General features: G+C 44.4%; 1 protein-coding gene across 1 annotated transcript; it reads left to right on the top strand.

The window, feature by feature from the left end:
* Nucleotides 1-10,940: 10,940 nt before the first annotated feature.
* LOC116974426 (protocadherin Fat 4-like) lies at nucleotides 10,941-89,048 on the top strand. Its single transcript, XM_033022850.1, has 15 exons — nucleotides 10,941-11,326; nucleotides 18,504-18,720; nucleotides 19,959-20,306; nucleotides 26,811-27,721; nucleotides 29,431-29,605; nucleotides 30,475-30,655; nucleotides 33,514-33,764; nucleotides 36,434-40,771; nucleotides 43,079-43,386; nucleotides 58,129-58,214; nucleotides 58,333-58,512; nucleotides 66,750-66,874; nucleotides 70,761-70,981; nucleotides 71,877-72,123; nucleotides 87,219-89,048. The coding sequence occupies exons 1-14, from the start codon at nucleotides 11,267-11,269 to the stop codon at nucleotides 72,117-72,119; spliced, it is 7,644 nt and encodes a 2,547-aa protein (XP_032878741.1). The 5' UTR covers nucleotides 10,941-11,266; the 3' UTR covers nucleotides 72,120-72,123; nucleotides 87,219-89,048.
* Nucleotides 89,049-113,921: the final 24,873 nt, after the last annotated feature.

The following is a 113,921-nucleotide window of genomic DNA, read 5'->3' as shown; positions in this document are numbered from 1 at the left end:
CATGTTGTGTCTATCTTTGGTATAAACCAGTATCTGCAGTTCTTTGTTTCTACAATCTGTACTGTGCTATATTCTGTAGACACAAAATGTTGGAGTAACTCAGTGGATCAGGCAGCATCTCTGGAGACAAGGAATGGGTGATGTTTCGGGTCGCGGCCCTTCTTCAGGCTATGTTCTGTTGAGTTGATGTTCTTTTGAACTTGCAAAGTTTTCAACGGGCAGTTTAATGATAGTGGAATGGCATGACAGAAACCAATGTATTATGTAAAATTAAGTGGTTCCAAAATGCGCTTGCCTCCTTTTTGCAAGGCAATATTTATGAAGAGAATTCCACGTAAAGTCAAATCATTAGCTAGACTCCATGACAACAATTTGGAACAAAAACATCGCAAATGTTCATCCTTGTGGTATATCCATATTGTAAGAGACTGACTGGAGTGCCCTGAAGACTGACATTGTCTGAGCACATGATTGGTACACTGCCCGGAACTTTGTCAAAGACCTCCAGCGGAAAAAAACTGTTTGATTCCCAAACGTAGCAGCAGAATGAATGATCATCCCTTGTCCCCTCATGATTCCATCACCTGCCAGGAAATGTCATGAAGAATGGGGTCCATTTTTATTGCTGTTTTGCAGCATAACGCCAGCTTTATTAGAGTCAGGGTTCAAATGGGCAGTTAAAGCTTTCAAGAGTCAAGAGTGTTTCATTGTCATATGTACTGTAGATCAGTGCATGCTCCTTTAACATAGTGACCTCACCACTACTAACCACTCCCCATTGTCTCTTGTATAATTGTAGCTTCCCCACCTCCAGCTCGCTCTCTATCTCCAGTGATGACCACGGACAGCTAGTGCATAGTGTGTGTAGTGCTTATAATAAAGTTATCTAGTAAAAGACTTTGTGTGACAAACAAATAATAAAAATAAAGCCGATGAACAGGAGACGCGAGTCTACCGCTGTGACACCATGTAACACATCAGAATATGTAATCATAGTACTCTGTAAACAATACAATAAACAAAAAAAAGTTCAGTATGTATTCATACATACAATGCCCTCCATAATGTTTGGGACAAAGACCCATCATTTATTTATTTGCCTCTGTACTACACAATTTGAGATTTGTAATAGAAAAAATCACATGTGGTTAAAGTGCACATTGTCAGATTTTATTAAAGGCTATTTTTATACATTTTGGTTTCATTATGTAGAAATTACAACTGTGTTAATACATAGTCCCCCCCATTTCAGGGCACCATAATGTTTGGGACACATTGCTTCACAGGCGTTTGTAATTGCTCAGGTGTGTTTAATTGCCTCCTTAATGCAGGTATAAGAGAGCTCTCAGCACCTAGTCTTTCCTCCAGTCTTTCCGTCGCCATTGGAAACTTTTATTACTGTTTATCAACATGAGGACCAAAGTTGTGCCAATGAAAGTCAAAGAAGCCATTATGAGACTGAGAAAGAAGAATAAAACTGCTAGAGACATCAGCCAAACCTTCGGCTTACCAACATCAACTGTTTGGAACATAATTAAGAAGAAAGAGAGCACTGATGAGCTTACTAATCGGAAAGGGACTGACAGGCCAAGGAAGACCTCCACAGCTGATGAAATATCCTCTAACACCTGTCCGACAGATCAGAAACACTCTTCAGGAGTCGGGTGTGGATTTGTCAATGACCACTGTCCGCAGAAGACTTAATGAACAGCAATACAGAGGCTACACTGCAAGATGCAAACCACTGATTAGCCACAAAAATAGGATGGCCAGATTACAGTTTGCCAAGAAGTACTTAAAAGAACAACCACAATTTTGCAAAACAGTCTTGTGGACAGATGAGACGAAGATTAGCTTATATCAGAGTGATGGCAAGAGCAAAGATGGAGGAGAGAAGGAACTGCCCACGATACAAAGCATACCACCTCATCTGTGAAACACAGTGGTGGGGGTGTTGTGGCCTGGGCATGTATGGCTGCTGAAGCTTCTGGCTCGCTTATCTTAATTGATGATACAACTGCTGATGGTAGTAGCATAATGAATTCTGAAGTGTATAGACACATCCTATCTGCTCAAGTTCAAACAAATGCCTCAAAATTCATTGGCCGGCGATTCATTCCACAGCAAGACAATGATCCTAAACATACTGCTGAAGCAACAAAAATGTTTTTCAAAGCTAAAAAATGGTCAATTCTTGAGTGGCCAAGTGAATCACCTGGTCTGAACCCAATTGAGCATGCCATTCATATGCTGAAGAGAAAACTGAAGGGGACTAGCCCCCAAAACAAGCATAAGCTAAAGATAGCTGCAATACAGACCTGGCAGAGCAATGTCGGTGTGGGCAAGTTGGGCCGAAGGGCCTGTTTCCTTGCTGGATGACTCTCTGACTCTATGTGTCAAACATGGGCAGGTGTGGCTAGTGTAAATGGGGCATCTTGGTTGGCATGGGTAAGTTGTGCCGAAGGGCGTTTCCATGTTGTATGACTCTATGACTATCCTAACTACCTGCAACGCCACTTACAGGGAACTATGTACTTGTACTACACATGCATATCAACTCTATCCTGATTTCCATACCACCCCACCATCCAATAAACATACCCACTAGCAGGTTCTTTGGGAGTGTGGGTTGGAAAAAGGGAGCACCCAGGGGAAACCCATGTGGTCACAGGGAGGGTGTGCGAACCACAATCTGACTGCACCAGACATTAGCAATGTAAGTGTCCAAGTCCCTGGAACTGTCAGATAGTAGCACTACCCACCTGGTAGTCCAGTAGTCTAAAGATCATCAGAAAGTGCTGGAGTAACTGAGCGGGTCAGGCAGCATCTCTGGAGAAAAGCGTCAGAATGTTTTGGGTTGGAACCCTTCTCCAGACTGGCTGATGGAGGGTTCCTCGGTATAAACCAACATCTGCAGTTCCTTCCTTCACAGTCTAGTAGTCTATGTATGACTAAGATGCCCACCTCAGCTTGTCCCATTTGCCCGCTTAAATCATGTCAGTTTTGCTCCCTGTTCCTTTTTAATTTATGGTCATCTATTATCTTCATGCTTCCATAAGCCTGCCTTGATATAGCAGGCATGTGGAGACATGGAGGTAATTACTTTGTCTCTCACACTCCCGGTTTTGTGTCAAGAATATTAAATGTAAAAATATATCCCATAGGAACAAGAGCAAATCATCTGATGTATAAAACCTTCCTCACTTTATTAGTTTCAACTCTTGCTTTTAATCCTGATTTACTGCTGGCTGTTTGGCTGCTTCGGTTTGCTGTTGTGGACCACACAGGAATGTTCCCACCCAGTCCACATGTTTCGATGCATTCCTGGTTCAGTTTGTTTGCTGCTGTGAAGCTCACAGAATCATGCAGCATGGACACAGGCCCTTTGGCCCAACTCGTCCATGCTGACCAATGCCCCATCTAAGTTGTTTCACGTGAAAAGCTAGTCCCATTTGCCTGCATTTGGCACATATCACTCTAACCCTTTCCTATCATAGATGCATTCAGCATGGAAGCAGGTTCTTCAGCCCAATCCGTCCATGCCAACCAAGATGCTCCATCTAAGCTAGTCCCACCTGCCTGCGTTTGGCTCATATACCTCTAAACATTTCCTATCCATCTACCTGTCTTTTAAATGCCATTATAGTACCTGCCTCAACTATCACCTCAACTATCTCCTCTGACAGCTCATTCCATATACCCACCATCCTTTGTGTGGAAAAAGTTGCCCCTCGGGTTCCTGTTAAATCTTTCCTCTCTCACCTTAAACCTATATCCTCTGGATTTTTACCTTGTCGTGATGGAGAAGCTTGTGTGGTCCTGAGATCCTGAGAGCGATTCTGTCTGGAGCTATGCTCCTGGTAGGGCCACCCATGGCGGTAAGGTCGAGGGGGAGGTTCCTGACAAAGAGCAATCCAACCAAGACCTCAACTGTGGAACAGGCGGAGGATGATGGCTGATGTTAGTGGAGCGTCACAACGGCTGGGAAGGCGGATGAAGGCTGCAGCAGAAAAGGGTCCCTGATCGTCTTGGACTCCATGCCACTGGATCCTGACCCAGATTTGTCAAGAATCGTGTGGTGGCTGTCTATGCACCAGTCTCTCCACGTTAAACAAAGTCACGCACAGGCGTCCTCCCAAATGAGGACAGTCATACTCGTTTCGAGTGATCGCCGATGATGATGATGATGACATACAAGGACATAAAAGGTTGGAGTAACTTAGTGGGTCAGGCAGCGTCTCTGGAGAGAATGTTTGTGGTCGAGATCCTTCTTCTGACTTATTACAGGAGGTGAATAGAAAGCTGGGTGAGGGATTTTGAAGGCTTATCTGGTTCTTGATTCCACCACACAGGGTAAAAGACTGTGCATTCACTGTTAGTTGCAATAGGCTTTTGTTTCATCTGCATTTTAATTGCCAGTCTCCTCTTCTATAATAAACGTGAGTTCCTTCAAGACTGTTCTCTGGTCCCTGTGCTTACTGATGGCAGTGTAGGTTCGTTTAGTTCAGTTTAGAGATACAATGCCCTTCAGCACACCGAGTACACGCTAACCAGCAATCCCCCCATAATAGCACTATCCTACACACACTAGGGACATTTCACAATTTTACCAAGCCAATTAACCTACACACCTGTATGTGTGGAGTGTAGGAGGAAACCGGAGCACCCAGAGAAAACCCTCGCAGGTCACAGGGAGAATGTACAAACTCTGTACAGACAGCACCCGTAGTCAGGATCGAACCCGGGTCTCTGGCGCTGTAAGGCAGCAACTGTACCGCTGAGAAACCATGCCGTCCACAGTACTAACTAAACCCTGCTTGAACCTCAGTGCTTTTACCTGTTATCTCTGTTGTCCAGTTCCATTATTTATTGGGTAATCTGCGCTAACAATTCTGGCCTCTTGATTATCTTTAAATGTAATTGTTCCTCGTCTGGGAATCATTGTCTCAGCTGTCTAAGGCTCTTGTATTCTAGAGACCTTGTGGCTTCTCCAGTTTTAAATCTACCCCCTTAATCAACCTTTGGGTAAACTGCCTTCATGTCACTCCACATATATGTTGCCATCAATTCTTGTGCTACATAAGGGTGGCACAGTGAAGCAGCAGTAGAGGTGCTGCCATACAGCACCGGAGATCAGGTTCGATCCTGACTACGGGTGCTGTCTGTTTGAAGTATGTACGTTCTCCCTGTGGCCACCTGGGTTTCTTCTGGGTGCTCCGTTATCCTCCCCCATCCCAAATACAGGCAGGTTTGTAGATTAAATGACTTATTTCTGTAGATTGTCCCTGGTGTGTAGGATAGAACTAGTATGTACGGGTGGTACACAAAATTGCTGGAGGAACTCAGCGGGTGCAGCAGCATCTATGGAGCGAAGGAAATAGGCGACGTTTCTGGCCGAAACCCTTCTTCAGACTGATGGGGGGTGGGGAAAGAAAGGAGGAGAAAGGGAGGAGGAGGAGCCCGAGGGCGGGCGGATGGGAGGGTGGGAGGAGACAGCTAGAGGGTGAAGGAAGGGGAGGGGACAGCACAGGCTAGCCAAATTGAGGGAATTCAATGTTGATGCCATAAGGGCGCAAGGACCCCAGACGGAATATGAGGTGCTGTTCCTCCAATTTCCGCTGTTGCTCACTCTGGCAATGGAGGAGACCCAGGACACAGTGAGGTCATGACCGGGAGGTCATGTAGGTTAACCTACATGACCTCCCGGTGGCTCAGCACTTCAACTCCCCCTCCCATTCCCAATCCGACCTCTCTGTCCTGGGTCTCCTCCATTGCCAGAGTGAGCAACAGCGGAAATTGGAGGAACAGCACCTCATATTCCGTCTGGGGTCCTTGCGCCCTTATGGCATCAACATTGAATTCCCCCAATTTGGCTAGCCTGTGCTGTCCCCTCCCCTTCCTTCACCCTCTAGCTGTCTCCTCCCACCCTCCCATCCGCCCGCCCTCGGGCTCCTCCTCCTCCCTTTCTCCTCCTTTCTTTCCCCACCCCCCATCAGTCTGAAGAAGGGTTTCGGCCCGAAACGTCGCCTATTTCCTTCGCTCCATAGATGCTGCTGCACCCGCTGAGTTCCTCCAGCAATTTTGTGTACCTTTGATATTCCAGCATCTGCAGTTCCCTTTTGAACACTAGTATGTACGGGTGGTTGGTGTGGACCTGGTGGGCCAAAGGGCCTGTTTCCACGCTGCATCTCTAAAACTGAAACTAAAGTGTAAGTGGTTTTACAAGCATGGATCGGGAAGCAGAGCAATTTAAATCTGCATCAGGCAACATCTTTGGAAACAAAAAGCATGGGTGTCATTTCGGGTCGGGACCCTTGTTCAGACTTGAGAAGTTCCCGACCCAAAACGTCACCGATCTGTCTTCACCAGAGATGCTGCGTTACCTGCTGAGTTACTTCAGCACGTTGTGTCTGTCATTGGTATAAACCACCATCTGCAGTTCTTTGTATCTCTATGTTCAACATTGATCTTCTGATATCAGCTTTAATGTTCTTAGAATCCTTCTCGTTATTTAAAGCAATTTAACATACATTCAATTATAATTTAATGAAAAAGAAGACACAAAGAGCTGGAGTAACTCAATGGTTCAGGCAGCATCTCTGGAGAACATGGATGTGACGTTTCTGGTCGGGACCCTTCTTCAGACTGTGGTGGGGCAGGACAGGACAAAGCCTGGCACGTGGATACGGGTACAGATGTTTTGATAGGCAGATGGTTGGAAAAAAGGCTTGAGATGAAAAGACCTGTTTGTAGGTTATTTATCTAAAATTGTAGAAATCAATGTTCATGCCATTAGGTTGTAAGCCATCCCAGTGGAATATAATTTCATGATGCTGACACTTGAAGCATAAGGGCATGAGCATCAGGAATGTACGTTTCTCGTTCAGTTCCTAAGCAACCCAATAAGACTACTCTGTACTTGCACATCAAATAGTCTCCCTGGAGAGCATCAAAAACAGCAGAGAGAAGACACAAGAGCAACAGGTCATATGCCATGGAACACAAAGGTATAATAAATGTCTCTTCCCACTTATGTTGACTGAACTGTGCAATGCATTTGACTAATGAGTCAGCGGTAATTGTACATTCATTCAGAATGGGAACCTCTTTAGCTTTACTCTGTGCAGAGTGTTGCAGCCCCTTCAAATACTCTCATGTTATTGGCTGTTTGTATACCGTACACCAGCAAAATATGTTTGTGTAGTTTTGTAATGTTTAAAGATTAAAAAGTCTGAAGAAGGGTTTCGGCCCGAAACGTTGCCTATCTCCTTCGCTCTATAGATGCTGCTGCACCCGCTGAGTTTCTCCAGCATTTTTGTGTACCTTTAAAAATTGATTCATTGGATAGATTAGGTTTATATTATTATTCTCACTGAGGTACAGTGAAAAGCTTTGTTTTGCATGCTATCCAATCAGATCAGATAATACTGTATATAAATACAATCAAGCCAAATTAAAGTACTATAGGTAGAACAAAGGGGAAGATACAGAGTGCAGAGTATAGTTCTCAGCATTGTAGTGCACCAGTTTCAGAGACAAAGTCCAATGTCCACAATGGGGTAGAGGTGAATTGGACAGTACCCTAGCTTATGGAAAGACCATTCAGAAGCCTGATAACAGAGGACAAGAAGCTGTTCCTGAGTCTGGTGGTGCGCACTTTCAAGCTTCTGTATCTTCTGCTCGAAGGGAAAGGAAAAAAGCAGCAATGACTGGGGTGAAAAAGATCTTTGTTTATGTTGGCTGCTTCCCCGAGGCAGCGTGAAGTGTAGACGGGATGGAATATAATAATAAAATGTTAGCAAGTCAAGTAACAAATGTAGAAGGAGAAATATAGTTTACATCTCAGATTAGGATTTTATTCCTTGGAGCACAGTAGTCTGCAGAGTGATCTTATAGAGGTGTATTTAACTGACACCTGAGGGACAACTTTTGCACTCAGGGGGGCTGTGGGTATATGGAATGCGCTGCCATAAGCCAATTAACCAACACACCTGCACATTTTTGGAGTGTGGGAGGAAAGCGGACCACCCGGAGAAAACCCACGCAGTCACAGGGAGAGCGCACAAACTCAGTACAGGCAGCACCCGTAGTCAGAATCGAACCCGGGTCTCTGGAGCTGTAAGGCAGAGCAGCTCTACCACTGCGCCACTGTGCCGCTCAATCAATCATGTCCACTGAGTCGTCATGAATGAGGGGCCAAAAGGCCAGTTTCCGTGCTGTGCTGTGCTGTGCTGTGCTGGAGAGTCAAAAGAGCACTCGGAACAACAACCGGCTCCTCTCCCTGCCCTGTAGAACGGAGCGGTTCAGGAGATCCTTCACCCCTGCAGCCATTAGATTTTATAATTCGGACTGCTAGGCTGTAGGGGGATGCATTTTGCTATTTTTAATTTTTAATTGTTAATTATTGGTCTTTTTAAGTATTTATTGCTCTCAGGTAGTGTCCACATTGTATTCTATGTATTTTCTGTCTGCGTTGTTTTGAATCTGTGGGTTTGTTGGTTGGGGGCTTCTGGACATCTGAATTTCCCTGAGGGGATCAATAAAGTATTTATTATTATTATTATTATTATTATTATTATTATTATTACAACTATGGCTCTAAGCCAAGAGAACGATCCACCTTGATGCGGAAGCACCTCACAAGGTTTGCATGTTATCCATCAGGCAATTGTATACAACTGACAGAAGTGAGTAGGCAAATAGGACTTCCTGTGAAGCAGGAGACCTTTGTTGACATTTCTTGGTGCCAATGTTTAGCAAAGCCATATTTGACTACTTAAATAATTTGAAAGGCGGAAAACAAAATCTGATTGCCTTTCAGTTTGCTGACAGCCACTGAATGAACAGAAGCCGTTCTGTCTTGAGCTGAAGAGACGGTGTGAAATCTGTCCCTGTTCCTCTCATTGAATAATTAGCACTTTGCCATCTTCATGAATTAAAAAAAAATCGTTTCTACTTGACTCATCAATTGACCTTACAACCCTTGCCTAAGGGATCCAAATATAAAATATAAAAACAGCGATGTAATGCTGAGGCTTTATAAGGCGCTGGTCAGATCACATTTGGAGTATTGTGAGCAGTTTTGGGCCCCATATCTGAGGATGAATGTGTTGGCATTGGAGTGGGTCCAGAGGAGAATGGGATTGAGAGGGAAAGATAAATTAACCATGATTGTATCACTGAGTAGACTCAATAGGCCGAGTTGAGCCTAATACTGCTCCTATGACTTATTAACTCATGAAAAGAAGGATCTAGGGAACAAATAAGTTATAGCTTGTTAAATATTCATTCAAACTTCTTCCTCGTGTCCGGCTATCTTCAATATCACGTCTTTCCGGTCGGTCAGTGACGGTTGATGGTCGGTGGTTGCAGAATTGGCTACTTCAGTCAGTCACTGTGGTACAGTTCCTGTCGTCAGCATTGCCCGGGATGCGCCACGTGGAGGCTTCTGCTTCATTCATTCATTCAGTATGAATCCTTTTCAAGTCCAACAAGAACTCACGAACTTTAAATACGTAACGCCCTTTTATTCCAGGACGGAAATGTCAAAGGCTGCAGGGCACAGCTTTAAGGTGAGAGGGGCAAAGTTTAAAGGAGATGTGCGGGACAGGTTTTTTACACAGAGGTGATGAGTGCCAGGCTGGGGTGGTGGAGGAGGCAGGTACGATAGTGGCGTTTAAGAGGCTTTTACATCGGCACGTGGATATGCTTTCCCGCTATGCTTCTGTGACCTGGATACCTATGGAATATATTGAAGTAGAAAAATATTGATGATCTTGTTTAATTTTGTTTAGTTTAATTTAGTTTATTGTCATGTGTACTATGATACAGACACGCTTTTTGTTATCGGCTAACCAGTCATTGAAGAGACTATACATGATGACAATCGTGCCGTCCACAGCCGCCCATCGTGATGACTAGTAAAGCAGATTTAAAGGTCCAGAGTTCCCGCTTCTCATTCCTATTTTTTTTTTTGCTAGGTGGTGTTGATAAAAACTGGAAAGTAGGGCTACATACTTGCAAGCATCCTAATGCCAAGATAAACTCACCAATAGAACATAGAATAGTACAGCACAGGATCAGACACTTCGGCTCACAATATCTGCGCTGAACATAATGCCAAGATAAGCTCACCTATAGAACATAGAACAGTATAGCACAGGAAAAGACCCTTCGGCCCACAATGTAGGTGCCAAACATGATGCCTGATAATTAACTAATTTAATCATTGAACCATACAACTTAAATGTCAAAATGCTCTTTGGGTAGAAAAACAATAACAAAATTCCTTCAACGTCAAACATTTGGTGATGTTCTCTGAAGTCTGAAAGACTGGGTATAAAGACCTTTTTAATATATTCCGTTTGCAAAGTGATGTTTAATGTCATTTAAAAAAAAAATCAACACAAAAATAGAGATTTATCCTTCAATTTAATTCACAACTCTTCTTTTGTCAAGCAAACTATCTAATTGGACATTTGTAACCCTTTACAACAATGGCTGAAGAATCAATTGACTACTTTCTCCAGTTTAGGTAAATCTACATCTACTCAGCCAAAACATGGGAGGAACACAAACTGTGCATTCCCCTGCCTGATCAGAATTTGTGATTTGTGTTAGCGAAGCTGTGCCAGAAATTTGCATCCGAATATGGACAGAACATTAATCAAAGAGAGTTCCCATGGTCCAAACTAAAATTATAAATACAGTTCAAACAAATGAATAAGAAATTGCTTCTTACTATGTTTCAAACCTGAAAACCAAAGAGTATATTTTTAATGTGGAATTACAACTCATTCAAGAGAGCTTATTTTTAAATTTTCTTTTTCAGACCCTGGAAAATTCTACGCTCCAAACATGGCATTCAAAGCTGCACAGTAATCACACGTCCACCCTGTTGTGGGCCACTCGAGTATGTAGATTGTCTGCTTGCATTCGTGGGAGGTGACCCATTCAGCAAAGGAGCAGATCTGGACCCATGGATGGGGAAACGGCAGGGCAGTTTCACAACAGCTGCCTGAGAGGGAACGGCCAGAGCAAACCGTCTTGTTTGCCTTGGATTAGCATGTGCCTTGTGCCTCGCTCGCTCAGCCTTACTTGGAATCAGACACTTTGGTGGGATCACCTCAATGTGGGGGAAATGCAGATCTCCTTATTGTTTCTGACTCATGGCAGAAATGCTAAAGGCCAGTGTAAGGCACGGCAGAGGTATGTGAGGAGCTGAAATCTTTGAACACAGTCCCATCTCCGTTCTACAGCAGAACAAATGGCTCCCTGGCAATGCTGCAACATAACTCTGCTAATTCTCTCTCTCACGCTGTATAAGGTTGGTACCTTTTCTCTTTACTTCACTGAAATGACAGATTGTTGGGAGAAAACATTGCCAGAACTAAATTCTCCCATGTCCTGCATTGTACCTTACTAACACAGCATCTTCCTTTGCATGCAAACTCTGTCAAGAGTCAAGCTCACACTTTCTTTTGTGTTTTATCTTCCCTGCTTTAAATGTTTACCTGAATGCATCAATAAGTTGTTCTTCAGACTTGCCACAGTCTACTTATGTGTGGCTCTATGAAACTAGCAAACCAGTCAAGGGTCAAGAGTGCTTTATTGTCATATGTCTCGAAACGGAACAATGAAATATTTACTTGTGGTAGCACGGCAGATATGTACACAGCACCCTGTAAAAGCCATAATAAACAACACATGTTCAGTATATATGTATAACACACACACCGCTCACACACACACACAAATACACACACACACCGCTCACACACACACACAAATACACACACACACACCGCTCACACACACACACACACAAATACACACACACACCGCTCACACACACACACACACACACACACACACACAAATACACACACACACCGCTCACACACACACACACACACACACAAATACACACACACACAAATACACACACACACCGCTCACACACACACACAAATACACACACACACCGCTCACACACACACACAAATACACACACACACCGCTCACACACACACACACACAAATACACACACACACCAAATAAATACACAATAATAATGCAAAGTCAAAAATATTATCCCCAAATCTATATAGTTCGAAGCCTATTTGGAGGTTGTAGTGTTTAATAGCTTGATGGTTGTAAGGAATAAACTGCTCCTGAACATGGATGTAACAATTTTTAGGCTACTATACCTTCTTTTTTAATTTAGTTTACTTTAGTTTATTGTCACGTGGACTGTGGTACATTGAAAAGCTTTTTTGTTGTGCACTATCCAGTCAGCAGAGAGGCTATACATGATTCCAATCAAGCCATCCACAGATACAGATACAGGATAAAGGGAATAAGGTTTAGTGCAAGATAAATTCCAGTAAAGTCTGATTAAAGATAGTCTGAGGGTCTCCAATGCGGTAGATGGTAGCTCAGGAATGCTTTCTAGTAGGTGATTAAAAGCTAAGCCTTGCTGTGACAAACTGCAGTTTTAGTGATAGTTTATCTGAGGTGTTTTGGATCGCAAATATTTTGGATATATGCATATTTTTAATATATATATATTAACTGTGAATCAAAACAATGGCAGTTTTAAGATTAAGATTAAGGTTAAGAGCATAATGAGAATATAAACAATACGTACACTGAGATAGAAGTAATTTTACTGAAGTTTTTTTATCTTGTCCTTCCTGCCTTTGGGAGAACTTTAACTTTTTGATGGCTGTCATGGATATCAAGTGGGGGAAGATTACTTGTTGGTGTGTACTGCTCCCTAATTCTGATCTCATTTAATAGTGCAGTCATTTAGTTTGGCCATAGTTCACTGTGTGTCTGGCAGGCTGACCTCCACCGTGCTGAGGCCAGGCGCCAGCTCTTGAACAGCTCCTTATACCTACTTGACCATGACCCCACTGACGAACACCAGGCCATCATCTCCCAAACTGTTTATGATCGTGTCCCTTGTGGTAACTCCCCTCCTTAGCCTCCCCTCCTTGCCTCCAACCTTATCATAGAGTCATACAACAGGCCCTTGTCGGTGGGGGTGTTGCGAGCTGGCAGCCTTGCTAGCAGCGTGTTAGTTTTTTCTACTTTTTTTGTTTTTTTAGTGTGTCTCAATGTGTGTTTTTAATGTTTCTCTGTGCGTCTTGTGTGGGGGGTGGTGTGGGGGGGTTAAGGGGGAAACCGCTTCGGTCGCCTCCTCCACGGAGAGGCGACTTTTTCCATGTCGCCTCTCTCGTGGCCTAACATCGAGGATCGGTGCGGCCTTCCCGGAGACGTGCCCGGAGCTTCAGCAGCGGGCGCAGCGAGGACTCTATCGTCGCAGAGCAGGCGAGCTCTCGCCGGGGGCCGCTCCGTTCGCTGGCCCACGGCAGCCTGAAGCCGCGGTCTGCAGAGCTCCAGCTGGCGCGTCCTCCGGAGCCTGGGATCCCTCGTTGGGGACCCTGGAAGAGAAGAGCTCCGACCGCCTGCCCACGGCCAACTTCTAACCGCGGGCGCGGAGGGGACTTACCATCCGGAGCGCGATCCCTCGCCGGGGATTACTGGAGGGGAGCTCCGACCGCCGGCCCTGCGGTCTGCGGTGCTTCTGGCTGCGGCGTGGCGGGGACTTTAGATCTTCGACCGCCGGCCTGCGGCCTACACCACTTTGAAGCCGCAGTCTCCGGTGGGAAGGCACCGATTCAGGACCTACCTGGACTTACCTTGTCTGCACATCTGGACGCCCGCAGCGGCGACTGCGATGGTTGTGGTCCCGACCACGGGGGAAAATGGAGGAGGACTGACCAAACTCTGTGCCTTCCACCACAGTGATGAATGCTGGGGTGGATGTTTGTGTTCAATTGTTATTGTGTTTTTGTGTGTTCTTTTTCATTGTACCGCTGCTGGCAAATTAATTTCACTGCACTTTATGTGCAAGTGACGAATAAAACCTGACTTGACTTTGGCTCAATTAGCCAATGCTGACCAATATGCTGCATCTCCATGTCCCACATGCCTACATTTGGCCCATATCCCTCTAAATCCATCCTATCCAAGTACATGTCCAAATACTTCTTAACGTTGCGATAGTACCTGAACTACCTCCTCCAGCAGCTCTTTCCATACACCAAACATCTATTGTGTAAAAAACATTACCCCCTCAGGTTCCTATTTAAATCTTTCCCACTCCCCTCATTTAAACCTATGTCCTCTGGTTTTCAATCCCCAGCCCCGCACTGTCTGCTTTTATCTCTTTCCTAAAGTCCGCAAATAGAACTGCCCTGGCAGACCCATTGTTAATTCATGCTCCTGCCCCACAAAGCACCATCACATACCTTAAATCCATCCTATCCCCCCCCTTGTCTTGTCCCTTCTGACAGTCTGAAGAAGGGTCCCAACTCGAAACATCACCTAGCCATGTTTTCCAGAGATGCTGCCTGACCCGTTGAGTTACTCCAGCATTTTGTGTCTCTTTGCAAACCGGCATTGCAATTCCTTATATCTCGTTCTCTGGGAGCTGTTAGTAATTTATGATCTTAGTTTAGTTTAGTTTAGTTTAGAGATACAGCGTGGAAGCAGGTCCACCGAGTCCACACCAACCAGCATTCCCCCACATTAACACTATCCTACACACAGTAAGGACAATTTTACACATACACCAAGCCAATTAACCTACATACCTGTATGTCTTTGGAGTGTGGGAGGAAACGGAAGATTTCGGAGAAAACACAGGCAGGTCACGGGGAGAATGTACAAACACCGTACAGACAGCACCCGTTGTCAGGATCGAACCCGGGTCTCTGGTGCTGTAAGGCAGCAACACTACCACTGCGCCACTGCGCCGCCCTCATCTGTACCAGAGTAATGCTGATTTAAAGTATTGGTTTAAATCATTGTATTAGTTCAATGAGAACAGAAGTTATGGACCTCTATTATCGTAATTGTACATATAATGTATGAGCAATTAAAATAAAATCTTTTATCTTATGGTGATGATGGTGAAGGAAGATATGCTAGTCGGATTTAGAAGACTTTTGAATTGGCACATGGGTATGCAGGGAATGGAAAGGTATGGATTATGTGCAGGCAGATAAAAGTTGGTCTTGGCATCATGTTCAGCACAGACATTGTGGGCCAAAGAGCCTGTTCCTGTGTTGTACTGTTCTATGTTCTAGAACATAGGGAACAATAGTTCTAAAGTTCATATGAGCAGAAGTAGGCAATTAGGCCAATCGAGTCTATACCAATGGACGATAGGTGCAGGAGTAGGCCATTCGGCCCTTCGAGTCAGCACCGCCATTCAATGTGATCATGGCTGATCATCCACAATCAGTACCCCGTTCCTGCCTTCTCCCCATATCCCCTGATTCCGCTATCTTTAAGAGCTCTATCTAACTCTCTCTTGAAAGCATCCAGAGAACCAGCCTCCACCGCCTTCTGAGGCAAAGAATTCCACAGACTCACAACTCTCTGTGTGAAAATGTTTTTCCTCATCTCCGTTCTAAATGGCTTTCCCCTTATTCTTAAACTGTGGCTCCTGGTTCTGGACTGCCACAACATCGGGAACATATTTCCTGCCTCTAGCGTGTCCAAACTCTTAATAATCTTATATGTTTCAATAAGATAGCCTCTCATCCTAAATTCCAGAGTATACAAGCCCAGCCACTCCATTCTATCAACATATGTCAGTTCCGCCATCCCAGGAATTAACCTTGTGAACCTACGCCGCACTCCCTCAATAGCAAAAATGTCCTTTCTCAAATTTGGAGACCAAAACTGCACACAATACTCCAGGTGTGGTCTAACTAGGGCCCTGTACAACTGCAGAAGGACCTCTTTGCTCCTATACTCAACTCCTCTTGTTATTCGCTTTCTTCACTGCCTGCTGTACCTGTATGCTTACTTTCAGTGACTGATGAACAAAGACCCCCAGATCCCGTTGTACTTCCCCTTTTCCCAATTTGACACAATTTAGATAATAATCTGCCTTCCTGTTTTTGCCACCAAAGTGAATAACCTCACATTTATCCACATTGAACTGCATCTGCCATGCATCTGCCCACTCACCCAACCTGTCCAAGTCACCCTGCATCCTCATAGCATCCTCTTCACAGTTCACACTGCCACCCAGCTTTGTGTCATCTGCAAATATGCTAATGTTACTTTTAATCCCTTCATCTAGATCATTAATGTATATTGTAAATAGCAGCAGTCCCAGCACCGAGCCTTGCTGTAACCCACTAGTCACTGCCTGCCATTCTGAAAGGGACCCATTAATCCCTTCTCTTTGTTTCCTGTCTGCCAACCAATTTTCTATCCATGTCAGCACTCTACCCCCAATACCATGTGCTCTAATTTTGCCCACTAATCTCCTATGTGGGACTTTATCAAATGCTTTCTGAAAGTCCAGGTACACTACATCCACTGGCTGTCCCTTATCCAATTTCCTAGTTACATCCTCAAAAAATTCCAGAAGATTAGTCAAGCATGATTTCCCTTTCGTAAATCCATGCTGACTCGGACCGATCCTGATACTGCTGTCCAAATGTGCCGCTATTTCATTTTTTATGATTGACTCCAGCTCATCTTTGCTATGTTATATTTCTTCTCTTTTATTTTTTTACTGTCCCTGACTTCCCTTGTCAGCAATGGTCGCCCCTTACTCCCCTTGGAATCTTTCTTCCTCTTTGGAATGAACTGATCCTGCACCTTCTGTATTATTCCCAGAAATACCTGCTATTGTTGCTTCACCATCATCCCTGCTAGGGTATCTTTCCAGTCAACTTTGGCCAGCTCCTCCCTCATGGCTCCATAGACCCCTTTATTCAACTGTAATACTGACACCTCCGATTTACCCTTCTCCCTCTCAAATTGGAGAATAAAACTTATCATATTATGGTCACTACCTCCTAATGGCTCCTTTACCTCGAGTTCCCTTATCAAATCCTGTTCATTACACAACACTAAATCCAGAATTGCCTTCTCCCTGGTAGGCTCCAGTACAAGCTGCTCTAAGAATCCATCACAGAGGCTCTCCACAAACTCCCTTTCTTGGGATCCAGTACCAACCTGATTTTCCCAGTCTATCTGCATGTTGAAATCTCCCATAACAACCGTAGCATTTCCTTTACTACATGCCAATTTTAACTCTTGATTCAACTTGCACCCTATATCCAGGCTACTATTTGGGGACCTGTAGATAACTCCCATTAGGGTCTTTTTACCGTTACAATTCCTCAGTTCTATCCATACTGACTCTACATCTCCTGATTCTATGTTATCCTTCACAAGGGACTGAATTTCATTTCTCACCAACTTAGCTACCCCACCCCCTCTGCCCACCTGTCTGTCTTTTCGATAGGATGTATACCCTTGAATATTCAGTTCCCAGCCCTGGCCCTCGGAGGTGTCAGTATTACAGTTGAATAAAGGGGTCTATGAAGCTATGAGGGAGGAGCTGGCCAAAGTTGACTGGAAAGATACCCTAGCAGGGATGACAGTGGAACACCAATGACAGGTATTTCTGGGAATAATACAGAAGGTGCAGGATCAGTTCATTCCAAAGAGGAAGAAAGATTCCAAGGGGAGTATGGGGCGACCGTTGCTGACAAGGGAAGTCAGGGACAGTGTAAAAATAAAAGAGAAGCCATTCAATCATAGCTTATCTATCTTTTCCTCTCAACCCCATTCTCCTGACCTCTTCCCATAACCCTTGACACCCTTACTAATCAAGAATCTGTCAATCTCCATTTTAAAAATAATGAATGCCTTGATTTCCACACTATGGCAATGAATTCACCACCATCCAACTAAAGAAATCTGACTGAGGAAGGGTCTTGACCCGATACGTCACCAGAGATGCTGCCTGTCCCACTGAGTTACTCCAGCATTTTGTGTCTATTAAAGAAATTCCTCCTCGTCTCCTTTCTAAAGGTGTGTCCTTTTAGTCTGAGGCTGTGCCCTCTGGTCTTAGTTTCCCCCACTAGTGGAAACGTCGTCTCTACGTCCATTCTATTTAGGCCTTTCATTATTTGGCAAGTTTCAATGTGGCCCCCCCTCCATCATTTTTCAGCCCTGATTGAATGGCTGAATAAAATCGATGGTTCCGAATGGCCTAATTCTGCTCCTAAAACTAATGAACATGAAAGTGTAATGCCCCTGTCCCACTTAGGAAACCTGAACGGAAACCTCTGGAGACTTTGCGCCCCACCCAAGGTTTCCGTGCGGTTCCCGGAGGTTGCAGGTGGTTGCCGGACGTTGCAGGTAGTGGAAGCAGGTAGGGAGACTGACAAAAACTTCCGGGAACCTCTGGGAACCGCACAGAAACCTTGGGTGGGGCGCAAAGTCTCCAGAGGTTTCCGTTCAGGTTTCCTAACTGGGACAGCGGCATTAGGGAATAACTGAGTAAAGTTGCTAGTTTTTGAGAATAAATGCTATAGAACAATGCCTATGATCTGGTCCTAGAGTAGGAATGACACAACTGACTGATAAACCTGTAAAATTATGTTTGTTTAATCAGTGCATGAATACAGATACAGGGGACGAGAAAGATGGTTACATCTCCATTGATTCCACTAGTAAGGAGGATTTAGGAGCTACAGAGGCTCATTCCACCAAGAGTTTCATTGAATTTTCACAGACAGCGTCAAGCGGTAACATCGGGAAAATTCGCAACAACAGGCCCGTCTTCTCAAGAAGTGTTTACAGCTTTGACATTCAGGAGGACTCAGCTCCAGGTAACGTGATTTAATTTTGATATGTTAGAAACTACCTGGGAAATGTTGTCGGGGTTTGAACAAAGAGCTTTGAACAGTGCAGCACAGGAACAGGCCCTTTGGCCCACAAAGCCTCTGCCAAACAAGATGCTAAACTAATCTCCTCCATATCCTCCATATGATCCATATCCCTCCATTCCCAGCTTATCCATGTGCCAATCTAAAAGCCACTTAAATGCCATTGTCGTATCTACCATCACCACCCGTGGCAGCACATTCCAGGAACCCACCACAGAAAACTTACCCCGTACATCTGCTTTAAACGTTGCCTCTCTAATCTTATAGTAAAATATTTCCGTGTACTGTAATTAGGGAAAAGAAATAAAACTTTCCCACAGTTTGGATTTCCTTTTGCATTAACGCTTATAATCATTACAAATGGCACAGTGACACAGTTGGTAGTGCTGCTGCCTCACAGTGCCAGAGACCAGGGTTCGATCCTGACCTCAGGTAGTGTCTGTGTGAAGTTTGCATGTTCTCCCTGAGACTGCTTGGGTTTTCTCCAGGTGCTCTGGTTTCCTCCCACATCCTAAAGATGTGCCGGTTTGTAGGTTAACTGGTCTCTGTAACTTTCTGCTAATGTGTAGGGAGTGGATAAGAAAGTAGGATAACATAGAACTAGTTCTGAATAGTCTAGTGATCGATGGTCGGCATGGACTCAGTGGGCCGAAGGGCCTGTTTCCATGCTGCATCTTTTAATCAATCAAAACATGATCAGTGGTAGAGATTAATCTTTTCCATTTAAAGTTACTGAAAATAAGGATTTGCAGCGTGAAGTAAATGTTTGGCTTTATATTGTATGAGAATGCACATGAAAAAATACACAAAGTGCTGGAGTAACTCAGCGGGTCAGGCAGTATCTCTGGAGAATATACTGTAGATACATGATGTTTTTGGTCAGGATCTTTAAAATTTGCCATTCTCACCTTATATCCCGACCCAAAATATCACCTACAAATGTTCTCCAATGCTGCTCGACCTGCTGAGTTATTCCAGCACTGTGTCCTTTTTTATGTACATCCTCATGTGACATAAGGCCAAACATCTGCTTCATGCTGCAAATTCATATTTTAAGTAATTTTAAATGGAAAAGATTCAACTCTACTATTGATCATGATTTGATTGATTAAAACTGCATCTGCAGCTCCTTGTGTGTGTCTCGTGGACATACATAATATTGCTCCCTTCTTTCATTCCAGGCACCACAGTGGGCTTCGTAACAGCCACTGATCCAAACCAAGGTGTCGGTGACAATGTGTATGCAATACACGAAGATGATGGCGATGGACTCTTTGTTATTAACCCAGCTACTGGACACATGACACTCACTCGTCCTCTGGACTTTGAGTGTGCAAAGTATTACATTCTCTCTGTGAAAGCAGCGAGCACAGAGGGACAATTCAGCGTGGTCCGGGTATACGTCAACGTGCTGGATGTCAATGACAACGCGCCATGCTTTGCTCCAGATTCCTACAATGTTACTATCATGGAAAACATCCCTATTGGCACGAGTGTTTTAACCCTGAATGTCACTGATGCTGATGAAGGTGAGACCTCAATACTTTCTAAAATACACGTGGCAAGTGTATTCCCAGCTGAGCAATAAGACAAACATCCAGCAGCAGCGATAGAGGATTAAAAAAATACAACTGATGAAATACATATATTACAAATGTACAACATGATTCAAACAACAAATTAATTCAGAAGCAAATGAACATAAAGTGCCGGAGTAACTCAGTGGGTCAGGCAGCATCTCTTGAGGACATGGATAGGTGATGTTTCGGGTCGAGGCCCTTCTTCATTGGAGAGAGGAGGAGAGGAGAGGCAGGAACAAATTAATGCAGACATTATGAATTGCAGATGCTGGTTTACAAAAAAGACACACAAAGTGCTGGATTCTCTGAGTGGGTCAAAAAGCATTTCTGGAGAACATGGATAAGAGACGTTTCAGTTTGGGCCACAAGCTGTTTGGAGTAAATCAGTGGGCCAGGCAGCAACTCAGGATGATATGGATCGGCAAGGTTTCAGGTCGGGACCCTTCATTAGACATATTTAATTAATCAGATTAATCAAATCAATCAAAAGCCTCAGTTTTGTACAAAGTAGATTCTATTTCATTCCAAAGTGATGCTCCAAGCCACAGTGCTCTGTGAACTATTGATATAATTGAAAATATTAGGCAAATTAGACAATGACAGCATTAGACCCAGGGATTTAAGAGATTCCAGAAAAAGAGCCAAAGAAACAATGTAACTTTTCTCCAACGTATCAGCAGCAAATCACATGGAGATCCAAGCATTGATAACACAAGGCTCTCTTTGACTGCTTCATCTGATGGATGCTAATCACCTTATACTTTGTGGCACATCCCTGTTTGATATTGCTGTCACATATTTAGTGAATAATCAATTAGCAATGCTGAACGCTCGCAGAGTTTAAGCTGGAAATGCTGCTGCCCTGTCAATGGCACTTTGTTTGAAGAGATGATAATGTGAAAACGCTGTTCTATTTCCCAGAAACAACAGCGCTGATTTGCTTTCAGTTTTGAGTCTGAATGCACACTTTCAGAGTCTTTTACACTGTGATGGAGTAACTCGGCGGGTCAGGCAACATCTCTGGAGAACATGAATAGGTGGCAAATAGAGCAGCACAGTGGCACAGCGGTAGAATTGCTGCCTCACAGCGCCAGAGACCCGGTTTGATCCTAACTACGGGTCTGTACGGAATTTTATGTTCTCTCTGTGGCCACGTGGGTTTTCTCCATGTGCTCCAGTTTCTTTCCACACTCTAAAGACGTTCAGGTTTGTAGGTTAATTGGCTTCTGTAAATTATCCCTTCGGTGTACCAGTGATCACTGGTCGGCTCGGATTCGGTGGGCCAAAGGCCTGCTTCCACACTGTTGCTGTAAATATAAACAAAACTAAAAGGTGGACTAGTTACGCCAGCACTTTGTGTTATTTAACAAAATGTTACCTATCCAAGTTCTCCAGAGATGCTGTCCCTGACCCTCTGAGTTACTCCACCACTTTGTGTCCATTTGCGTAAATCAGCATCTGCAGTTCCTTATTGCTACAAGTACCAGAGGATATAGGTTTAAGGTGAGAGGGGAAAGATTTAATGGGAACCTGAGGGTCAACTTTTTCACGCAGAGGGTGGTGGGTATATGGACGAGCTGCCAGAGGAGGTAGTTGAGGCAGGTACTATAATAACATTTTAAAATATATTTGGACAGGTACGTGGATAGGAAAGGTTTAGAGGGATATGAGCTAAACGGGGGCAGATGGGACTAGCATAGATGGGAAATTTTGGTTGGCGTGGGCAAGTTGGGCCGAAGGACCTGTTTCCACGCTGTATGACTCTGTGACATACATTGTGCATCTCATATTACTGGGCAGATTAGACAAAGCAACACCACTCACACATGTGTGGACAGCAAAGGTAATCAGAGCATGCTGCCAAATTTTGGCACTACATTAACCTCACATTGTGTGTTACCAATGCCTGGAAATTGTGTTGTTCAAATTAGGGGTCCACAGTGGATCATCTGGTAGAGCCACAGCATCAGAGACCCGGGTATGAACACTGACCTCGGGTGCAGTCGGTGTGTGGAGTTTGTACGTTCTCCCTGTGATCACGTGGGCTTTCTCTGTGTGCTCCGTTTTTCCTCCCACATCCCAAAGACGTGCGGGTTTGTAGGTTAATTGGCTTCTGTAAATTACCCCTAGTGTGTAGGATGGGATAGCATAGAACGAGAGTGAACATGTGATTGATGGGTGGTGTGACCCAGTGGGTCGTAGGACCTGTTTCCATGCTGTATCAATAAACTAAACTAAACTAAACTAAATTAAACTAAACTAAACTAAATTAAACTAAACTAAACTAAACTTAGACACAAAGTGCTGGAGCTACTCAGTGGGTCAGGCAGTATCTCTGGTGAACATGGATAGATTACGTTTCGGGTCGGGACCCTTCATCAAACTGATGTTAAGGGGGGAGAGGGGAGGGGGGAAAGGGGAGGAGTGGGTGAGGGGGAGGGTGAGAGGGAGGGGGAGAGGGGATGGGAGATGGGGGAGAGGGGGACGGTAGGGGGAGGGGGGAGAGGGGAGGGGGGAGAGGGGAGGAGGGAGGAGAAGAGCTGTAGGCGATAAACCACCAGGACCGATCAGGGCTGGCAATAAATGATCTCAGACAAGGTGGTGCCTGGTAAGTTTATAGTTGGCTAGGGAAGGTGTGATCTCAAGAGAAACAAAATGGATAACTGTGGAACTGGTAAAACTAGGGTGGAGGAAGAGGAAAACTAAAATATCCATGTTCTTCAGAGATGCGGCCTGATGCGCTGAATTACTCCAACATATTGTGTTTTTCCTTGGTGAACCAGCATCTGCAGTTCCTTGTTTCTAATCTTCAGAACCCTCTTCTCCACAGTGGGCAACCTCCTCAAGCCTCGAGCCAACACTCTCCCTACCTCTACTCCGGATCTCTGCAACTCATTCCTCCACTTTTTCGCTGATAAAATCAGCACCATCTATCAATCTTTATCCCCTGTACCCGACTCCCCAGCATCTACTCCACCACCTACCAAGGCCTCTCCTTTCAACATCTCCACTGACCTCCTTACCCCTCCTCCACACTGCTTCCTCTCCCAGTTTGACCTGGTCACCCCTATTGAAATCTCCAAACTCATCAGCTCTTCCAAACCCACTACCTGCTCCCTCGACCCTCTCCCCACTCCCCTGTTGAAGTCCTGCCTCCCCGTTCTCTGCCCCTACCTCACTAATCTCTTCAACTCCTCATTGTCCCAAGGAATTGTCCCCTCCGCTTTCAAAACTGCTGCCGTTACACCAATCTTAAAGAAACCTGGTCTCGATCCCTCCTCTCTCATTAACTACCGCCCAATCTCAAACCTCCCCTTTCTTTCAAATACCCTGGAGCGTATCGTTGCGTCACAACTTCATTCCCACCTCCTTGCGTATAACCTACTTGAACCCCTCCAATCTGGCTTTCGCCCCCTCCATAGCACAGAAACTGCTCTCCTCAAAGTCCTCAATGACCTCCTCACCTCTGCTGACACTGGTTCCCTCAACATCCTCATCCTCCTCGACCTGAGCGCAGCCTTCGATACAGTGAACCATAACATCCTGCTCACCAGACTCAAAGACCTCGGCATTGAAGGCTCTGCACTCAGCTGGCTCCGTTCCTACCTTTCCAACAGATCCCACTTCATCTCTCTCCACAACCACACCTCTGCTACAGCCGCAGTCACTCAAGGCGTTCCCCAAGGCTCCGTACTCGGCCCCCTCCTCTTCATCATCTACATCCTCCCCCTTGGTCAGATACTCCGCCACTTCAATCTGGACTTCCACTGTTACGCTGATAACACCCAGATTTACCTTGGCACCAAATCCCCTCACAACCCCCCCCCCCCCTCTCCCATATCAACTCCTGTTTGTCAGCTATAAAAACCTGGATGCAACATAATTTCCTCAAATTCAACAGCAATAAGACAGAATTCCTCCTCATAGGCTCCAAAGCCACACTCAGCCAAATCAATAAACCCACTCTCACCATCGACGGCACCACTGTCTCCCCATCTCCCCAGGCCCGCAACCTTGGCGTGATCTTTGATTCCACCCTCTCCCTTGAGCCTCACATCCGCCATGTCATTAAAACCTCCTTCTTTCATCTCCGCAACATCGCCAAACTCAGACCCTCTCTCACACCGCCCGCTGCTGAAAGACTCATCCATGCCTTCATCTCCTCCCGACTGGACTATTGCAACTCACTTCTCCTTGGCATCAGCTCCACCTACATCAACCGACTCCAACTGGTCCAGAACGCAGCCGCCCGACTCATCACCCATACCAAATCCTGGCATCACATCACTCCAGTCCTCAAACAACTTCACTGGCTTCCCATCTCCCACCGGATCACCTACAAAATCCTGATCCTCACCTACAAAGCCCTCCACCATCTGGCCCCCCCATATCTCATTGACCTCCTCTCCCCCTACCAACCCTCACGGTCCCTCAGATCCACATCAGCCGGTCTCCTCTCCATCCACAAGTCCAACCTCCGCAGTTTTGGGGACAGAGCCTTCTCCAGGGCAGCTCCCAGGCTCTGGAACTCCCTCCCCCAACTGATCCGCAATTCCGTGTCCCTCACCATCTTCCAGTCCCGCCTCAAGACCCATCTCTTCACCTCTGCCTATCCTTAGCCCCACGTCCCCGTCCCTTTTCATCTGTGCATTAATTGCCTCATACTGTGTTTTGTATTGAATTCTGTCTTTACTTTGTGTACTAGTCATGTCTCTACTATTTATTTCATTCCTCTTACATGTTTTTCCTCTACATGCTCAATTTTTGTAAGGTGTCCTTGAGACTCTTGAAAGGCGCCCATAAATAAAATTTATTATTATTATTATTGAGTCATTAACTGAGCTTTATTCTAGCTTGGATTTATGAAAGAGTAACTCTATTCAGAGTTAAGTGGGAATGTGCCTTGCCTGACAGCTGTTGCTATGACTCATGCTTTCTCCCTGCCCTTTTGATTGCGGTCTGACGCAGATCAGAGATTTTCATGTGACATCATTGCCTTCACCATTTGCACATGGAAGTAATTAATCCCGCCAGTGCTGACTGCTGCTACTGTGCTCCCATTGACAGGTAGAGGTCAATGCACCACGCTCCTTGAAATCACACAACACCCGGCATGCACTCTGATACATTATAAACCTTTCATGCATTTACCGAACAATTCTACCATCGACCAAAAAACTACACAGACATCTGGGAGGCACAGTGGTGCAGCGAGTAGTGCTGCTGCCTCACAGCGCCAGAGACCCGGGTTCGATCCTGACCTTGGGTGTTACCTGTGTGGAGTTTGCATGTACCTCCAGTGACCATGTGGGTTTCTTCTGGGAGTTCTGGCTTCTTCCCACATCTCAAAGACATGCGGGTTTGTAGATTAATTGGCCTCCATAAATTTCCCCATTGGTGTATAGAGGGTGGAAGCGAAAGTGGGATAGTGTAGAATTAGTTCAAATAGGTGATCGGTGGTCAGCATAGACTCAATGGGCCAAAGGGCCTGTTTCCATGCTGTATCTCAATCAAGTTAAAACAAAGCTAGTCACAGAAGAGGGGGCATATTGATGAAAAGAAACATTAAATGTGATTTAATATTGAATTAACATGTGATTAAATATTTAATTAACAAAAAGACATTTAGACATTAAGATGTCTTTTTATCTATTAAAAAAGCAGTGTGTGACTCAATCGGTCTATTATTCTTTCCAAAAGATGACTCTAACTTTCTCTGGTGTTTTTTGCATCATTGAGTTTGGGCTGATGGACTTGTAATTATCTGGCTTTCTGGGATAGGTGTCTTCCATGTTTGAAGCAAGTCTACATTATTATGAGTAGACAGACACAAAGTATTGGGGGTCAGGCAGCATCCATGGAGAAAAAATATAGGTGACCTTTCAGGTCGGGACTTTTCTTCAGACTGGAAGTAGACAGTGGGGAGTGGGGGGTGAGGGAGGGGGGGGGTGAAGAGCTGGAGGCAAGAAAAGGCCTGGACCAACAGGGATTGCCATGTTGACTGCAAGCCCCAGCCACAAATGCCCGCAGGCCCTGATTAATCTTGGTCTTTTCACGCCTCCAGTTCTCCCCCCCCCCCCCCCCCCCCTTTAGCGTGCAATCCAAACCAATCTAACAGTCATAGAGTCATGCAGCACTGAAACAGGCCCTTTGGCCCAACATCCATGTTAACCAAGATGCCCCATCTAAACTAGTCCCATTTGCCTGTGTTTGACCCATACCCCTCTAAACCCTTCCTATCCAAGTACCCTGTCCAAATGTCATTTAAATGTTGTTATAGTACCTGCCTCAACCAACTCCGCTGGCAGCTCGTTCCATTCACCCACCACCCTCTCTGTGCAAAGGTTTAAATCTTTCCCCTCAACTTAAACCTATGTCCTCTGGGATTAGATTCCATATAGTATAGTCTGTGCAAGTGTTACGTAACTAACTGAACATTTGTCTACTGTCCAGGTATGAATGCAGCTTTGACGTTGAACATAATCTCCGGGGACGCCAATGGAGATTTTACAATTGATGAAAGCGCTGTACTCCGGGTTGGACAGATGTTAGATCGAGAACGCCAGTCTACTTATAGTTTAACAGTTCAAGCTATTGACCAGGCTCCGTGTGACTCAGTGCGTTTCAGAAGTAGTGCATGGATCATGGTGGAGCTCCTTGATGTGAACGACAATGCTCCCACGTTCTTGCCTTTGAATACTGTCTACCTTCCCGAAGACGTTTCTACTGATACCGTGGTAATGACAGTGAAGGCCGTGGATGGAGACAGCGGGCTCAATGGCCACATTGAATACTCTCTCACACAATCTCCAGAGTGCAAGTTCAGCATCAACACCACAAGTGGCGAAGTGAGTGTGATTGGAGACCTTGATCGAGAATTAGTGGAACGGGTTACAATAGAAGTGACTGCATCAGATAAAGGCCAGCCACCACTCTCCTCCTCCTTATGCATTAGAGCAATTATTACTGACGTCAATGATAACAGCCCCGTCTTCAGTCAAACCACTTATACAGTCACAGAGGATGAAAACATACCTCCTGGCTCTGAATTACTGGCTGTTTCAGCTACTGACCTCGATGAAGGGAGAAATGGGCAGGTTCGATATACAACAAGCAGCAAGCACTTTGCCATTGATTCTGTTACTGGGTTAATCTCATTGTTCAGGAATCTAGATCGTGAACAAATACCGATCTATTCTTTTGTGGTTTTTGCAACGGATGATGGATCCAGTCCCAGGTCAGGAACAGCCTCCGTCAAGGTTGTTCTCAGGGATGTCAATGACTTTGTACCGATCTTCCAGCCTGCCACAATATCCCTAGATATCCTGGAGAATATAAATAAAGTTCCACAAGTCGTATATCAGGTACTTGTTTTTCTTTCAGTTGTTTTAATTCTTAACATACTCAAGCTGCATTACTGAAGAAGGGCCCCGTCCCGAAACTTCACAGATCCATGTTCTCCAGAGATGCTGCCTGACCCGCTGAGTTTCTCCATCAACTTGCATCCTTTTTTGGGGGTTTATTGTCATGTGTGCTGCAGTACAATGAAAAGCTTAGTTTTGCATGCTGTCCAATCACATCAAATCATATTATACAAAAATAGTTGTGGTTCATTTTTAACACCAAGTGTCAATATATGGGAACTCTGAAAGGCAGAACCGCAGCAGATGACAATCAATCTTGGTATCAGACAATCGTGGTATCAACCATTTTCTACGTACAATAAATCATAGCTGGAACACAACAATAGTTAAAAAAAACCTGATTAATGAAACCTGAGTCTGATAGTTAAAGAGGCTGGCAAATGAGATTGGCAAATGCAATTTTATTAGGGAACAAATAGGCTCAGAAGAGTGATATATTATGTTATCACAATTACACGATACAGCAGTGATTTTTAAACTATGATTAATTGTATGTATTTGATACTAAACTGAAAAAACTCCTGCAATTACTGTTAAAACATAGTGGGACTTTAGTAGGATTGAGCATAAAAGTCAGGAAATCATGATGCAGATTCATAGGACTCTGGTTAGGCTGCATCTGGAGTACTGCGTACAGTCCAGTCACCCCACTACAGGATAGATGTGGGGGCTTTGGGGAAGGTAGGAGAATAGGGTTGAGAAGGAAAGACAGATCAGCCACGATTGAATGGCAGAGTAAACTTGGGCTGAATGGCTTCATTCTGCTCCCATGACATGAATTTATGAACTTATCAACAAAAGAGGTTTACCAGAATGATGCATGGATTAGAGGATATCTATATTATTATAAAACACTGATCTTGGATCTTGGCTCTGCTCCTCGCGGCAAGCTGCGTAGAGTTTTCAACGCGCAGCCATTGTTTTCCACGAGCTGCGAGTTGCGTAACTCACACTCTGCTGGCCGTCCGCGGCGCCCTACCCTCCCCCCCAGGGCTCAGGATTGAAGCCGCTAAACACGCAGTAATTTGGTTGGGCTTCTGAGGTCCAGCCAGGTCCAGAGAGCTGCCCAGGCCCGCCGTCCGTTCGCAGTCGGTCCCGTCCACGCTGCCTGCTCGCCAAGTTCAAGTCCGCCCTCTCCTTCTCTCTCCCCCCCTCCCTCCCTCCTCCCTCCTCTCCCCCACTTCCCCCTCCTCTCCTCCTTCTCTCCCCTCCTCTCCCCCTCCTCTCCCCCTCCTCCCCCCTTCCCCACCCCCTCCTGGAACATGCTGCCAGGGGTGGCGGTGGAAGCAGATAGGATAGGATAGTGGCGTTTAAGAGGCTTTTGGATAGACACGTAAATATGGAGGGAATTGAGGGGTATGGATCACCGACAGGCAGAGGAGATTAGTTTAACTTGGCATCATGTTCAGCATGGCCATAGTGGGCTGAAAGGCCTGTGCTGTACTATTCAGTGTTCTACGATTGGTCATTAACCCCAAATTCAGATTAATTCATCTTAAGGTAATGTCTAAACACATGCCATTTTCATGTTGAAGACACTGCGGTTATAAGAGATGGGGTTCAGGACAGTTATGTTGACCATGTATAGAAACACTTCACACATAACCACTAAAAGCAGTTACTTAATGTGGGCTTGCTATGTTTCTCAGTTGCTCGGCCTTGACGATGACTTGGATTCCAACAGTGAGCTGACTTACAAGATATCACGAGGAAATGAAGAGGGCAAGTTTTCACTCTCAACAAACGGAGAACTCAGGCTGGTGCAGATCCTCGACAGAGAGGTTCAGGGGGAATACACGTTGCTGGTGACTGCCACAGATGCAGGTAATGCAGACTGTCATATTATTAACCGGGCTGTGGAACATAAATTGATTCAACATGAATTTGATTAGCTCCAGTGATCTAAACAGCCAAATCAGAATCCTTCGCTCCATAGATGCTGCTGCACCCGCTGAGTTTCTCCAGCTTTTTTGTGTACCTTCGATTTTCCAGCATCAGCAGTTCCTTCTTGAACAGAATAATTAATTGCCTGGTTAACTGGTAGAACTCTGAAACCCCTAATCAGAAAAAGAGTATAATCTTTACTGAGCAATTAATCAAAGAAACCAGAAAGGAGCCCACAGACCATCACTGAGAAAGTTTAATGTGTTGAAAAGCCAACTTGCTCACAGCCAAACATATTAAAATTTGCATTAATATTATAGCTTCATGGGTGTTGAAAAATTCATCCAGAAAGCAGATCTAAATATCAGGAACTTAAGTGCATTGCATTAAGGAGATGCTGCAATATGTTTTCTATCACAGTAAAATACCATGACTTAATGGTTTATTTCTGCACCTTCATCACTTCATTCTCAATCTTGGAAGCTTTTAGAAGTATATTATTATTAGCTTTTTGTTCCCTCGTTGCACAGAGTTAAAATTTGATAACCCTTGGAAAAAGGCTTGGATAGCATTCTGTATGATTAGCTCATTACCATTAACTGCTATGCACAGGTACATCACATTTAATAAAATAAACTGCAGGTTGGTTTATACCAAAGATAGACACAAAGTGCAGGAGTAACATGGCGGGTCAGGCAGCATCTCTGGAGAAAATGGATAGGTGATGTTTCAGGTCGGTACTCTTCTTCAGACTATTAAATGAACTGTTTTGTGCTGAGATAATACGTTAAGTTCCATGAATTTTGCAGGTGAGCCACCACTGACTGGGACTGGAACAATCGTAATAATAGTTAAAGACCTCAATGATAACAGTCCTCTATTTGAACAAAATCTGTACACAACCACCATCAGTGAAGCCACCTCCACTGGTACAGTGATTTTACGGGTCAAGGCTTCAGATGCAGATGCTGAAGAGAATGGGAAAATCAGGTGTGACATCTAACTTGTCTTCTTAACATTTTTCTACCCTCTCAAAGTTACTTGTTTGACTCGTTAATTTACATTATTGCACAGTTTCTGGATTCTTCCTTTACGTGCTGAGCACTATTAATGTTTGTGTGTTAGAAAAAACATTTTACCAACTACAAAAATATTGAATCATCATTTGCTTTAGACTTACACCAGGGAACATAGAACGTGGAACGGTACAGCACAGGAACAGGCCCTTCGGCCCACAACGTCTGTGCCAGACATGATGCCAAGACCATCTCTTATCTACCTGCACATAAGCCACATTCCTTCATTCCCTTCATAATTCCAAGATAAACTAATCTCTTCTGCATGCATGTAATCAATATCCCTCAATTATTGATATTCACATGCCAATCTAAAAGCCTCTTAAATGCCACTATTGTATCTGCATCCACCTCCACCCCCAGCAGTGTGTTCCAGGCACCCACCACCCTCTTACCCTGCACATCTTCTTTAAACTCTCAGAAGTTTCCTGATTGCATATATGTATTTTTCCTCAGCTATAATCTGCATTGATCTTCTATTCTATTTTTGGGCAGCATACAGTGGCACAGCTGGCAGTGCTGCTGCCTCACAGTGCAAGAGATATAGGTTTGACCCTGACCTCAGGTGCTGTCCACGTGTAGTTTGCATGTTCTCCCTGTAACTGCGTGGGTTTCCTCCGGGTGCTCCGATTTCCTCCTACATCCCAAAGACACGTCGTTTTGTGGGTTAATTAACCTCTGTAAATTGCCCCTAGTGTGTATGGAGTGGGTGGGATAGTGGGAGGAATTAGTGTGAACGGGTGATCGATGGTCGGTGTTGACTCAATGGGCCGAAGGGCCTGTTTCCATGCTCGTAAAAGTGGCAGATTGTGAATATTACCAAACCTGTAAGATTACCAAATCTTACCAAACTGAAGAGATTTCATCTCATTAGTCCTGAGCACCTCATGGGGGAAAAAAAGCCATGGGCAGGTTAAAAGAAGTGTTTGTAAATATTTCACATTTGAAAGGAATCATATCTTGTGGGCACATGAGGGAGAAAGGAATACAAGGTCACCTTGATACTGTCTGATAACGAAGGGTGGGGAGAGGTTTATGTTGAGTGTAAACACCGACAAGAACAAGCTGGTTTCTTTCTAAGTCGCACATTCCATATCATTGGGCGTTAACTATTAACCACATGCCCTGAATATGTTTCTATCCAAAGTTTTGAGATGGCCAGTTCCATGAAAACTCTGTCCCTCCTATCCAAGGGCGGCGCGTGATTAGAGTCGCTGCCTCACAGCGCTAGAGACCCGGGTTCAATTTCGACCTCGGATGCTGTCTGCATGGAGTTTGCACGTTTTCTCTGTGATCTCGTGGGTTTCCCCTGAGACGTCCCAAAAAAGTGCGGGTTTGTAGGTTCCGCTGTAAAACTTGCCCCTCGTGTGAGGGATGCGGATGAGAAAGTGGGACAACACAGGAATAGTGTGAATGGGTGATTGGTGGTTGGTGTGGACTCGGTGGGCTGAAGGGCCTGTTTATTCGGCCTGAGGTCCCTCTTGAACCTCTCCCCTCTCATCTTAAACCTATGCCCTCTAGTTTTGGAATCCTCTACCCTGAGGCAAAAAAATTAGCATGCCCCTTATAATCTTGTACACATCGATAGAAACATAGAAACATAGAAATTAGGTGCAGGAGTAAGCCATTCGGCCCTTCGAGCCTGCACCGCCATTCAATATGATCATGGCTGATCATCCAACTCAGTAAACTGTACCTACCTTCTCTCCATACCCCCTGCTTCCTTTTGCCACAAGGGCCACATCTAACTTCCTCTTAAATATAGCCAATGAACTGGCCTCAACTACCTTCTGTGGCAGAGAATTCCAGAGATTCACCACTCTCTGTGTGAAAAATGTTTTCCTCATCTCGGTCCTAAAAGATTTCCCCCTTATCCTTAAACTGTGACCCCTTGTTCTGGACTTCCCCAACATCGGGAACAATCTTCCTGCATCTAGCCTGTCCAACCCCTTAAGAATTTTGTAAGTTTCTATAAGATATCCCCTCAATCTTCTAAATTCTGGCGAGTACAAACCGAGTCTATCCAGTCTTTCTTCATATGAAAGTCCTGACATCCCAGGAATCAGTCTGGTGAACCTTCTCTGTACTCCCCTCAGCTCCGCAGAGATAAAACTGTCATGGCCTCGCCAACTTCTCCCAATAACTCAAGCCCACAATCCCAGGTAACACCCTGGTGAATCTCTTCTGCACCTTGTTCATTTCCAGATTACACACTTGCAAGAAAACTGCATCTTACTTTCTTACAAGATTTCACAGTAGTGGAGCGGTGGAGTTGCTGCCTTACAGTGCCAAATACATGGGTTTGATCCTGACTACAGGTGTTATATGTACAGAGTTTGTATGTTCTCCCTGTGACTGCATGGGTTTCCTCCGGATGCTCTGGTTTCCTCCGACATCTTAAAAACATGCAGGTTTGTGGGTTAATTGGCTTCTGTAAATTGTCCCTGGTGTGTAGGACAGAACTAGTATATGGCCAGTCTGAAGAAGGGTCTCGACCCGAAACATCACCCATTCCTTCTCTCTAGAGATGCTGCCTGTCCCACTGAGTTACTCCAGTGTCTATCTTCAATTTAAACCAGCATCTGCAGTTCTTTTCTACACTAGCTTATGGGTGACCGTTGGGTGGCGTGGACTCGGTGGGCCTGTTTCCATGCTTTATCTCAAAATTAAACTAAACTAAACTAAGCTAAATTAAACTAAACTATGATAAAACGATTGTAATTGTAAATGTTACCACTATTTCTTGTCATATTGTATTCATTTAATTTCTAGTTACTCAATGGAAGGGGAGGATTCTCCATTCTCCATTGACCCTGTCAGTGGAGAAATGATCACCATCTCCACTTTGGACAGAGAAGTTCGAGGAGATTATACGCTGCTTGTTGTAGCTCATGACCAAAGTCACACACAGCGCTCGACGAGTTCGGCATCTGTGGTGGTCATTATACAAGATGTTAACGATAACCCACCTGAATTTCTGGATGACCCATATGTTGCTAATGTCCCTGCTGTTCTAAAGAGAGGTAGGTTCCTCAATCTGTCTGCCTTGGCCTACGCAATCTCCCAATTGCCAAACATTTTAATTCCCCTACCTACCCAATCCCATACTGACCTGCCTGTCCTGGGCCACCTCCACTGACAGAGTGAGTCCACATGCAAGTTGGAGTAACAGCACCTCACATTTCACTTGGGCAGCTTACAACCTAGAGGTATGAATATTAATTTCTCTAATTTCAAGTAACCCCTGCGTTCCCTCCCGCTACAACCTCCCCCACCCTAGTTGTCCTGCTCGTTCCACTGCTTGAATCCCTGAATCCCTTTGTTATCACCTCTTCCCCAGCCAACAATGGGCCATAATGGGCTCCACCCTTCCTTGATCATCTGTGCTCACCCTGATTTGTTCTGGCCTTTTCCTTTCTCCATTCCCCCCCCACCCCCCTTCTACTTTCAGTCTGAAGAAGGGTTCCGACCCAAAACATCACCCATCCTTTTTCTCCAGAGATGCTGCCTGACCCGTTGTGGTACGCCCACACTTTGTGTCTATCTTCGGTTCCTGATTCGGTCTTTTTATTATTGCAGACGTCAGTCATTCTTCTTAAATGTGATTTTGTGATGTAATCACCTTCCTGAAAATAAAATAAAACATAAATTCCTGGTGATCAGGGACAGATTAAGATGATAAGAAGATACGGTGACACAGCTGGTAAAGCTGTTGCCTCACAGTGCCAGATATACTGGGTTTGGTCCATGACCTTGGGTGCTTTCAAGTGTCAAGAGTCAAGAGTGTTTTATTGCCGTATGTCCCAGAATGGAATAATGAAATTCTTGCAAGGAGTTCACACCTTCTCGCTGTGACTGCATGGGTTTCCTCCAGGTGCAGAGCTTCCACACCTCAAATTTTTTTTTCCTGAAATAGACTCCCAAATTTCCTGGAATTTGATGGTATTTCCTGAAATTTAAGCCTTCCCCAACTGCGCACGTGCGACTGCCGCCCCAATTGCGCACGTGCGGATGCCGGGCCCACTGGGCACGTGCAAGGAGACGGCGTCATTTTGCGTCCCTCCCGCGTCACTGGCGCCATTTTCAATTGTGCGCAGCCTCCCACAACAGCGCAGGCGCGGATGGTTGCATTTTTTTCCCCCAAAAATCCCTTCACGTCTCCCCGTGCGTGCGCAGTACGGCGGGTATCTGCGCGTGTGCAGTTGGGGCGAGGGTCACACATGCGCAGTTGGGGAAGGCTTACCGGGCTTCCCGAAATTTCCCGAAATAATTTAATTTCCCTAAAATTACCTGAAGACAACCAGAATTTCCCGAATTTCAAGTAATTTCCTTCAAAGTGTCCGGATTCCTGACACATCCCAAAGACGTGCGTGTTTGTTGGTTAATTGTCCCTCTGCAAATTGCCTCTCATGTGTAGGGACTGGGTGAGAATGTGGGATAACAATGAGCTAGTGTGAACGTGTGATTGATGGTCGGTGTGGACTCGGTGAGTCTGTTTCCATGCTGTATCTTTTAATTCAATCCATGACAAGGGAAAAGATGACAAAGTCATGGTAGACAGAAGAGAAGTTGTGATGAAACTCAGTCATGTTTGTAATGGAGTAGCTCTCTGGATCGAATCTCAGCCCATGGGTAGACAGACCAAGCATAAACAGAACTCAATTCAAGGAAAGGATAGAAAGTGCTGGAGTAACGCAGCGGGTCAGACAGCATTTCAGGTGAACATGGATTGGTGACGTTTCAGGTCGAGACCTTTCTTCAGACCCGACCTGAAACATCACCTATCCAAGTTCTCCAGCGATGCTGCCTGACCCGTTGAGTTACTCCAGCACTTTGTGTCCTTTTGTGTATTAACCAGCATCTGCAGTTCTTCATTTCTTCAATTCGTCTAGACTTGGGTTAAAGCTGAAATAAATAGTCAATTATCACTATATAAAAAGAAGTGGACTGTTATGACTTCATATAATGTTATCCAGGATGGCATGTGGTTGAGGAAGAGAAGGCATAAAAAGTGCGATCTGTGGGGAATTCTACAATTAAGAGCAGCACGGTGGCGCAGTGGTAGAGTTGCTGCCTTACAGCGCCAGAGCCCCGGGTTAGATCGTGGCTATGAGTGCTGTTTCTAAGTAGTTTGTACATTCCTGTGACCTGTGAGGTTTTCTCTGGGAGCTCCAGTTTCCTCCCACATCCCAAAGAAGTATAGGTTTGTCGGCTAATTGGCTTGGTATAAATGTAAATTGTTCCTAATGTGTGTTGGATAGGGTTAGTGTGCGGGGATTGCTGGTCAGCGCGAACCCGGTGGGCAGAAGGGCCTGTTTCCGTGCTGCATCTCTAAACTAAACTAACAAAGCTAAAAACTGTGTCTGTTTAGTCCGGGTGCACTGGTTTGCTCCCACACCAAAGACGTACAGGTTCGTAGTTTAATTGGCTTGGTAAGTTGTAAAATTGTCCCTAGTATGTAGTGTTAGTGTACGGGGTGATTGCTGGTCGGCGCAGACCTGGTGAGCCAATGAGCCTGTTTCCATCCTTTATCTCTAAAGTCTAAAGTCCAGAGATCCTGCCTGACCCACTGAGTTACTCCAGCAGTTTGTGTCTCTTTTTTGTATACCAGCATCTGCAGTTCCTTGGGTCTAAAGCAAATATTATTGTCGGAATACTTTTTCCAAAAATCATCTTTTAATTTTCCCCGCAGGGTCAACTGTTTATGCGGTAACTGCAAGAGACAGAGATGTTGGGGGAAACGCTGACCTGCGCTTTTCTTTATTTGGTCCAAATGCCAACAAGTTTGAAATTGACCCACTCCGTGGTGTGGTTTTTGCACGGCACATTTTGAAAGGTCCAATGGACATCACAGTCAACATTAACGTGTCAGATAGCAGAGAAGATCCAAAAATGGACAGTACAACCATCACAGTGAGATTTCAACGCACCACTGACTTCCCCCAAGTATCTGTGGACAAAGAAGTGCTTGTCTACCCAGAAAATCAAGCAGTGGACACAGTGATTGCTCAAGTCAGTGCCTTAAGCAAAGAGAAAGAAGCAGTTGGGTCTATTTCCTTTTATCTTGCAGTGGGCAACTTGGGAGATGTATTTCAAGTCAACCAATTAACAGGAGAAGTGATTATTAAAAGGACTCTGGATTTTGAGTTTGCAAAACAGTACCAGCTTTGGATAGAAGCCAGGGATTCAAGTTCGCCACCATTTTCATCTTATGTCAGAATAGATGTCAATGTTACAGATACAAATGACAATTTTCCTACATTCAAGCAGAACATCTACAAATGTGATGTCTATGAGAATGTGCCAGCCAGCAAAGTCTGCAATGTGTCTGCTGTTGATTCAGATTCTTCTCTGAATGGATTGTTAGAATATAGTATTTACGATGGCAATGTTAACAATGCATTTAACATCAATAGGTCCACTGGAGTCATCAGAACTGTTAGGATGTTGGATAGGGAACAGCTGGCATTATATACATTAATAGTTGAAGCAAAAGATAAAGGAGACAGCCCAAAGACTAGTACAGCAACGATCTTTATTTCCGTCCTGGACATAAATGATAACGCCCCTCGCTTTTCACAAATTTTCCTTGCACAAGTTGTTGAAAATGCTCCAGTCGGTTTTACAATTGCACGCATTAGTACCACGGATGACGATATTGGTGTGAATGCTAGAAGCACCTACAGTATCTCGGATCACACAGCGACTCTGCCCTTTGACATAGATCCATGTACCGGGGATTTAACTGTGGCAAGGGCACTGGACAGAGAGACCACAGATCAGTACGTTTTAAGAGTGCATGCCAATGATTCGTCTTGGGATGTCAACACAGACGTGACGATAGTTGTTGCTGATATAAATGACAACACACCACAATTTACCGAGGCATCCTATAGCATGACAATTCCGGAGCCTGCAGAAAAAGAAACGTTTGTTCTACAGGTATCTGCCGCTGACCCTGATCTGAATTGCAATGGAAAGATTTTCTACTTTCTTAAGCATCCAAATGAATTCTTCAGAATTAACGCAACCACTGGCAAAATCTTCACTAAGTCATTTATTCCGTTAAACAACACAGACCACAGCGGCACTTCCCAGAACAGAATTACGTTTATTGTGGTTGCCTCAGACCTTGGTGAGCTACCTTCTATCAGTGAGACTGTTGTGGACATCACAATTGTCAATCGCAATGATTATCCACCCATATTTTTACCACACAGACAGATGATTCCAGTTCCTGTGAATTTAGCTTTAGGTACCAGGGTGACCAAACTGATCATTGTTGATAAAGATTCAAATAGAGACGGGGAGTATTTTATTACCGAGAATGGTGGCTCATTCCTTTTTGGCGTTGAACAGTCCAGCGGGTGGATTTTTGTGACTAACACTCTCACTTCAAGTTTGAATAAGGTATTCACCCTAACAGTAACAGCAACTGATTATGGAATTCCACCTCTCTCCTCTAATACTACAATCAACTTCGTCATCACAGGCAAAAATATATTTACTCCACAATTTTACACTTTAGAAGTAAGTTTATACATTCCTGAAGACCAGCCCATTGGTTCTGTAATTAGTAACATTACAGCATCTGATGCTGATGAAGGGATAAATGGCCAAGTAACATACTCAATAATGGCTGGAAATGAAGGAGGGTATTTTGCCGTTGGAAACACGACAGGGCTGTTAACTTTGGTTCGAAGTTTAGATTTTGAGATGGAGTCTGTTTATCGCCTTCGGATTTACGGCCTAGATGGTGGATGGATTTCAAAGACTGGCTCTGTCGAAGTTAGTATCTTTGTTCAAGATGTCAATGACAATCCCCCAGTATTTTGTCAGAAAGCATTTTTTGCAACAATTGCAGAAAACTCCCCGTGTGGCTCCACAATCCTTAAACTAAATGCAACAGACAATGACACGGGAATTCATGCTGAGATAAGCTACGCTATTGAAGATGGCGACACAGAACTCTTTTCCATAGATCCACAAATTGGAATAATTATTGTGCAAGAAATTTTAAATTTTGAATCGGTTAAGTTCTATGAACTAGCCATCAGAGTGTTTAACAGATATGACAGGGATCAATTCAGTCTGAGTAAAGTGTACATTTATGTCACAGGACTGAATGAGTATATTCCACGCTTCAGTAAAGCACAATATAATTTTGTCATTTCAGAGAAAGCAGTTAAAGGAACTATTGTAGGCAGCGTAACAGCAACCGATCTTGATCTTGGTCTCGAAGGTGTGGTTTACTACATACTGGTAGGAGAAAGCAAGAAGAAAGGTTTTCAGATCGTTGACAACACTGGAGAGATTGTTGTGTCAGATAACACGAAACTTCTCGGTCCGAGCCACGTTCTCCTGAGAGTACTTGCTAAGAATTCTGGAAGGATACTTGGCTTTGATGTGGATGAAGCACTAATTAATGTTGCTATTCTCAGTGTAAATGACGCTCCAGTATTTCAGTCTGCTCTCTATCAAGCCCATATCAGAGAAGATGCACCAGCTGGTACATCTGTCTTTAGCCTTATGGATGATGATTCAGACATCATTGTAAAGTGGAATCAGCTTGAGTTTAAAATTGAAGACGTACACATAAATAATTTGTTTTCTATCAATTCTAACACTGGTGAAATATTTGTCGTGTCTTCCCTGGACAGGGAAACAGTGCCATCTTACAACATGACCATTATTGCAGTTGATACAAGAGGCGGCCAAACACTAGGTAGAACACAATTGGTGATTGTTGTTGTTGACGTCAATGATAACAGTCCTGTTCTTGTCAGTACAGAAGGGCATGTATTGGAGAATCAACCTATTGGCACAAAATTTGGTTCACTTAATGCCATTGATCTGGATTCACCTCCCAACCAGGGACCTTTCTACTACCAGCTAGCAGATAGCAACAGTAGCAGCTTTGTTACATTGTCTCCAGCTGGTGTGTTGTCCACCAAGATAATGTTTGACAGAGAATGTGTTAGTGATCTCTTTTTGCCCATCATTGTGCAAGATTCTGGAAACCCTTCAATGTCCTCAGTGAGTATATTTCACGTCCGAATTCTAGACCAAAATGATAATCCTCCTCAGTCTAGAAATATTCATATTCAAGTCAATTACTTTGGTGACTATTTCCCTGGTGGTTTCATAGGTAGTGTGAAGCCAGAAGATCCAGATGTGTGTGATAGATTTAACTGCCACATAGTCACCAATGCCACCATCAGCTTTGCTGTGGCAGGAGACGCCTGCAAATTGTTATCTGGGAAGCTAATCCACGAAGAGGAATTTAACCTTACAATTAAGGCCAGTGACAAAGTTCACCACAGTGTCTCCAGCAGCATTTACATAAGATACAGACATTTTAACAATGCCACAATTGATAGCAGTGTCTTCCTTCTCATCACACTCCCCATTGAAGAGTTTCTGGATAAGAAATATCTACGTTTGGTTGAGACTATTGACGAGCTCCTGAGCCAAAATAACACAAAGCTCCATGTCTTTGGGATGATGCCACTGAATAATCAAGTTCTCCTGATGGCAGCTATTAAATGCAGCAGTGGGCTGCATGTTTCCAGGAAGGCAGTGATAGACCTCTTCACCGTTCACAGAGAATGGCTCAGGACTCAGATTGGAATCCCTATTTCTGCAATAGGTTTAGACCCTTGCTTAACAACTCCATGTCGCCGAGGTGTTGCCTGCACAAAGCAGACTTCTGTCAGCATAGACACTGTTGTTCTGGAAAGTTCTTCGGTCATTTTTCAGACTCATGTTCTATTGGAACCGTTCCGGTGTCTCTGCCCAGAGGGTCAGCTGTACAGGTTGGACTTTGACGAATGCCCAACGACACCATGTGATGGCCATGGTACTGGCTTAAACTACCCAATAGGATTTTTTTGTTCCTGTTCAGAAGGCAGAGCAGGATCCAACTGTGAAAAGGACATAAATCACTGCCAACAAGACACGTGCCAGAATGGAGCTACTTGCCTGAACCCGCCAGGGGGTTTTCAATGTAAATACCCACCAAATTGCACAGGTAATAATGACAAAATATTTTTTGTGACAACCAAAGCTAACACCATTGAAAATAATCTGTACGTAATTGTACGGCATTCCCTCTCTCTCTATCCCTCCCCCACCCAAGCCGCACTAGCTTCTCATTTTCACCCTACAAACAGCTTACAACGGCCTGTTTCCTTTATCATTTACTTTTTTGCATATCTTTCATTCATTGTTCTTTATCTATCCACATCACCATCTATATCACTCGTTTCCCTTATCCATAACCAGTCTGAGGAAGGGTCTAGACCCGAAATGTCACCAATTCCTCTCCAGAGATGCTGCCTGTCCTGCTGAGTTACTGCAGCTTTTTGTGTCTATGTACGTAATTAGGATCATTTTGTTTATGGAAATAATTTTGCCTAACAGTGTGCTCCAACATAGAACAGTATAGCAAAGGAACAGGCCCTTCGGCCCACAATGTCCATGCCGAATATGATAACAGGTTAAACTAATCTCCTCTGCCTGCATGCAATACAAATCTTTCCATTCCCTGCATATCCATATTCTATCTAAAAGCCTCTTCAACACCACTATCGTTTCTATCATCATATCAACAACTAGAGAGTGGTCCTGAGCTACTATCTGCCTCATTGGAGACTCTCAGACTATCTTTAATCAGACTTTACTGGACTTCATCTTGTACTAACCGTTATTTCCTTTATCATGTATCTGTACACTGTGGAAAGCTCAATTGTAATCATCTATAGCCTTTCCTCTGAGGCAAGACTATAGATGTTTGTTACATCTAAGAAAATAATGACATTGGTAAAGAAATAATTATTGACCAATTCTGATACCTCTGAGCCAAGGAAATGTACTGAAGTTGGGTTTATTTGTAGACAAACCCAGACGGGACAGAGTTACTTGTAATTTCACAACTGAGGTCAACTTTCATGATCATTGGTGACAACCCAAAAGTAATTTGATTTAATTTTATAAACTGCTAATGAGAGCAATTTGACTTACAATGCCTGGTTTGCTAGTTCTGCTCCACATTCACAACTGTGCATGAGTCAAAGAACATAGAATAGTACACCAGACTAACATGCCCTTTGGCCCAAAATGTCCAGGCAAGCATGATACAAGACAAACCAATCTGCTCTGCCTGCACATGATCCATATCCCTCTATTCCCTGCATATCCATATCCCTCCAATTTCCTGCATATCCATATCCCTCCAATTCCTGCTTATCAATGAGCCCCTCCATTCCCTGCATATTCATGCATCCTTTCATTCCCTGCATATCCATGTATCCCTCCATTCCTTGTATATCCATGCATCCCTCCATTCCTTGTATATCCATGCTTTTATTTTATCATATATTGTTTAACATTGAATTCTCCTAATTTTGTTAGCCCTTGCTGTCTCCTCCCCTTCCTCAGCCCTCGGGCTGTCTCCTCCCATCCCTCAGCCCTCGGGCTCCTCCTCCTCCTTTCTTCTCCCCCCCCCCCCATCAGTCTGAAGAAGTGTTTCGGCCCGAAACGTTGCCTATTTCCTTCGCTCCATAGATGCTGCTGCACCCGCTGAATTTCTCCAGCATTTTTGTGTACCTTCGATTTTCCAGCATCTGCAGTTCCTTCTTAAACACTTTTCTTTTATCAGGCTGGTTGAATTTGTACTCTTGACTGTGAATAATTAGGCAATCACCTAACAACTTTAGTATCCAGCTTGGAACACAAAGTACTGAAGGATTAATGATGCTGATCAGGCAGCATCTGTGGAGGAATTGGACAGGCAACTTTTTGGATTGAGCTCAGATCGATTGGAGTTGATTAGATTTCCCCCCCAAAGTCCAATCTGAAGAAGGGTCCCGCCCTCCAACCACCATAGATGCTGTCTGACCTGCTGAGTTCCTCCAGCACTTAGTGTTTTGCTCAAGATTCCACCATGTGCAGATCCTTAGGTCTCTGGATTCAGTGCCCAATCTGTTATGTTAAAGTTTCTGTGATGTAAGATGTGTTTTGAGCATTTCATGTGATACTTGATTGATGCTTTGAGAAATACTTCAAGTGAAAGTAATTGTTAATAGAACTGCTTGACATTTGCGGACCATCCATCAAATATTCTGTGGCACACCAGGAGATCAATATATTATGTTACAGACCATTTATATTACCAGTTTCCATTTTATCGTGATTTAGATCACTGTTTGCAGTGTGATTTATTTCACAACCAATTTAATTTAAAACTAATTAATCAGTAACGTTTGTCTATTTTAACACAGCCTAAAGTTTCAGGATTAGTTTTTCCCATTATGTTATTCCATCTATTCCTTTGCAGGTACTAGTGGGAATCAATGTGACGCAAGCAGCCTTGGATTTGAAGAACTCTCTTACATGGAACTTCCTTGCCTTGATCCCCAAAACAATACAATTTATGTAGAATTTGCCACAATAAAAGAAAATGCTCTCCTCCTGTATAATTATGACAACAAAGAAGGTCCAGAGGGGGAATTTCTTGCACTGGAAATAGTGAACGGTAAAATGGAATTTGCTTACAATCTCGGAGATGGAACTGTTAGATTGCAAAGTACTCAGCAAATAGCTGACGGAAACCTCCACACTGTTCTTGCAACTAGAATAGGCAAGGTAAGACCATTCCACGCATGTTATATGTATCCACCTCCAACTTACTATTCAAAAACACTTACTTCTGTGGGTGCTTCCTATGTGAATCTGTTGCCGAGGATTTTCCTCATAATTTTAAAACACTTTCACCCCAATATTAACATTCATTTCGAGTCATACAGCATGGAAACAGGCCCTTCAGCCCAACTCGCCCACACCGACCAACATGTCCCATCTACACGTCCCATCTGCCTTCATTTGGCCCATATCCCTCTAAACCTATCCTATCCTTGTTTAAATGTTTTTAAATGCTGCGATAGTACCTGCCTCAACTATCTCCTTCGGAAGCTCATTCCATACACCCCCCACCCTTTGTGTAAAAAATGTTACCCCTTAGGTTCCTATTAAATCTTTCCCCCCTCACCTTAAACCTATATCCTATGGTTCTTGATTCCCCTAACCTTGACTAGAGACTGTGCGTTTACCTGATCAATTCCTCTCATGATATATTAAGGAATTAATTCTCAATCTTCCAATCTACCTCGTTGCAGTCCTTGCGCTTTTTTAAATTGCACTTCCTTCTGTACACTGTTTTACAATTCCTGATGAACTCATGCATGGTATGATTTGCCTAAATAGCACACAAAACAACATTTTCCACTGTAAGTCAGTACACGTGACAATAATAAATAACTCTTGGCATTTGCAGTTTCTCGCATGACATTCAGAATTGCTGCTCCATCCTATTGATCTTTCTCTCTGCCTGATCCCAGAGCGTCACATTCCCAATAACTCCAATTGCCCATAATATAATTTTCACTGCATTGACTCCTACCAGCAATTATTGCCAAACAGCATATCACCAATGGAGATAAATGGCAACACTAAGAGATTGAGTGGCAAAAAAGGCATTTGGTATGCTTGCATTCATTGGTAGGGACAATGAGTGTAAGAGTCAGGAAGTCATGATGTAGCATTATAGGACGTTCGATAGGCTGCATTTGGAGTATGCGTGCAGTTCTGACCACCCCAATACAAAAAGGACATGGAGGCTTTGAAAAAGGGTGCAGATGAGATTTACCAGAATAATGCATGAATTAGGGGGTATTAGCTACAGGGAGAAGTTGGAGAGACTTGGATTATTTTCTCTGGAACGCTGAAGGTTGAGGGAAGACATGATAAAAGTCTATACAATTATCAGGCATAGATAGGGTAGTCCATCAGAACTTTTTTTCACAAGATGGAATAGTAGAGGCTGTAGCTCTAAGGTGAGAGGGGAAAGTTTAAGGGAGATTTGGGGGTCAACTATTTCACTCACACGTGGGGTGCATATGGAACGAACTGTCAGAAGAGGTAGTTGAGGCAGGTGCAATAAATCATCAAAAAGACATTTGGACGTCCACAAATGGGAAAGGTTAAGAGGGATAAGGGCCAAATGTGGGCTGGTGGGACTAGTTTAGATGGGCCAACGTTTGATCGGCATGGACGAGTAAGGCTGAAGGGCCTGTTTCTGTGCTGTATGTGATCTATGACTAAAGGCAACCCTGAATAAAGTCATCCATTGTTCTATCATACACACAACAAAATGCATGACAATGTATGACTGCTGCCCTCTAGTGCCCACATTCCCAGCATTACGGGTCGTTCAACAAACTTGATTTTAAACCTTGTGACATTTGCCGTTTCAATTCCCTTTACATCTTCTCCTTTCATGCATGAGCTCTTACATCAACTGTTTAGTTGAGCAGATGAGTGAGGCATAAGTATTTCTAAGTACTTACATTAATCTTATTCATTTGATAAGAGATACATGAACTATAGGGAAAACAGATTCCAACTAGAAAGGACTAAAGAGATCCATGCGATCACAGGGCGAACGTGCAAACTTCACACAGACAGAGGAATCGATTAGGTAAACACCCAGAGTCCCTTACCCATAAGGGAATCGAGAACCAGAAGACATAGTTTTAAGGTGAGAGGGGAAAGATTTAATAGGAACCTGAGGGGTAACCATTTCACACAAAGGGTGGTGGGTTTATGGAACGAGCTGTCGGAGGAGGTAGATGAGGCAGGAACTATTGTAACGTTTAAGAGATATTTAGGTTCATGGATATTGTAGTTTTGGAGGGATATGTGTTAAATGCAGTTAGGTGGGACTAGTGTAGATGGAGTATGGTGGTTGGCATGGGCAAATTGGGCCAAAGGGCCTGTTCCCACGCTGTATGACTCTATAACTATAAAGGACAGAACCCAAGGTCAGGGTTGTACTGTGCTGCCCTTAAGTTAAAAAAAAATTAAGCTTGTATGTTTATTTTTGTTTCCCATTTTAATCGGCCTTATTTCATAATGTGATTTACTCAGTATAAATCACATTGATTCTCAGGTCTTGGACAAAGTCCCCATGGCATTTTTACAATGCGGGTGACATCATGTCAGTACTAAGACGTTGCAATCACTCTCTGTGAATCTCCAGAGGATCATATGCGATTTAGCTGACATAATCTCATGAGATTTGCTCTTTTGAAATGATTACAATTTATAAATAAACACTGTTTTAATTGTGTGAGGCTGATTAAATCAGCGTGAAGCTCAGATTACATTCGTACCTACTATACCGTGGGGGTTTTTCTTTTGCAGAGAAAGGGGTCATTTCTGTTTTGCATTTCTAGTTCTGAGGCTCAAAACAAATGCAAATGCATTTATAAATATCACAAAAGAGCAGAACATGCCCAGCATAAAAACAGATTGTAGGAGAGTGACAAGGATGCAGTGAATTCAAGCATCAATTTGCAAATCATACATCGCGTTGTTTTGGAAAAACAGACAATATTATCAAAGGCTAATCCCACCCCACTCTTCCCTTCTTCTCCTCGCTCCTGTCCAGCAGCAGGTATAGCTTGAAAGCTCACACCACCAGTAACAGCTTTTTCACCTCTTGTCCCCACTGTTATCAGGCTTCCGAACAGTCTTTTCATAAGATAAGGTACTGTCCGATTCACCTCTACCCCATTGAGGACATTGGATTTGGAACTGGTGCACTACAATGCTGAGAACTATATTTTACACTCAGTATCGACACCCACCACCCTATGTGTATATAAAACATCTCCGGGGCAGGGCGGGTTGGAAGCCCAAACCGCATCTTCTGAGAGGAGGAGACCCAAATCACGCTACAGAAAAACACATGGAAAAATACCCCCAGGGGTGCCCGAGAGGGGGGGGGGAGGATGAGCACCTCAATTGGACGGATCAAAGGTTAACGACTAATGGCAACGGACAACCGACTATGAGTATCAAATGCAGATGTGGTAAGGTTTGTAAGAACAGCCGAGGCCTGAAGATTCACCAGACCCGGATGAAGTGTTTGGAGGGACAGGTAGTGTCACAACGCACAAGTATTTTACCTGGTGAGACGCAGGAGGAGCCGGGCCCGGAATCACCCCATAGAGCCCGAAGCCTCCAAGTGGCACAACTAGTCCCACGGAACAGTTCTCCGGAGAAGGTTCGAGTCAAATGGCCTCAGGCCTGCAAGACGGCAGTCTGGCATCAGTTCAACGAGGACGTCGACAAGGTGCTAGAAGCAACTGCGAAGGGAGTCGTGGACTGAAGGCTGCGGACGATGACGACAATCATCATTAGCCTAGCTGTGGAAAGGTTTGGAGAAGTGGAGAAGAAGCCGGCCAGAACACCTTTCACCATGAAGCAACGAGCAACAAAGATCCACAAGATCCGGCAGGAGCTGAAGTCCCTCAAGAAGCAGTATAAAGAGGCCAGGGAAGAGCAACGTTCCCCCTTGGCTGAGCTGCGAACCATCCTGAGGAAGAAGCTGATGACCCTCCGTAGAGCTGAGTGGCACCGAAGACGCCGGAAGGAAAGAGCCAGGAAGCGAGCATCCTTCATAGCCAACCCCTTCGGCTTCACCAAACAACTACTCGGGCAGAAGCGCAGTGGGAGTTTGGCTTGCTCTAAGGAGGAGATCGACCGCACATCCAGACGACCTACAGTGACCCCGTCAGGCAGCAGGATCTGGATCCCAAAGGAGGAAGATTCCAAGACGATCGATCAGTTCAGAATCATCTCCTTGCTAAGTGTTGAAGGCAAAATTTCCTTCAGCATAGTGGCGAGGCGGCTGACCAACTTCCTCTCCAGCAATGGTTACATCGACAGCTCAGTGCAAAAGGGAGGCTTATCTGGAGTGCCGGGGTGTCTAGAACACACGGGAGTGGTGACCCAGCTCATCAGAGAAGCCAGGGAGAACAAGGGTGACCTGACAGTGCTCTGGCTTGACCTGGCCAACGCCTACGGCTCCAACCCGCACAAGCTGATCCAGACAGTCATGGCCAAGCATCATGTGCCGGGCCAAGTGACAGATCTCATCCTGGACTATTACAACCAGTTCAGCATGAGAGTCTCATCAGGGTCAGTAACATCAGAGTGGCAGAGACTGGAGGTTGGGATCATCACAGGCTGTACCATCTCTGTGATCCTTTTTGCCTTCGCGATGAACATGATTGTCAAGTCTGCTGAGCCAGAGTGCCGGGGCCCTCGGACCAAGTCAGGAATGCGCCAACCACCAATCAGAGCCTTCATGGACGACCTGACTGTCACCACTGAGTCAGTGCCAGGAAGCAGGTGGATCCTGCAGGGGTTGGAGAAACTGATTGGATGGGCAAGGATGAGGTTTAAGCCAGGAAAATCAAGGTCACTGGTGCTGAAGAAGGGCAAAGTCATGGACAGGTTCCGCTTCAGCATCGAAGGGTCACCAATCCCAACTGTCTCCGAAAAGCCAGTGAAGAGTCTTGGCAAGGTGTTTAACAGCAGCCTGAAGGATACAGCATCTGTCCAGGCAACCTGTCAGGAGCTGGAGAGCTGGTTGAGAGCAGTGGACCAGTCGGGGCTTCCCGGCAAGTTCAAGGCATGGATTTACCAGCATGGTATCCTGCCAAGGATACTCTGGCCACTGCTTGTCTACGAAGTCCCAATATCCATCGTAGAGAGATTGGAGAGGAAAGTCAGCAGCTTTCTCAGAAGGTGGCTGGAACTGCCCAGGAGCCTTAGCAGCATCGCCCTTTACGGAAATAACACCAAGCTCCAGCTGCCCCTGAAGTCCCTGGAGGAGGAGTTCAAGGTGACTCGGGCCAGAGAGGTGATGCTGTACAGGGACTCCAGCGACCCCAAGGTGGCTCAAGCAGGGGTGGAGGTGAAAACTGGGAGGAAGTGGAGAGCCGGCGAAGCCGTGCTGCAAGCAGAGTCCCGGATACGCCACAGAGTCCTGGTGGAAGCAGTGACTCGGGGTAGAGCAGGCCTGGGAATCTTCCCATCTCCCCAGTTTGACAAGGCCAAGGGGAAGGAGAGGCGCAGGCTGGTCCAGGAGGAAGTGAGGGCAGTGGTGGAGGAGGAGAGGTGTACCAGAGCAGTTGGATTGAGGCAGCAGGGAGCCTGGACAAGGTGGGAGCAGGCCATGGACCGAAAAGTCACATGGACTGAGCTCTGGCAGGCTGAACCACAGCGCATCAAGTTCCTGGTCCAGGCAGTGTATGATGTCCTGCCCAGCCCATCGAACCTCTTCATCTGGGGCAAAGCGGAATCTCCAGATTGCCCGCAATGCTCTGGCAAGGGGACTTTGAAACACATCCTGAGCTGCTGCCCAAAGGCTCTTGGGCAGGGCCGGTACACATGGCGTCACGGCCAGGTTCTCAAACCCATTGCAGAAGCCATCAGCATGGGAATCAGCAGCTGCAGACGGGAACGCCCCACCACCCAGATGATCACCTTCGTGAAGGCCGGAGTGCAGCTGCCAAGAACCACAGCAGCCAGGAATCAGTCAGGAATTCTGGCGACTGCGCAGGACTGGCAGCTTTCCGTAGACCTGGTGAAACAGCTGAAGTTCCCACAGCACATTGCCACGACCACCCTGAGGCCAGATATCCTCCTGGTCTCAGAGGCGACCAAAAACATCGTCTTGTTGGAACTGACCGTGCCGTGGGAGGACCGTCTGGAGGAGGCCCACGAGAGGAAGATGGCCAAGTATGAAGAGCTGGTCATAGACTGCCATAAGCAGGGCTGGAAGGCAAGGTGTATGCCCATCAAGATTGGCTGCAGAGGTTTTGCAGGGCAATCGCTCTACAAAGCCTTGAGTGCACTGGGCATCAACGGAGTGGCAAGGAGAAGGGCCATCAAGAACACCACAGAGGCAGCAGAGAAGGCCTTGATATGTCTCTGGATCAGGAGAGAAGGTCCATGGGGAGGAGCGAATGCCACCTGAACACAAGTCATGGTCTGATCAACCACGGCTGGGTCGCCTGGGTGAGGGTGTCTGATGTTGAAAGACCCGAAACACCCAATGACCCCAGGTTACATCACAGATGATATGTTGAGGAGCATCTATCGATGTATTTGTATCAAACCTTACCCCTCTCACTTTAAAGTATGCCCTCTAGAATTTTATTTTTCCACCCTTGAAAAAGATTCTGACCATCTACCCTATCAATGCCACTCATAATTGTATATACAATTTAATACAGAGAAATCCATACACCGAATATGATGGTGCAAATTTAATTTACACACATGACACAGATGAACACAGCCTGAAGTAGGGTCTCAACCCAAAACGTCGCCAATTCCTTCTCTCCATAGATGCTACCTCACCCGCTGAGTTACTCCAGCATTTTGTGTCTATCTTTGAATAATAATTCAGTTACATGGAGTGTGTTCTGTGCCCTTCGAACTGAGCAAGTTCATGATTAATGGAGTAAATCTTAAGAATATTGAGTGCAAAATGAAATGTGTTAACGGTATTCCTAACAACCAGATAAAAGAGCATATTGGGACAGAGCCAAATGTTAAAATGGCTGTCGTGAAACACTGACCAATTTACATTATTTTAGAACATTTGTTTTCATGCTGGGAGTATTTTGTACATTTATGATATTTATAAGTGTACTGTATTAACATCAATCTTGAGTTGCAGAACTAGGAATGGAAAACAGAAATTACTCTCTCCAATGAAAATGGTGTTTAGTTAGAGTATAGAAGTTGGGACGTTATGTTTGTAGATCAGGCCCGCCACCGATTTTCTGGGCACTGATGAACCGGCCTGCCTCCCGCCCCCTCCCCCCCCCCCCCCCTTTAATCCGGACAAAGTCTCCCCCCAGACGTTCCCCCGGAAATGTGGCACCTATGCCAAGTGAGGCAGCCGATCTCAACCTCATCGGGACTGTGGCTGGGGCTCTGGAACTCCGGCCCAGCTGGAGCCAGCAGATCCGTTTCGACAGCCGAATTCCACCTTTGACTGTGCGGGCAGTATTTTGGCCCCCCCAAGGCCATGACCTCTGTTAGTCCAGCAAAACGGATAATCCAGAAAGGCTCTGGAAGCAAGGTTGCCAGAAAATCGGTTGTGGCCCTGTATTGAGATTAGTCCTCTATAACACCAAGAGTCATGGAATTATATTGCATGGAAACAGGCCATATGGCCCAGCTAGTCCATGCCGACCAAGAAAGCCCATCTACTCTTGTCCCATTTGCCTACGTTTTGGTCCATGTTGTTGGTAAGGCCACATTTGGCATATTGTATTCAGTTTTGGTCACCCTGCCATAGGAAGGATATAATTAAGCTGGAAAGAGTATATAGTAAGATTTATGAAGATGTTGCCAGGACTCGAAGGCCTGAGCCAAAGGGAGAGGTTGTGGCAGACTAGGACTTTGGAGAGCATGAGACTGAGGGCTGATCTTACAGAGGTGTACGAAATCATGAGGGGAATAGAAAGGGTGAATGCATAGAGTGGGGAATCAAGAACCAGAGGACATAGATTTAACTTCGGAGTCACGTGAGTGACTATGTGAAGAACCCGCTCAGCACGCATGCGCGGCATTACGCCAGCAGTGCAACAGCGGCTACAGCGGGAGTCAGGCGCTCCCGCTGCAATTTAAAAGATGGACTGTCAGGTAAGTTAAACTGAGGTCGGCTTTACTTGCGAAGGAGAGCAGTCTGATTTCTCTTTCAGAATGAGTACACCCAAGACAAGGCTCTCAAAGAAATCTGTCCCCCGTTCGACTCCACCAGAGGAGCGTTCCATCAGGGGGGGGGCAGCAACAGGCGGTAGGAACGCTTACCGAGCGCTCCGCTATTCCCGACACCGTGCTGAGCCCAGCCCCGCTAGCGCCTTGAGCAGCAGGCTGGATGTAAAGCTACCAGGAAAAGCATCCGGCCGGTGGTTTCCGACACGTCGGACGGGGACGTCTCTCCACCCGGGCGGGGGAGAGACAGCCGCCTGAGCCGCGTGGAGCAGCTCCTGGAGCAGGTGCTCCAGCGAGGTGCGCCTCGTGAGGGGCGCTCTCGCAGGGGGAGGTCAGGCACTCCCTCCACAGTGCCTTGTGCACTGTCCATTGCTTCCTCCTTACCCGAGGGTAGCTTTGGTGACCAGGACTGGGCTGGTCAAGAAGAGGGGACGATGGCTGAAGATCTCGGGAGTATGCAAGGGGTGCAGGAACAAGAAGAGCTGCTTGGTGTGGTGGACCGCTACGTGGCAACCCCACGTGCAGGAAGATCGTTAGAAGCCAAACTAGCGGCCAGCATCAACCACCTCTCCAACAGGGCTCTACAGGAGCAGGTGGTCAATGATACTTTAGAAACATATACAGCTCCAGAGAACTATGAGTCCCTGAAAGTGCCAACTGTAAACAGCCAAATCTGGGGCCACGTTGGGGTAAACATCCGACACCAGGAGCTAAAACTGCAGCGGATCCTCAGGCTCCTGACGTCAGCCATCACTTCGTTTGCTCGTTCCGTGGACAACACCGAGATGACCACCACTCAACAGGATACTCTCGCGCTGTTGTGTAATACGCAATTTGAGATCAACAACCTGCGTAAAGAAATAATAAAACCTGCCATCAATCCTAAATTTGCGGGGTTGTGCAAAACTCCAGCCACTGAGCCAGACATACTGCTCTTTGGCAATGACCTCTCTAAGCGAATGAAGGATATGGAAGAGGCCTCAAAAACTTTCAGTCTCATGAAGGAAGGGCCCGGGACGAGCAAACCTAGAACACCAAGCGGCAGCACCCCGTCGCGTCCACCAGTCGACGTCCACCATATGGGACTGGTGAAAGCTCGGGGTCCGCATTCTATCACCGTAAGTCTTTTTTAGACCAGGGCCCAGAGCGGACCCCATGGAAAATGCGCCACCCCCCAACGTCAACGCCACGTCAGACAACACGCAAGCCTCGTTGGACCAGCGGGAACCAGAGGAAATACCCATTACCATGGAGGTAGGTGGGTCTGGTTCCTACCAGCATATAGAAAGAAGGGGCTTAATACTAACAGGGGGGAGATTACACCAGTTTAAAGAAGCATGGGAGTCTATCACGAGTGATCAGTATATACTCAATTGCATTAGTGGATACAAAATACAATTCATAACAGGTAAATTGCCACCAGTTCAACATTTACCCCAAAGGGTATTTTCCCTCTCAGTGAAAGAAAAACGAGAGGGACAAGTTGAACTGATGAGACTAATTACAAAGGGTATCATTGAAAAAACAAAACATGAACCCTTGGAATTTGTATCAAATATATTCACTAAAACCAAAAAAGATGGTGGATGTCGCATCATCATTGACTTAACTTCACTAAATATGTTTGTTAAGTATATACATTTCAAAATGGAAACATTTGATCTTAAAGATGCTTACTATTCAGTACCTATTCACAAGGATCATCGCAGATACCTGAAGTTTACCTGGATGGGGCAACAATGGCAGTTTAAAGCGTTACCCAATGGGTTAACATCAGCCCCAAGATTATTCACCAAGATACTAAAACCAGCCTTGGCAATATTAAGATGACAAAAACATATTGTCATGGCATATCTTGATGATATCTTAATAGTAGGCAAAACCATGGAATTGACTATGTCAGCTGTATCAGCTACCAAACAGTTGTTCGAAACCCTGGAATTTGTCTTACATCCAGATAAATCTAAGTTGAAGCCATCCACAACTATGGACTACTTGGGCTTCACAATTAATTCAGTTCACATGACTGTAACTTTGCCAAGAGACAAAACAGTTGCATTGTCACAATCATGCAACAATCTAATGGTCAACGAACGACCAACTATTCGACAAGTAGCAAGAGTAATTGGGAAAATGGTAGCAGCATTTCTGGCTACGCAATTCGGACCTTTGCACTATCAAAACTTACAAAGAGCAAAGGTACAGGCACTAAAACGACATGCAGGTCATTATGATCGTGTCATGAAGTTACCCACTGAAGCAATATCAGAACTACAGTGGTGGGCAAAAAACGTTTGGCATAGTTTCAGCCCTATTATCGTCACTAACCCTACGCTAGTTATCCAAACAGATGCCAGTGCTCAAGGCTGGGGAGCAATTAACGCCATATCCAGCACAGGTGGTAGATGGACTAACCCTGAGTCATCATTACTACTTACACTGGGCATACATTATCTAGAGATGTTGGGTGCCTTCTATGGTTTAAAAGCATATGCATCAAATATGCATCACTTGCATGTTCGGTTACAAATAGATAATACTACGGTGGTGGCCTACATTAACCATATGGGCGGCATAAAATCGTTATCATGCGACAAGTTGGTCAACACAATTTGGCAATGGTGTGTCGAAAGACATATTTGGCTATCAGCAACTTACCTACCAGGTAAGCTAAATACAGTGGCAGACACCAGGTCACGCAAATTTAATGACAACATCGAATGGATGTTAAACCCCAAAATATTTGCAAAAATTGTCAAGCAATATGGCACGCCAGATATCGATTTATTCGCATCAAGGCTAAATCACCAGGTACCTATGTATGCCGCTTGGGAACCAGACCCTGAGGCAGCAGCGGTAGATGCGTTTGCGCTGGATTGGATACATTTCTTCTTCTATGCATTTCCTCCCTTCTGCCTCATTAGTCGGGTACTAAGCAAAATACAAATGGACTCTGCTTCAGGTATTTTGATAGTACCCGACTGGCCTACGCAGCCATGGTTCCCGATACTCCATGACATGGTTGTTGGAACTCCGATGATATTTCCCAGTGACCCAGAGTTATTAAAACACCCAGTGTCAGGCATAAGCCACCCATGCCATAAAAAAATCAAACTCCTGGGTTGCAGATTCTGAACAGACCATTGCTGGGACTGGGATTATCAGAACAAACCGTCGACACCATGTCAGCATCCCTCCGAACATCCACTAAAAAACAGTACTTGACCAGTATCAAAAAATGGGGAAAGTACTGCCTGGATACAGGGACCACCTACACAACTGCATCAGTCACCAACCTTGGCCAATTCCTGGCCAAACTTCACTACGAAGAAGGACTCAGCTACAGTGCCATCAACACAGCAAGAAGTGCCCTGTCTGCCTAGTTAACACTAGCACCAGGACAACAGGCCATGAGATCTCACCCGCTGGTGGTAAAATTAATGAAAGGCATTTACAATACCAACCCCCCAAGACCAAGGTACACCCATATATGGGATGTCAGTGTGGTCCTGACTTACCTCAGGGGATGGCCATCAGCCAGATCCCTCAGCCTGGAACAATTGACGATCAAAACGCTCATGTTAATGGCACTTGTATCCGCACAGAGGGTCCAGTCTCTACATCGATTACGACTGGACAACATGATTACTGCTCCAGACCAGATCTCGTTTATGATCCAGGGACTGATCAAACAGAGCAGGCCAGGAACACCAAGTCCAGTCGTGGTATTACCCACCAGAACCACGGTTATGTGTCATGACCCACCTACTATCCTATATAGACACAACTAACAATATTCGAGGGAGTGCAAACGCCTTGTGGGTCAGTCATAAAAAACCTCATGGTCGGGTGACGAGCCAAACCATTTCGAGATGGCTCAAGCAGGTACTAAAAGCTGTCGGGATTGACACTAACTTGTATAAATCTCACTCCACCAGGGCAGCATCCACGTCAACGGCGGAAAGAATGAACGTGCCGATGGACCACATCCTGGCTACAGCAGGATGGTCGAGGGAAACCACGTTCAGGACTTTTTATCACAAGCCGTTGGCAAAACCTGTGTTATTTGCAGAAACAATTTTACAGTCTGCAAATATTTAATTTAAGCTCGGGGGAGCAATTATTTTTTGTTGTTATTGTTAATAAATACTGTTTTGTTTTTCATAAACAGATTCATTGGTTGATTACGATAACACACTTCCTCCTCAAGGACTTCGGCAGTGATGAAGTAATAACTGTTACACGGTTTGAAATCACAGAGCTTTGAAATCTTCACGTAGTCACTCACGTGACTCCGAAGTAAAATAGTAAGATTAAACGCGAACTTACCAGTTTGAAGTTTGATCTGTATTTTATGAGGAGTTACGATGAGGGATTACGTGCCCTCCGCTCCCACCCTCAATAATATGGGTCAAATTCATAAACTGATGTCTCCTTGTCTTTACTATGTTTACTTCAATAACTGTGTCTATCTGTGATTCCACACTGCTGCTTTGAAGTATGCCGCGCATGCGTGCTGAGCGGGTTCTTCACGTAATCCCTCATCGTAACTCCTCATAAAATACAGATCAAACTTCAAACTGGTAAGTTCTCGTTTAATCTTACTATTAAAGATGAGAGGGAAATTATTTACTAAGAACCTGGGGGTACCTTTTTCCATACAGAGGGTGGTGGGTCTATGGAATGAGCTGCCAGAGGAAGTAGTTGAGGCAGGTACTATAACAGCATTTAAAATAAATTTGGACAGGTACATGGATAGAAAAGGTTTAGAGGGATATGGGTCAAATGCGGACAGGTGGGACTAGTGTGGATGGGGCACCTTGGTCGAGTCTATTACTCTTGGTGTTGGAGAGGAATAATCTTGGTACTTGAATGGCCTCCTAAGATAGATTCCGTTAATAAAGTATACTGTTTAGACCAAGAGGATTGGCCAACACTATTGGACATCTACTGAATGGTTGACGCAATGGGCTTTTACTTTTGATGGCAATCCAGGACAAACCTAAAAGCATATCTTTTGTCTGAAGATCTTGTGGATTTCAGTTCTAATGGCCATGGGCACCATACAAAAATAGCAAAACGTTGCTGATCTCTCTCAGAAAGTTCAACTGTAAAAAATTAAAAGCAACAGTGTTTGTTTGATGCAATCTTTCAGTAGTTTGTTCACATTTTGCTCACATTGTGGCACAGCGGGTAGACCTGCTGCCTTACAATGCCAAAGACCCGAGTTTGATCCTGACCTCGGATTCTGTCAGTGTAGAGTTTGCACGTTCTCCCTGTGACCATGTGGGTTTTGTCCGGGTGCTATGGTTTCCTCCCACATCCCAAAGGCATGCAGGTTTGTAGGTAATTTAGCCTCTGTAAAAATTGCCCCTTGTGTGTGTAGAGAGTGAATGAGAAAGTGGGATTTAGACTAAACTTTACACTTTGGCCCAACAAGTTTGCACCAGCCAGCGATCACCCCGTACACTAAAGGGCCTGTCCTACTTGGGTGTCATTTGCGCAACAGGCCGGTAGTGACTGACACGTGCAAATCACGCAGTATCATGCGTCAGCACAGCCATCTGGTGCGCGTGACGTCATTAGAATACCCTGCTTCCCTATTCTGCATCATGACCATCATGGAAGAACTACAGATTCTATTGCTACAGCAACAACAGAGACTTCTGTTAGCAGCAGCCCTCATACTTACAGATCAGCCAGGCAGGAGTACAACAAGAAAGGCTATCAAGGAAGAGGTCTGTGCGGACAAGGTCAGAGGTTACATGACGCGTAAAAGGCGGGCCGACTGCGTACGGGCGGCTCGCGGTGTCGCACGTAACCATGTGTCACCACGCGATACAGCGTGCGACGCCAATGCATCAGCATGCGTAGCCAATGTGTCAGCGTGTGTACGCGATACGTCACGCAGGTGGTGCGCGAGAATTTCGGTACACTACGAAATCCTGGAGCACCGCACGATACCGCGCGTCACTACATGCGATTCCACGCCTCACCATGCGCTATGCGTGCGTCACCCACGCGCCCCCATGCGTCAACCAATTTTCTACATGACGCCCAAGTGGAACAGGCCCTTAACACTATCGTACACAATAGGGACAATTTACAATTTTTACCAAAGCCAATTAACCATCAAATCTTTGGAATGTGGGGGGGCAACTGGAGCACCCGGAGAAAACCCATGCGGTCACGGGGAGAACGTTCAAACTCCGTACAGATAGCACCCTTAGTCAGGATCGAACCTGGGTTTCTAGTGTTGCTCTAAGGTAGAAACTCTACTGCTACGCCACAGTGACACCTATGGACAAAGCACGAACAGGGTGATCAATGGTCAGCGTGGACTCAGTGGGCCAAAGGGCCTTTCTGCGCTGTACCTCTAAACTAAAACAAAACTAGTGTGAATAGATGATCCATGCTGTGGGATGGAAGATTGCAACCTTCACGTGGTCCGCCCTGTTTCGACTAATACAATCAACTCGACGTGCACAAACGGAAGATCAAATAGAACAAGTTGTCCAACAATTTTAGGCTGTGCACGCCACATGAAAGAAAGAAGAAGATCCATGCTGTATCTTTCAACCAATTCAATTATGGTTTCTGAAACTTGAGTTTAGAGTGTTCTATAAAAACGTGATGAGGAATTCAGTCCCCGAAGCAGCATGTCTGGGGGTTGGGATTGCAATGGGGTGCCTCTTATTGAAGTGAGCAATGACTAGCTTGTTTTATTTTTGCTGTATATTGTAGGTCGGATCGCTAACTGTGGATAATTGTACCACCAATCAGCCGGAACAGTTCTGCTTTGTAAGCAACCCAGGCACAGGCACAGAAAGGTCTCAGTAATACCCTTTTGAAATAATCTTTTTCTGACTAACCGGCCTCAGAAAATAATGCTAAGATTCATAGCTGTTTCTACAAACATAACACCCTCTTCGTTTGTCCTGCTCTTAGAACACTGGATTTGGATAACAATAACATGGTATTTGGAGGAATCAAATCAATTGACCCAATCCTCCTTCGCCCAGGTCATGTAAAAACAGATGACTTTATTGGTTGCATCAAGGAAGTTAAACTGAACAATATTCCTGTGAAAATTGCTGAGGCCCTGTCTTCAAGTAACATCCTAACCAGGTACAGTGTTTCATTAATGCTGCCGTGTCATTGTATATTAATAATATTATGAGCAAGCTCTTTACAGCATATTATTGGAGCACAGAAGGATGAATATAGAAGTTTTCTCGTTACATTATGGTTGTACAAAATGTTGGTGAAGCCGCATTTGGTGTATTGTGTACAGTTTTGGTCACCTTGTATGTATTTGGAAGTATGTCCTGAAGTTGGAAAGGGTGCGGAGAAGATTTACGAGGATGTTGCTAGAACTCGACAGCCATAGGGAGAAGTTGGACAAGTTCGGACTTTATTCTTTGGCATGCAGGATGATGAGGAGTGATCTTATAAAGGTGGATGAGATCATGAGGGCAATATAGATAGAGTGAATACACAGTCTTTTAGCCAGAATAGGAGAATCAAGAACCAGGGGACATAGCTTTATGGTGGAGGTGAAAGATTTCAAATGAACTTGAGGGGAAACTCTTTCACAGAGGGTGTTGGGTATATTGAAGGAGCTGTCAGAGGAGGTAGTTGAGGCAGGTACTATAATAACACTTAAAAGAAGGATTTTAAAAAATGCTGTAGTGCCTGTCTCAACTACCTTCCCTGACAGATAGAAAACATTACCTATCCATGTTCTTCATAGATGCTGCCTGACCCGCTGAGTTACTCCAGCGTTTTACTTCTTTTTGTAAATGAAATTCCATTGGTAAAAATACTGAAGCCTTAGAGCTGTTTTTAGTGCCTTTCTGTGAAAAGTATTATGGGCCTGTCCCACTTACGCGACTTTTTAGGCAACTACAGAAGATCGCCACGGAGATTGCCGGGGTGTCGCCTGTATGGTGGTGAGTAGTTCCCGCATTCTCGTAACTAGTCGCGGCTTCATTCCGGTCGCTGCTAATTTTTCAACATGTTGAAAGATTTGCGGAGACCAGAATTTTGGCGCCATGGAGAGTAGCGAGAGTTCTCGTGACGTAGGTGCAGCGCTAGTTGGTCGCCAGGAGGTCGTAGGTGGTCGCTGGTGCTGACTGTTGAATTTATACACACACACTGTAAATATATATATATATATATATATATATAAATATATATATATATATATATATATATTACAGACAAATAAACAAACAGTAAATGTGCCAAGTCGAGATTGATGCCCCCAAGGCTATGTAAGTCAGAGCCTATTTGGAGGTTGTAGTGTTTAATACCCTGATGGTTGTAGGCAAGAAGCTGCTCCTGAACCAGGCTCCTATACCTTCTTCCCGATGACAGGAGTGAAATGGGTGCATGGCCAGCGTGGTGTGGGTGTCTGACATGAACGTTGAGAGAATGGAAACATTTCATGTTTGCAAGAGGATCTGGGTTATAAGAAGAGCCCTCATGTGTACAGGACGGAGGTCATTGATTGCGCTTGAGGGAAGCCATAATGCTGGCTGCCTCTCCTCTGAAATTAAAGCGATTGAAGACAGTTTTCCTTGAGCAGAGTGCCTGGCTGACCTCTGTGATGCAGCAATGCAGGAGACATGGCAACAAGACTGCTGCAGGCACTTGGAACGATGCTGATGTGAAAAAACGTAGTCAATGTGACCTTATCCCTCTCCGCAGAGAGTACGACCGATCCACAGAATGTTTAGTTCACAGCATGGAAACAGGCCCTTCAGCCCATTGAGTCCATGCTGACCATCAATCACCTGTTCACACCAGTACCATGTTATCCCACTTTCTCATCCTCTTCCTACATACTAGGGGCAATTTACCGAGGACCCATTAACATAGAAACATAGAAAATAGGTGCAGGAGCAGGCCATTTGGCCCTTCGAGCCAGCAACACCATTCATTATGATCAATTCAATTAACCTACAAACCTGCACGCCTTTGGGATGTGGAAGGAAACCAGAGCACCCGGAGGAAACCCACACGGTCACAGGGAGGACGTGCAAACTCCACACAGATAGCACCCGAGGTCATGATTGAACCCGAGTCTCTGGCTCTACCAGCTGCGTCACTGTGCCACCCAATGTTATTTGTAACAGTGGTGATTATGGGGGCTGACCAAAATATTATCAGCTGCAGGTGGGATCAAATGTATCTGCAGTCATAATCAAGTTAGAAATGTCCAGTGGACTATTATGGTTTGGTTACCTAGTATTCCAGTTTATTAATTTATTGCATTATTGATTATTATATATATATTTGTGTGTTATTACATGAGTGGACTTGTAAACCTGCAGCAAGTAAGAATTTCCTTATTCTGTTCACTGTACATATAACAGGGACAGCACAGTGGCACCGCTGGTAGAACCACTGCCCCACAGTGCCAGAGAACCAGGTTCGATCCAGACTTTGTGTGCTGTCCGTGTGGAGTTTGTACGTTCTCCCCGTGACCGTGTAGGTTTCCTCCGATGCTCCAGGGTCCTCCCACATCCTAAAGATGTGCGGGTTTGTAGGCTGAGTCTGAAAAAGGGACCCGACCTGCAACATCACCTCCCCAAGTTCTCCAAAGATGCTGCCTGACTTGCTGAGTTGCTCCTGCATTTAGAGTCATACAGTCCCACGTGCCTGAATTTGGTCCATATCCCCCTAAACTCTAGAGTCCTTTTGTGTCCTTTGTGTAAACCCACATCTGCAGTTCCTTGTTTCTACAGGTTTGTAGGTTAATTGGCCTCTGTAAATTGCCCCTAGAGTGTAGGGAGTAGATGGGACAGTGGGATAACGTAGAACTAGTGTGAAACGGTGATGGAAGGTCGGTCGGTCGGTCGGTGTGGTCTCAGTGGGCTAAAGGGCCATGCTGCCTCATTCAATCAATCTATCAATTAGAGACACTTGACCTCTTATCTGCCTCCTGTCCAGATATTCCTATCATGGCTTTGTAATTACACTGCACTGAAAGAAACTCATCTTTGCAATCCATATTCCAGGCCATTCCTTTAAATTGAATTGCGCACCCACCCTTCTTATCAGTATGTTTCTCTCACTCGCTCCTGGACCTTTGAACATTAACGATGAGTCAACCCAAAAATGTGAACATTTTTATGTTCGGGTGGGATTGCAACAGCCTTTAATGGTTTATACATAATTTACAACAGTTGGAAGATTGGTCCCAAAGTGTATTGAAGTATTGCGTTGTAAGCATGTACGTCACATCAGCAGTAGTAGTGCAGATAAAATGTTTTAAACCCTAGTCCCCAGCAGACAGTTCTTCCACACAACTTCTCAACTCTCCTTGCTTTAGATTTCTGTTGAGAGATGTTCACAGACGTTCTCTCATATGAGACTCTTTCATTTGCTTTTTGATCTGTTTCTATCTACAGTGGCACTGTCTTTTTCAGGCTTTCAATCTCTTCCCAATCTGAGCATCATGCAATTCATACAATCTTGTCCTTGTCTGCTTTTTCCTCAGCCATAAATTACCAGTGCTATCTGTTTGATCCACCCTCAGACTGCCTGTGGACAAAATTCCTTTACTTTTTATAATATCTCACTGCAAACCTAGAATCATGTCCAGAGGGTAGTCCAAGTCTGTGTGTGGCATGGAAGCGCATTTCTTGACAATTCTGACCATTACAGGAAGGATGTGGTGTCTTTGGACAAGGTGCAAAATAGGTTTACTAGAATTATGCCTAGATTGGAGGGTATTAGATGTAAGGTGAGGTTGGACAGACTTGGATTGTTTTCTCAGGAGTATCAGAGGTTGAGGGGGGACCTGATAGAAGCATATAAAATGATGTGAGGGACAGATAGGGTAGGCAGTCAGAACCATTTTCCCAGGGTGAAAATGTCAAAGACTAGAGGGCGTAGTTTTATGCTGAAAGGGACAAAGTTTAAAGGAGATTAGCTGGGTAAGTTGGTTTACACAGAGTGGTGAGTGCCTGGAACGCACTGCCAGGGGAGGCAGATACAATAGTGGTGTTTAAGAAGCTTTTAGAAAGGCATATGGATATGCATGGAATAGAGGGATATGGATCATGTGTAGGCAGAGGAGATTAGTTTAACATTGCATCATGTTCAGCACAGACATTGTATACCAAAGGGCCGCTTCCTGTGCTGTGTTATTTATTAGTGTGTAGGGCCTGTTTGGTTCTGGTTAACTGGAAATGTCAAAGACTAGAGATCATAGGTTTAAGGTGAGAGTGGCAACATGTAAAGGAGATGTACGGGGCAGGTTCTTTACACAACGAGTGGTGGGTGCTTGAATATGCTGCCAGGGGTGGTGGTGAAGGCAGATGTGATAGTGGCATTTAAGCAGCTTTTAGAGGGGCATATGGATATGCAAGAAATGGAGGGATATAGATAGTGTGGAGAAAGAGATTAGTTTAACTTGGCACAATTTTTGGCATGGACATTGTGGGCCAGAGGGTTTGTTCCTGAGTCGCACTGTTTTATTAGTGTGTAAGGCCTATTTAGCCTAGAATGTCACCCATTTGTCCTTTGAAGAGTCACAGTCAGTCATACAATGTGGAAAGAGGGCCCTTTGATCCAACTTGACCATGTCGACCAACATGCCCCATCTACACTAGTCCCAAATGGTTACATTTGGCCTATATCCCTCTAAACCCATCCTATCCATATACCTGTCTAAATGTTTCTTAAACTTTGTGATAGTCCCTGCCTCAACTACCTCCTCCAGCAGCTCGCTCCATATACCCACCATCCGTTGTGTAAAAATGTTACCCTTCATGTTCCTAGTAAATCTTTCCCTTCCTCACCTTAAACCCATGTCCCCCGGTTCTCACTTCACCAAATCTGGGAAAAGACTGTGCATTTACCTATCTATTCCTCTCATGATTTTATACACCTCTATAAGATCACCCCTCATCCTCCTGCGCTCCAAGGAACAAAGTCCTAGCCTGCTCAGACTCTCCCTACAGCTCAGGTCCTCGAGTCCTGGCAACATGCTTATAAAACATTCTTCTTGGAAACACCTTGGGGAATGTTTCCATGACATCCTTGTATAATAAAATTATATACAGCCCAGATAAGACCAAAGAAAGAGATACCACGGTTTAATTACAATTATTGGGGCCTTTGGTATTCCAGCTTTCCAAAGAGGTGTGTAATCAGTAGCAAAACCTGACATTGGAGGTCAAGCTCTTCTCCTTGAATGCCGATAATGTAAATATTATTCAGAAAATCTCAAAACCAAACAAAAACTAAATCAACATAATTTTTTTTTAAATTCTCCAATTTGTTATTATTTAATAACAAAACATGAGAGAGAGAACATTTTTGTTGATTTGGTGATTTCTTGATAATTAGATAAATATTAATTGTTCAGTAATAGCAAATTAATTCTAGACAGGTGAAGGGCTGTGCATTTCTATTTCACTTATTTTAGCTATGAATATTAACTGTGAAATCCTGCATTGTTACAAAGAAACTGATTCAGCCAAACTGCTTTTATTACTGGAGGCACAAGGTACTGCAGATGCTGGTTAACAAAAAAATGTGCAGTTATAGAGGCTGAGAATAATTAGATTACAAAAGGACACAGAGAACATGGATAGGCGATATTTCAAGTTGCGACCCTTTTTCAGAAGGAATCTGACCTGAAACGTCACCTATCCATGTTCTCCAGAGATGCTACCTGACTCGCTATTTCAGCATGTTGTGTCTTATTTTTTGCTTTTCTTACATTGATGTGCCTGAACTAATGTAAAGGATGTGATTTTCATTTACATAGTAATTGTAATTGCTTTTGGTATTTATAATATTTTTGTTCGCTTTGTGATACATGTTGTTCTATACACTCGATTTTTGCAATCCAGCGTAATAAATAAATTGGTAGTGCCACTAATGAACCCGGTTAGTTAATAGAAATTATAAGAACCATTATCTCTGAAATACATTTCTCAGAGGAATGTGGGAGAAATTGGTGAGAACTGGGATGAGGGGAAGCATAGGAAAGTAAGAGGGTGAGTAGGTGTTACCTAAAATTGGAGAATTCAAGTTGGATTGTTAGCTACCCAAGAAGACTTTGAAGTGCTGTTCCTCCAGTTTGCATGTGGCCTCACTCTGACAATGGAGGAGGCCCAGGACAGAAAGGTTGGTACAGTAAAGCCTTGTTTTAACGGATTCCGTTATAACAGATTTCAGTTCTGGATTTTATAGAGGTGTATAAAATCATGAGAGGACGCACAGAGACGCTTGCCTAGAGTGGGGGGATTAGGGCATAGGTTTAAGGTGAAAGGGGAATGCTTTCATAGGAATCTGAGGGGTAGAGTGAAACGCTTTTTTGTTGCATGCTATCCAGTCAGCGGAAAGTCTACGCATGATTACAATCAAGTGTTCAATTCTACTTGCAATAGAATGCTGAACGTTGTTGCGAAGATAGATGGGATTGTTTTATTACTTATTTCCAGTCCTCTCCCTGCCAGCCTCTATGTTGTTCTTGGCAGCATGCCCTGGCACTTGTTTCCATTCCTGCCTTTTCATGTCTGTGCTGACTATAGGATAGCTGACAAAATAAACCCGTCTCCAACAACGTCAAAAGAAAAGGAAAACTAAAGAACTCCCACTCTTCCAGACATTTGCCGATGATTGATGTGTTTTGTTCTCCTGGATGGGTGTTGCCTATTGGAATGCATTTCCAGTGGTGAGCATTCAATGCCAGAGGTTAAGGGGAGACCTGATAGAAACGTATAAAATTATGAGGAGCACAGATAGGGTAGACAGCCGATACTCTGTTGCCTGTGAGACAGAGATAGCAAAAGGCATAGAGAGATGTCAGAGATAGCCTTCGAGAATTTGAGGGCAGGGTGGAAGTTAGTTGTAAGGTGATGAAATCAACAAGTTCAGCACAGTGGCACAGCAGTAGAGTTGCTGCCTCACAGCACCAGAGACCCTGGTTTGATCCTGACTACAGGTTCTGTCTGTACAGAGTTTGTACATTCTCCCTGTAACCATGTGGGTTTCCTCCAGGTGCTCTGGTTTTCTCCCACATTCCAAAGATGTGCATGGTTGTAGATAAATTGGCTTCTGTAAATTGTCCCTAGTGTGTAGGATTGAACATAGGGAGAACATGGAGAAAGTAAAACTCCATACATACAGCACCCGTAGTCAAGATCGACACCGGGTTTCTGGCGCTGTAAAGCAGAAACTCTACCGCTGTGCCACTGTTCCATCTTAAATAACAATATTTACATCACATGGGTATTTATACCAAATAAACGTGTGGATTTCCTCCGGGTGCTCTGGTTTCCTCCCACATCCCAAAGACGTGCGGGTTTGTGAGTTAATTGCCTTTTGTAAATTGTCTTTGGTGTATAGGATAAAGAACTGGTGTAAGGGTGATCACTGGTCAGTGTGGACTTGGTGGGCATAAAGGGCATCTCTAAACTAAACTAAAAAGACATATGGGTAGGAAAGGTTTCAAGGGATGGGGGCCAAACTTGGGCAAATAAGACCAGCTTAGATGGAGCATCTTGGTCAACACGGATGAGGGGCTGAAGAGCCTGTTTCTGCACTGTAAGACTCTATAACTAGATACAAGTCTAGAGTCAACAGTGTTTTACTGTCATATATACCAACAATGGACCAATGACATTCTTACTTACAGCATCTTAACATGCCTGTAACTCAATACACACAGACTCTGTGTGTCTGACAAACCGTATGAGGGGGAGAGGCAGTTGGGTCGAGGATATGCCAGTGGGGGGGAAGGGGTGGGTGGGCCGCGGGGGGGGACGGGGGGACGGGGACAGAGAGCAAAGAGGGACCCAGTGAGGGGGAGCCACCAAGAACAAAGAGGGACCATCGTGATTCTAATGAGTATTTTTGTAACTTTGTCGGCACCAGATACGTGGTGACTCTCTGCCTACTTTGTGTATTGTATGCAATAACAAAGAATGTCACTGTACATAGGTACATGTGATCATGAAGTATCATTGAATCATTGAATGATCTATGATCTGCAGATCATTCCAAGACTGAGTGTTGTAAACATAGAAACATAGAAAATAGGTGCAGGAGTAGGCCATTCGGCCCTTCGAGCCTGCACCGCCATTCAATATGATCATGGCTGATCATCCAACTCAGTATCCTGTACCTGCCTTCTCTCCATACCCCCTGATCCCTTTAGCCACAAGGGCCACATCTAACTCCCTCTTAAATATAGCCAATGAACTGGCCTCAACTACCTTCTGTGGCAGAGAATTCCAGAGATTCACCACTCTCTGTGTGAAAAATGTTTTCCTCATCTCAGTACTATAAGATTTCCCCCTTATCCTTAAACTGTGACCCCTTTATACATGTACCTACAGTTGCCCTCGTCTAGATGGAGCTTGTCAAGATAAAGCATGCCTCAGCGATGGAGTCTGCCTTGGCTCTTGGTCTTACTACTTGTGTCAATCTCCCGAAGGCTTTACTGGAGCAAATTGTGGAAAAGGTATGTGACTTTCCCAACCATTCCAGGATCAATATTAAAACCAGCACAGCGGAACAAAAAACAATTGATTCGAATTAATGTACAATGTCGTGTAACATTGAACATATTCTCTTTCCATTATTCTGTATTACAGGTAAGGAAACAATGGAAAAGTGGATATCAGGAGGAAGAATCCAATCTACTTGTCAAAAAAAATTATTTTTTTAAATGTAAAGAAGCGATGATATTTTAATGGAGCAATAATGCAGTTAATTTCATGTGAATGTAAGAACTGATATTATGTGGGAATGTTCCTAAGTCATAGGAGCAGAATTAGGCCATTGGGTTCTCCCTGTGACCACGTGGGTTTCCTCCAGGTGCTGTGGTTTCCACCAACATCCCAAAGATGTGCAGGTTTGTAGGTTAATTGTAGGTTCTCTGTAAAAATGGTCCTGTGTGTAGGGAGTGGATGAGATAGTGGGATAACATTGAACTAGTGTGAACGGGTGATCGATGGTTGGCGTGGACTTGATGGGCCAAAGAGCCTGTTTCCAGGCTTTGTCTCTGCTGCAGTGGTTTTGCAGGGCAATCGCTCTACAAAGCTCGAGTGCACTGGGCATCAACGGAATGGAGAGGAGAAGAGCCATCAAGAAGACCACAGAGGCAGCGGAGAAGGCCTCGAGATGGCTCTGGATCAGGAGAGGAGGTCCATGGGGAGGAGCGAATGCCACCTGAACACAAGTCGTGGTCTGATCAACCACGGCTGGGTCGCCTGGGCGAGGGTGTCTGATGTTGAAAGACCCGAAACACCCAATGACCCCAGGTTATATCACAGATGATATGTTCAGGAGCATTAATAGATGTATTTTTATCAACTACCAACATCCCAAAGACGTGCATGTTTGTAGGTTAATTGTAGGTTCTCTAAAAAATGCCCCCGTATGTAGGGAGTGGATGAGAAAGTGGGATAACGTTGAACTGGTGTGAACGGGTGATCGATGGTTGGCGCGGACTTGATGGGCCAAAGCGCCTGTTTCTAGTCTTTGTCTCTAAAATAAACTCTGAAGAGTCAGGTACTTAGTGTGCACTTCCTGAAAAGAAATTGCCTTAATCTCTGGCATTTGTTCCAAACATCTGCCTTTCAAAAACCCTTCTTGCCTGTGTACACCTGCCACTCTTTGTCTTTATCTCTTGGAATGGAATGAAGAAGGGACTCAACCCGAAACATCACTATCCATTTCCTCCACAGATGCCGCCTGAACCACTGAGTTCCTCTAACACCTTGTGTTTTACTCTTGGAATATAATCCTCTTTTACTTATGGTGTCGTCCGTACCTGCAAAATGATTGCACCTTTGGCTGTAAATAATCACGCTATAGGATTAGATTATAAAATGATAATTCAGGCAGGGCCTCGGAGCGTAACCGCCAAATCAAAATTGAATTATAGATCCGAGGAAATAAAACTGGCTCATATTTGTGTTCTTTGTTAAGTTTTCGACTGTAACAGTGTCCTTTTAAGGCTTGCTTGCCAAGGCTGTAAACAACAAATATGACCTCAAGAATGCCTTGTGAAAGGTTCGGAAAGTTTGCTTGAACATTCAGCCAGGAAGTACGCCTGTAAATTATTAACCTTTGTGCGAACACGTCTTGTGGACAGGAAATATCAGTGGGATGATCAATAGCCCAGCCCAAATCCTTTTCCTGTTCAACAGACAGTACTTCACGCAATCATTTCCCATGTTTGTTACTTCACGTTTATTCTCCAAATATCAACTCACCATTTCGTTTATTCCATCCACCTAATTGGCCCGAATCTGTCTCTAAATTGTTCTTGACATTCTCCTTGTCCAACTAGCACGTCATTGAGAGAGACACAAGGAATTTGCAGGTGCTGGTTTACAAAAACTAGTGCTGGAGTAACTCAGCAGGCTCTGTGGAGCACATGGATAGGAGACGCTTTGGGGCGCTTTGGGTCGGGACCCTTCTTTGGATTTATTGTAGTCGGGGGGGGGGGGGGGGAGAGATAAAAAAGAAGTAGGGGTGGGATAAACCCTGGCAAGTGATAGGTTGATGGACATAAAGTGCTAGATGGGGGTGGAGGAACTGGTTGGAAAAGGCCAAAACCTACACCTACTTTCAACCTGAAGAATGGTTCCAACCCTAAACGCCACCCATCTTTGTTCTCCAGAGATGCTGTTTGACCCGTTAAGTTACTCCGGCACTCTGTGTCTATCTTTAGTATAAACCAGCATCTGTAGTTCCTACTCAGGTGATGGGTGGATACAGGTGAGGTTGGGTTTGATTGGCAGATGGAAGGACAATGGTCAGAGATGTAAAGGAGACAAAAGGATGTCAGATAAGGACCGGAGAGGGATGAATTATAAAGCCTGTTGAGTTGAGTTTGAGTTTATTGTCACGTACCGACGTACAATGAAAAGCCCTTATTGCGTGCTAACCAGTCAGCGGAAAGACAATACATGATTACAATCGAACCATCCACGGTGTACAGATACATGATAACGGGAATAATGTTTAGTGCAAGGTAAAGCTAGTAAAGTCCGTGGCGGGGGGGATGTAGGAGGAAGGGGACAAGGGGAAGGGGAGTGGAGGATGGTGGAAAGAGGGGCATAGTGGGAGAAATGGGTGCACATTGCGGTGGTGGGTGGGGGATGGGCGGGAGGGGAGAGGAACCCCTTAGAGAGACAATGTTGAGCAGGGGAGTTGAACAGAGATAATTTTGCAGAAATTGGTGCTCATTGTTTCTAACCCATATTAATAACTTTAACACTGAACTGAAATGTACAGCAGAATCAGGTGAGAGACTGTACAGGAACTGAACTTAGTGACACAAGAGAGTTACAGCAGTAGAGTTGCTGCCATTCTGGTCTATGTCGCTATGGACGCGACATAGGCCCGGGATCAATCCTGACTACAGGTGCCATCTGTAGGGAGCTTATACATGCTTATACATGCTCCCTGTGATCACATGGATTTTCTCCAGACGCTACAGCCTCCTCTCACACTCCAGAGAAGTGCAGGTTGTAGGCTAATTGGCCATTAAATTGTCCTTGCCCTGCAAGATAAAACGAGTGTATGGAGTATTCGCTGGGCGGTACAGACTTGGTGGGCCGAAGGGCCTGTTTCCATGCTGTATCTCTAAACTAAACTAAACTAAACTAAACTAAACACAAGGTTGCTGAATTGCTGCAGATGCTGGAATCCCAAACAAAGTGAGTCATAGAATCATACAGCAGGGAAACAGGTCCTTCGGCCCGACTTGCCCATGCCGACCAAACTGCCCCAACTACACAAGTCACACTTGCCCGCGTTTGGCCCATAACCTTCTAAACCTTTCCTGTCCATGTACGTGTCCAAGGGTCTGTTTCCATGCAGTATGACTCTATGACCCGAGACTCTATGGTCTAGCGGTTAGGATTCCTGGTTTATACTTAAGGCGAGGGAGGAAATTTAAGGTGAGGGCTGGGGGGATTTAATAGGAACCTGAGGGGTACCTTTTTTACAATAAAGGGTGGTAGGTGTATGGAACAAGCTGCCAGAGGGGGTAGTTGAGGCACGTACTATCACAAGGTTTAAAAACATTTGTACAGGTACATGGATAGGAAAGGTTTAGAGGGATATGGGCCAAACATTGGCAGGTGGAACTAGTGTAGATGAGCATGATGGTCAGTGTGGGCAAGTAGGGCCAAAAGGCCTGTTTCCTCGCTGTATGACTATATCTCTATGATAGGAAATTATTAGAGGGATATGGGCAACGTGGGCAGGTGGGACTAATGTGGGTGGGGCATATTGGTCGGCGTGGGAATGTTGGGCTGAAGGGCCTGTTTCAATGCTGGATGACTCTAACTGCCAAGATTATGACTTTAATTATCCGTCTTTTATTGCAGCTATTCTTGCATATACAGCAGTCTATCTCAATGGCCAGTCTCATCTTGCTTATTTCATTAAAGAAAATTATAAACGTGCCCAACTGCTGAGGAGCCAGAGAAGGAAAAGGAACCGACAAGGAATTGATGACTACCTCAGTATTGAAGTACACTTCAGAACACACTACTCGGAAGGAGTTCTCCTCCACCTCCAAGGGAACAAAACTCATGCCACTGTCAAGGTGATTTTTTTAATATGGTAATCAATAGAATAGTACTAAATAATAAATAATTTCCTGAGTGATGTTAATTGCAGTGAAGTCATTTTATGTGTACTAAGTGCTATCAAGGAGCCCTAAATTAATTTTGATTTCCTGTCTCCATACTGTAAAATCAATTTTCATGGACAACTAGCATAGATGGAGCATCTTGGTCGGCATGGGCATGTGAGCCCAAGGACCTGTTTCCATGCATTATGACTCTATGACCATGTATATTTAGTTCATATTTGCTGGTGTTTTTTTAGCAACCTAATGGGTTGACGCAGCGGTAGAGTTGCTGCCTTACAGTGCGGGAGACCCCGGTTCGATCATAACTACGGGTGACCTCTGTACGGAGTTTGCACGTTCTCCCTGTGACTGCGTGGGTTTTCTCTGGGTGCTCCGGTTTCCTCCCGCACTCCAAAGATGTGCAGGTTGGTAGGTTAATTGGCTTCTGTAAAATTGTAAAATTGTCTGTAGTGTGTAGGATAGTGCTAGGGCGATTGCTAGTCGGCAAAGGGCCTGTTCCCATGCTGTAGCTTTAAAGTCTAAAGATTGGGGTATAATCAGAGGATACAACAAGATATAGATCAGTCACAGTTATGGACAGAAAAATGCAGATTGAGTTTAATCTGCGCAAGTGTGAAAAGTTGGCAACACCACTGATGTTGGACACATCATAGGAGGTGACAAGTCAGTGGACAGATACGTTAATGGCATTTAAGAGACTTTTAGATAGGCACATGGATATGCAGGGAATGGAGTGATAGGGAGATAAGAATTGGTCTTGGCATTATGTTCGGCACGGCATTGTGGGCCAATGGGCCGGTTCCTGTGCTATACGGCTCCATGTTCAATGTTCCATGTTTATTTTCAGATTTTGGAAGGAAGGATAATCTTCATTTCCAACGCTGGATCGGCAGGTTACACTAAAAATCATTTACCAGATATCTCCGTCTCCGATGGCGCTTGGCACACATTCAAATTGGAGATCAGTACCATGGCCACCAGACTGATTCTTGATCAAAAGTACCAGGAAAACATCACTAATGGAGGGATCAATGTGGCCAGCTTTTCATTAGGACGGATACCGCAATCACAGATTGATGATCTGAGTTAACCAGGTAAAATACTGTAGTTTTAATTTACAGCCATGAACATGACAAGCTATGACCATCCAACATTTTTGTTGGATAAAAGCTGGCACATTGGGGCAGAGATAGAATTGCTGCCTCACAGCGCCAGAGACCCGGGTTTGATCCTGCCTACCTGTATGGAGTTTGCATGTTCTCCCTGTGACCGCATGGGTTTTCTCCGGGTGCTCCGGTTTCTTCCCACACTCCAAAGACGTACAGGTTTGTAGGTTAATTGGCATCGATAAAACATTTCAGACTTGGTGGGTCAAAGGGTCTGTTTCTGCTATGTATCTCTAAAGTCTAAAGTCTAAATATTTTATCAACATGTTAATTGAAATGACTGAAAGCGGTAGCACAGTGGCACAGCTGGTAGAGCCACTGCCTCACAGCACAAGTAACCCAGGTTCGATCCTAACCAGGTGGGACTAGTAAAGATGGGGCATCTTGGTTGAAATTGGCAAATTGGGTGAAGTGCCCTTTTCTGTGCTGTGTGACTCTATGACCATCATCTTCTTCCTCTTTCGTGTGGCATGCATAGCCTAAAGTTGTTGGACAACTTGTTCTATTTGATCTTCCGTTTGTGCACGTCGAGTTGATTGCATTAGTCGAAACAGGGCGGACCACGTGAAGGTTGCAATCTTCCACCCCTATGACCATCATACCTACCTGCGACACCACTTTCAGGGAACTATGTACTTGTACTACACATGCCTATCAACTCTACCCTGATTTCCGTACCACCCCACCATCCAATAAGCCTATGCACCAGCGGGTTCTTATGGAGTGTGGGTGGAAATGTGGATTGGCCAGAGAAACCCATATGGTCACAGGGAGGGTGTGCAAATCACGCACAGACTGCACCAGAGGTCAGCAATGTGTCCCAGTCCCTGAAGCTATGTTAGCAAGATAATTTGCCTCCTCTGAGACAATGCCACCACCTACACATTTAACATGGTTCATATGGTTGGCAATAGCCTTTCCTGGGAAAATTATAAAACCAAATAAACTTTTCCAATCGATTCCACATATTGAAATACCTATACTAATGTAGTTTTAGTTTAGTTTATTTTTGAGATACAGCACAGAAACAGGCCCTTTGGCCCACCAAATCCGCGCTGAGCAGCGATCGATGTACCCTAGCGCTATCCTACACACTAGGGACAATTTACAGAAGCCAATTAACCCACAAACCTGTACACCTTTGTAGTGTGAGAGGAAATTACTGACAGTGGCCAAGGTCAGGATCGAACCCGGGTCTCTGGCGCTGTGAGGCAGCAGCTCTACCAGTTGTGCCACTGTGCCGTCTTTTACCATTTTAATTATTAAACAAGCATGTGGATCAAACACACTGCAACAGAGGGAACAAAATAAAATAGCAGATGCTGGAAATTTGAAACAATGACTGAAAATCTTGGAAATTATTCAGCTGAACAGTCAGAAAATGTAATAGATTATCTTACATTTCATGTGAGTCAGCAAAACATAGTCTGGTTGCAAGTAAGAAATAGATCATAGCTCACAGCTCCAGTGTGATTTTGCTTGAACCATCCATTACTGCATGCAATTAATAGCACTTAACATTTGATTTGGAAATCCAATGTTCTTTGGAAATAAATACATGTGTAAACTACACAGGTTTTGCTGATGTCAAAATGCTTATTCCTCCAGCTTTTTATATTTGTATAAAATAGTAGAGGACTTTCACTTCATAACTGAGCATTTTGTATGCACCTGTATGGGCAGCACAGTGGCACCGCTTGTAGAGCTGCTGCCTCACAGGCCTAGAGACCTGGGTCCAATCCACAGCTGCTGTCTGTGTGGAGTTTGCACATTTTCCCTGTGACCACGTGTGTTTCCTCTGCGTTCCCATCCCAAAGCCCTGTGGGTTTGCAGGTTAAATGGCCTCTGGAAGTTGCTCCTAGTATGTAGGGAGTGGGTGAGGAAGTGGGATAACATAGAGTTGGTGTGATCAATGGTCAGCATGGATTCAGTGGGCAAAAGGGCCTGTTTCTATGCTGTATCTCTAAACTAAACTAAATGCAATAACATTTTAGGAGAAAGTTACCATGCAAAACTTGAAGTCTAATATTTTCATTCCAGTTTAGTTTAGTTTTGAGGTACAGAGTGGAAACAAGCACTTCAGCCCATTGAGTCCATGCCGACAATCGTTCACCTGTACAATAATTCCATCATAAACATTCGGGACATATTACAGAAGCCAATTAACATACAAGTCTTTGGAGTGTGGAAGAAAACCGGAGCATCTGGAGAAAACCCATGTGGTCACAGGGAGAACGTACAAACTCCATGCAGACAGCACCCATAATCAGGATTGAACCGGGATCTCTGGCGCTGTAAGGCAACAACTCTACCGCTATGCCACTGTGTCGCCCTCGCTCTTCCAAGCAACTGATTCAGAAACAACAAGAGGCATCCAGACATGGGGAGTGGGGTTCAATGGCATGCACAAGCATGGCCTGATGCTGCTCACACTTTCAATGGACTGTCCAAACAGGCAGAAGCAATCCTTCACTGCAGCTGTTACTTCAAGCAGAGGAACAGGGAACTGCAGGTGCTGGTTTACAAAAAAAGACTCAAAGTGCTGGAGTCATAAGACCATAAGACATATGAATTCGGCAATTCGGCCCATTGAATCTACTCCATCAGTCAATCATGTAATATCTAATTTTCCCTCTCAACCCCATTCACTTGCCTTCTCCCTGTAACCTTTGAACCATAATACGATAAGTTTTAATCTACAATTTGAGAGGGAGAAGGGTAAATCGGAGGTGTCGCTAATACAGTTGAGCAAAGGGGACTATGGAGCCATGAGGGAGGAGTTGGCCAAAGTTGACTGGAAAGATACCCTAGCAGGGATGACAGTGGAACAACAATGGCAGGTATTTCTGGGAATAATACAGAAGGTGCAGGATCGGTTCATTTCAAAGAGGAAGAAAGATTCCAAGGGGAGTAAGGCGCAACTGTGGCTGACAAGGAAAGTCAGGGATGGTATAAAAATAAAAGAGAAGAAATATAACATAGCAAAGATGAGTGGGAAGCCAGAGGATTGGGTTACTTTTAAAGAGCAGCAGAAGATAACTAAAAAGGCAATACGGGGAGAAAAGATGAGGTACGAAGGTAAGCTAGCCAAGAATATAAAGGAGGATAGTAAAAACTTCTTTAGGTATGGGAAGAGAAAAAGACTAGTTAAGGCCAAAGTTGGACCCTTGAAGACTGAAAAGGGTGAATTTATTATGGGGAACAAGGAAATGGCAGATGAGTTGAACAGGTACTTTGGACCCGTCTTCACTAAGGAGGACACAAACAATCTTCCTGATGTACTAGTGGCCAGAGGATCTAGGGTGGCGGAGGAACTGAAGGAGATTCATATTAGACTGGAAATGGTGTTGGGTAGACTGAAGGCTGATAAATCCCCAGGGCCAGATGGGCTGCATCCCAGGGTACTTAAGGAAGTGGCTCTAGAAATTGTGGACGCATTGGTGATCATTTTCCAATATTCTATAGATTCAGAATCAGTTCCTGTGGATTGGAGGGTAGCTAATGTTATCCCACTCTTTAAGAAGGGCGGCAGAGAGAACACAGGGAATTATAGACCAGTTAGCCTGACATCGATGGTGGGGAAGATACTGGAGTCAATAATAAAAGATGAAATAGCGGCACATTTGGATAGCAGTAGCAGGATCGGTCTGAGTCAGCATGGATTTACGAAGGGGAAATCATGCTTGACTAATCTTCTGGAATTTTTTGAGAATGTTGCCAGGATGATGGACAAGGGAGAGCCAGTGGATGTGGTGTATCTGGACTTTCAGAAAGCATTTGATAAGGTCCCACATAGGAGATTAGTGGGCAAAAATAGAGCACATGGATGCTATGAGGATGCAGGGTGACTAGGACAGGTTGTGTGAGTGGGCAGATGCATGCAGATGCAGTTTAATGTGGATAAATGTGAGGTTATCCACTTTGGTGGCAAAAACAGGAGGGCAGATTATTATCTAAATGGTATCAAGTTGGGAAAAGGGGAAGTACAACGGGATCTGGGGTCCTGGTTCATCAGTCACTGAAATGAAGGTATGCAGGTACAGCAGGCGAATGGCATGTTGGCCTTCATAACATGAGGAGTTGAGTATAGGAGCAAAGAGGTCCTCCTGCAGTTGTACAGGGCTCTAGTGAGACCACACCTGGAGTATTGTGTGCAGTTTTTGTCTCCAAACTTGAGGAAGGACATTCTTACTATTGAGGGAGAGCAGCGTAAGTTCACGAGGTTAATTCCTGGGATGGCAGGACTGTCATATGTTGATAGATTGGAGCAGCTGGGCTTGTATACTCTGCAATTTAGAAGGATGAGAGGTTATCTTATTGAAACATATAAGATTATTAAGGGTTTGGACATGCTAGAGCAAGGAATATGTTCCCAATGTTGGGGGAGTCCAGAACCAGGGGCCATAGTTTAATAATAAGTGGTAAACCATTTAGAACGGAGATGAGGAAAAACTTTTTCACACAGAGAGTTGTGAATGTATGGAATTCTCTGCTTCAGAGGGCAGTGGAGGCTGGTTCTCTGGATGCTTTCAAGAGAGAGTTAGATAGAGCCCTTAGGGATAGGGGAGTTAAGGGATATGGAGAGAAGGCAGGAACGGAGTACTGATTGTGGATGATCAGCCATGATCACATTGAATGGCGGTGCTGGCTCAAAGGGCCGAATGGCCTACTCCTGCACCTATTGTCTATTGTCTATTGTCTAATCAGGGTCCCAAACCGAAATGCCATCTATCCATGTTCTCTGGAGATCCTGCCTGACTCGCTGTGTTACGCCAGAACTTTGTGTCTTTACTTAAAACAAGCCTGCCTAAACAAGTCTCAGGCAATAGAGCCAGTTACAGTGGCTTGCAAAAGTTTTCTTACCCCTTGAACTTTTCCACATTTTGTCACATTACAACCACAAACGTAAATGTATTTTATTGGGATTTTATGTGATAGACCAACACAAAGTGGCGCATAATTGTGAAGTGGAAGGAAAATGATACATGGTTTTCAAATTTTTTTACAAATAAAAAACTGAAAAGTGTGGCGGGCAAATGTATTCAGCACCCTTTACTCTGATACCCCTAAATAAAATCCAGTGCAACCAATTGCCTTCAGAAGTCACCTAATTAGTAAATAGAGTCCACTTGTGTGTAATCTAATCTCAGTATAAATACAGTTGTTCTGTGAAGGCCTCAGAGGTTTGTTAGAGAACATTAATGAACAAACAGCATCATGAAGCCCAAGGAACATACCAGACAGGTCAGGGATAAAGTTGTGGAGAAGTTTAAAGCAGGGTTAGGTTATAAAAAAATATCCCAAGCTTTGAACATCTCACGGAGCACTGTTCAATCCATCATCCGAAAATGGAAAGAGTATGGCACAACTGCAAACCTACCAGGACATGGCCGTCCACCTAAACTGACAGGCCGGGCAAGGAGAGCATTGATCAGAGAAGCAGCCAAGAGGCCCATGGTAACTCTGGAGGAGCTGCAGAGATCCACAGCTCAGGTGGGAGAATCTGTCCACAGGACAACTATTAGTCGTGCATTCCACAAATCGGGCCTTTATGGAAGAGTGGCAAGAAGAAAGCCATTGTTGAAAAAAAGCCATAAGAAGTCCCGTTTGCAGTTTGCCACAAGCCATGTGGGGGACACAGCAAACATGTGGAGGACGGTGCTCTGGTCAGATGAGACCAAAATTGAAGTTTTGGCCTGTTTGTCAGCTATAAAAACCTGGATGCAACATAACTTCCTCAAACTCAACAGCGATAAGACAGAATTCCTCCTCATAGGCTCCAAAGCCACACTCAGCAAAATCAATAACCCCACTCTCACCATCGACGGCACCACTGTCTCCCCATCTCCCCAGGCCCGCAACCTTGGCGTGATCTTTGATTCCACCCTCTCCCTTGAGCCTCACATCCGCCATGTCATTAAAACCTCCTTCTTTCATCTCCGCAACATCGCCAAACTCAGACCGTCTCTCACACCTCCCGCTGCTGACTCATCCATGCCTTCATCTCCTCCCGACTGGACTATTGCAACTCACTTCTCCTTGGCATCAGCTCCACCTACATCAACCGACTCCAACTGGTCCAGAACAGCAGCCGCCCAACTCATCACCCACACCAAATCCTGGCATCACATCACTCCAGTCCTCAAACAACTTCACTGGCTTCCCATCTCCCACCGGATCACCTACAAAATCCTTATCCTCACCTACAAAGCCCTCCACCATCTGGCCCCCCCATATCTCACTGACCTCCTCTCCCCCTACCAAACCTCACGGTCCCTCAGATCCACATCAGCCGGTCTCCTCTCCATCCACAAGTCCAACCTCCGCAGTTTTGGGGACAGAGCCTTCTCCAGGGCAGCTCCCAGGCTCTGGAACTCCCTCCCCAACTGATCCGCAATTCCGTGTCCCTCACCATCTTCCAGTCCCGCCTCAAGACCCATCTCTTCACCTCTGCCTATCCTTAGCCCCACGTCCCCCTCCCTTTTCATCTGTGCATTAATTGCCTCATATTGTGTTTTGAATTGAATTCTGTCTTTACTTTGTGTACTAGTCATGTCTCTACTATTTATTTCATTCCCCTTACATGTTTTTCCTCTACCTGCTAAATTTTTGTAAGGTGTCCTTGAGACTCTTGAAAGGCGCCCATAAATAAAATGTAATTATTATTATTATTAAATGCAAAACGCTATGTGTGGCGGAAAACTAACACTGCACATCACCCTGAACACACCATCCCCACTGTGAAACATGGTGGTGGCAGCATCATGCTGTGGGGATGCTTTTCTTCAGCAGGGACAGGGAAGCTGGTCAGAGTTGATGGGAAGATGGATGGAGCCAAATACAGGGCAATCTTGGAAGAAAACCTGTTAGAGTCTGCAAAAGACTTGAGACGGGGCGGAGGTTCACCTTCCAGCAGGACAACGACCCTAAACGTACAGCCAGAGCTACAATGGAATGGTTTAGATCAAAACATATTCACGTGTTAGAATGGCCCAGTCAAAGTCCAGACCTAAATCCAATTGAGATTCTCTGGCAAGACTTGAAAATTGCTGTTTACAGACGCTCTCCATCCAATCTGACTAAGTTTGAGCTATTTTGCAAAGAAGAATGGGCAAAAATTTCAGTCTCTAGATGTGCAAAGCTGGTAGAGACATACCCCAAAAGACTTGCAGCTGTAATTGCAGCGAAAGGTGGTTCTACAAAGTATTGACTCAGGGGGGCTGAATACTTTTGCACGCCACACTTTTCAGTTTTTTATTTGTAAAAGAATTTGAAAACCATGTATCATTTTCCTTCCACTTCACAATTATGCGCCACTTTGTGTTGGTCTATCACATAAAGTCCCAATAAAATACATTTACGTTTGTGGTTGTAACGTGACAAAATGTGGAAAAGTTCAAGGGGTAGGAAAACTTTTGCAAGCCACTGTACATGGCTTCTCAGCACACACTGACTCTGCAAACCCACACACTCCCATAAACCCAACCAAATGATGGCTCCAACACTTAGCCAACAAGTCAATCGCAATGCGTAGGAAGGAAATGCAGATCTGATTTAAACTGAAGATAAACACAAAATGTATTTCTTGTCCATCTTAAGTCAATCGCAATGCCAAGTACCCTTGCCCATTAGTAGACCCCCTAGTAGACTAGTGGACCGCCCCATAGCAGACCCATTAGTAGACTAGTAGACCCCCTCCAATAGACCCACTCATACACTAGTAGACACCCATTAGTGGACCAGTAGACCCTTCCAGCAGACCCGCTTGCAGATTATTAGAGCCCCTAATAGACCAGTAGACCCCCTGGTAGACTGGTAGACCCCCTAGTTGACCAGTAAACCTCTCTAATAGACCCACTAATAGACCAGTTAATGGAGAACCCCACCAAAGCTGCTATGACCACAGCCTCAAGAGTCAAGACTGTCCTGTGTTCTGTCAATGGAACAATACAAGTCTTACTTGCTGCAGCATTACACACTCATTAACACAATAACACACAGATAAATATATATAAATATATAATAATCACCAATAGAATAATTTAATATCCGTAATTCTAGGGAACCACCATGGTGCACAACTGAAGTCCATAGTGCAACTAAAGAGACATATCAGCATGGAAAAAGGCCCTTTGGCTCAACTTCCCCACACCGACCAGGTGCCACATCTACACTAGTCCCACCAGCCTGCGTTTGGCCCATATCACTCTAAACGTTTCCTATCCATGGTCCAAATGATGTTAACGTCTAAAGTCAGATGTTAAATTTGTCAGTCACTTATCGACTGATGACAGAGTCCCAACTCTACCACAGCCCCAAATGTAGGCGTTTCTCCTCAAGAGATCCACATCCATGATTACCGGCAGGGTGTTGGCATGTAACCCCTTTGTTTATTTTAATGTTCTCTGCATCAAGTGAGGCATGAAGAACGAAAGGTCTTTTCCCGCATTAATTGTGGACGCTTGCATCATTGAGTCCTGAAAAGAACCCAATGCCGGTCCTGCCAAGCCAAATTAAATAACCTTCTTTATCATTTTCATTTCATTTAGGTTGACCAAAATGTTGCCTGGATTAGAGGTCATTAGTTATAAGGAGTGGTTGGACAGAATTGGATTGGTTTCTCTGGTACGCCAGAGGTTGAGGGAAGACCTGATGGAAATTTATAAAATTATGAGTGCTATAGATAGGGTAGACAGTCAGAACCTTTTCCACAGGGTAGAAATATCAAAGACTTGAGAGCATATCTTTGTGAGAGGAGCAGTAACTAAAGAGACACCCAATTAGTAAAACACATACTTAATGTGCGCTTTAATCAATTTTTTTTCTAGATCATTAGATAGTTAATGAAACTGCTGTCTGAGTGTTTAGAAATCTACAGAAACGTATTCTACTTCAGCTATTCCACAATTTACTACCAGGTTTGCAAAGTAACTAAAGAGACAACTAATTAGTAAAACACATTCTTAATATGAGTGTTAATCAAATTTTTTGTCAAGATGATTAGATAGTTAATGAAACTACTGTCTGAATGTTTATAGAATTTAAATGATATAATGTGCTTTAACAAGTCAAATGAAAGGAAGTGTCTTTGCATCTTCATAATATAAAGATCAATACTCCAAGGTGACACTTGTAGTCAGCAACAGTGTTTGTAATTGTAAGAACGTATGCACACCAATCAGTGAATTTTGGGAAACATTCATAACAAAAACATTTTACTTCCTCACCTGGGAGCATCGGAGACTGGGGGGAGACCTGATAGAAGTACAGGTGTATAAAATTATGAGAGGGTTAGATCGCATAGACATTTAGAATCTTTCTCTCAGGGTGGAAATGTCAAAGAATAGAGAGTCACCTTAAATAGCTTTAAGGTGAGAAATTTAAAGGAGACTAGACCAAGTTGGACTCGTTGCGTCCCTGTCACACGGGAGGCCTGGTCCCCCAGCGCAACCTGTTCCCCCACGCAATATTCCACCACTCACCCATAGCCCCCACGGGAGGCCTGGTCCCCCAACGCAACCTGTTCCCCAAAGCAATATTCCGCCAGTCTTTTGATTAGAAAAATAAATATATACTGTGGGGAGATAGGGAAGTTGTCGCACTATTGAGGGGGAGAGAGCGGGGAGGGGAGAGAGAGGGGGGAAGAGAGAGGGAAGAGGAGGAGAGTTGGAGATGGGACAGAGAGAGAGAGGACAGGGGGAGAGAGAAATAGGGGTGAGAGAGGGGGGAGAGGAGAGGGGAGGAGAGGGGAAGAGGGGAGGGAAGGACAGGAGAGGAGAGGGGAGGAGAGGGGAGGAAAGGGCAGGGCAGGAGTGGGGAGAGCAGGGGGAGGACAGGAGAGGGGAGAGGAGAGGAGGAGAGAGGAGGGGAGATGAGGGGAGGAGGAGAGGAGAGGGGAGGAGGAGAGGGGAGGACAGGAGAGGGGAGGACAGGAGAGAGGAGGGGAGGAGAGGGGAGGAGGAGAGGGGAGGACAGGAGAGAGGAGGGGAGGAGAGGGGAGGGGAGGGGTGAGGAGGAGAGGGGAGGAGCAACGTCCCATTGTGATGTCATTGTGGCAGTCGGCAGCCAGCTTGAGAGCCCATTGTGATTGGTGCACTGTGAGAGGCATTGTGACATCAGTCGGATTTTTTTCTCAAAACTGGTTGAGTTTGGGCTGTTTTTAAAAGTTCAAGGATCAAAAAGTTCAGAAATATAGGTGGAAATGCGACGGGAAGATGTTTATTGCCTCCATGGGGAAAAAAGCGTGTAGAAAATGGGAAGGCTGTGGCCTAGCGTTTGGAAGAAAATAGGAATTAACCCAGAATGTGCCCAGATGACACACACACTTTTACATACACACAAACAAGGCAAAGAGTTTTAGTAATATAGATGTGCGGGGCAATTTAGATATTTTTCATTGCAGGCAACACAGCAAAGTGTGGGTAGCAGCATTTAATTGAATATACCCCAGGGCTGCACAGTAGTGCAATGGTAGAGTTGCTGCTTTACAGAACTAGAGATCCGAGTTTGATTCTGACTATGGGTGCTGTCTAAGGAGTTTGTACGTTCTCCCTGTGACCGTGTGGGTTTTCTGATATCTTCGGTTTCCTCCCACATTCCAAAGAAGTATAGATTTGTAGGTTAATTGATTTGGTATAAGTGTAAAATGTTGCTAGTATGTGAGGGATAGTGTTAATGTGCGGGGGCCGCTGGTCATTGCAGACTCGGTGGGCTGAAGGGCCTGTTTCTGCGTTGTATCTCCAAACGAAATAAAATGTGCAGATCGAGTTTCACAGATCCTTTGACAAACATCTTTTTGAAAATGTTCTCGTTCTTTTTTGATCTGGACCTGATTTGTTGCAAAACCCTACAATGATCAAGCCAACCAAAAACGAGTGAAATCCAATTTCTAGACAAATGCATCTGATTTTCCAATTTTCACTTGTTTTAAAGACGAAACAATATTCACAATAACTGCAACACCAATCTCAAGGAACTGTAATTGCTCTGGTGTGAAACATTCTCACAAACAGTATTTAGATTTTGTTTACAGAAATCCAAAGTTGTGAAAAAAACTGAGATATAACAGGAAGGAAGCTACTTCATTAAAATTTAAAATATTGACACTTTTAAAAATAAGAGCATAAAAAAATTACTGCTGATGAGCTATTTAGATATTAACCCCAAACAGAATTTTTTTTGCATGTTTCCCACGAAAAACTGTGGTTGTTTTTAGTTTACCCATCTTCAGATTCAGGGACAATTTCTTCCCAGCTGTTATCAGGCAACTGAACCGTCCTCTCACCAGCTAGAGTGTGGTCCTGACCTCCCATCTATTTAATGGGCTGTGGAGGCCGTCACTGGGTATTTTTAGGGTGGAGATTAAGAGATTCTTGATTGATAAGAGTGTCAAGACTTATGGGGAGAAGGCAGGAGAATGGGCATGAAAGGGAAAGATAGATCAGCCATGATTGAACGGCGGAGTAGGCTTGACAAGCCAAATGGCCTCCTTCTGCTTCTATGACTTATGAACATGAGACCTATGAACTATCTTTAATCGTGCTTTATTGGACTTTAGCTTGCACTAAACGATATACCCTATATCCTGTATCTGTACACTGTGGATGACTTAATTGAAATCATGTATAGTCTTTTTGTTGACTGCATAGCACATAACAAAAAAGCTTTTCACTGTACCTCGCTACATGTAACAATAATAAACTAAACTATACTACACAGCTTTCTTTTCCCATTCAAATACCTGCCAATTACAAAGAAATAACATTCATCCTTCAGTTCACTATGACAGTTAAACACATCAAATAAATTACAAAAGTTAAGCCAAATGTCCACTCAGTAAAATTATTTCTATAATGACTGCACTGATTAGGACAAGCTGATAAACTAAGCTGCTGGCATAACGAGAGGAATTGTTATCCAATCTATGACTAACATGATGCCAAGATACAAAATGTTGGAGTATCTCAGCGGGTCGGGCATCATCTCTGGAGGGCATGAATAGGCAACGTTTCAAATTGGGGCCTTTCTTTTGATTGATTGTAGTAGGAGGGTGAAAGCTGTAAGTGAGGTGGGGGAAGGACAAAATCTGGCAAGTGGTTTAGTTTAGTTTAGCTTAGAGATACAGGTGGATGTTCTTCAGAGATGGTGCCTGACCCTTTGAATTACTTGAGCACTTTGTGTTTTTTTTGTATACCACAATCTGCGGTTCCTTGTACCTATAAAATGTCAAGATAAATTACTCTAAACTACTCTCATCTGCATGTGATCCATATCCTTCCATTTCCTGGCAACTGAACCATCCTACCACCAACTAGTGTGGTGTCTTGAGCTACAATCTACCTCAATTAAGGCAGACTATCTTTAATCGGACTTTAATGGTCTTTATCTTGCACTAAACGTTATTCCCTTAATCATGTATCAGTACATTGTGAATGGCTCGATTGTAATCATGTATAGTCTTTCTGCTGACTGGTTAGCATGCAACAAAGGCTTTTCACTGTACCTCAGCACACACGGCAATAAACTAATCTAAGCTGAACTGCTTATGGATGTGCCTCTGTAAAAGCCTCATAAACACCCCAATCATATCTGCCTGCACCACCACCCTGGCAGTGCATTCCAGGCACAACACCATTTGTGTAAAAAAAACTTGCCCACATATCTCCCTTAAACTTTGCCTAACACTCCTACCCATCAAAATGAAGTAACAAAGGGAGAGGAAGAGAGAAAAGAGAGGGAGAGGTAAAGAGATAGAGGAGGGGAGTTGGGAGGGGGAGTTAGAGAGTTCGGGAATAGAATGAAATCGAAGGGCAGAGAGGGCATATTCGGAAATGGGGGAGATACCGTGGAACATGAACCCCTGCCAAGGCTTTGTTTAATTGTAGAAACATGGTGCTGGTTTATGCCAAAGATACACACCAGATGCTGGAGTAACTCAGCGGGTCTGACAGCATCTCTGTAGAAAAAGAATGGGTGACGTTTCGGGTCGGGACCAGTCTGAAGAAGGGTACCAAGACAAAACATCAGCCATCCTTTTTCCCAGAGACGCTGCCAGACCCACTGAATTAATCCAGCAATTTGTGTCTAGCTTTGTTTAATTGACTGTAATTCACTGATATCGGCATCATTCCCCCCCAATCCTCTCTCATCCTCTCCTTCTCTCTCTCTCTCTTCTCCCCGTTGACCCACTCACTAAAGCCCACCTCTCTACCCCACATTTCTCCTCTCCCAGACCTCTCAAAGATAAAGTACCTCCCTTTTGTGCTTCTTGAAAATATCCCATCCATTATTGTTTACAGGCGAGATTAAATTGCAATTAACGTGACATTTTATAATCACACATTTAAATTTAATTACTTTTTTAATACCTTGACGACCCACATTATAATGCTCTGTTGTTAAAGATCTGGATAACAATATGCCTCCATGTCATGTAACGGGAGCTCTGATCATGTTGTCAGCAGCAAAGGTTTACTGTGCATGTGTTGATTAGTAAGGGTGTCAGGGCAGTAAGGAGAAGGCAGGGGAATGTGGGTAGGAGGGAGAGATAGATCAGCCATGATTGAATGTCGGAGTAAACTAGATGGGCCAAATGACCTAATTCTGCTCCTATCACTTATGACCTTATGACCGTATGTGCCTATCTAAAAGCCTCTCAAACACCCCAATTGTATCTACCTCCACCACCACCCCTGGCAGAGCATTCCGGGCACCCGCAATTGGCTTCCTGAGTCTTATACACAAAAATAACAAAAAATAAATATATATATATATAATAACGGTGTTTAATAGGCTTTTAGGTAGGCACATAGAAGTGCAGGGAATGGAAGGATATGAATCATCTAAGGCAGATGAGATCAGTTTAACTTAGCATCATGTTCAACACAACCATTGTGGGGCGAAGGGCCCCTGTTCCTGTGCTGTACTGTTCTATGTTCTATGTACAATTGTTTTAATGGATTGAGATTAGAAAATGAAATCATTTTACCCTAGGGATCTTAGTGAGGAGGTCCTGTTGTGTTATTTCTGTGGTTGTTGTGCATCCATAATGGCTCCATTAGACTTTACTTTAGAGATACAGTGTGGAAACAGGCATTTCGGCCTACCAAGTCTGTGCCGACCACCGATCACCCCGTACACTAGCACTACCCTACACTCCAGGGACAACTTTCAATTTTACCAAAGCCAATAAACCTACAAACCTGCATGTCTTTGGAGTGTAGGAGGAAATTGTGGTATCCAGAGAAAACCCACCTGGTCATAGGAAGAACGTACAAACGCCACACAGACGTGATCAAATACGGTCTCTGGCGCTGTAAGGCAGCAACTGTACCGCTGTGCCACTGTGCCGTTCCGAACAGGAGTTGAAAAAATAGCATTTTGTGTTAACATTAGGATCAAGAATCCAGTTGGGAAATATATCCATGCTGGTTTTCTGCAAAACTTGATGTCTGTGTCCTTCTTGGTGGGTGATGTTGTGGTCAACTAGAAAGATCATTGCACTGTTCACTGTAGTAGCCCCATAGATTATTTGTACCACCTGCTGCACTACTGGTAGATATTACAAATTCAGCGTCAAGTAGGATGGAAAGGTGCTGGATTAGAAAAATTACATCTGATCATTCAGTTTCTGGGTTCCTGTTCTTTTATGATAAAGCAGTTATATCTGTATTTTCTTCATCAATGCAGATTTTCACAAATGAGTTTTGTGCCTGCTGGTGTGTTGGATTAATTCAAATAATTTACTCATTGGCTAAGTGCTTGGGTCAGGAACAGATCTGTTCACAGGCTGCGCTGCACACTGAATTAATAACTGCAAATGGGGAAGATTTGCTTAGAAATTAGATTCTACTTCTTTTGGTATGCGTAATATGTTCTGTTTAAGGCACTAACCCTCAATTAGATATTGAGCTATTTCTGAGATTGTTTAATCACGCATTCAAACTTAACCTCAGGGTATTTTGTATATAGTGAGATTTTCTGCTACATGTACAATCTATTGATTATTGTTTCCTTTATTTTAGGCTTTAAAGGCTGCATCAAGGTATTAAAGTATAATAATCAAGTGATGCCATTTACTGGATCAAATGACCTGGTCAAAGTTCAGCCAAGTGATGTCTCTGTCCAGATTGGATGCAGTGGATGGAACCTGTGTCCAAATGGAACAAAGTGCATTGATTTATGGTTGGCATACAAATGTCTTCCACTTTCCTGTTTTCCTGACCCTTGTAAGCATGGCGGTACATGCATCATTTCCTCGGAAGGCCTGCCTCACTGCATTTGCAAGCCAGACTTTACCGGATCTTATTGTGAACTCCCACGTCAGAAAGGCAATGTTCAGTTTCCACAGTGGAGAACTGCAGTCATTATCCTGGTTACTCTGGGAGTAATTTCCCTGTTGGTTGCATTCTTCAAGTGTCGATACACTACCTCAGAAAGCAAGAGAACAAAAATGGGCCCATTATTTCAACAGGGCACCGTGAACAAAGCTTTTGATGATGACCATATTAGTGGCTGTGACATAAAAGGTCACACTTCTGACGATAATGGAAAGCCACCGGACATCATCAAGGCAGAAAAAAATGGTCACGTCGTGGATGAAACGTTTAGCAATGCCACAGGTACGATGCAGAAAAAGAACGACTGTGGGCACAAAGACTATGACATTGAGAGCTATGCCACTGAGAACACTGGCTGGGTAGCTCCTTTGGGTACTGATGACACTCAGCACAAGAAACCGATCCGGACCATTAATGATCAAGATCAAAAAGTAATTCCCTCCAGGAATGGGCATGAAAAATATCAATCTTTTACATCAACATTAAATCATAGAAACACCCATTCTACCACGCAGATCACTTCCAGCCAACAAAATGCAACAACAATTCATCATGAAAACCAACACTGCCTTCATGTACATCCATCTCAATGGTTTCATTCATCGTTTCTGTTGACAGAGCACCAGCATTTCATGAATGAACTTCATTCAACAGGCTATGGGGCGGAGGTCTCCCACCATGTTCACTTTGATGACCGCCAGTCAAGCCAAGGAGGTATTGACAACTTGTCCTTTAGTGGAGATCTTCAGCCAGATACACTAACATTTGCATCCAATGGCACAACCAACAGCAGAGGAAAACAGGCACTCAGGAGATTTCCAATGGGGCTATCTGCAGAAGAGGTAAAAAAATTACATGCTCCAACGTTACAGAAACCTGTCGAGAGCACCATTCAAGAAACTTCTCTGTCCCAATTTTCACAGAGAATTTCATCCCGTAGATGTGCCTCAGTCTTTATTCCTACCTCTGACCCTTCATCCGACAGTGATTCCCATAGTTCTTTCACTTGTTCAGAGTACGACTATGAAAGAGAACTATACAGTAATTTCTCCGTGGACGAATCTACTCAACGAGATTCCGGGAGATGTATTGTTGAGGATGATGAGGTGCTGGATAAATGGGAGATTGGATTGAAAAGGCATGCAACTAATTTGCTTTTAATGGACTCTCAAATTATCAGCGATGAGGATTCAGATAACAACATCCTACCTACCACTCATGACAACACAATATACAAATGGGAAACATTTTTAAACTGGGGGCCAACTTTTGAAATGTATCTTGACATTTTCAAGGATCTCGCTGAACTTCCAATTGAACCAGGAATTGAAAATCAATGTTGTGCTCCTGAAGGAAGTGATCATGAAGAAATCCTGTAACACAATTCCCAAACATATCTCAAAAACGTATGCTAAACTATCTGTATACTTAAATACAATGGCGGGAGAAAATATTAGTAGATATTACTTTTATACTAAAACATTTATGCTAAAATATAATGAAGGATAAATAATTTAGCAGATATTAATCTTTTATGATTTTGGGCAAAGGAGCAGCACAATTGTGCAGCGGTAGAGTTGCTGCCTTACAGCGCCAGAGACCCAGGTTCGATCCTGATTATGGGTGCAGTCTGTACAGAGTTTGTACGTTCTCCCTGTGACTGCGTGGGTTTTCTCTGGGTGAATTCCAAAGAAGCACAAGTTTGTAGGTTAATTGCCTTCTGCAAATTGTAAATTCCTAGTGTGTAGGATAGTGCCAGTGGATGGAGTGATTGCTGGTCGGCATGGACTTGGTGGACCGAAGGGCCTGTTTCCATGATGTATGGCAAAAGTCGAAAGGTGCTGTCTGACCTTCTGAATATTCCCAGCATTTTCTGTGTTTATTCGTGCATCATTGATTAGGCTGACCGTAAAATGCTTCTCAATACTGCCGCACAAAATTGTGTGTCTGGCCCCACCATAAAAACTGGTATATATAATCAAGAGAGGAATAGATAGGGTAGATGCACACACTCAGAGTCGGGGATTTAAGAAACAGAGGACATAGGTTTAAAGTGCGAGGGGAAAGATTAATAGTAACCCGAGGAGCAACTTTTTCACACAGAGGGTGGGTGTATGGAATGAGCTGCGAGAGGAAGTAGCTGCTGCAGGCACAATAACAAAATTTACATCGACGGGTACATGGTGGCGGCGCTGGTGAACGGCTGCGGCTCGCCTGCAGTCCGTTTGTCTTTACTTTTTTGTGTTGTTTTTTTTAGTTTTGTCTAGTTACGTTTTTGGTTTTTAGGTTGTGTTTATGTGGGGGGGGGGGGTGAGGGGTTGAAACGGGGCTTGCTGTCTCTCCCTTCGGGGGAATGCGACTTTTTTGTTGTATACCCCTTCTCTGCCTCCGTCTGCGCTGAGGCCTAATGGCGGAGCTGGCGACCTCGAGACTCCGGAGGCAGCCAGTCAGGACTCACCCTGGGCTCACTCCCGTGAGGGCGGCCCAGCTCGGGGCTGGATCGGCGCTCCCGTGAGGGCGGCCTGGCGAGGGGCTGAGACTCTCCCGTGAGGGGCTGTGGCGCTCCCGTCGGAGCGGCCCAGCCCGAGGTGGAATGGCGCTCCCGTCGGAGCGGCCCAGCCCGAGGTGGAATGGCGCTCCCGTCGGAGCGGCCCAGCTCGAGGGAGGAACGACACTCACGTGAGGGCGATCCGGCTAGGGGCTGGAACGGTGCTCCGGTGGCTGGGACGGCGTTCTGGCGGCGGTGACCTGAGTCCGGGGTTCAGCCGTGGGCCAGCGACTGCGTACGCTGGACTGGAGGGCGGCAGCTTCGACCACCCCGGGCTTGAGCCGGCCCGTTTGCGGGGTTCGGTGAGCCGCGGGACTGTTTGTGCCATCGCCCGGTGGGGAATCGCCTCAGCGCAGAGGGAGAAGAGGAGGGAAGAGACTGCAGCCCTAAGATTTTTGCCTCCACCACAGTGAGGAGGTGCTTGGAGGATACACTGTGGTGGATGTTAATTTGTGTTTAGTGTTGTTTATTATTGTATGATTGTATGTATGACTGCAGGCACGAAATTTCGTTCAGACCGTAAGGTCTGAATGACAATAAAGGAATTCAATTCAATTCAATGGATAGGAAAGGTTTAGAGGGATATGGATATGTTGGGCCGAAGGGCCTGTTTCCATGCAGTATAACTCTATGACTCTTGTGACTAAAATAAACTTCTCCTGGCACAGATAATAATTCTGAACTTTCAGGCTAAACTTTCTATTAATCCATAAGAACAGTACATTTCTTTCAGACACTACACAATTAAACATTAATGTTCAGATGAATTATAAATGAGGATTTGTGAATGTTCCTGACTTGTGACCATTTTATTCATTTGCAAATTGATCTGTAGGGGTAATTGGAGCAGCCAAGCAATAGTTTTCATTTAGATCTTTTCCCAAATATTTTACAGGCCCAAATTAATCATTCTGGACTTCTGTCTCACTAAGATTATAAAATCAATGAGGTGTTTTCTTTTATTTGAATCCAATTATAAGTAAGTTGGTGGAATGATGTTTCCTCTCACATCCAGAAGATGTGCAAGTTTGTTTAGAGGGCCTGTTTCCTTGCACCGTGACTCCACGACTCTACAAAAAAATCTCTCGGTGCAGATAACAATACTGAACTTCAAGGCTAAACTTTATTTTAATCCATTTGAGACCGCTACTATAACATTTAAAAGACCCTTGGAGGGCTATATGGATAGGAAAGGTTTAGAGGGATATGCACCAAATGCAGGAAAATGAGACTAGCTTAGATTGGGCATCTTGGTCGGCATGGGTGAGTTGGGCTGAAGGGCCTGGAGCCATACTATATGGTTCGATTACTCTATATTGCAAAAGTTATTCAATTGCTGTAATGTGAAAAGCATTAAATATGTGTATGTAAAATATTTTTAATGGTTAAATGTAGGTTCTTTATGTACTAGATATTGGATACAAATCCGATGTGATTTATACACGTAACATTTATTAGCTTCCATTATACTATAATTTGGGATTTACATAAAATGTAGTTTTATAAAACCACCAGCTATTATTTTTTTTCATGTTATATTATATATCAGCATGGAAATAGGCCCTTTGGCCCACCGAGTCCACACCGACCATAGTTGTATCTTATCCCATTTTCTCGTCCACTCTCTGCACACCAGGGTCAATTTACAGATGCCAAATAACCTACAAACCCGCACGTCTTTGGGATATTAGAGGAAACCGGAGCACCCAGAGGAAATCCACGCGGTCACAGAGAGAACATGCAAACTCCACTCAGACAGCGCAAGCGGTCAGGATCGAACCTGTGTTCGAGACAAAAATATGAAAGGAGAATGGTTCAGAGATGGGGGAAGAAGGGGAGGAGAGCAGAAGTAAGTCAGAGAGTAGGACCCAGAAGCAGAGGAAGGGGTCAAGTGAGCAGATTAAAATAAAGGACAAAAGGGAGGAATTCACAACACAGAGGGAAAACATTTATAGCAAAGCAAAACATGAGGAAAAGGAAAAAGATATAAGGAAAGATGGGGGGGAAGGTGTAAGGCAGGAACAAGGGTGGCACAGTGGTGTAACTGGTAGAGTTGCTACCTCACAGCACTGGAGACTCAGGTTCAATCCTGACCTCGTGGTGTTTGTGTGGAGTCTGCACGTTCTCCCTAGGACCGCATGGGTTTTCTCCTTGCGGGTTTGTAGGTTAATTGGTCTCTGTAAATTGCCCCTAATGTGTAAGAGTATGGATGCGAAAGTGGGATAACATAGAACTCATATGAACGGATGAGTGTCGGTTGGTGTGGACTTGTTGCGCCAAAAGCCCTGTTTCCATGCTGTAACCTAAACTAAAATAAACTAATCAAGGGCTAAAGGAGAAGATTAAATGAATTAACCCTGGTTTATGAAAATAGTCTCCAATCTGTGAAGAATAGTTATTTTTCATATCAAATAAATTAGTTTTCAAAGTTTTGACGAGGTCCTGAAAATTAGCCAATCATATAGAGGTCAAAATGTTACTAATTTTTCTCTCATATTTTGCCATTTTGTGATTATGTTCTTAAGAAACTTCTCAGATAGACCAGTAGAGAGTACATGTTGTTAATGTCTAATTTCTACAGCCTTTTCCTGTTCTCCAGTTCTGTTCTCCAAATTTTATTTTGGCCTTTTATGTACCTTTAGATAGGAGTTGAGGAAGAATCTCTTTAATCAGAGGGTGGTGAATCTGTGGAATTCATTGCCACAGAGGGCTGTGGAGGCCAAGTCAATAGATATATTTTAGGCAGTGATTGACAAATTCTTGATTATTAACAGTGTTGGGTTATGGGGAGAAGGTAGGAGAATGGGGTTGAGAGGGAAAGATGGGTCAGCCACGATTGAATGGCAGAGTAGTCTTGATGGCCCAAATGGCCTAATTCAGCTCCTGTAACTTATGAACATATGGGTAGACAGCAAAACATTAGGAAGGTGCCCGTGCCGCACCTGATTATGCCTTCAGAGTGGAAGGTGTGTAGTGCGTTGGCTGCCTCTCAACCCCACCTTTTGTGATGAACATAGGCAGCAGGTCTACATTCCTGGTAAAGTGGTTTAATTGCTCAGAATGTAGGAGAGAATGTAATTATTCTATGCTGTGTGCAAAGGTAAGGAAAACCAACACCCATGGTCACATATGAATATATGGTCATATCAATCACAAAACTGCTCACCAACCTTCCTCAGAAGTTTGAGAAGATTCACCTGTCACAGAATACTCTATTGACAGATAGAGAGCACACTGACTAGTTACATCAAGACCTGGTTGGGTAACTAATACACCTAAGAATGAAGGAGATTGCAGAAAGTGGTGGACATTGCGCGGACCATCACGAATACTGACCTTCCCACCATTGAAGAGATCTACCGGAAACGCTGTCTCAAGAAGGCAACTGATATCATCAAAGACACACTTTGCATTGGCCCTGTTCTCATCCTGCTGCTAACGTCGAGAAGAAGGTACAGAAGCCGGTGAACCGTTACCTCCAGGTTCAAGAATGGTTTCCTCCAGTCAACCATCAGGCTCTTGAAATACCCTGCAAAATTCTAACTTCAACCCTACCTCAGCAACAATCTACCGTGGACATTGTGTAGGTTGCACTACATACTTTGCTTTGCATTGTTTATGGTCTGGTTACCAAATAGAGTCTTACTAGAGTCATACAGCGTGAGAGCAGGCCCTTAGACCCAGCTTGCCATGCCGATAAGATGCCCCATCTACACTTGTCCCACCTGCCTGCGTTGCCCATCTCTATATTACTAAAAATTCTCATCTTGTTTGTTTGTTCGTTTGTTTGCCCGGTTTGTATTTGCGCAAAAACGGCACACGATAGCGCTACAATTTTTGGCCCACCTTACTCATCATTGTCCTGTGATATAAATTAAACAAGTTTCGTTCAGATTGATGGTATATTTTACGTTATTGACATTTAAAACTGAAGAAAAAATAAAGCAGTGCCCCCACTTACCCAGCCCCCACTTGCCCCACCCCCACTTGCCCCGCCCGCCTTGCCCCACCTCCACTTGCCATCTTTACTTCACAGGCATCACCAAGGACACCCCACGGGTCCTCAGCGTGCCTTGACAGGCGTCACAAAGGACACCCCACGGGTCCTCAGTGCGGCCTTTGTACAATTTGCACAATGGCAGCCCGACGGCTCCACGGGTAATTTTCCTTCTATTATAATTTCTGCCCCCCGGGGTCCTGGGCTGGGGTTGGAGCCGGTGCGAGGACCGAGGGCGGGGAGAGTCCATGCCCGGACCCTTGGCCTCTCCCTCCCCTTCCCACGGCTCCAGGACACTCGCCACCCACCCCCCACGCGACAGACCCTGCCACAAGTCCTCCCCCTCCCCCGGCTCCAGGACGCTCGCCCCCCCCCAATAGCCCCCGCCGCAAGCCCTCCCACTCCCCTGGCTCCAGGATGCTCGCGGCCCCCCCCGACAGCCCCTGCCTCAAGTCTTCCCCCGGCTCCAGGATGCTCGCCCCAACAGCCCCTGCCTCAAGCCCTCCCCCAGCTTCAGGATGTTTGGTTTCCCCCGACCGCCCCCACCTCCAGCCCTCCCCCTCCCTCGGCTCCAGGATGCTCAAGTACAACTTCATTGCCGCCCTGCTGGCGAAAACGGGGCTGCCGGTGGTTTACATCGAGATCCTGGGGAGGTGAGGAAGGAAACTGGGGGGATTGAAGGAGAGGAGGGGGTAGGGAGGGAGAGGGAGGGAAAAGATGGGGAGGTGAGGAGGGAGAATGGAGGATAGAGGGAGAGGAGGGGGTAAGGAGGGGAGAGGGGTTACGGAGGGAGGGAGTGACTGAGGGTAGGGGAAAGGAGAGGAAGGGAGAGGTGAGGGAGGGAGTGGGGGAGGGGTGGAGGACAGTAGGAAGAGGGATGGTGAGGCGCAGTTGAGGGGGGGTTGCCATGATGGTGAGGCGCAGTTGAGGAAGGGTTGCCGTGACTCACGCCATAACGGGGATCTCTGGCATCACAACAGGAACCCCTCAGCCGCACCTGCGCAGTTGGGGGCTATGGGTGAGTGGTGGAATATTGCTTTATGGGAACAGGACCCAATGGGTCCCACTTGGTCCAGTATATTACTAAAACTCTCATCTTGTTTGTGTGGATGTCTGTGTATGTGATCCTGAAATTACACCAAAATGGTACACGATAACACTACCATTTTTGGACCACCTCACTCACAATTGTCCTGTGGTGTGTTTTTTTTAAATCAAGTTTCATTCAGATTGATGTTATATTTTACGTTTTTCACAATTTCAACTTTACAAAATCCCACTTTGAGAAAAATGACTTGAAGTTGCAGTGGCAGTTACAGCTATGGTGTCACAATGGGATCTCATTTACATAAACCGCCTGGCAATGTAAACAAAGAGAGGACTGCCAGTGCAACGAGAGATTTGTTACATTGTTGTAAGGAGAGGGAGGGGGTGGGGATGGGAAGAGGAGAGGATAGTTATTTCATGTTATTTAAGCAGATAGAGGGAGAGAATGGGGGTTGGGTGGGGAGAGTGGTTATGGAAGGAGTGAGGGCGTGACTGAGGATAGGGGAAAGGAGAGGGAGGGAGTAAGGGGAAAGGAGAGGGGATGAGGGGGAATGGAGGAGGATAGGAGTAGGAAGAGGGATGGTGAGGCGCAGTTGGGGAGGGTTGCCGTGACTTGTGTCACAGCGGGGATCTATGACGTCAGAACGGGAACCCGTCCGCCACGCCTGCGCAGTTGGGGGCTATGGGTGAGTGGTGGAATATTACTTTTGGGGACCAGCCCTCCCATGTGACAGGGAACAATGGGTCCCACTTGGTCTAGTATCCCTCTAAACATATCCTGTCCATGTACCTGTCCAAATGTTTTTTAAGCTGATTTAATTTAGTTTGGAGATACAGACCCTTTGGCCAACCGAGTCCGTGCCGACCAGCGATCCCTGCACACTAACACTATCCTATACACACTGGGGACAATTTACAATTATACTGGGACAATTAGCCTACAAACCAGTACGTCTTTGGAGTGTGCAAGGATACCGGACATCCTGGAGAAAACCCATGTGGGTAACGGGGAGAAAGTTAAAAACTCAATGCAGGCAAGCAGCCGTAATCTGGATCGAACCCAGGTATCTGGCGCTGTAAGGCAGCAACTATACCCCTGCACCATCGATAATTGATTGTATTATTGATTTTTGTGGATTTATTTGTTGTGCTGTTGTGTTAATGTGCCTGTAAAGCTGCAGCAAGTAAGGATATTGTGGTTCCTTTCTCAGTGCAAATGACAATTAAACACTCATGATATATAATGAGAAAAGTGGAACTGTGACAAGAACATTAGAACTAAAATTGCAGAAGCCATTTCCATTTTATTGATTTTTGTTTCTAATTTACAGTTAATTTATATTTGCTCACGAGCATCCAATGACATGGATAAAGGTAAGCTGAGGACATACTGGTTTATAAGAAGAGTACCATATTATTACAAAGTCCATTAATATTATTTGATTTTTAAAGTGATTCTGTGTACACCTTGACCTGTTCCCATGAGTGTGATACTTAATTTACACCAGCATATCCCAAAGTCAACTAAGAGGCAATGATGGACAAACTGCTGGAGTAATTCAGGGGGGTCAGGCAGTATCTCTGGAGAAAATGGATAGGTGACCTTTCGTGTCGAGACCCTTCTTCAGACTGATTGTAGGGGAAGCTAGGGTATCTGGATGCAAGAAAAGACCAGGATGAATCGGAGCTTGCACAGATGACCTCAGACATAGAAAATCCCTGTTAGGCTGATTTTTGGCTAGAAATGGTGAGAGTGCAAAAGTCTAATAGGCAGCGGCTTAGTTGTAAATGCTGGACTCCTGCTTAAACCAGAAAAACAGAGTAATAACCAACCTTGTATTTCTCAGTATTGTTTTAAAGACCTCTGTAGCAGAGAAAATCTCTTGTGTAAATTCAAAGTTTCCCAAGTGTTACTATACATTAGAGTTTGACGCAATATATAAAAAGCTCTTTGCATTTCTTTCAGTTTACTTTGACATCATCCAGGCACACTATTTCCATCGTTTTTTTAGGTTTATCTTTAGGTTTATTATTGTCACATCTACCAAAGTTCAGTGAAAAAGCTTTTGTTTGCATGCTCTCCAATCAAATCAGATAATTCATCAGTCTGAAGAAGGGTCTCATCCCGAAACGTCACCCATTCCTTTTCTCCAGAGATGCTGCCTGTCCCGCTGAGTTACTCCAGCATTTTGTGTCTACCCCAGATAATAGTATATATGAATATAAACAAGCCAAACACAAGTGCAATAGGTAGAGCGAAGGGAAAGGTACGGAGTGCAGAATACAGTTTTCGGCTGGTAGTTTTAGTTTAGTTTAGAGGTACAGCGCAGAAACAGAAGCTTTGGCTCACCGAGTCTGTGCCGACCAGTGATCCCCACACACTGGCACTATCCTACACACTAAGGACAATCTGCAATCTTTACCAATGCAAATTAACCTATAAACCTGTACGTCTTTGGAGTGTGGGAGGAAACCGGAGCATCTGGCGAAAGCCCACGCGGTCACGGGGAGAACGTACAAACTCCGAACAGACAGCAACCGTGCCCAGTTGTAATGTAACAGTTCCAAATAAATAGTCCAATGTCTTCTCTGGGATAAAGATGACTCATACAGTACCCTAGCTTGTGGAGGGATTGTTCAGAAGTCTGGTAATAGTGGGGGAAAAGGTGTTCCTGAGTCCGGTGGTACATGCTTTCAAGTGGGAAGAAGGAGAAAGGATTGGGGTGGGAAAGACAAAGTACTGGAGTAACTCAGTGGGCTAGGCAGCATCACTGGAGTACATGGTGGGATAGATCCTTGATTATGTTGACTGCTTTCCCAAGGCATTGTGCAATGTAGAAGGAGTCAATGGTGGGGCTGTTAAATACAGCACGCGTTCCGTTTGATTTGCGCAACTTTAAATCCATGAAATACTAGACTTTACTTCCCCATAAAAAGGCGTGTTTAACCTTTACATGATGTCAGTGAAGCCCATAGCACCCAATCAGTGAACTGTCATGCAACATAACCAGCTGTAGAGGTAGCTTGTTATTATTAATCAAATGAGGCACGAGAACCAATTTCAGATGATCTGTGGCTGAATCTTCTGTTCTTTCAGCCAAGAAAGAACCCAGCAAAGGCAAAATATTTCCTTCATACCTTGGATTAGATTTATCATTTATATTACATGAATTACATTAATGTATTTTCAATAATTATAGATTACTATGGTACAGGTATTAGCTGGGAGGAAAGGCTTCATTGAGAGAGCATAATGTCATATTGGTAAATCCAGCCTGAAAGATTAGATCATTACTTATCCTATAATTGTAGCAAGGCATCTATTTTTTTAATCCACATTATGCATCCTTTCTTCCAATCCTTGCCCTCAATTGAATTGTGACTCTGAACCAGGGCACAGGCTGTTGCCAGGAAAGTGATTTAGCTATTGCCTAGATTGACTTCAAGACAGAGCAGTCCTTTGTCGTAATATAAAGTGCTGGAGGACCTCAGCAGGTCAGGCAGCATCCGTGGAGGGAATGAACAGATGATGTTTATTCAGGCTGAAGAAAGGTCACAACTAGAAACGTCGGCCCTACATTTCCCTCCACAGATCTTGCTTGACCCGCTTAGTTCCTCCAGCACTTTGTGTTTTGCTCAAGATCCCAGCATCTGCATTTCATTGTTTCAGCCTTTTGTCATGTTAGAGTTTATATCAGAACAGCGTCTAAATTTCATTTTGACTCAGAGGATATTTGTTTTTGTTCCTGCATGGTACACAAGAAACCAAACTGTAGAATAGATTAGTTACCATGCACTGCAGAAACAAATACTGCCTCATGTTCACTTTAGTGTCCCATAATATGTAGGACAACCAGACCAGCGTTTGGAAATGTGGGAATTTAGAAACAAGGAACTGCAGATGGGCTTCTACTCCAGTCCGTAGGTTCTGAGGTGACTGAAATTGCTAGAATAAACTCAGCAACTCAGAAGAGTCAAGTGTTGAATGATCATATGTACCGACACAGGGTTGTACAGTGGCACAGCGACAGAGTTGCTGCCTTACAGCACCTGAGTCCTGAGTTTGATCCTGACTATGGGTGCTGTCCGCATGGAGTTCAAGTTCAAGTTCACATTTATTGTCACATGTACCAATTAAGATACAGTGATTTTTCAGTTACCATGCGGCTATACAAGTAAAAAAAGAACGCAATACACAATAATTTTAACATTAACATCCACTACAGTGGAATCAACATTGCTCACTGTGACGGAAGGCAATGAAGTTCAGTCATCTTCCTCCTTTCTCCCCGTGACTATGTAGATTTCCTCCGGATGCCCCGGTTTCCTCCCACACTCCAAAGACATACAGGTTTGTAGGTTAATTGACTTTGGCAAGCATTGTAAATTGTTCCTAGTGTGCAGGATAGTGCCAGTGTACGGGGTCGGCAGTGACTCGGTGGGCCAAAGGGCCTGTTTCCGCATTGTATCTCTACACTAAAAGAAAGTAAGATGCTCGTTTACACAAGTTCCTCTCCCTCTCCCTCTCCCTCTCCCCCCTATCCCCCTCTCTCCATGTTTAGCACGGCATTGTGGGTCGAAGGGCCTGTTACTGTTTTATGTAATATACACTCTATACACAGTACCAGATTGGAAAAGTTGACATTACTTATTACCTTCCAGATCTGAAAGGTAATATAAGTGAAAAACAAAAGATTAAACATCTGAACAGTAATCATCATGCACTGAAGCAAATTATCTTCCACAATTTCCTCCTACTCGTTCCCCTGTTCTTTGATCAAGGAAGCTTTCATGAGTTTAATGCACTCAGTGTAATATATATCTTTAGCTGTATGGCTCTGACTATGAAAGCATGTACCACCAGATTCAACAACAGATTCTTCCTCACGGTTATCAGACTCATGAACGGAACTCTCATTTCCAAAGGATGAATTCTCGATCTTCCAGTCTATCTCATTGTGGCCCTTGCCTTATTTTTTTATCTGTCTTACTTTGTATTCTGCATTCTGTTTATCTTCTCTTTTGCATTCCCTGATGTATTTGTGCTTGTTGTGATTTGCCTGGATAGCACGCACAGACAATAATAAACCAATACCAAAAAAAGCTGACCATGACATCTCAAAGATAATGGCACAAGACACTGCCCTGCAGGTAAAATAAATAAAATACAAAGAGTAATGCATGGAGATGTTTGTCATAAAAACCATCAAAGGATCGGCAGCTGTCATAAGAAAGCATCATAAGCCCGATTCACTAAGGCTTTTTATCAACTTTCTGTGGAACTGAATCAGAAAGCTTTACAGTTAAACTGTGTAGACATTCATTTACATGAAGGAACGCACTGTATCTACTAAAATAACTTGTTAGGATTTTTGTATATGTTCGTTTTTTAAGACGTAACCGTTGCAGGCCAACATTTATTGCTGATCGTTAGATTACCTTAACAAGGTAATCCTTCCCTCTGGCTTTACATTTCTCTCCTCTTAACACAATTTTATGTCCTTCTCACATCTAACATTTCTTATGTACTACACTCATCTGCCAATGACAGCAGTTTGTGTGATGATGGGATAATGGGGCGGCACAGAGGTGCAGCGGGTAGAGCCGCTCTCTTACTGCGCCAGAGGCCCATATTCAATTCTGATCATGGGTGCTGTCTGTGTGCAGTTTGCACATTCTCCCTGTGACCGCATGGGTATCCTCTGGGTGCTACATGCCAAATACGTGCAAATATGAAGGTTAATTGTCCTCTAAATTGCTCCTATTGTGTGGGGAATGTGTGCTAAAGTGTGATAATAGAACCAGTGTGAATGGGTGATTGATGGTTGGCGTGGACTCAGTGGGCCAAAGGGCCTGTTTCTATGCTGTATTTCGAAACAAAACAAAAATAGGATAGTGGGATAAATGGGTTCATAAATCATAAGAAGAAAAATAGGCCATTCAGCCTATTGAGTCTACTCCGCCATTCAATCATGGCTGATCTATCTTTCCCTCTCAACCCCATTCTCCTGCTTTCTTCCTACAAGTATGGCATATTAAAGATAATGGTACAAGATGGTATAATCCCTGGGTGCGCATCCGGGTGTGAGGAGCGCAGGAAAGAGAGGGGGGGAAGGGGGTTGAATAATATACGTCAGGATAGTGATGATGCGGAGGGTCATTTGTAAATGATGGTTTTCTGATGCATTTGTCCTTCAAGATACAAGAAGCCTTGCTGAGTTTCCGCTTCAGCCCACCAAGTTCACACCAATCATCGATCACCAATTCTCACTAGTTCTATGTTAAAGATAATGGTACAAGATGGTAGGCGGCGCGACTCTCGTCAGCTGCGGCCTCTGCAGTCCGTCTGCGTTTTTATTATTTTATGTCTATGTTTTTATGTAGTTTTTGTTATTTTTGTTGGGGTATGTGTGTGGGGGGGTGGGGGTGGTGTGGGGGGGTTGGGGGTAACTTTTAAATCTCTCCCTGCACGGGAGACCCGACCTTTTCTTTGTCGGGTCTCCGTTGTCGTTGGGGCTGCAACGAGGAGCGGCCTCCAACAGGAAGACCGGGGGCTGTGGTGCCGACTACTCACCTCACCGTCGCGGAGCTGGCCGAGTCCAGAGCGGGTGGAGCTGTGGTGGCTGCAACTGCGGGTTTGGCGGACGGTAACACCGGGAGCCCGCGGGTCCCTGGAGGGAGACCGCTTTTCGGGGCTTCCGCAACGGCGACTTCTCCCACCCGAGTTGCGGGGTTGAAGAGCACCTGGAGCGGGGCCTTACAGCACCGCCCCGCGCGGCTTGGAATGGCTGCGGGCTGCGAGCGCACGCCGGGGGCTCTAACATCAAGACCCGGTGTGCGACCTTGCATCACCCGGCGTGGCTTTAATGGCCACGGGACAATCGCCATCGCCCGCCGGGGGCTTTGACTTTGACTCTGACATCGGGGGGGAGAGTGCAGTGGAGAGAGAAGTTTTTTTGGCCTTCCATCACAGCAATGTGATGGATGTTTATGTAAATTATGTTGTGTCTTGGGTCTATTTGTTTGTAATGTATGGCTGCAGAAACGGCATTTCGTTTGGACTTCAAGGGGTCCAAATGACAATAAATTGAATTGTATTGTATTGTATTGTATGTTATCCCACTTTCTCATCCACTCCATACACAGTTTACAGATGCCAAGTAACCTGCAATCCTGCACATCTTTGGGATATGGGAGGAAACTGGAGGAAAATCCACAGGGTCACAGGGAGAATGTGCAAACTCCACACAGGCAGCACCTTAGGTCAGGATTGAACCCGAGTCTCTAGCGCTGTGAGGCAGCAGCCTTACCAGCTGCGCCACTGTAGGTGATTAGATCAGGGCCGGCCTTAGGAGGTGCGGGGCCCAATTGGGAACAATTTTCATAGAAATATCAATATAACATTATAAATTAGTCATTCAGGCACGTGTCGTGAGTAATATGACAGTCAATCAGCTTTTTCTAAATCTTAAACCACGCATGTGCAGATTGTTCTCTCCATAAAAATAAAAAATAAAAATGAATAAAGTAACAATTCAATTTGCCCAAGGCTTCCAAATCTCCTTCTTTCTGAATTTCTGAATTACTGAATGGGTGGGGGGGTGGAGGGTGACGGCAGGTGGAGAGATGGTGGGAAAAACGGGAGCACACCGGGACACTATAAGCCCCCCATGAGAAATGTCAACTGACTCTGAAATTAAAAATAGACAAAAGCTGGAGTAGCTCAGCATGACAGGCAGCGCAGCGATTCTGGAGAGAAGACTCTTCTTCTGACTGAATTGAACTCTAGTTGGTGAGAGTACTTGTGATTGTCTGAAGAAGGGTCTCGACCATAAACGCATCCCTCTCCCCAGAGCCTCTGTAGAACCTGCAATGTGGTGTTACATATATACTGCAATCAGTGATGGAAATGGGTTTTAGGAACTAGGGGTAAGCTAAGGTCCGTGAGGCTGAGGTTGGGAAGGAAGGGGTGGGGGTGTAGACGCTATAAGCCCCCATGAGAAATTTTATTTAACTCTAAAATTGAAGATAGACAAATGCTGGAGCAGCTCAGCAGGACAGGCAGCGCAGCGACTCTGGAGAGAAGACCCTTCTTCAGACTGAACTGAATTCTCGTCGGTGAGAGTACTTGTGATTGTCTGAAGAAGGGTCTCGACCAGAAACACAACCCTCTCCCCAGAGTCCATGCCCATCCCGCTGAGTCACCACAGCCCCCTGCTTGCACCTTCAACTCCAGAGCCAAACAAAAAACACAGTGCTGGAGGAACTCAGCGGGCCAGGCGGCACCCGCGGAGTGAATGGACCAGGGTTCTCCCCCCCACCCCCCTCCCCCACCACCCCCACACCCCCCCACACCATCAATCATGATGGTGAGCCCTCAATCATGATGGTGAGTTTTAAGAAATTCTCAATGTGTCATCAATGCATCAATCCACATTCCTCAGTAAATGTAATTGTGTTTCGATCAAGTATTAATGACACCGCGTGAATTGTATTCAAAGGAACGCAGCGTCATTAATACTTGTTCAAAACACAATTACATTTACTGAGGAATGTGGATCGATGCATTGATGACACATTGTATAACTACTTGTTAACCACTGGCTGTTAACAAGTGCTAACAGTAATAGTTAACAAATCGTTTGTGTCTGATGGCCGTGCAGCGGTTGTTATCCATGTTCGTTTAAAAAAAAACTGTATGGCGAATATTTTTAAAAAAATCTTTATTTAACAAAGCGAATTTGTATTTCCGTACAAAATACGGAAAATCAACGCGGGGCCCCCCTTTGGCGCAGGGCCCTATTGGGAGCAATGGGTCCAATCAGCTTAAGGCCGGCCCTGGATTAGATTATCTTTCCTTAGAGGTGCCATTGTCAACCAGAATGTAACTGAATTTTTTAAATATATCTGAATATACGTCATAATGGCTACAATTATCTATGGTGAGGTGTCAGATCAACAATTTTTATTTGTCCCTTTTGAAATCCAAATAACTAAGAAAATATACTGGCCAGCGTTCATAAAAGTGAATTATCATCTTGGCAGTTTTAATATTGTCTGTGGGGAAAATATTCAACCTTAACCTATCAACACTTCCAGCTGAGCAGTTGACATATAGTCAGAAAGTTACAGTATCTGTTGTACGAGGTGTGTTACTAGATGGCATAAATCTGATGTGAACCATTGATGTGTACGTGCACTAATTTTTAAGTTCCATTCTTTAAAAATTATCACACCATACAACATAAAGCACCACAGCACAGGATCTGGCCCTTCAGCCCACAATGTCTGTGCTGAACATGATGCCAATTTAAGCTAATCTCATTTGCCTGTGCATGTTCCATATCCCTCCATATACTCTTTCTTATCTAAAAGCCTCTTAAACACCATTAGCATACCTTCCTCTACCACCCTCCCTGGCAGCATGTTCTAGGCATCCAGTGGAAAAAACATGCCCTGCACGTCTCCTTTAAATTTTGGCCATGTCACCTTAAAGTGGCTGTCCCACTGCGGCGACCTAATCCGCGAGTTCTTGTGAGTTTGCCCTCGACTCGTACTCACAGCATGATCGGCACGAGGTCCTCAGAGGTCTTTGTAACTCTCCTTCATGCTCGAGAGTAGTCCCTGCGTACTCGAGGCCTCAGCTAGGTCGCGGCATATTTTTCAACATGTTGAAAAATGCCCGCGAGTAAAAAAACATAGTTACTTTTTTTACTCGTAGGTTTAGTCGAAGTAGGTCAGCATGTTATTTGTAGGTAATCGAGGGTAGTCGCAGGTAGTCGTAGATAGTCTTCAACATAGTCGAAGGGAGGTCGAAGGAAATCGTCTTCACTCTCCACTATTCGGTGTCCAATTTTCCCGAAGCTAGTCAAAGCTAGTCGAAGCTAGTCTTCAACATAGTCGAAGGAGGTCGAAGGAGATCTTCTACATAGTCGAAGGAGGTCTTCAACATGACATTTTTTTTCAAACTCTCCTAAACTCTTCTAAACTCGCCAATTAGGTCGCCGCAGTGGGACAGCCCCTTGAAGCTATGACATTTCCTTCCTGGGAAAAAGGTGCTGAATGTCTACCCTACCTATGTCTCCCTTAATTTTTTATACCAATGGTCTCGACCCGTAACGTCACCCATTCCTTCTGTCCAGAGAAGCTGCCTGTCCCGCTGAGTTACTCCAGCTTTTTGTGTCTATCCACAAAATGTTTAATTGATAGTGATACTTAGTCTATTATTTTCATGCAACCAAGATACAGAGTTTGTTTGAATGCTATCCAATTAAATCAGATACTGTACATGAATGCAATCAAGTCATACACAAGTACAACAGGTAGAGCAAAGAGAAAAATACCAGAGTGCAGGATATAGTTTTCAGCATTGTAGTATTACAATTTAGAGAAAAACTCCAATGTCCACAATGAGGTAGGGTAGAAGATTGGGACTACAGCCTAGTTTATGCAAGAGCCATTCAGTAGTCTGATAACAGCAGGAATTAAGCTGTCCCTGAGTTTGATGATAAGTTCTAGCAAGCTTTGTATCTTCTGCTTGACGGGAGCAGGGAGAAGAGAGAATGACCAGGGTGAGAAAAGGTCCCTGTTTATGTTTCGAACACAAAGTGCTGGAGTAACTCAATGGATCAGGCATCATCTCTGGATGATATGGATAGGCAAAGTTTCAGGTTGGGATCATTCTTCAGGTAACGAACCGAAACGTCACCTATCCATGTACTCCAGAAATGTTATCTGATCTGTTAAGTTATTTAGGCATTTTGTATTCTACGCAAGATTCCAGATCTGCAGTTCCTTCACCTCCTTGATTATGTTGGCTGCTTTCCAGAGGCAGCATGAAGTGTAGATGGAGGCAATGGTGGGGGGTCTGGTCTGAGTGATGGACTGAGCTACATCATAATGCTTCTCCAGCTAATCACAGTTTCCAATCCTTTAGAATCTCAGGAGGACAGCATTTGTGTCTTTAAAATATATTTCAGAGTAACATGAAATGTTACCCTTTCAATGATTACCTCATAGCAATAAAGAAATTCCTTGCTATTATGTAGAAATAGAGTGCAGAGAAATATCCCCAAGGGAAATCCATTAAACAGTTTAAATATGCTGCTTCCTTAGTAGTGCTGATCTTAGTGGCAAAATGATTGCATTGGGAGCTTGGTTCATGAAAAGAATCCAACAAGGCCATCCTTTGAGAATTAATAGATTGAAAACAGGAAACAACTAAATGGCTGGATATGAAGTAGAACTCTGAAGAGCAGACTAAACCTGCACTGTTACCAGGAAATGGTGAACTGGATTGTTTTTTTTTTAATAGACAAATAAACCTGTTCGTATTATAAAGAAGAAAATCTCGTAATCTATACTGCAGCGATCTCATCTCCTGCCACAAACAGGAAGGGTTTCGGCCCGAAACGTCGCCTATTTCCTTCACTCCATAGATGCTGCTGCACCCGCTGAGTTCCTCCAGCAATTTTGTGTACCATCCTCCCTCACATGCTGTGAAGTAACAGATTATTGTGGCAAGAACCATATTCAAATGAGTGAATTTTTCTCTCACAAAAAATGAACTATCCCATACTAATCTTGGCCAGAAGATATACAGTACACAGCTAAAAGTAATTCAGTTACTTTTGCCAAGATCACATATAAAATCCATAAAATTCAATTTTGTGAATTCAATTCATATTATATTGTGCAGAAATAATGTCAAATTAATAATTAGATATTTCTCTTAACTTTCTTAAAGACTATGATTTCTGACCTTAATGGGCCTGTCCCACTTTGGCGAATTTTTAGGCGACTGCAGGAGACTATGCAGTTGCCACATGTTCGCGGGTGGTTGCCGTGTAATGGCTTTCATGGTCGTGAGCAGTTCCCGCATTCTGGCCTCATTATGGTCACCGCAAATTTTTCAACATGTTGAAAAATTAGCGGCGACCAGAATGAAATCGCCATGGAGAGTATCGAGAATTCTCGTGCCGTAGGTGGGCCGCTAAGAGGTCCTAGTGGGTTGCCAGGAGGTTGAAGGTTCTCATAGGTTGTAGCTGGTGCTGACCGGTGAATTTCATTGGCTCATTGGGGGAAAAAAACGTAAGCAGTAGTTTTCAGAACAAAGGATAACTGCCGAGTGTCTGCCGAGTGTCTGCCGAGTGTCTGCCGAGCTTGAGACGATTTCATGCACCTGCACAGCCGTCTGGAGCGCGTGACGTCATTTGAAGATGGACACAAAACACAGGAGTAACTCAGCGGGACTGGCAGCATCTCTGGAGAGAAGGAATGGGTGACGTTTCAGGTCGAGACTCTTCTTCAGTCTGAAAGAAGGGTCTCGACCTGGAACGTCACCCATTGCTTCTCTCTAGAGATGCTGCCGGTCCTGCTGAGTTACACCTGCATTTTGTGTCTATCTTCAATTTTCTTGGCCCCGCTCTGGGAGTAGGTGGGGGCGAATCTGGACCACAACGGCCGTGGGCCCCAGGCCGAGTTCGGCGATCGTTTGCCTGCTTCTGCTGCTGTTGGAGGTGGGACATTACGTCGCACCAGGGTCTTGGGCCTGTCCCACTTTGGCCATCAGTTACGCGACAGGCCGTTGGCGCGTGAAGATTTTGTTTGCTACAAAAATTTCGGAGCCCCGCTCGATGTCGTGCACAACTACATACGCATCTGCGCTTCTCAGTGGGACCGGCCCCGCGCGGCCATACGATGCCCATGTGCTTCAACGCGACGACGAGGTCGAGTAATTTGCGTGCCAAGGACACGTAAGTGGGACAGGCCCTTAAGAATTTCATTGTCCCATTCGGGACATATGACAATAAAACACTCTTGACTTGACTCTTGAGGAGTGATGTTTCGGGTCGAGACCCCAACCCGAAACTCCACCCTTTCCTTCTCTCTCGAGATGCTGCCTGTCCCGCTGAGTTACTCCAGCATTTTGTGTCTATCTTTGGTTCAAACCAGCATCCGCAGTTCCTTCCTACATAACTGGCTTGGTTGCACTAGAGACTTCAGGATTTTGTTTTGGATTGATATTGTTTTATTTTTATTTATCAAACTTTTTTGTTTATTTTATTATCTTCTCTATTGAGTATTGTGTTTACAGACCTGTCATGCTGCTGCAAGTAAGAATTTCATTGTCACATTTGGTACATATGACAATTAAACACACTGAACTCTTTTCATCTCCTTCCTAACACCCAGAACCCAATCTCAGCTAAACACAGAGTATTGGAGAATCTCAGTGGTTTGATCTGCCTGGATAGCATGAAAAATAAAGTTTTTCAGTGTATTTCGGTACACGGGACAATAATAAACCAATACCTCTTAACAGCTAAAGTCATGGCCCATTCATCAATCATTTTACTGTATGTCTCTTCACCATTCCCTTCCCTTTCTCATCTTCTTAACTTTTCCCCTGGATCTCTCATACTCTTATTATCATTTCCTCATTATCAGGGTCTTGGTGAGACCACACCTGGAGTATTGCCTACAGTTTTGGTCTCCTAATCTGAGGAAAGACATTCTTGCCATAGAGGGAGTACAGAGAAGGTTCACCAGACTGATTCCTGGGATGTCAGGACTTTCATATGAAGAAAGACTGGATAGACTTGGCTTGTACTCGCTAGAATTTAGAAGATTGAGGGGGGATCTTATAGAAACATACAAAATTCTTAACTGGTTGGACAGGCTAGATGCAGGAAGATTGTTCCCAACGTTGGGGAAGTCCAGAACAAGGGGTCACAGTTTAAGGATAAGGGGGAAATCTTTTAGGACCGAGATGAGGAAAACATTTTTCACACAGAGAGTGGTGAATCTCTGGAATTCTCTGCCACAGAAGGTAGTTGAGGCCAGTTCATTGGCTATATTTAAGAGGGAGTTAGATGTGGCCCTTGTGGCTAAAGGGATCAGGGGGTATGGAGAGAAGGCAGGTACAGGATACTGAGTTGGAAGATCAGCCATGATCATATTGAATGGCGGTGCAGGCTTGAAAGGCCGAATGGCCTACTCCTGCACCTATTTTCTATGTTTCTATGTTTCTATCAGTCCACCGCTTCTGAATAATTACCTCATTTCTTTCCAGGCAGCATCCTCTTCTGTAACCTCTTCAAAGCCCCTACGTCCTACCTATAAAGAGCTGACCAGAACTGGACACAATAGTTCAAATATGATCTAATAAAGGAGATAGTTGATGCAGGTACTATAACATCAGTTAAAAGACCCTTGGACAGGTACATGGAGAGAAATGGTTTAGAGAGATATGGCCAAATGTGGGAAAATGGGACGAGCTTAGATGGGGCGTCTTGATTGGCCTGGAAGAGTTGTGCCAAAGGGCTGTTTCTGTGACTCTACGACTTTATAACAGGGAACCCAGAAGCCTAGAATTAGTGTTGTGAGGGCTGACTCTCTTGAGTACACAAATAGCTCACTTATTGATAGACAAATATGTTTTTGGCAAAGTTTGATGTAGCAAGTGACAAATACTGTAAATCTGACCTGGAAGCTTCGTCCCTTCGTCTATATCACAATGGTGTGAAATATCTTAGCATAAAGATGCCTAGTTTGATGTTGGCCAATTAACACACCCCATAGTCTTACATTCAGCTGATACATACGAGAATAAATACTTGTCGTGTGAGTAGACAGCCTGTCTGTTTGCTAAGCTGCCTTTTTAATTTCAAACTGATTACTGCGTTCAATGTACATTAGAACTGAAGACTAGTTCTTGGTTTGCATTAATGCCTGTTTCACCCACATCATTTTATACTTCCTGAATAATCCCTAACATTTACCATTTGTGGCAAGAAAATACTGGCATTTTCTTCAGATATGCAGTGTAAATGAGAATTGTAGCATACTTCATAACTCATAACCAATGATCGTTAACAAGATGATGATGGTGCTATTTATTTTCACAAACGTATACACTTCAGAACTGACCTAGTAAATACACTTCACCGTGATATGAATTGTTTTATTACAGGCTTTTATCCACTTGATATGATACACATCATATTTCCCAATGACTCTGACCAACTTCTGCAAATGCACTGTAGAAAGCATACTGTTGAGTTGCATCACAGCTTGGTTTGGAAACAGTTCCCCCCAAGACCTCAAGAAATTGCACACAGTTGTCGATGTAGCCCAGTCCTCCACACAGACTAGACCCTCACCATCAACTCCATCTACACCTCATGCTAATTCTGGAAAGCAGCCAACATAATCAAAGACCTTTCCACCCTGGTCATTCGCTCTTTGCCCTGTTCCTGTCAAAAGCTTGAAGTGCATACTTCCAGTCTTAGGGACCCCTTCTTCCTCTCTGTTATCCCTTTGTTATCAGACTTCTGAACAATCATTCCATAAGTTAGTGTAGAGTCCGCACTTTCCAAACCTACCCAATGTTTGACTTTGCACAATTACGAACTGTTACAGTACAATGCTGGAAAACTATATTCTGCCCTCTGATTTTTTCTCTTCGCTTTACCTTTTGTACGTGAGTTTGGCTTGGTTGTATTCATGTACAATATTATCTGATTTGATTGCTAGCATGCTTTTGGAAGTTCCTGATTAATATTGAATATTTTTTTAATGACTTTGAATATAGTTGATGGGTTGGAGAGAAAATGCTGCAAATCATTTCTCTTTCAAGCACAAAATCTAATTTCACGTTGTAGACATTCGCTCAGACTCCTACGGTGAACAGCATGAAACCATTTCCTCCCTCGTGTTCTAAAAAAGTTCAACAATGTCAGTTGAAAATTAGTTATGGATTAACATTTAAGCAATTAAAGTTCACCACCGCTATGAAACGACATTTGAGTCTCATAAATGAAACAAGCAGAATAATGGCGGTTAGAGAGTAAATTTTATCAATTTCAATCTTTACCTCAGCTGTATAATCCAGCAATTTAAACTGTAACCTTAAAATCTAACCTTCCTATTGTTCTGTGTGGTAGCATTGTGGTCAAGAAGTTTCCAGATTCGAAGGGTTCAATTTTCTTCCCTGATCTGCCACCTTTAAAGGCAATGATTTATTGCAGAGAGCTGTATTTGTAGCCCAGTTACACAAACCAGGCTTCCCACCATCTACACTTCACACTGCCTCGGGAAAAGCAGCCAACATAATCAAAGACTTGTTTCACCCTGGTTATTCTTTATTTTCCCTGCTCCCATCAGGCAGAAGGTACAGAAGCTTGAAAGCACGCACCACCAGACTGAGGAACAGCATCTTCTCCTCTGTTATCAGGCTTCTGAATGGTCCTTCCATAAGCTAGGATACTGTCCGATTCACCTCTACCCCATCGTGGACATTGGACTTTGTCTATGGAACTGATGCGCTACAATGCTGAGAACTATATTCTGCACTCTGTATCTTCCCCTTTGCTCTATATATTGTACTTGAGTTTGAATTGATTATATTTATGTATAATATTATCTGATCTTTTAGGATAGAATGCAAAATAAAGCTTTTCGCTGTCCCTCGATAAATGTGAGAATAATATTTTTTTCGTTTAATTCAGAGATACTGAGTGGAAACAGGCCATTTGGCCCACCGAGTCCATGCCGACCTACGATCACCCCGTACACTAGTTCTATCCTACACACTAGGCCAATTTACAGAAGCCAATTAACCTACAAACCTGCACATCTTTGGAGTGTGGGAGGAAACCGGAGCACCTGGTGAAAACCCACGCGGTCACAGGGAGAACATACAAACTCCGTATTGACAGCACCCATGGTCAGGATCGAACCTGGGTCTCTGGCGCTATAAGGCCCCTAAAGACCTGAAATTCTCTATGCAACAAGTAGTATGTGTAATGGTTTAGGGAGATGGAGAAACATGGAACTGCAGATGCTGGAATCTGAAGCAAAACACAAAGTGCTGGGGGAACTCAGCGAGTCAGCAGCACCTGTGGATACCCTTCACAGATGCCGCCTGACCAGCTGAGTTTCTCCAGCACATTTTCAGTTAAGAGAGATCTGTCACTATGATCTCTCTTAACTTGTGGCCGGGCCACAAATATCAAGCAGGACATATCCCACCCTGCCAACCACCTTTTCACTCTGCTACCCTCTGGGAGGCGATTCAGGTCTCTGAAGGCTCGCACCGGTAGACTAAAAAATAGTTTCTACCCATGTGCGATAAAATAACTTAATTCCAACAGAGAACACTGGGGAAGCAAAATGTAATTCCAAGCAAAATATAATTCCAAGAAATGCAACATTCTTTTAAAATTCTTTTTAAATACTTATTTAATATTTTTACTAATAAGTGTACATATGTGTCAATGGTTGTCGTGTTTGTATTTTTTAACCGGAGGAGATGCAATGGAATTTCGTTGCACAGTATTCTGCAATGACAATAAACGTATTCATTCATTCATTCATTCATTCATTCATTCATTCATTCATTCATTCATTCATTCATTCATTCATTCATTCATTCATTCATTCATTCATTCATTCATTCATTCATTCATTCATTCATTCATTCATTCATTCATTCATTCATTCATTCATTCATTCATTCATTCATTCATTCATTCATTCATTCATTCATTCATTCATTCATTCATTCATCTGAGAGCACCAGGTAATAGACAATAAATTCAGCCTTGTTGATGTCAACCAAATACTGACAACTGATTTTAAAGTGTTTTCTAGTTGGTTGCTTTGATATGAAGATGAAATTGGTGTGCTTTATGCCGTATGGATGAGTTCAATATATTTTATAACTAACTGGTCATTCCAGATGCAAAGTTTAAGTTATTGAGTAACAGAGAAAGGACATTTGTCTCCTCTCCTATCATAGGTGATTGACAGGAGAGGAGACCAATCTGCATGGCGGTGACTGGTAGGAGAGGAGACAAATCTGCACATGCGCGGTTTTTAAGATTTTTAAACCTTAATAACTTTTAAACTATACTATCGATCGGAACAAAACTTGTTGCACTTGAGCACAGGAGAATGGCGAGTAAGCTGGCAAAGAATCATAGCGCTATCTTGTACCATTTCTGCACTAATAGAAAAACCACGCAAACCGGAAGAGCACAAGATCAGACGATAGAAGATATAACAATGACTGCTTTTTAAATTAATTCACTTGCTCCAATTATTTTGAGGTATTCATAGGTTTGTTCTACCTTTCTAGTTTAGTTTTCTTCCTCTTGATCCCATATAATCTCCTAAACAACCATTTGATTGATTGATTGAGTGAGTGAGTGAGTGAGTGAGTGAGTGAGTGAGTGAGTGAGTGAGTGAGTGAGTGAGTGAGTGAGTGAGTGATCGATCGATCGATCGATCATTCATTCATTCATTCATTTATTGATCAATTGATTGATTCATTAAAAGATACAGCATGCAAACAGGTCATTTGGCCCACTGAGTCCATGCTGACCATTGATCACCCTTTTACTCTGGTTCTGTTAGCCCACTTTTGTATCCACTCCCTACATGATAGGGGCAGTTTACAAAGGTCAATTAACCTACAAAGCCAAGAAGTTAACCTAAGTGAAGGGCCACGACCTGAAATGAAACTGCAGATGCTGCTTTACAAAAAAATTGGTGGAGTAACTCAGCAGGTCAGGCAGAATCTCTGGAGAACATGGATAGGCAAAATTTCAGTGAAGTAGGGTCCTGATCCAAAATGTCGCCTGTCCATGTTCTCGAGAGATGCTGCCTGACTCACTGAGTTTTACCAACATTTTGTGTCTTTACTTTCGCAGAATATTTGATATGTCTAAAAGGGAAAACTAGGCCTTAGTTTATCAAATCATTTGAGGTGAAGTATCTCCCTGTGTCATTC

The sequence above is a fragment of the Amblyraja radiata genome, chromosome 6 (genome assembly GCF_010909765.2).
Source record: "Amblyraja radiata isolate CabotCenter1 chromosome 6, sAmbRad1.1.pri, whole genome shotgun sequence".
In the NCBI taxonomy this organism is placed as follows: domain Eukaryota; kingdom Metazoa; phylum Chordata; class Chondrichthyes; order Rajiformes; family Rajidae; genus Amblyraja; species Amblyraja radiata.
Note: the sequence above shows the minus strand (reverse complement) of the source record. Positions and strands in the feature narration are given on the sequence as shown.

Coding starts and splice junctions, on each gene's coding strand:
- LOC116974426 (XM_033022850.1), top strand. CDS start 11,267: ATGGCTCCCTGGCAATGCTGCAACATAACTCTGCTAATTCTCTCTCTC. Junction 20,307..26,810: donor TGTCACTGATGCTGATGAAG/GTGAGACCTCAA, acceptor TCTACTGTCCAG/GTATGAATGCAGCTTTGACG. Junction 30,656..33,513: donor GAAGAGAATGGGAAAATCAG/GTGTGACATCTA, acceptor TTTAATTTCTAG/TTACTCAATGGAAGGGGAGG.